At 40.1% G+C, this 118603-nt stretch overlaps 5 protein-coding genes across 10 annotated transcripts; 3 read left to right on the forward strand and 2 right to left on the reverse strand.

Moving 5' to 3' along the window:
* Positions 1-1229: 1229 nt before the first annotated feature.
* tnfrsf11a (tumor necrosis factor receptor superfamily, member 11a, NFKB activator) lies at positions 1230-15733 on the reverse strand. Its single transcript, XM_071485432.1, has 10 exons — positions 15400-15733; positions 10167-10245; positions 9315-9440; positions 8718-8864; positions 8532-8622; positions 8059-8135; positions 7739-7840; positions 7351-7400; positions 6250-7195; positions 1230-2906 (listed from the first exon to the last, which is right to left on the reverse strand). The coding sequence occupies exons 1-10, from the start codon at positions 15472-15474 to the stop codon at positions 2623-2625; spliced, it is 1977 nt and encodes a 658-aa protein (XP_071341533.1). The 5' UTR covers positions 15475-15733; the 3' UTR covers positions 1230-2622.
* A 3038-nt stretch (positions 15734-18771) lies between these two features.
* On the reverse strand, positions 18772-53979 carry relch (RAB11 binding and LisH domain, coiled-coil and HEAT repeat containing). Of its 5 annotated transcripts, none has more exons than XM_071485443.1 (31): positions 53415-53977; positions 45551-45640; positions 42673-42744; positions 42475-42530; positions 42205-42318; positions 41726-41920; positions 41472-41566; positions 40772-40913; positions 40473-40630; positions 38867-38942; positions 38687-38782; positions 37672-37695; positions 33823-33935; positions 33578-33668; positions 32603-32674; positions 32353-32493; positions 32086-32250; positions 31750-31897; positions 31398-31554; positions 31102-31225; positions 30374-30422; positions 29592-29671; positions 28944-29050; positions 28715-28814; positions 26270-26352; positions 24708-24771; positions 24470-24608; positions 24253-24369; positions 22580-22668; positions 21930-22000; positions 18772-20490 (listed from the first exon to the last, which is right to left on the reverse strand). In XM_071485443.1, exons 1-31 carry the CDS (start codon positions 53866-53868, stop codon positions 20370-20372), a joined length of 3603 nt encoding a protein of 1200 aa, XP_071341544.1. In that variant the 5' UTR covers positions 53869-53977; the 3' UTR covers positions 18772-20369. The 5 variants fall into 5 exon arrangements, 4 of the variants coding, with proteins under 4 accessions (XP_071341544.1, XP_071341543.1, XP_071341546.1 ...); XM_071485442.1 differs by lacking the exon at positions 26270-26352 and adding an exon at positions 27065-27147 and having other exon boundaries at positions 53415-53976; XR_011691892.1 differs by lacking the exon at positions 26270-26352 and having other exon boundaries at positions 53415-53979.
* Positions 53980-54337: 358 nt separating this feature from the next.
* pign (phosphatidylinositol glycan anchor biosynthesis, class N) lies at positions 54338-68112 on the forward strand. Its single transcript, XM_071485446.1, has 29 exons — positions 54338-54647; positions 55030-55301; positions 55487-55608; positions 55784-55882; positions 56140-56246; positions 56866-56990; positions 57153-57283; positions 57445-57564; positions 57823-57863; positions 57995-58054; positions 58299-58391; positions 58559-58614; positions 58911-58989; positions 59363-59545; positions 59673-59812; positions 60197-60296; positions 60470-60562; positions 61497-61588; positions 62231-62336; positions 62426-62534; positions 62782-62884; positions 63001-63103; positions 63602-63688; positions 63798-63853; positions 64222-64297; positions 66524-66597; positions 66763-66805; positions 66965-67017; positions 67184-68112. The coding sequence occupies exons 2-29, from the start codon at positions 55075-55077 to the stop codon at positions 67305-67307; spliced, it is 2802 nt and encodes a 933-aa protein (XP_071341547.1). The 5' UTR covers positions 54338-54647; positions 55030-55074; the 3' UTR covers positions 67308-68112.
* A 4029-nt stretch (positions 68113-72141) lies between these two features.
* gpr141 (G protein-coupled receptor 141) lies at positions 72142-74395 on the forward strand. Its single transcript, XM_071485450.1, has 2 exons — positions 72142-72414; positions 72976-74395. The coding sequence occupies exon 2, from the start codon at positions 72977-72979 to the stop codon at positions 73865-73867; it is 891 nt and encodes a 296-aa protein (XP_071341551.1). The 5' UTR covers positions 72142-72414; position 72976; the 3' UTR covers positions 73868-74395.
* Positions 74396-74601: 206 nt separating this feature from the next.
* Positions 74602-87387, forward strand: hnf4g (hepatocyte nuclear factor 4, gamma). Of its 2 annotated transcripts, none has more exons than XM_071485449.1 (11): positions 74602-74812; positions 80481-80646; positions 80990-81084; positions 81776-81882; positions 82055-82204; positions 82599-82686; positions 83123-83275; positions 84092-84141; positions 84288-84474; positions 85540-85659; positions 86101-87387. In XM_071485449.1, the coding sequence occupies exons 1-11, from the start codon at positions 74782-74784 to the stop codon at positions 86217-86219; spliced, it is 1266 nt and encodes a 421-aa protein (XP_071341550.1). In that variant the 5' UTR covers positions 74602-74781; the 3' UTR covers positions 86220-87387. The 2 variants fall into 2 exon arrangements, with proteins under 2 accessions (XP_071341550.1, XP_071341549.1); XM_071485448.1 differs by lacking the exon at positions 74602-74812 and adding an exon at positions 78452-78718.
* The last annotated feature ends 31216 nt before the right edge of the window (positions 87388-118603 follow it).

Below are 118603 nucleotides of genomic sequence, written 5' to 3' on the forward strand. Positions count from 1 at the left end.
ACCAGACTTAGAAATCTTTCTCAGGTATAGAATTATTACAGCAGATTGTTATGTATTATTATTATATGTATTATTATTATATGCCTTTCACTTCAGTGCTAAATTACTGATGCATTAACCTGGTTCACATGTTGCTCAGTCAAGTTAATTCATCTTCTTTTTGGTCGTTTGATCTGAAGCAGTTCATCATGCTCAAAGGAAGCTCATCGTGTCTTGTAAGCAGAATCATGACCTGTGCAGTAACTAGAAACTGTGTCTGCTGAATGAAAAATCACCATTTGTGAAAAGTAACCAGTCTTGGCCAAAGTCGTCTTCGATGCAGCAGAGTCTGCAGCTGAAATTCAAAACCCGGAGCCACAGGTGAGGCGACTGTAATATCAGTATTTCACCGCTATGGATTTCCTGGTGCTTTCCACAGGAAGGTCTAACTTATCACCTACCTTTATTTAAGGCTCTTATCCTAATTACTGACTTGAGCTACATCATCACTTTACTTGATCCCTCAGAGAGTATGAAAGTTGAATCAGGATTATCATTCAAGAATGGGTTTCTGTATCTAGTGAATTTAGGACCTGCTTATAAAAACATGAACAACTTTTAAAAATCTAAATGAACATATTTACTTGAGAGGTGTGTCTTTTTTGTTGTCCTAAAATGCTGTTACCACTTGGGGGTGGACTGTAGCAACATGCAGTGGTTGAATGCTGAAATGATTTAAACCTACAGTCAGGTTCTGTGTTGGCTGGCCAGTCAGATCTCATGTAAACCATGTGAAAGCTAGTCATAACTTCCTGTTTTCACAAACAACCATAAAATAAGCTGAGACAAAATGCATGTGTACACACACACAGACAGATGCACACACACCCATACACATACACACATATATAAACATACTCTTGCTGACCCAAACCAGGTCTAAATGAGTGCTGCCAGCTCCTCTCATGTGGTCTTTCTGTGACGCTAGCTGGTCTGACTGCTAGATTAGTTTCTCCTCACAGCTGCTCACCATCCCCAGGCCTGATGAAAGGCCGCCTGTCTGTCTGTCTGTCTACACGGGGACAAAGACAAAGAGGCCTTGCCACATGTGTAATTAGCATTGCTTCACAAAGATTATAGATCGTCTTGAGGAGATAAATGACTTTTTCATTGTAATTTGCTGATCCCAGAATAGGAAAGTTGACAGAGAGAAACCACAGCGGGCAGGACGGCAGCCATCCCTGAAAGGATTAGATGCAAAACATATTTAATTTCAATCAAAATATCCTTTCAGTCATTCATTTCAATAAGTTTGATTCATATGTACATAATTTATTATACGGCTGCATACATATGACAAGCTTGTAACTGAACCGTCCCTTTCCTTATGTATGCGTTTTACCGCCTGTTAATGGCTTCACTTGATTTTACACATCCACACCAGAAATCAAATGAAAGGAAGGACAAGAGGAATATTCATTCTTATTTCACAAATACATCATGCTTTTTTCTGTTGAAATATATACACACATTGATCACACAGATGAATCTTCTGAAATATTACTTTGAAAAATTATTTAAAACAAAATATTATAAACAGGCTGACATTTTACTTTTCTTCATTAATGCTTGCACATTAAAACATAATGAAACAAAACAAACCGGTAATAAAATAGCTTATCAAATGCACAGCATTTTTCCTTAGACACAAACCGCACCTGTGGTGCAATAAGAAGAGAATAAAAAAAGTCTACATACAGGATAAACAAGCATCGTACCAAAACTGGATGTGTCTCTTTTCTGTTAAATAGCTTTTGTTAGACCCTGCAAACCAGATGAAAGTTAAGATCACTCAGTGAAATGCTTAAAACTTATCTTTTTTTTTTTTTTTTTTTCCCAAACTGTGATTCTACTCTAGCAAGTAGATTGAATTTTCCTCCATAAAAATATTTACTTTCATGGTATGATTTTTTTGGGAGCAAAGACAATTATTTCCACATGGTGGATATTTTGTTATGTAATAAAACTGCTGAAATCATCCAAATGTCAAATTAAGAATAGTTAAAACCTGGGAGTCTACAGTTTAACCTGGGCTATTCAATAATGAAAGGTGGGAAATGTAGTAACTCCTTTCGATCAAGACCCAGCTGCAATTTCCATACAAGCATAAAAACATGACGTTCTTCCAGTCTGAACTCTAGTTCCACATCCAATTCCCAACAAAATTCCCCATCACTGTCTGGAATGAAGGGAGTTTCCATTTGAAAAAGTCTGCAGCTTTCCATTGAAAACTGAAAAAAAGGCACATTAGAGATGCCTGAGGCAATGTTCAATGACTGATGTATGAATGGGACAAGTTATTCTAGATTACCTTCCAAAAAATGAAATGGGCACAGACTGATAGCTTCACACTGCTAAAAGTTGCTTCCTCAGTCAACTGACTGATCTGCTTCATTTTAATGGAAAGTCTTTGTTTTCTAGCTCTTACATGAAAAGCTGGTATGGTTGGACAAATGGATTGTTTAAATATTTTTTTGTAATATAAGCCAATGTAACCAACAGGAGTGATCAGAGATCATTTTCACAATGTCCCTCCGATAGTTATCGAGATGATCACTGGGCTGAAAAGTAACTGGTCACTTTTCATTTGCCCAGTGGCCGCTCCTCCATCACTTCTTGGACTGGCAGTGTCTCATCTTGCAACGTGATGGTGGAAACAGAATCCCCGTGTGACCTCAGGCTGCTCTGGAAAAATGGAGCTGTCTCATTGGCCTCTTCCTGGACAGGGCTTCCAAAGGCATCGTCCTGCCCTGCCCCGTCACTGCCAACAGACGTCTGGCTGACGTAGACAACAATGACGTCACCGCTGAAGTTCATCACCTGGCCACTGGAGATGAAGGTCGTGTTGTGGTTCCCCGACACCTGACCTGAACAGAAAAATGTGGAAGGGAGAAAAAGAGGAGATTGTGAGAAGTTGAAAACCCATGACCACAAGACACAAGAGATGTGAAATGGAGCACTGTTCAGGGTTATTTGTCTGATACATATATTTTTCTCTCCATTTCTCAGAAAGAAAATGGAATAAAGAGCCCTTGATTCAAATGGGCGGGTGTGAAAAAAACCTTGTATGTTCAACATTTCCAAATGGTACAGAAAATGGCAACAACAGTGACTCCTTATTACTAGCTGCCATGGCTCGACTGGTATTATTTTCACCTTGTGAGCCTGTGTGTGTGTCATCATTGTGAAATGTGGTCCTGGAGACACTGACTGAAGCAGGAGCTACAGAGGTGGGTACTTCGGCAGGTGTTTATATGTCTGTAAACAGATTTTTCACTATGATTGCACAACTGCACAACTGTGCAAGATACAGTCACAAAACCTTACAGGTGTGTAGTTGAAATAAAATGAAGGCCAAGTTTGAAGGGTGATAATGTAATAATGACTACTGAGTATTCTTAGGTCGGAATGTCAACATCTTGATGGGTGCGATCCCATTGCAAGATGGTCTCTAGTTGGGAAATGTGCAGAAATACAAATATACAGGGTATGGTGGTGTAAGACACTGTTTTTCAATGCCCCGCCTACACACAGTGCGACGGAGCCTGCCCTATCCGTGACATATGTGAAGAAGGGACTAAATTTTGGCTAACCTCGAATGACAAATGGACAGTGGGTGTAATGACCATGCAGGATGACCACAGACAGGCCACAGCTACATAGATTGCCATATCATATCCTTTTAACCATGTTTGTTTCAGAGTGTCCAGCACTTTCTGTGTGAGAAACTCAAGACCTCTGAAAACAAGCCATTCGTCAAGGGTTTAGGGTTTTACGGACATGGCTGAATAAAATCAAAAAAAGTGCTGTTCAACTCCTTCTAACGTTTAATCTTCAATAACATGTTTCTCCAAAAAACAAAGAACTTTAACTGTCATCATCTTGCCTTTACAATGTGATTCCTGCCTCTAAATCATTTGCACAAACTTGTACTGTAATGTGGATTTGAGCCAACCAGGTAAATTACGAAATAAACTGTGCCTTTTTGTTTTGTAAGCGATCTTCCACCACATTAAGCCTCTGGTTCCTATTTTATCCAGCCGCCTGTCTGACTTTCCAGCCAACAGAACAAGCCGACCCTCCATGACTCACAGCTCACATCTCATCTATTCACACATATGTGCACACACACACACACACACACACACACACTCACACACACTCACACATATACTCACATAATTGCTGTAAATGTAAGCAAACAGGCCCTAGCAAACACTTTTACACCTACACCTACACATATACTAAAAAGCACACAAAGCTCTAAAAAGTTGCAAGGACAGACTAACACAATCACACACTCACAGAGAGTGTGTGTCTCTGTGTTCCCCATCTGAGAGCCTTTCCCGGAATACCAGTCTGAGAGGTCTAGCTCAAAACTATGTCATTTCACCACAACTTTGAAAACAAAGCTCTATGGAATCTGCTTGGGTTCTTCTGTTTATCCTTCCTTAATAACAAGCTGATTTTTCTGGATAACCAGCAACTCTAGCAATACTGACAGGGGTAAATTTGAATCCTAGTAGAACCCCTTCCCTGTTCAATGTCCAAGAGAACTTGTACACAGTTTTATCTTTAAATCTTGCTCATTGTCCTTGGTCAGCTGCCAGTCTAATTCCTCAGCCTAGGGGATAAATTAGCCGTGATGACCAACTTCCAAAAATACACTGCATGATAAGACAACAGGTAAGATTGATGTTGTATACTGTGCAGCTTCTATGTGTGAAAAATGTAAATGTTTCAGCTGGACAGGTGAAACCTCTGACCCTCACTTAACCTTTAAATAGCATGAGCGGGAAGTCCATTAAATCAACTGCCATTACTGCATGATGGGAAATGGTGTTCATTTCAAGCCAGCAAACATGTAATTAAAGTACCCAGCTGTCAGTGAGGGTCCAAAAAAGTCTTCACAACTTTGTGAGTGTGTGTGTGTGTAAGTGTGTTTTTGTTGGGTGGGCAGGCTTATAAAAGTATTACTCAAGCTGCACACATCTTGCTTCAATTAAAGCTGTGGTCACTTTGCGCAACCCGTTGGAACTCTGGGTAAACAGGAGCTTTGTAGATGGCATAGTTCACACTGATGCATACTCACACACACACACTTAACACTGTATCATCGTGTGTGTGGTTCTGGTGGTTCACTTGGTCATCAAATGCACACACATACTGTATTATTCCTACTTCCTGTGTGGTCTCCCAAAATTCAGGGTTCAGCTATCAATACTGGCTTTAATAAAACATATTTCTTGGAAACACACAAACTTCTCATTCTTCTCCTGAACCCAATCCTCTGTCATAAGTTGCGTTCAGCATGTTCACCTAATGATACCCCATTTTGAGCTAACCACTGTCCCGATCAGACTGTTCTGATAATACTGCTTTTATAACCAACCATAACCACTCAATGGCTGAGGCACAACACGTAAATACGTTTCCCGGATATTTTTTGCCTTGGCACTGTGTAAAGGTCTCTGTGAGAACAATACAAGTTCAACCGTGTGACAGTAAAACTTTCCATTAAAACCAACATAAATTTCATTCTGTTATTCTTGGTGGCTAGTCCCACCTATTCTGTGGAAAGGGAACACTGTTATGTAGTATATCAAATCATGTATGGGTATGACCCTGTGGCAATACAGTGGTGACTGCCTACACAAACAAAGAACACTGAATCCACCCGGCAAACTCTTTATAATGAGCCATTATCCAAATAGTGCAAAACCACTGTACATACAGTTTTCATTGACTTTGTTGAGTGGCTATAGCATCTTTTTATTGCCCAAAGTCAAACTAAAAATATCCCCACTTTCTGGGAATCTACACACAGCCATATGGAAGCCCATTTATGCCATTGAAAAGTTATAGATGATTAGTTATGTTAGCAAAATAAAAATACTAATGGCAATACTACTTTTGATTTGGTAATTGAAAACAATGATGTCACAATTATAAGATAATACTTGTGTTTTTTTTAATCCAAATTATTAGATGCTATGTCATAATATCGAGGTAACAAGTCAAGACACTTAGTTAACTTGTAAGAAATATGAGACCATGTGAAAATTATGAGCTAACAAGTCAAAAGTATTATTTCATATATTTTAAAATAATTTCTACTTAACAATGATATTTTTTTAAATTTCTCTAATGGCAGTAATGGGTTTCCATTTCTGCCAATTTAAATTCTTGCAGTTTCAAATTTTCACTTACCTGAGGTAAGAGTTGGTTCAGCCAGCTGACTGTGGAGGCTCTCAGGTGAGCACTCCAGTTCTGACTCCCCAGAGGAGAGCTTGTTTCTACTACTGTTTTCCCAGGAAAGTCCCTGGCTTTGCTCTGGGCTAGGGGCCTCAGGCGGCTTGTCCAGGTAGAGATCTCCAACAGATGAAGGAGTCATCAAGGGGCTGACTGAGGTCATCACAGAGGTTGTACTATTCTCTGTTGAGGTGGAGTCCATGCTTGTCAGTCTGTATAATTCCTGCTGTTTTACTAGTGACCTGTCAGTCAGGTAAGGTTTGATCTCTGATGACACCAGAGCCTGGGACAATGGCAGGCAGAGTTTGGGAAGTGGACTGGATGGAGGGACTACAGAGGATGTGTGGAGGAGTGGAGGAGGATGAGAGACAAGAGATGCAGCACCTCTTTCACTCTTGCACAAAACCATCTTTTCTTGAGTTCCATCACCCTTTTCTCCACCATTGTCCGCCCTTACACTCTCACTCTTCTCTTCTTTCCCACTCTCCTCTCCATCCCGCTCTCCATCTAGCCCTCCACATGAGCAGGTTCCTGGAGTCCCAGGGCTGACAGCCTGGCTACAGTCCTCATTCTCCCCTACTTCCAGAGGCTCACGGACGGGAATGACACACACACAAGAACCTGCCAAAAGAGGAGACACACTCACAACCTCCTCCTCTTCTGAGACCTCCTCTGGTTCTCCAGACCCCTCACTCTGATCCTCCATCACTGTTTTCCTGTTGGTTCCTTCTTTCTCTGTCATTTCCTCTGTGAATGGCAGTGAGACCTTGACATCGGGAACAGCGGTGGGGATTGTGCATGGGGGCTCATCTGTGGGGTTGTTTGGCGCAGGGTAGATGAGTTTGGCTGTCTCACACGGTGTACACTTGGAACCCCCGCTATGGTAAAGAGGGGCCAAGGTCTCCTAGAACAAAAGAAACAAATAGAGAAGCATTGTAAATAATTCATGTTTTCTGCATGATTAGTAAGAAATATGATTTCCCAAATCCTATATAGGCAATAGTAAGATAATTAAGTTAAACTTGGTTTCTGTGTGTTTCCATTTCTTTTCAACTTTACCTGCTGTATCCTTGTCCTCTTCAGATTCTGAACGCAGGATCGCAAATTCACTAGACAAAGAAACAACATATTGTACCTTAATACTGAATGAAGGAATCTTAATGATTTCTGGTGCAGATGTTTGGCAAAGAGGCTGCTGAACATGCAGTACAATCATTTGACGACCAGTTTAAACAGCAATCTCAAGAAAATAATTTGTTTTTCTGTACTACAGCGTATTCTTAATGTGATTACAACATTTGTCCATGCAAATGCCTGTCTTTTTTGAATTAATGTTTACTTTGAAATCACCTGTAACTGACTTTCTTTTTTTTTATTATTGAAAGGAACAATAATAAAAGATCTATCTAAAGGAGAACTTCAAGACTAATACAGGGCTGTAACTTACCAGAGAGCAATTTCAGTTTGTCCTTGTAGCAGAAGAGGAGCAGGATGAGGAGGCACAGCACAGTGATGACTGACAGAACTGACACTATGAGCCAGGAGGACGCTGCGCGTGCAACAGAGATAAATTCAGAGTTCACTTTTGTACTCAAAGTGTACAGTCAGTCAAGATGCAAAAGAAAGTCGTACATTAAATCAGACAATTTTTCATCCATTTTTGTCCATCTATACACTTTAAGTAGCAGATCTCTCTTTCACTTGAGTACACGTTAAATATGCACTACATTGCATTTGTATGGTGCATTGAATGTGCCCATGTCTTACCAGACACAGGCGGTCCACACACTGCATCGGCCTGAGCGTTGCCTGGATGTTTCTCGCTCCTGCCCTCAGCCTTACAACTGGGAAAGAAAATGAAATCACAAAAACACAAAGTGAAGACAAAAACATGTGGACATTTTTTTTTTTTCCAATACAGTGTAACACCAACCTACCAACCTCTACAACTGCATGGATCTGTGATGAAGGAGACAAAGAGAGAGAGAGAGAGAGAGAGATGAAATAAAAATAAATTTCCTCTCTCTGTCTCTCGCTCCAACATCATCATCATCATCATCACCGTCATCATCACAGATCCAGCCAGCAGTGGACGTTGGTGTCTGCTCCAGGGTTCCAGAGGAAGCGGTGAGCACATTAGTCATAGCAGCTGGCTGGTGTTGAGGAGATACCCAGATGCATTTTCCCTTAAAAATATTCCAGGCTGAAAAATGTGTGTTTGAGTGTGAGCGCACACTTACTTGGTCCATTGTTTGCATTGTTCACCATTGTTGTCAGCAGAGAAGAAGCCTTTCTTACATGGAACACAGATCTTTCTCCCATTAGTCGACCCTGAAATGAACAACATATATTGTAGTATATCTCTAGGTGACACCTCTCTGTAACTGCTGGATATGAATGAAATGTGTTTTGTGTTCGTGTCTCACCAAGATCCACCTCGAGTCCATATCCAGCACTGCAGGTGGGTATCTTCTCACAGTACTCACAGTTGATGGGAAAGCACTGGAGGTGAGGACGGCAGTGACACGGCTCCTCTGACACAATGTTTTCAGGCATCTCCATAAAACCCTTAACTGGAAGTCAAAGAGGGGAGTGTTTTAACGCAAAGGTCCAAATCCATGACAGGGATAATAATGTGTGTTGCATCTAAAACCCCACTCCCTTGGGCTGAATCTGTGTTGCTGCTTGTGTACAGTTCAGACCTGGCTGTGTTACAAAGAATCAGAGGTAATTCTGATAATGACGCAAATTGATGCAATTTCATGTTCACATTTTCAGCGCACAAGACACTTTCCTGGAGAATACTTTTTATACTATTTTAAGTTCACTTCATTACAATTATACACTAGAAAATTTTCTGTGATGAGCATTTTTGAATAGAAAACTCTCAAATCAATACAACAGCACTTCAAATACAACAACAAATACTTAAACCTTTAATCTATTCTTAAACTTAAAGTTTTAAACTAAAATAAAGTAAATGTTAAACATTTGTGTTGTTAAGGCAGGATTCTGGTACTGACCTGGGTCACAGAACTTCTGCTGGAGACAGCGCTTCTCGTCAGTCCAGCCGGGCTGGTATTCACCACGATGACATTTAATACATTTAGTCTGGTGGGACTCATTGCAGTCAGAAAACACACGGAAGCCTAATGGGGGGGAAAAACAGTGAGACAGAGAGGCGGGGGGGGGGGGACTTTAACGACCCATACATAATCACAGTGACCACTAAAAACTTAATGGAAGAGAAAAAACAAGAAGGAAATTGATCAAATTAGAGCCTTTTCATCTCTTTTAAAGTAGAGGGTACCAGTGGATCATTGTAAATTGTGTGTGGGAGTGCATGTGCGTGTGTGTGTGCGTGTGCGCGTGTGTGTGAGCCATTTTAAGCCGAATGTTCTGTTTTTAAACATCCTTCCTTTTTTAATTTAGAACCTGTGTGAATGGAGATCTATTTCCATGTTATGTTGCTTCCATTGACAAAACCAGATATGTAATATGCTGACTCTAGTTCCTTGTGTTTCACTTTGTTCCCTTTGTTCCCTCTGTGTGTGTGTGTGTGTGTGTGGACTTGTTTTACTATATTTGTGCGGACCATAATGCTGAACAACACAAATTTATATGGCCATTTGAGGGTTAAGACTTGGTTTTAGGGTTCAGGCTTAAATTATGTTTAGGTTAGAGTTGGGGTTAAGGGAAAGTTTGGATAAGACATTCAGTTGTGATGGTTAAGGTTAGGGTAAGGAGCTAAGGAATGCATTATGTCAATGACAGGTCAAATGTAGTAAAACAAGGATGCTCGTGTGTGTGTGTGTGTGTGTGTGTGTGTGTGTGTGTGTGTGTGTGTGTGTGTGTGTGTGTGTCTGCATCATTACCTGGTTCACACTTCCTGCAGCATCTTGAGCCTTTTAAGTAATGTGTTTCATCACACTGCAGAGATTTGGAGACTGCATGCTAAAAAATAAGAAGACATAAAATTACGTATTTTGTGGAAGCTTTTAGGTTTTTAATTGGTTGTGTGTACCTTTGCAAAAAAAAAAAAAAAACACAAAAAAACAAAACAAGAAAACAGTCACATACCCTTTACTACATGTGTTTAGAGAAAAGAGCAATTTAACAATTTACATGAGAATGAACATCTCAAAAAGATTACCATTGTGATTTGCTGGATCAAAAACATCAATTTTCCATCAGTGCGTCACGGCTGTGCTCAGTGTATGCCACACTTTGCTTTCTCCTTCTTTCGTTCATCTTTCACATCTACACGTGATATTTTGAGATGGTGGTGAGTAATTAGAGGAAGAGGATGGTTATAACATTTCCAAGACATGGCCAGGAATTCTTTCCACTCTCTTCAGAAGCACCTGACCACAGCACTGTACAGCCTCCAAACCAGCAAACCAAACCCCAATGGTACCCAATTACATAAGGAGAACCAACTGGAATTAAATGCAACTCCAACTCACTTGGAATTAATAAACACTTGGCTGCAGCTACTTCTTTTAGTCCTTATTAGTCATCTATTTAAATATGCAGCGCTTGCTTTATCTTTCTTTATTTTATTTTTTTTGCTGACTTTGTTGTTATGCACCAAAACACCAAAGCAAATTCCTTGTATGTGAAAACCTACTTAGCAATTAACCCGATTCTGATTCTTATATAATTACCATGATTTTGACAGAGTGACCAATTGGTCAACTTGCCCATCATATAAAAGATGGGAAAAGGTTTACAGAAGGTGAGATTTAAAGAAGATCTTGAGGCAGCTGTCACGCTAAATGATGAGTTTGTTCCTAAAAGGTCATTGCCCTGTTGTAGTTGCTATAATGCTAAGTCTTCTGCTGTCTTTCAACAGTGTGAGCGAGCTCTTGCTGTGGTGAAACGTCTTGGAACTCCAGCAAAAAGTCCACAAAGGTAAGCCAAGCAGGCTCACACACTCTCACAGTGCATACTGTACACACCCACCAGCCACCCTAAATTAGGGGCTGGCGAACTCCTCGCCACATTGCTGAATTAGAGAATCTGGCTGTTATGACAGAAACTATGCCAAAGCCACAGTGTCTATATAAATGTAGAAAAATACGACCTATAGGCCAGACTGCACTCTGACCTCAACCCTACCTCTTTCCTTTTTTCACATTCAGCACTTCTGAAAGCTTCTTGTTCCCATGAAAACATATACTGTTTCAGTCATTCACACTGTAACCTGTAAAGCAGAGAGATGCTGGTACTGCAGAGGTCCATCCTCCTGCTCTCCCCACCAGCAATTTCAGGAGAAGTTCATTTGAAACTGGCTGCCTGTCATCATACTCAGTGTCACTGGCTATCTCACAACAGCTTCATACAGAGACATGGAGCGTTGCACTTCTGTTAGCTGGTCATGCTGATCACCTCCACTATGATCCTAAATAAGAACAGTTGCAAAAAAAAAAAAAAAAAAAGCCTTTACCGTACATCCTGTAATTAAGTGTTACTTTTGACATCATGTTCATGCATCATTATGCACCCTTGAAAATATCACTTAGTAATTATTTTTTCATTTGAAAGCTTAATGTGTCCTGGAGTTTCCCCTTACACCACTTGTGCAGAGCTGGCAACTTTCCTTGTGTTGACATTTGAAGTTTCCTGTAGTTTGTACTGATTCTAACAACAATACAGCTCTGGAGAAACCAGTCAGTTGTTGTTTTTGTTGGCATCAGGTTGAAAAAAAAATAAAAAAAATAAAAAATACTGGGCGCTAACTCCCTTTGTCATTGTCTCCCTTGTTCTCGTTCTCACACCTCCACATTAAAATCTGTTCGGTCTGAGTTTGTGTCTGCTCGGCCCCAGGCGAAAACAGCACAACATGAACACTGGCAAGCGTTTAATTATCTCCACTCTGCCTCCCGCACATCAGCAAGTCTTTGTTTTATAATCTAACCAGAGGAATAATGATGCACAGCGCTCATAGCATGGACCACAGCACTAATGAGGACCATGTGCAGCAGCAGAAAGAAGTGACAGAAGTAAAGAGGTTCCCATGCTTAGAGGTTCAGATGGATGATATTAATAGATAGATAGATAGATAGATAGATAGATAGATAGATAGATAGATAGATAGATAGATAGATACAAGCAGTGGTGGTCAATTGACACAACTGAGCCAGAGTGCACAGAAAGCCAGAGGAATGCTGGGAACTGTGTTTTTGTTGCCGCCACATCTAAACATTGGGTCTCAGTTATGTGAGGCAGTATGTTTTGACACACTAAATATATATGTAAGAGGAAAAGAGCTGATCCACCCCATATGATTATAGGTTATTACATCGGTCAAGATAGAACATCCAACCTCAAAGCTAACTTTATCGGTTGTATGTACTCAAATATACAGTTATGTGTGAATGTGCGTGTCTGACTGAAGTAAAAAGAATAGACAGGGGAGGGGAAGGGGGAAATAGTCAAATGGATGATAGTGTTCAGGAGTGAAGGGAGAAAAAAGACAAAAGGGGGCACTAACTACTGCAGTGCTGTTCAGGAACAGCTCCCTTCAGATCGTCTTTTCCTAGCTCTTTTGTTTATCTTTTAAAAATCCATCACCAGTTCTGCAATCCTATCAAACAGGTGTGTGACACAGAGTGCATTCCATTTGCTGTCAGAGTTAAAAGAATTTGCATAACGGCCACAGCACCCACTGGCAGTGGGCCTAGAGAAGCACAGTGTGACTTTTAGGCCTCCAAGGCTTTCAGTGATCCATGATAAGGTGCTGTAAAAGCAGATTGCACAACAATTGAATCTTTGTATAATGTTTCCACCTGAGGTTTATTCTTTAAAGGCCATAAAATAAATCCTTTTGATGTTCCACCTGCACAAATTGTAATTTCCACTAGTTGTGAAAATCTCATATTTAACTGATAAATACTTTCAAAGCTTATAAAACATATGAGCCTCTAAAAGGCTGTATGTATTATTACTCAAAGAATAATAATGATAATAACACTGAACAGTTTGCATTTGTTTTGTTTTGCCAAAAATCCTCTGGTGCACAGGAACTAACATATTTTACTTAAGCGGGAACAGTGGCTCCTTAAGAATTCAAAGATCTTGAAAATTAGCAGCATGAGTTAAAGCAACCGTGGGGGAATAGAAAAATGTAAAAGCACATTTCAAAGAAACTCATCTGAAGGATTATGCTTAGCAGGGGAGAAGGGATACTGCAAAAAGCTGTAAACAAGTCCCTTGACAGCTATAATCTGCTCTAATTGTTTTAAGGGATCTTGACAGAGCTTAATCTGGGCGTGTTACGAACTAAAGGCCATTATAATTCCTCCTCTATCCACACAAAGCTCTATTGTCCTTATAAGGCTGTGTGCTTTATCAATCAGTCTGTTGTCTGAATAATTAAATCAAGTTTGGATCTGCAGGCCTGAGGCAATGTAGTGTTATTCCCTAAGCCAAGGTAGACAAAACACTTACTACTGATGTGATGGTGCATGGGTATATGGATGGAGGGATGGATATACAGGAGGTTAGAGAAAAAAAAAACACATGAAGAAGAAAACAATGCTTCAAGTGAGAAGGGGTTTTGGTTGAATATTAGATGAAGGGAGACAGGAAAGAGGCAGTGAGAGGTTGTTTATGGTGGATGTCAGAAAGGTGGATGGATGGATGGATGGAAGGCTAGTGAAGCTAGCTAATAAGAAATACAGGAGCCATGTGGGTAGGCAAGGAAATAAATCCACCAAGGCTCAGTTTATTCACGATATACTGACGACTTTTAAGCTCTGAACATCTTGAAGTCATTTTGTATTGCTCAATCATACAGACCATTTGAAATGAATTTGGAACGGATTGGGTGAAGTGGTTGAAAACCAAGAAAATGAAGGGAATTCATTGGGGGTAATGTGAGTAAGTAATGGTAAGAACTAACCACAGCCAAAGGTTTGAAGTGTCACCTTAAAATGTTGATGAAAAGTCTTTCCATCCGTACACTGACTTGTTTTCCAGGCATCACTCTTGTTACCACTGCTTGAAAAAAAAAAAAGTGACTTGCATTTGTGAAAAACATGTTTCTCCGGTGCCATTACCTCTCAGTCTGGACAAGAAGCAGTCCCCCCCCCCCCCCCCCCCCCCCTCCTAAGCATCATCTCTTGCAACACATTTTGGGGAAACAGAGAAGAAAAACAGGGAAGAAAGCTCGTCTGTTCCAGTCAAAGTCGTAACGTTGCTGGCTTACAGTAACACAGACAAACAGGCAGTGATAGATCACTGGTGCCCAGCAGTCCCACCACCACGACCACATCTTATAAACTGCTCCACCTGGACAGAATTAGTTGTTTGGACTAAACAACAACATGGACAACACCATGTCATTGGCCATTCACTTTTTTTTCTCATAAAATGAAACTGTGGCACTGGATCATTTCAGACATCATGTGGACTGGTTATTTCACGGCACTGATTGGGAACAAAAACTGATCACAAAAAAAAAAAAAAAAAAAAAAAAAAAGTGACGGTATTTGTGATGTATGTAAGACTTATGGTCATGGTGAAACATAATACAATCACATTCTTGTAATCCTGACTTGTGGGGAATAAATGCCAGTGGCTACATCTCCGGATTCCCGTAGGACCGTTATTGGTCCCTGTGCCTCACTTTGAGAACCTCTCCTCTGGCGGAGCTATCGGGGTTCCCGATGAGCCACTTGGCCCGCACCGGTCCCCTCTGGGCCGGCAGAGAATGTTCGGTGGAGGGAGAAGAACTTCCAGTTGCCAGCGGCGTTTTTGCGGTGAGAACAGTGGAGGTGGACTCGACCCAAACACAACTGTTTCCAGTCAGTGTCCCGGCGTAAAGATTCAACTCTCCTCCCTCCCTCTCGTTCCCCCCTTCTCACCAGCTCATACAAATCATCTGACGTGTTGATACACGGTTTAATGTTACACACCTCCCTGTTCCATCCACTCAAGAAAACACGGACACAACTCTCAGTATTTTTGCATTGCCACTCAGTCGAATTAGATTTGACAGCCCCTGAAAAGTAACGCAACGGAGACACAGCACATAATAAAGTAAGGATGGACTCTTTTCTATACCAAATACATTCCCTCAAAGCCCTTTCAGTGCGTTCTTACCTGTGCGTAAAAGGCGACGAGTACACACGCTATCCAGCCTCGGAATATCCAACTTGTGGAGAAGTTGAGTCTCATCTCTGCTGGATGATGAAGACTCCCTCTGAGTCGAACCTTTTTCTCTCTCAGCCAGGAGGATGAGTCTGAACGCCAAGATCCGACTCTTCTTCAAATGTCCTCACAGAGAATCACTTCTTCTGGCGCGGCCTCCAGAGTTGTCTCTCAGGGCATTCTTGCGCCTTCATTCCCGGTTGGGAAGTTGCAGTTCCCACTTCTCCTCTCCTCTCATCGTCCTCTCTGCCTTCACCCACGCGTTCTGGAGAGGACTGCGTGCAACAGCTTGTGAAAACTGAACGAGTGACTGAAAGAGGGTGGGGGCTCCTCCCACGTTGTCATATGGAAGGCAAAAAAAAAAAAAAAAAGTTCACCCCCACACAAACCCCCACCTCCGCTTCCATGCACCGATCTTTTTCTTTCTTTCTGAATGAGTGTGCATGTGGCAGTTTGTTGTTTTGAGAGATATAAGACGATCACAGCAACACTGACCTTTATACATTGGAATTAAAACTGTAGTCACTGAATGTTTCTGTAGTGACAGTGTTGCCTGTAGAGTTTATTATGAAAGAGTTTGTCATGGGGCGCTTTTCATGAGACAGGCCAAATGAAAGGAGTCATGACCTCATGCCAGAGATGGACTCAGATATGACCCCCACACACTTAGAGGCAAAGCATGTGGTCACTTTCAAAGATTTCCCTTCCTGCATGTGCCAGTCATAATGGAAGCAAGTGGGCTGATCTCAGCAATAGTTCCTGGAGCGTGGGTCCTGGAACTATTACAACCATATCTACAGTCTACAAATGTTATTTATTTAGAAGAATAGTGGAACCAGGAAATACTGCAGCTGTTCTCTGCTGGAAGAGAGAGAGAGAGAGAGAGAGAGAGAGAGAGAGAGAGAGAGAGAGAGAGAGAGAGAAAAAACATGCTGGGTGTATTTCCCTCTGAATTTGCATGGCAGATTAGGCCCACCCTACCTTGGCGAGTCAAGAGAAGGAAGGTTTGAAAGAGTGGAAGATATGTTCTCTTCAAGGTGACAGTTATGCAAATATTAAATTGCATGTGTGGGACCTGAATGGATAAAGCAGGGGGTTGATCGGCACGGGATCGGGAAAAAGGGGGAAAAAGGTGGAGGAAAGATGAAGCAATCTTCATTTGTTAGGAGTGAATAATTTGGACTAACAGATCGAAGAAAAAAAAAAAAGTGACAACCACATCTGTTTAAAAGTAATGATTCCAGTGTTTGTGTTATTGTGTAACATCGCAGTTGCAGCTTCTGAATAAGTGATATTACAGATGTCTTCAGAAAAGTAAATGCTCAGTTTATCCTGTGTATCCATAGCTAAAAACCAGCTGATCATCTCATATTCAACACAACTGGCAGAAGTGGATGCTTGTAGGAATCTTTAACTCATAAGGAGTTTCACAACGGAGAAAGTGGAAGAATAATGAGAGTTTTCAGCTGAGCCAGTGGAGGTAATGGGTTCTGTCCTCCCTCTTGCCCTCTTCCTGTAAAAACATGCTGAGAGAAGCTGTTTTGTGGTGGGGCCTCTGCAGCTTGCACAGTAGCAATTAAGAGCCAGATGTGACTGTTTTAGCAATAAGAAACCTCAGCTCCACTCTGAACGCACCCCAAACGTTCACACCGAGGTCCTCCCCTGACAACAAAATTAAACGGGCAGCATGGAGAGGTCTCTGTTAAGCCCCACTTCAAACACGGACGTCAAAATGAAGCTTGTTTTGATGTATAAAAATGTAGATCACTGCAGGCAAGCACCGTGCTGGTTTACAAGCTTCATACTTCAAACGACCTGTGCACGGACTGTGTACTTCTGTAAGTATGTGGCTTGTGTTGCTTAGCGTCACTTACAGCAAGCCAAAGTTCATGAAGTGGGCCTATTCCAGACGGCTCATGTGCACAAAATGCACACGCGCAGGCGCGCCATAAGCTGCTGAATGGTTCCCATTAATGTAACACACTTATTACTCACTCACATAGTAGAGAGCAGCCACAGCTTGTTTTGGTACCAACATTTTGAAGGGAGCTTCAAACACTGAAAAGCACACAGGGCAGAAAAAAACAAAAAACAAAAACATGCACATGGCCCTCACATACACACAGAACACAGTGGGATAATAACATTAAAGCCCAGCCACCATGTTCCGGTGGTTTTAGGCCTGGATCTGCATTGCTTCTACTTGCTCTGGAAACAGATGTGACCCATGAGTCACCTAAGTGACCGATGTGAGTAAGAGCTGCCGGCCGATGCCATTCCTACCCACAAACAGAAATGCTGGGAGAATTTTTATGAACACACATGCACAAACTGCAAATACAGGTTCATGCCTAGATGTGTATGTAGGTGGGCAGATTTGCATCCCCCCCCCCACACACATCCCCTCACTTAAAAGTCAAGCAGAACATTATTTTGACTCACAAAGAACAACACTATTTACACTGAATGCAAATCACACATATCAGGAATCTGTTTCTGCACACACATATCTACAGACACACAGACAGACACAGGCACACCCACACAGAAATGAGACAACACACACTATGTCCTGCTTCCAGTTCCACCCCTGACGTGTCTCAAGTATTTGTCCACCTGGTGAATTATCAGTGATGGTGGTTGAATATTAGCTTGAATATGCAAATACTGTTCTTTAGCAATTGGTCTCAGCTATCTTGCATAATGTTCAACCACACACACACGGAGTGTGGCCCCCCCAGGCCTGCCTGACCTGCTCTTACTTTCAACATGAATCAATGTACTCCTCTACAGTTCAGTCAGGACTGTGCAAAAGCTGTTACTGACAACAGTGAAACTGCAGATGCTAAACTTATACTTTTTCTTGTCACTAAGGGGGCGGCTTGTGCTTTAATTGTCCTGCTAAATTCCTGAAGTCTGCCTGAGGACAGGTGCATACTTTTTCTGCTGGAACCAGTTTAGGCCAAAGTTAACTGTGTCATAATTTTCTAAAGGATAGATAACACGGATTGAGAGATAGTGTAATCTTGATGGCAGACCTATGCTTTGTATTTCTGTATTTATTTGGGGTAAGTTGTTGGGAATGTCCCGTAGGATGGACTTTGGTTTGTTGTACTATGAAGACAATAGACCACATCAAAGGGTTGGATGTGAAGGGCAGCGACAACAGGAGTGAGAGTTTGTCTGTGAAATTGCTTTGTTTTACTGCTTTCAACACCTGCCAACACTTTGAGCCATAATCATAACTCCGAAGGCTTTATCACAGACAATAAAAAGTCTAAAAACAAGCAGATTTTCAATGAAGCTCTCAGAATTACATTTAAATACACAACTGATCTCCATCTTTTATTACCATGACACCAATTTCAAATATACATAATGAGTACCACTCTCTTCAGTTCAGTGTATGATACAGGTATTTACTGTTTCTCATAGAGCATACCCAAAAAGAACAAAAAAAAAAATTGAACCAAATACCCACTTTAGAAAAAAAAAAGAGACACTGCAACACAGAGACAAGATGCAACGGACAGAGAGGGAATAATTATGATCAGTGTTCTCTTCAACTTCACATTGCCGGAAAAACAAAAAAGTCCATTAACAGTAGTGACAATGTTCATTACGTATAAGACTGAGAATTAAAACGTATATATACAGATGGGTGACAAATTAAGGGAAAAACCAACATAAAGTGTCTTAGTAAGGTGTGGGGCACCATGCTGCTCCTTGGCTTAGACTCTCCGAGTCTCTGGACTCTACTGGAGGGATGAACACTATTCTTCCAAAAGATATTCCCTCACTCTTTGTTTTGATGATGGTGGTGGACAGCGCTGTGTAGCACATCAGTCCAAAATCTGCCATAGGTGTTCGACTGGGTTAAGATCTGGTATATGATTTGCAACATTTTCATACTCATCAAAACGTTCAGTGACCCCTCGTACCCTATGGATGGGAGCAGTGTCATCTTGTTTCTCCACTCATTTTTCCAGTTTTTCCTTAAATCTGTCACCCGTCTGTCTGTATATTTATATATATGAAAGAACAAAATAGTAACATGAAGTGCAAATTTCTTTGGAAGTTGGAATAAAGTATGTTTTTTCTTCATTAAGACATAAATAAGTTATAAAATAGAAGCTATCAAAACAAAAACCAGAGACAGACTTTGAAGAAATAAAGGCAAGACAATTTTTTTTTTTTTTTTTTTTTACAGCTTCAAGTAGGCGTCACTTCTGAGCCGTACAGACACACTGTACAAGGCATTCTTAACAGACTGAGAGCCATTTTGTGGTTCAATCCTTCAGTGTAATTTCCCTCACAAAAGTTAACGCAACTGCCGTACAGCCTTTTGCTCCAAAATGGCGTTTAAAATACTAAATGAAATCCAGCAGGCCATGCTCGGAGTTTTGTTTCTTAGAGATGAGAGAAACTCTTCAGAAACAAGAAGCACGGCACTGAAAGTTTAATTGAATTTGGTGACACTTTCAAGTCCAGAACGGTCCATGAAACAAGTCCCTATTTATCATTTTGGGTGAATCTCAATACTGTTCAGCTTCATCCCAATTCTCTCCCCTTTTTCTGAAATGTCAATGTTAAGAACACTGATTCATAAAAGCAAATCTATAGTCTGACAACACCTTCATCATGATTAAGAATTACGGAGAGGAAAATGAGCAAACCTTGGCTCTTGCTGCAAAAAAAACATTGCTGTTCTCCTTTAAAGAGCAGGTTGTCCTACTGCACTGACGATTTTAAAACACAACATAACTTTCAACAAACCTTCATTTCTTGAAACTGAACACACAGTACACTTGACCTCCTTGTACTTTAAGCTGAACCAATGCTTTTTCCAGTAAAATGAAATGCTCCCAAAGACAGTAGGGGTTCGTCAGTTAAGTGTTGTGGTCGACCAGTCCGCGCTGCGATCACTTCTTTCTCTGGAAGACATTGGCCAGCATGGCGCCAGAGGTGGTTAGCTGACCCATCTTGCTCAGGAACTTGGTCTTGGCATCTTCACCTACCAAACTGGAGGCGATGGACATGGACCTATGGCAAAGAAACAAAACACAACGCAAAGCATAAAGGTTGAATTTATTGAAAATACATGGTCTAAAAGAACCACAACAGTACAAAAATAGTTATTCACAGTTATCTACTATCAGTTGGCGAGTCTATGTCATCCTTTACTCTATTTTGTTGGATGGGAAATGTTGTTTGCCAACACAGCCCCCCACTTTTACGGTCTAACGGCTCTGCAAGTTCCTCTTTTGAACTATCTGGGATTCTGACACAGCAGAGCAGTTACAGAACTCTGCCAAGCCCCATTGCTCAACAGAAGGACAAACATCCTATCTTAACACCAACATCAAACTGAAACTCAATGAATTTAACGAGTTTAGACTGTCGACTGGAAAACATTATTACATGGCTTCTAGATAAACCCTGGTATGTGAAAACAACTCAAGAATTTTAACTAAAATGCTTCATGTCTTGTGTCATAAGGGGCCAATCTTCCTGTGAACTGTGTGTGGTTCTGTGGGTCAAAATAACTTGGATGGGAAATTCTGTTTAGGCAGGACACCAAAGAATTTCACATACCTTTCTGAAGAAATATTCATAAGCATTAAAAGGCTTGTAAAATTGAATCCACTGGAGTATCGCAGCTTAGTCATACATACACTAAAAATAGACATAATTATACCAATTTTATGTAAATGCCACAAAGTCTGTCTGACAGGAGATTCACTAAACTGTCTTAGCCACAAGATATTAGGGTTTCCATAATATTTAATGGGGAACTAAGTAATGAATCAAACATGGCTTAGGTAATATATAAACCTATGTTCTTCAAAAGTTCTATAAAGATACATGCTGTGAAAATAAAGACCCATGTTATCAATTATAGTCAAGCAAGAAAGGCTTGAGAGGGCAAAATGAAAGAGGAACAAAAGTCTCTCGCCACAAGCTCAGAGTTTAACTGAGGCTTTTTTGGAGAACACGCCCATTACCGAGGTTATGTGCATACACAAATGCAGACATGTACACAGTTTCTACGTCCATATACACACACTCCTCTTTTTAATGAGCCACAAACATATGTTAACAAGATGGGAGAAAGATCTTTTAAAAGACACCCACGGCATGGCCGGTGTCCCAGCTCTCTTAGCTTCACAAAAGAACTCCCCTCATTTTTCCTCCTCTCTCTTTCTGTGAAGATACCCACATAATGAGTGTGGTTTCAACACTCTTGCATGCTCTCCACTCCCTTGGGGAATTAACCCACAATATAGGCCCAGTCCTAACACTGTTTAGTGACCCCTCTCTCTGCAGTAGGATTGATTCTTCGCCCTCCAAATTCTTCTTAACTACCACTTAAAAGCCATCACTCGTTCCTGTCACAGCATCTCGTGCAATAAAAAACTGTAATTTGCAAATCATTTTCAGAAGAAGTGACTGTGTGAATTAGACTGCTTGTTTGTTCTCACCCTTGTGCATCTGCCATTCCTCTGTTTTCCACCTTGATTTCACACTCTTTGATCATAGAACTCAAGATCACCTGTGGAGAATGGAGACAGACACAGACTAAGCTTCAATGTGGTCCTTACAAAACCGTCTTCGTCGTAGAAATGTGATCATTTAACAAAGGATTTTGTCTTGGGGTACAATGCCATGTATACAACACTTGTAACAGGTGGTGTAGGCTGAATTCTGTCATGACAAAATAAAGTATGTTTTCCAGTTTGGAAAATAATTCCCGTCTTAGAATCTGGTATGTAGACCTTACAGTCAGAGCGGATGTGCAGAGAGGGAAAGAGTCAGCTGATTGTTAGTCACCTTGGGAAAATGCTCACATGAAATGCATCGCGTGAGATTCACAGACACAAATAAATAAATATGGTAGAGGTGTGCGTATGAGTGTGTCTGAGAAAGAGGTGAAGAGTCAGACTGTCTGTCTTTACCATTATCTCGAGGCAGTAAGAGATAGAAAGAAGGCGACAGTCTGGCCAATCAGTGTGTGAGTACGCAGACGGGATACAGTATTTGCGTATGCATGTGTGCATCTTAGATAGAGTCTCGTTAAGTGTAATCCCCGCTGTGTATGCGAGAGTGCGTCCATGTCTGTGTGTCCTCTGACCTCGTGCTCAGGAGAGAGCTGCTCCATGTCGGTGCGGAGACACCTGAGGCCAGGGAGGAAGTGGTTGACCATCACCTCCTCAGAAATGACTGTGCAGGAAGTTAAGGAGTGGAAAGGAGTGGAAAACCTTGCACGACCACAGAAGTGTAACTTGTCATTATCTAGGCTGCCATGCAGGTTCCATAAAGCCAAATATGGGTACTCATTTTAAAGTAAGACAAATGTGGGAATGAAAATAATGAAGTAAAACCAACCTATTTGGACTGAACATAGCTGAATATATGGATTAACAAAGCTGATGGGTGCTATAAGAGAAAAATGTTTTTAGTAAAAACAAAACCCTTTATGTTAATTGTAATAATCCACTTGCGTGTTATTCCCAGAGTGGAGAAGTAATGCCTTATCTATCCAGACTTTCTTGTTTTTCTCACTACATGTATAGACATATAAACTAAAAAGCTTGTGCTTTCAAGGCCAAGCAGTTACAGATACAGTTCGAATAGTGTTTCCAGGAATTACCAGATGGGTGGAGTTTACTTCAGAATAAATCAAAATATTGAGGAAAAAAAAGTGGCTAAAAACACATCTGATTTTCCAATATTTACTTTACTGTATAAATATTCTTAAAAAAAGAGGTGACACAAACTTTTGAGCACAACACTACTCTTGTCTTTAATGCTACTGCATGAGTTCTGCCACCTATCACAGCCAGCTGAGCTGTAAGGGACACAGAGTGAAGGAGTCTATGCTTTTACAGATGGTAATGTAGAATTTCAGAGCCGGTCACACTGATTACAAGAAAAAGACGTGCAGTGGGAGGTAAAGCCTCTGAGGTTAGGGCTATACCTCCTGGACACTACTGAACTGTGAAATCACAGCCTGACAAAGATCCACAGGAATGAACCCCAGACCAGCTGTCTTCTTTGAATGTGTGTGCGTTTTGGGCAGAGTGGGGTTGACAGAGGAGAGACGCAGCGGAGAGAGGGACAGGAGTGTGAGAAAAAAGAAATAGCAAGAGAAAAAAAGAATCCCAGAGGAGGAAGGATGACAGAGACAGAGCAGAGGTAATGTAAATGTAAGACCTATCCTGTGGACTGTTACTAAGGATTGAAGTTGATGTTCAGTCCTCTCCTCCTCTCACGCTCTTTCTCCTGCTCTCATCCTTTCCTTTGCTTAAGTAACCCTGTAATTACCCCTAGCCCCAAAATGGAGGGAGCTTATTTTCCCTTTCTCCTCCTGCCAAATGACAGGCAAACTCTGCCAACACACACACTGAACCACACACTCACACACTGAGGCCATGCAGATACGTACCAGTTACACGGGCATGTTCCAGAGTACATGTGACCAGTGCAGCTAGCATTTGACCGGTTATTCTAACGGCCTCCTCACTGACTCACTGCTACAACAGTTAACCCTGAACCTGAGCCAACACTGTCACAGACTTCTTGTAACTCCTTTGGAAATACATACAGTGCAGTAGTTATGAGTGAGCCGACTACTAAGAAAATATGGACTACACATTTTCCCCCTGGTTTTTACAACGTTGACTGCTGCAAGTAGCAGTATATGGAAAGTGTTAAGCCTACAGATAAAAGTCCCCTCATAAAAAATAAATCCAGGATGACCAGTACATGTCCTAATTTACATAAACCATTAAGCATGAAGGATACAGCAGCAGGAGAGGGCGCTGTAGGCCTCAAACAGCTGGGTGGCGATGTCAATCCTCTTGTTCTCCACTGCCTGGCTGTTGTTAGCCAGCGCCAGCTTGTGAAGATGTGGGAGCACGACTAGAGGAAAATTGCACAAGTGCACATGAAGATCACATGAGGGGCAGAGACAAAATGTCAAGCTGGTTGAACAATGGCAACATTATTATCTATTACGTACACTCGTCTCTGAAGCGTGGCTCTGCATTAGGTCCAACTCTTCCAAATGTCCTGATAATTTCCATGTGCAAAGAGTGCTGATCTTGGTACTGAGGGTCCTCTAGGAACGATGCCAGCTGCATTTTTACACGCTCCAGCAGCTACACATAAAAACAGAAAGCCACAGTCGTTCATACGTTTTAAGATGTGTAAAGTTATTGATTAAAATTGCATGCATATTGACATTCACTGTTTCCTACCTCTTTTTGTGTGACAGTCTCCATGATGGTGCCAAAGGCAGGAATAGTGGATATCCTCACTGAGCTAAAATCAGCAGGAGAGCAAGACAGTGGTTTTACCATTCATAGTCACTGTTCCAGTCTTTCAGGTCTTCTCCATGTTCTCCCTTACAATTACAATAATCTGAACAAGTCAAACGCAATGTACAAATAATTGCAAGATTTATTCTAAAATGTTTGAATTGCCAGACTGCTGGGTTTTAAACACATTAAGACAACTTTTGCTAATAGACACACCAATTAGCTTTCCTGGGGCTATTTTCAGACTTTAAAACAATGCTACCAACTGATTCAAATACTGACTGAAATGATCCATTATGTAATGGATTTTCTATTACAATGGCAGATCTAGTGCCCATTCAGCATCCAGACTAAAACCACAAAGAAATATTACTTTTTCATTTAAGGCATGCTCTAGGTTTTAAAAAAAATATATATATATAGTGATTACATTGTAGTGACACAGAGTAACCACGGTGATGACTGCACTGGCAGCTGAAGCTCTGCATTCTGCCTAAATTAACATTGAGGGTGTAAAATTTAGACAAATTGAACTGTCACTGCAAATTACAGGACATCAATGCTTCCAATATAACAGCCACAAGTTGGGCTTTTCTTTATACACCAATACCTCTGACTGTTTAGCTGATCTAGTAAGTCCATTTTTGATTGGGCAGATTGCGTCTTAAAAACATCTGTCAATAATCAATGGTTAATATGAACTGCAACAAGCCAGGTTAATAAGGTGTAGGTAGGGAGATATTAGATAATCATTTCACTGTCAGTCAGAGCAGGCAAAACTAATTTCTCATTATGTCTCTAAGCATTATAGTCTTGTGATCGTGGACACAGAAAGTGTGTGAAAGATATATAAAATCATATAAAATATGTGTTAAGATTTTAAAATAAATATATTTTGAATATACAAGTTGGGGACAAGCGTGTACCCATCAACATGTGTATTTCAGAAAATGATGAGATGAAAAGGGGCTGCATTCCAACAGTGTCACCACTAATTGCATCATTGTGTCTAATCACAAACACAGAGATGGGCGTACAGTGGCAGCTAGAAAGGGTTTTCTTTTTATTCCTTGAATTGCTATCTAAACCATGGCTAAGAGCACTGTGCCCTGTTTATACTGCGATGAAAAGGACAAATATGTCCCACAGGACTGAACAAAGGAAATTTAAGTATTCACCCAACTTATATTTAGACAGACACTCTGGCTCCTGATCAGTGTGTATTGATGACAGGATACAGGAAGAGGCACAAAGGTCTTCAGGCTTTACTTCCTCTACCAGTGAACTTTCGTGGCGGTTAAAGAAGCTGCCACGTTAGCTAAATTTTCCAGTGCACTGAAGGGTTTTGGTGCCACATGGTCACAAGGTTTTTTTTTTGTTTTTTTTGTGCCCATTCAAGCTCAGTGAGACAGATTTCTACACAGACATTGCTTCACACTGTAAGGTTGCAGCCCACAAAATGACAATGTTTAAGAGAGGTTTTCTTGTGTCGATTGACTCACAATTCAGGCCCACTGCACAGAGTTATAAGGGCCGGAGCCGCCCGGCGATCTACTAATGCTTCACTCATGCCTCGGAGAACCAACTGCAAACCCACCACACAGCAGGATGAGAGAGAGGGAGAGGCAGGGTGGGAGGATACAGAGACAGGAGGAGGAAGGGAATAGAGGGAGGCAGTAGAGAGGTGAAAACGGGGGGAAAGATAGGGGGGGATGATAGAGTAGAGACAGAGAGAAATAGACTGACGGGAAAAGATAACCAACCGCTAGCTGATGGGTCGGTCAGGAGGAGGGGCCCTGCTTCGATGGGGTGAGGTGGGAAGGAAGAGGAAGAGGGGGACGGTTTACAGAGGAGCATGCTGGGATTGTGCTATTGCTGCATGCCGGCAATGTGCACACACATCAATCTGGCTGAGGACTGGTTAGTGTTGCAGACTGATGAGGCAACAAGAGCTGGCATGGATTAGTGTTGCAGATTGATGACGCTGACATGCAGTGTTAGTGTTGACAGTGGTTATGCTGATGAACCACCCCATGGCACAGCCTAAACCTAAACAGGAGCAATTCCAAACTACTAAAAACTAAGGCAATTGGCTATGTCTGTAAATCTTGGAACTAATGGGAGAATCTGAAAATAAACTCAATATCAAAATACATCAATGTATTTTTCACAAGTTTGTTTTGTGCTGAATTTGCTCCTGGCAGGTAGAGACTCCAGTGTGATAGTTCTCAGGTGGCAAAGAGAAGGGGGGAGAGAGACGCGGCGCGGTTTATCGTTGTTGTTGATGTTCCACTTACATTTCAGGGTCGGAGGACAGTGTGATGAGAGCCGGCACCACTCTCTGAGCTACCAGCGTCTCATTCACCCCCTTCACCAGCAGCTGATCGGATTGGACAGAGCCAGCCGTGATGTCACAGAGGTGGGCGGGGCATTGGGACAAGAGCGAGCAACACCGCCAATAGATAGAGAGGAAAGAAAAAAACAAAACAAAAAGCAAAACAGAAAGGGAGGGGAAAAGAAAAACAAACACAAAAAGAAGGAAGAAAGTGATATACAATGACAAGAACCATAGCTGCAAGGCACGGAACGGCACTGCATGTATCAAGCAAGCGTGTGTACACACACATTCACACGCGCACACAAACGCGCACACACATGCACACGCAGATATGCAGAAGTAATGGCAAAGCCAACATAGCTAAACTGCACAAGTACTTTTACAGTATGGTGAGCATAAAGCTGTGGGATCTTTCCACAGACCCCAGGTCAGATTATCATTTCATTCGCTTGAACTAATCTGATCTGGGATCTGCGGTAGAGGTCCACCTTCCAACCCACAGGTTTGACAATGGTGGACAGCTATACACTATGGAATGGTGACAGTGAGGTGTGTTGGGAAAGGGAAAGTACTTCACAAAACAGGGGGAACATGAATACAGCCTACCACTCCTCCTTCCCCAAGTTTTGGTCAATGTAGGCCCAGTTCTACTGCTGTGTCTAGAGAACATTTGACCTTAAAGTGTGCACAGAACTCAAGCGACAGGGAGATGTGGTTTGCTATGGCTGTTTCCAATGGTTTAGGCCAGGACTTTTGCCTTGGGAACCCAGCTTAAAAAAATACACTCAGTGGAATTAAATCACAAGGAAGAAAACAGGGAAATGGTCATCTCCCTTTATAAATAATAGTAGTATTATATTTCCACAAGACCTGAAATACTCAGAACAGTAAAGAAAATATTCCCAAGAAAACATTTCTGATTAAATTACACTTTCCAACAACACTGAAAAGGAACAGGCCTTGAACTCTTTTAAATACACTGCCAGGCTGACTTTTCCCTCTCTGACATGCAGCAGATATTTGTGTAGTCACTTCTGAGACCAGTGCACAGTGAAAGGTCTAATGTAAAGGGTCTAGCCATACAGTTGAAACCAGGGTGCTGATAAACTATAGGTGTCTTTATTCACACTCATAAGACAGAATAGCTAAATATTAAATGCGTGTTGAACAGCAGCAATAGCAAGCAGAGCTAGCACACGTACAGCACATAGGTAAACATGAAAATAGCATCTATAACGTAGAACTACACGATTGTGTATAACTGCATAGGACAATTTTAGCTCACCAATACAGTACATGGAATTTCATTTATGATGTATTACAATCATTCTGTTACAAAATTCAAAAGGCTGTTAATAGGATACAAAAAAAAAAAAGTTGCAATTAAAAACAAATTAATCTGAATTACCATTCAACCATAACTGTAATAATTAGTGTACACTGTGTAGCACAGGTACAGCCACTTATTCTTATGTTTTATTAAAAATATAAAAAAGAGCAAATGTATCAACAATGACACATTGTAGGTAGTATTTATAAAAAATAACATCTGATCAAAAATGGGATTGGTCCAATACACTATCTGTGTGTTCGTGTGTGTGTTTTGTACCTCAAACATCCGTGCTGCTGTACACCGGACCAGTGCAGAAGTATGGACAACACCATACCAGAGAACAGTCAGCAGCAGTTCATGGTAGACTGGGTTGGCACTGAAACAGAGTAAAACATAAATAGTGGTATTGTGGCAACTGCCAACCAGCGACTATGTGTTATAAGTCATAAAATCTATGATAAATCTACAATATCCGTGTGTGTGTGTGTCTGTGTGTGTGTCTTACCCAAGCTCTACAAAGGAGGCCTTCAGGCTGTCGAGAGGTGCATGGGACAGTGACAGAGTTGTCATAACATCCTCTAGGAAGCCAACCAACAACTTGCGATCCTCCTCCTTTAAGGAAATGAGAGCATGTTGACTCAGTTACGTCATGTGGGCAACAAAGACATTCACTGGCACTTTAATATGTGCAAGTGTATGTAATTTTCTACAGATCAGTTAGTGTATTTTGGGACATCTTTTATCATTTTCTACGAGTTGAATTGGGCTGCTCTAAACAGTTCGGTTGACATGTTGTGCTGAAAGTTAAAACAAAAAATAACACTCTCACACTCTGCTACATTTTCCATGTGCTGCATCATTTTATGAACCAAAAACAAACAAAAAAACATGGCAGCTTGATGTGATTTGGAGTGATTTTTTTTTTCCCGTGAAAAGGAACAATAATCTAAAGTGTAATGTGGTCCAAACTCATAGATAAGAAAATAATAATAAACAACAACACACAACACCACACAGGAAATAAAAAGTAAAACAAGGCAAAAAAAAAAAAAAAGAAAAAATACAAGGTATGATTCTTAAGATAAATCCACTTCAAGTGTTCTCCTCAGGTGTTTTCAAGTCAGCTACTCTTGGGCTGAGGCTATTAAGTTACCTGGTTATAGCATGTCAGCACTCCGGTGGCATAGATAGGGACGGTGGCTTTAGTGAGAATACCGTTCCCTGCTGAAGCATCTGAACGAGGAACAAAACGAGAAGAAGTTTGGTCAAATGAGAATGAACAACTGTCCAAAATTCAATTGCAGCTATTGAATTTTCTAAAATTGTTTTCCATTTTTCTGCATCAAGCCATAACCTTTAAAATCTTGTTGCTGCATTGCATTATGGTCTATTGATACTACTGCTTTTCTGAAATGGACATTTTCCTGTCTGTACAATTTTGGGTCAAGACTTAACATTCACACTCTTCTCTCACTACTTTTCTGTTATTGAAAACGATTACAGCTGTGCCATGTGATGTGAATTACCATCATCTGTTTTTGCCCAGTTAATTCAGTATTTGTTACTGTAATTGGGTGCATAACAGATGATATCTACAGCATACATCAAGTTGTGGTTTTACAAAGATCTACTGAAAAGGACAATTGCAATCAAAGCTTGTGATGATCTAGACATAGACTGGACCTCAATACAAAACACATTTCATAAATGGCCACAATACCAAAGCTAAATCACTTGGCAGCAAGATGAGACCAAGCACCTCTTACAACTACAGAAAACATGTCCGGAATTCAAAAAGAAAAAGAGGGGAACACCCAGAACTGACTCCAAATAGCTTGTTTACATCAACAGTGTCTGAACTCCATCTAACAAACATTCTCCAGACAGAACACTTGTACCTCTGTGTGTATGTGTGTATGTTAACGCTGTCCTTACCAACGTTCTCTTCAGAAAGTCGGAGAATCTCCTGGAACTGTGGTTTAACCTGAAAAGGTCATGAGGATGAATAAACAAGTTACTGCCATTCGTTGCCACTGATTTATAAATATCATTGACATTTAGTGTAAAGGATTATCTTCAGTGCATCACATGGATTTTTGATGGAAATCTGTAGAAAGTCAGAGAAAGGCACAATGGGCACCACTGCCTGTGGACTCACAGTGAACTCCTGATAAATGTTGAGTCCAGTCTTTGATCATGACTTAAAAGTCTGTACAGCTGTGTTTGACATCAGACTCATTGACTCATTCATTACTCCTATCACGCAACACAAATATTTAAGACAATCAGCATTTTGAATCATCATTGACACATGTAGTGTTGCTACAGTGTACTGTACACTTTGATCATTTTAGGAGCGAAACTGAAGGATTGCTTTGTGAGATTTTTTTTTAAACCAAAAAGTAGTGTGCATGCTATGGTGCTACATTTTTATCAGGGAACAAAACAGTCCCCAAATTTTACACCTGGAATTTAGACTCAGGTTAAAATAACAGTGCACTAACAAATGAGAACTTAGGTATACAGCAATTTAAAAGTGAAATTTATGTGCTCTGTTTGGATGTTCAGCTGGGGAGGCAAGACTGAGATAAAATAAACTGAGCAACTAGTCCAACTAGTATCCTCAGCAGAATATGTACCTTTAATAAGACACATGGCTTTACCTTAGTGTTAGTGAAGATCTTTCCAAAGGTGCGACAGAACCTCCAGAAGAAGCGGGAGAACTCATGGACACAGGTTGATGATGTCACATTGATCCGACCCACAATTTCTATGAGCTGAGGAAGGCTGGAGACAGAACAGACAGATGGAAATCAGTATGTGTCCATATTTGTGTATGTTTTTGTGATGATGTACAAACATTAACTATGTGGCTGTGTTTGCATTGAGCACACATGTATCTTCTTCAATACATTTTTAACTGTCTTTATACATGTATCTAAACGTGTAAGTTTCTCACAGCTGATTGACCACCCATAAGAGGCTGTCCCAGCCAGTGGTTCCTTCATGCTCTAGCTGGTGGTCATAGAGTAGCAGGAGGGCACTCAGCATCTCCCTGCTGCCTATGATGGTAGCTACATCCTGGAGGGGAGATGCTGGCCTGGGGAACCGTGTCACTGCAAGATAGAGGATCAGAATATAAACCCTGAAAAAATGTCCTGCTTTAATAATACAAACAAAAATAAACCATAATCCAGGAGAAAATGTATGAATGTTACATGGTTGGAATCTGAAGAATATTTAATTTTAGGATTTTTCTCTTCTACTTGACTTCCATATGACTTTTGTGTGTATATGTGCAATTGTTCTACCTTCTATTGCAGGTATGTCTCCGTGGAGTTTAGCCCTGCTGGTGAAAGGTGCATTCTGAAGCACCACAGCAAACAGAGGAGGGATGAGAGACTGCAGGGCCGACAGGAACACATGTAACTTGTGTTCATCCAGACTATGTTCTCCTTGCTACAGAAAGGGAGAGGTACAGAGGGTAGGAACCAGGAGGAGAGAAATAAAGAGAGCAAAAGTGAGGTGGCACAGTTTATTTCATGCATAGTTCCAAGATCTGTAGCCTGGAAATTACAGGCATGCACACATACATACATGTACTGTATGTAAACTAAAGAATGAAATGTCAAAACGCAGGCTCGTACCATAAGTAGTTTCTCTATACGTGCCAACAGAGAAGGGATGAGTGCAGTTTGCAGGCTCCCCAACTCCGTGGTCCAGGCAGCAAAGGCAGGAATAAAGACCTGGTGGACTGCACTGACCACCCGCTCTGACGGGTCCCCGAGGGATAGCAGCATCAGCTCAAAACCCTGGAAGAACACACAAGTACACAGAAGTCAGGTATGAAGACTCACCCACAAACATATACACTGGTAATATTCTTACAAAGGTTCCCCTCCAAACACACTTACTTGGGAGTACTTGTCAGGGTCATCTATGTAGCCCATGATAATACCCAGACTCTTGACCACAGCTTCTCTGACCATGTCAGCCTTATCCTCAGTAAGCATCTGCTGCAACATGGACAGCACCAGGGAGCTACGGATCTCCTTCTGCAGAGACAGAGAGTAAGACAGACACAGACAAATAATTCATTTATATTTTATTTATCTATATTCCTGTACAGCCCCTTTTAATTCTGTATGCACAAGATATTCTTACAGGCAGGTATGGTGCTAAGGCTCCACAGGACTCGGCCACCAACAATCTCCTCTCTGGATATTTGTGGTTAATCTGCAGCAGAAGTCAACAAAACATAGAGGAAAGAATGTTGAAGTGATAGTTGAACAGAAGGTGTAGGGAGGAGACAAGCAGACAGCAGAACGGCCACCATGGAATGGAAACAACTCAAGTATCATCAACATGCTGACCCTCTGGAAACCACTTTTTATCTTTCCAGGCAGATTCTCAGCCTCCAAACTGCTCACAGCTGTTGTTGCTATGGAAGTTGATTGTTTTTGTCATAAAAATGGTGAGTGAGGTGACACAGGTGGCAATGAAAACAAAACTGCTATCACATTAAAGTCAGGGACACTATAGAGGTAATAATAGCGAATTTCAGTATCACCAAATGCAATTATGAAAACACTGAAAGATAAGTTCACTAAAAGCAAGACACAACAGATCTTTTTCCAATCAAGTGTAAAAACAAACATTTTTAAGTCAGGGCTTGCAGCATTTTTCCTTTGCATTGACAAGTCAATATACATGAGTGACAAAGTTAACAAGGCTTCAGAAAAATACAACAGCAAATACAAAACTGAACAGAAAGCGACATAATATAAAATCTGAATCTATGGCAAAAAAAAAAAAGATTGCATACTGATTCAATATTCATTTGTCATGCTAACACTTAAGTACCTAAGTATAATATTGAATACATTCTTTTAAAATTAAACTTGAATCTCAGAAACAAAACATGAACATACAGGACTGTCTTATGTTCTCTAGTAATCTATAAATATAATGTCTTGACTGAAAATGAATCATTAACTTTTGTCTAAGATGGAGTAGTTGATTTCAAAAACTTATTGCAGCTCAGAGTTTACACAAGTTCTGCCTTTCTTTCTGGAGCAGGTGTGAAAATCAGCGGCAACATGTGCAATAACAAAGCCACCTGCAGTTTGTGTACTGTACCTGCTCCCAGCACTGAGGAAGAAGTTCAGCCTCGACACGGGTTGGACCCACATGCCTCGCAAATGCAACACACCCCGTCAAGATCATTTGTCTTTTGAAAGACACACACAGACAGAAACATATGAGAACACAATGCTGGATAAAAGCTTTAGTGTGTCTCCCTATCTTGAGGCTAAACAATGACATATGGGTAGGAAATTTATCAATGTAATAAACTATTTGCATATTATTCTGTCTACACACACCTCTGCTCATCATCTGGTCTCTTGATCAGGTTAAAGAGGATGTGAAGGAGCTGGTCTCGCTCTTTAGGCTCTGGGTGAAGGCAGGCGGTACACAAGATGAGTGGAATCAACTCCTGAAGGAGAGAAGAAGAGAGACAGGGAGAAGTGGCATCAGATTGGATTACTTGTGAGTGAGGTTTAAACACACAGTGGTTGGTAGCAGTCAAGCAGGCCTGGAAGTCAATGGAGTTGGGGGACAGCAGAGGGGGAGAAGGTGTTTATTAAGAAGAGGAGAGAAACTGGGAGAGTCACAGAGAAAAAGAAACACACAGGGTCATCTTTAAAACCAACAGGAGTCTGCCAACACCAGTGAAAACATGCTTACCTTCAATACCTTGTTGGTGTTACACCTTGACTCATTTGGCTTTGGAGTCACACATACAATTACAGACACATACTTCAGAAACTCGAAAAGCGCATGCACACACCCAGAACACAGCTGCATATAGACAGACGCACACAGACCTAAAGCACTAGTTACCCTACTAAAACAGCTCTATCCCTGAGTTCAGACAGAGTTCACGGGCCTTCCAGCCAGAGGGGAGAGAGCTCAGCTGCCCTTGATACAGGGCCTCCACGGCCAAATTGTGGTCAGCCCTACATTCCCGCCACACACACCCAAATTAGAGAGTGCACACAGAGTTAAAAATATGTTTTTTCAAACAAACTGTTTTTTTTCCAGGAAGATATCATATTTTCCTGCCAAGTGTTGGAAGAAGGAGCAAAACCCCAATGCTAGATGGACAGAAGGACTGGACAGAAAGACTTGGGTAAAGATAGGCTGTGATGAGTCACTCACTTAATCCTGGACCAACACTCTGAAGTCAGTGCCATGTTGGCCATCTTTTAAAAAGTAAAAATATGGCATTTAAGTATCAGAGGGTCATTTTAAGTGGTTACATGATGAGTCCAATATGGGTCAAATCAGTTCAAGCATCAAAAAGCAGCAAAAACCTGCAAATTAACTGAATTCAGCCAAATTTAACTGTCACATTCAATAATGTTCAGTCCTGGCCTCTGAAAATACCACGCATCTTCACAAGAGATATTTCTGGAGACTCAACAGCACTGGCCTGATAAAACAAATAAAGGAATTCATAAAGACCACACATCTGAAAAGCCAGAACCCTTGTTGACCCTGTTCTATTTCTGTGTGAACTCCTGTGTTTCTGATGTGAAGACTCCTTCAGGAGGTTAAACATCAGTGCTGGGTAAACATTGTGGGCAGGTAGAGTGGACAGCATGACGCCAAAACCCAGAGGCCAGGAGGACTGATGCTTTACTTCAAAGTACAGAGCAACTGCAGATTCCTGTACAAGGACTGCTATGTGCAAGAGCCTGCATGAAATGATATCCATAGACTTTTCTCCTCCACGTGTCTATTCTTTTCAATCTTTTTTAGCCATACAAGGCTCAAGAAATGTCAAATAGTCTACCAATTTGGTCCAGAATTAACTTGGCAAATATCAATGATGAATCATAAGCAGTTTGTGGATCACCTGACTTTTCCTCTAATGCCACCAGTAGGTTAAAGTTTTAACTCATGCTGTGAAATACCACAATATATGCTGGATTGATTGACACAAAGCACAGATATCCATGGTGCCCAGACAACGTATTCTACTTATTTTAATGATTCCCTCATTTTTCCTCTAGCAGCACTTTGAAGTTGACATTTGTGTTGTTGAGGTGAAATTTATCACTATTGAAAGGATTGCCATGAAATTTTGTACACACTTCCATGTCCCCCCTCAGGATTAACTGCAATAGCTTTGGCAACCCTTTGTCTTTATATCTAGTGTCATCAAAACATCATATGAATTTCCATAAGCCTTAACCCTCTGTGTTCAATGCTAATTAGCAAATATTAGCATGCTAACATGCTAAACTGAGATGGTGGAAATGGCAAACATTAGACCAGCTTACAATTAGCATGTTAGTATTGTTTTAGTGAGCATTTTAGCATGCTGCCATTAGTATTTAGCTTAAAGCACCACTGTAAAGCAGCCTCACAGAGCTGCTAGCATGGCTGTAGAGACTTAGGCTTGTTCTTTTATCTTAAATCCATCCAGACTTTGAAAAGCATTGCAATGTAAAACTTTGAGACCTTTTCTTTATTTAAACAAATTCCATGGTTTGGGTTTCTGTAATTCTTTAATCAGTTTATTGTGCATAGTTTGTGTTTTAAATTTAAGTTTGTCTATGATTTAAGTTATACCTCAACTCCTAATATTTTGCCTTGCAACATCCTAGATAAACTCTCAATGTTCTTTATCTTGCCAGTAGTTTGTTAAAGATCACTGTTAAACTGGCCAGGAGAAAAAAGGAAGTCAATCCTTATGGTTTATATTTATTCTCTTTATAGTGATACCACTTCTTGGAAATCCTTTACACCCTTAAATGTATATTAAACATAATTAAGAAAACTGTGCTTCAGCAAATTGTTATAAATTAGGCCTTTCTCATAAAAAAAATAAAATAGAAATAATGCAGAGCTATACAAAGTACAGTACACTAAAGAAGAAAATAATGTTTAATGATTTACAGTGTCTGATAGTGCAGCCAGGTGGCAGGCACAGTTTCAATGCATCATTCTACCGTTTCAAGTCAAACACCTTTTGTTCTTAAGTGGGTGTCACATTCAAACAACTAAAGGTGTGTCTCCAGGCTTGTGGGGTTAGAAAGCTTCATGTTGCAAGATGGAAGTGTGAGCAGCTGTATGTGTGTAAGTGTGTGTGCATGCAGCGTCATGGTCGGTGAATAACGGATACAGTGCAAAGTCCACTCCACTCAAGAAGCCCTCTGAGGCCTCGGTGTTCTGCTGTGCTTTATTGTTTTGCTGCCCTCTTCCTTCAGTTTGTTTATCTTGATTTTGTGAAGAGATTAAGTTCTCCGTAACTGTCTGTGGTTGATTAAAACTCCATAACCATGGTGATATGCAAAGCAGCCTGAATGAGAACTACTCCAACCAGATTTACCTCGTTCAAACACTCCATTTAATGTCTTGTGTCATGTTTCAACACTTTGTGTGCAAAATCCAAGCACATTTGCACACACATGGACACACACAGACACAAAATGCATGCAAGCTGTTACATGTAGACAGAACACCTGTTCAGGTGTCAGCGCCATAGCTTGCAAGGGGTAATAGCTTGTTAATGCCTAATGTATTTTTAAAATCTCCATCCTCTTCATTCTTCAGAAGAAATTAACATTCAGCTTGTGAAAACAAAAGCAAACATCTTCCTCCACACTTCTAGGGAGAAAGATTTTTTTTTTTCATTTAGTTACCTGGAATCACTGCGCACCTCAAATCAAGGTCTTAAAAAGCAAATTTCTTTGGTTATATTTAGCCATAAGAATATAGCATACAGCAACTTTTTAATAGGTTGCTAGAAAACGTTTCATTAAAATAACTAAAATAAAATGTGATTAGTGCTGCAGCAAATAAAACAGACAAGGAACCAATAAGAAAAGGATTAAGATACGCTGGGTTTAAGAGACGTACAGTACATGACCCACCTAAGGCTAAAACTGTATATCTTAGGCTATCATTGCATGTTAGTTTGGCTACAAATCAATTTTCATATTTTCTTTTGTAACAATGCAAGATAGCATAACAACAGTCATTAGCAGTTTCCAGAAATGACAGAGCAATTGCTAATTTAAAAAAAAAAAGAAAAAAAAAAGAAAAATTCAGCCAGAGCCTAAGTGACAACAGTTGTAGCCAACAGGAGCTGGGCATTAGTTACATAAGTTTAGTCTACAGGTCATGTGAGAACCATGCAGATGAGTGCGTGAAAGACTCACCTGGCAAAGATGTGCAACCATTCTCTAGAAGAGAGGCATGCATGAGAGTGAGAGAATGAGTGAGACGAAAAGAGAAGAATAAAAATAAAACCAGTGAAGGCAAAAAGGACAGCAAACGTGAGTGGGGGACAAAAACAGTAGAGGAGAAATGATGTTGACGCTGGTAAAAACAAACACCATCATAAAAGAAGGTGAGATTTCCAGGCAATAGATAGACACAAGTCAGCTGGATGTTTGCAGGTTACAAAAGTCAATGTTTAAATCTTCTAACGAGCTCTTTATTCATAGAGCTAGCTGGCAGAGGGTGCAGTCAAATCTGCAATGCTAAGTGCAGAATTACTTATTAGGTTTGAGACATTAGTACGATCATAATAAACAAACCACCAATCACTGAAATTAAAGCATCGCCGAGAACAGTGGCAGCCTTTACACTGTGTGTAACACTACATTGCATGTTAGCTAAATTTTGGGAATGCCTTGTGGCACAAACCAAAGAACAGGGTGGTGTTCTTTTAATGCAAACAGAACAAAACCTTTCTCACAATAGCAGATGGTGAAATGGGTGAATCACCAACAGAAAAAATACTTTCGACATGGTCATCCACTCAAGCAAGAGCTGCAAAGACAAAAATTCTGACTACAGATGCAACATCAGGGACTCAACTGACAGTATAGATGATAACAGTGTTGAGATATCTTACCTTGACATTAATTTGCTGAGGTATCAAAATTAAATACACTGACAAATCATGCAACACATACCACCTTTAACCATTACACTAATGTTTTGTGGACTTAGTTCAATTCCCATCTACAAAGGCATGGTTTTGATACAAATGTATACGGTGAAGATGACTGTACTCTCTGCAGTTCTCCCTAAATTTTCCCCCTGCTTTTTCTTGCTGCTGTGTGTGTATCTATTGGACACTAAGAGAAGAAGCCTGTGATGATGACAACAATGAAGGGGATACAGGGAGGAGAAGAGGAGCAAGGGGAGCAGAAGAGGAGGGGTTACCTCTCGTTTAGCAAGAAGGACATTGGGGACGATGTGAGGGAGACAGCGGCCCAGCATTAACATCACGCTCTCCTCGCTGTCTGCTATACGAGACACCTGGAAAAGAGAGGGGCATGATATACTGCATTGTCATACATGTACTGTTTTTATGTCTACATGTAAGAAAGAGTGTGCGCTGACCTCTGCTCCCAGGCGGCTGTCAGAGCACATTCTGCAGAAGGACAGCAGGGCTTGCTGGAAGGCTGGGGATAACTTCCTGAGACACCGCAACCAGAGACAAAAAAACAGTCACTTAATTTGTACTTCACAAGAGCTCTGGAGATTTCCCTGAGAGCTCTGTGCTGCCACTCTCCCATGTAATCACTGTGAAGTTCAGTGGGATAAAAAGAGTTTGGCTGATGTATTTTGGTGACAAGACATTATAGCAGCACTGGTGTCTGTTCAATAGCAGCTGATGACTAACTGTATTACTGGCAGTCAATTTAAGGAAGTGTCCATGAATAAGACATTTTCAAGGTAAAATATATGAGTGTAAATGGGAAACACAGTGTTCCATTGGAGATTATTCACTAGTTTCAACACTAAACATACTACAGCACGGGCGAGATAGTGGTAAGAAATATCTGTGCATGACTAAAAGTCAAAAGTTAAATTCGTAGTGGGACTCCTATATGTTCTGTGGAAATAAAAAGTGCCAAGTGCCAAAAACATTTTTCTATTACATTTTTCCTCAGGAGGGCAGCAACTCGCCTGAGTTGTAGCTACATAGTCTGTTAACTACCTCCATCTAGTGGTAAAGTTTAGTAACTACTACTAAAGGATTAAATCTACTTTCTTACCCTAAAATGTCAAGCAATTCACAGACAATAATTGACACAAGGACTGTCATTTTCTACAGCACATTTATACGATTTCATGCAGGAAGCATATACAGATTTTTTTTTTATCATAGACAGCATTCATGTTGAACACATATATGTGATGAGTCTGCCTACAGGTGGGAGACTGACTGTCTGGTGACCTGGTGCAGGCAGAACAACCTAGAGCTTAACGCTCTGAAGATAGTGGAGATGATAGTGGACTTCAGGAAGAGCTCAGCCCCACCCACCCCGATCACCCTGTGCGACTCCCCCATCGCTACCGTGGAGCATTTCCGCTTCTTGGGAACCACCATCACAGAGGATCTCAAGTGGGAGCTGAACATCAGCTCCCTCATCAAAAAAGCTCAGCAGAGGATGTATTTCCTGAGGCAGTTGAAGAAGTTCAACCTGCCAAGGACTATGATGGTGAACTTCTACACCTCCATCATTGAGTCCATCCTCACCTCCTCCATCACCATCTGGTACGCTGCTGCCACAGAGAGGGACAATAACAGACTGCAGCGTATCATCCACTCTGCGGAAAAGGTGATTGGCTGCAATCTTCCATCCCTCCAGGACCTGTACGCCTCAAGGACTTTGAGGCGTGCAAGGAAGATTGTAGCTGACTCCTCCCACCCTGGACACAAACTCTTTGAGTCACTCCCCTCTGGCAGGAGGCTGCGGTCCTTCAGGACCAAAACCTCTCGCCACAAAAATAGCTTCTTCCCATCTGCTATTAGCCTCATCAACAAGGCTAGAGAGCCCCACTGTTGCTGATCCCCCCGATCCTCAATTGCACCAATCACCAGAAAAAATTCCTCGTATGTGAAAACATACTTGGCAATAAAACTGATTCTGATTCTGATTCTGATTCTGATATATTCTCTTTTTGTCCATGTTCCTTGTATGCCTGACTTTCTACTTACCTGTTCGGTTTATCAAACTGGACAGGAGGCCTACTCTTAAGCTTATTGTGGGACTGTGAGTGGGAATGTGATGTGTTCTGAGTAGAGGGTGGGTCTGGGTCAGCTTCAGGCTCTGAAACCCCTCGGATATCGAGATACTGGCCATTATCTGTAGGAGGCTGAGGATGAGACAACATTAAGTTAGTTCTGTCAAAGTCCAGCAACAAATGTGAAAATACATTAGAATCATTTGAATGTTTTGTTGTCTTTCTATCACTTTTTCAAATGTGGGCACTGCATATTCAAATCAAACCACCTACCACAGAAATGGGGTCAGTGGAGGAAGTAGTGGTGGTGGTGGTGGTGGTGGTGGTGGTGGTGGAAGAGGATGTATTCTGGGAGCCAAGGTCAAGAGTGGCCGGAGGTGGAGAAGAGACAGTCCTTTTCAGTGTCTGAATCTCACTGTGAGGAAGAGGAAACAAAAGTGCCTGTCAAAACCACTACATATTTTTTATTAGTGAAGTATCAAGTCAGTACAACAAAGGCCCACCATCCAGAAGTAGTGTTAGAACAGTCCTGTAAAAACATTTTTGTATGGCGGTAAAGTAAATTTGTCTGAATCTAAATCATGGCAAATAAAGATCCCACATGAAAGGAAAATAAATTCTATATATGTATCAGAACAGGGATTCCTCTGTAATTTACATGCAACAGTGGTGTTTGGAGGAACCATATTCTTGCACAGTTTAGGTCGCAAGAGAAACATTTCTGGATTTTTATGGATGAATTTATAGATGTAGTGGTGAGTGTTCTTGTTGGGTTGGCACTTAAATGCTGTATGGGTAGAGGAAACCATGTCAGCACCGTGGCATGCTATTAGTGGTCATATGATTAATAAAATATGTAGCACAACTGTAGGCAGTGTCCCAGCCAGTCTTATATACAGACTGACTTACTAGTATATGAACACAAATATGTACTCATGCATGTGCACACGCACACACGCACACACACGCACACCTCTGCAGTTTCTTGATTTGCTCAGCTAGGCTCTGCTTCTCATTGTTGAGGAGGCCGATCTGGTACTCCAACTCCTGCACGACTTCTGTTTGTTGCTACAGAGGAAGAAAAAGATTAAAAAGACACTTTATAACCTCAGACCATGATGGACATAATGTGCAAAAATAGATATTCAAACTGTACTAAACTTTGTGTTTTTGACAAAGAATAATCGTAGGCCATTTGTGACCAATTTAGACGGTGCTGGTATATACCTGCTGTGAGAGGTCAGGCTTCTTTGGGGGATCTTGGGTGATGCAGTTTCCTGGAAGATCGCCAAAATCCACCCCTACCGACACATCAGCTGTGGCCCGAGGTGAAGGGAGGGGGGTGCCACAGTTCCTGTAGAGCTGTAATAGGTCTGGGGGTTTGGGGATGTTAAGGCCGACATCATCCCACAACTCAAAGTCCTGGAAACAAATAGAAAATTAAATAAGTAACCAGTGCAATGATATGGCAGAAGTGGGGGTGTCTTCTGCGTACATAAAGCAGGACATGATGCAAGCTCAGAACAGGACAGCTGATCCCAATTGTTGAATTCATTTATGGTCACATGACCCTACTACAGCTCTTAGACAGTGCCCTCATGCAAGTCTAATAGCTCTTATTTTGCATCAGGACTGAAAACTTTGTACTGAAAAGTAGGCAGAAATAAACTATATATATTTATATATATACGATATATAATCTTTACCTGATCATCGTTTTCATCAGAGAAGGTGATGGATGAGAGTTTGTATTCGTTTTTTAATAAATATTCATTCACAAGGAAGTTTAAGGCTCTTTTCTCCAGTGGACGTATAGGCTCCTGAGGTAGAGAGGTAGAAAGAAAAGCTGTAAAATCTTTTACTCAAGGCCTAGCAGTGACATCTTCACAGGGGTTTAAATGAACACATGTAATCTTTTGATTCATTTGACAGGATGCAAGAAATACAAGATTTTCAGCACTTAAAAAATTCCCCACCTGAATTTCAGGACTTGACTTGAAGTTTTTTCTCTCCTGAGAGGGCACTTCGCTCTCTGAGGAAATTGAGAAAATATTGGATGAGTTTGAAAAGATGCTGAGCGTCATTCAACTAAAGTAATTCTCTTTGAAACAGAAAGAGAGAAAGCTGTAACAAAAGAGGGTTCAGGTGGAAAAGAAATTAAAAGTACGCCACACCTGCTGCCTGAGTCAAGTTGGCGCGCAGAGCCTGAATGGTCTCCTTTGCTTTCCGTAGCTCAAACTCCAGCACTGGACAGGAAGTGACAACACACACACACACACAGGAAGTGCATCCAACCAAAGACAGGGAACAAACAAATAAAACAAAGATGGGCATGAAAAACAAAACAACCACACATAAGATCTTGAGAGTCATAAAACAAAACAACAAAAAAAAAAAAGGATGCATGCAAATCATGGGTCTAAGGAACGCATGCAGCAGAGGATCATGGTAAAGCCAGCTGGATGACAGCTTGTTTGACAAGAGTGTGTAATGCATTGAGATATAGGATTTCCTGCCCTTTTTTTCTCTCCCATTGATCGCACTGATGTATCTGACTTAAAAAAAAATGGGAGTCCAATCTTACTTCAGTACTTCAGCTGAGGTGAGTGCATTTATTCAAGCTACTAAAACGTAGCCTTGATAATCTAGGAGCTGTCTGACACCGGATTTCTTCCAGGCAAATGCCTCACTAACAAGCAATTAAATAATTTGGTTTCAAGCCACTCAAAAGACACTGCTCAGAATTTTATCTGTTAATAGTCTAGACCATCATACTATCAAAAACACAATCTAAACTGTACAACTCATACAACTCAGGAATCAAAATGTCATCTAGAACATGTTAGTGTTTTAGATTTATTTTCCTTGTTTTCATTTAAAAAAAAAAGAACATAATTCATAATAACACAAACAAGCTGTTTCTGACATTTTCTACAGTCAGAAGCAGCAGACATTTGGATTAAATTGTTCATTTGTACACTGGAATTTGAAGGCTAAACTAACACTGAATAAAGAAAAAGAACACACAAGATCTTGGACACATTAGATAGGAGAAAAAAAAAAAAAAAAAAACACACGCAAAAAGTAATAAGCGATGGAGCTGAGAAAATATGTTGCATAGCTGTACACTGAAAATCTGCCATCTGATCTGATCCTGTTGTTGTTCCCAAATCGCTCATTAAATGTCAAGGATTTTGGTTCAACAGGTGCTGTAGTAGGTTTCATACTTCTTCAATTAAGGACTTAACCCTCTGTCAAGGGAACTGTGAAGAGCGGGTCATCATCTTGATCAGTCTTTCTTAATGATAGGCTATATTGTGTAATTTCCTCAAAGGTCATTTTCTATTTTCAGTTTCTGAAGGATATGTCAGCAATAAGGCAGCGAGATTTTTCTGACACAGTATACCTGTTCTGACTCCATCATCCCTAACATTTGCAGCAGATCAAGAGTGCACAGCATGCAAGCGCAACAAAATGGAAAACCAAGAACTGAATAACGGGGAGAGAAAAAAAACCAAAACAAAATACTGCAAAAGGCTAGTCTGGATGGAGTGACTTGTCCAGTATTGTTCACTGGGGTTTGATCAACGTCAGGAGAAAGCCAGAAAACCCAGAGTCAGACAGCTGGGGGCAGGCATCTTGGCAGGAGGAACAGATTGGAGGGGGATGAAAGTGGGGCTGGGTGAAGAGGGAAGAGAGGAGGGGGGAGGGTGCCAATTTGGGAAAGTGGGCAGTGTGTAAATAATAGTCATTTTTAAAAGATGCATCATCTGTAGTTGGGAGCATGGAACCAACATCTCTGCTGCATGGTTTTTACTGTGCCCTTGCATTATCATATCATCTACTGACAAAAGCCCCAAACCATGAGCAAGCTATTTTCACCATTACATCTTATGTATATTGACCTTTAACTTTATTTACACTGACCTGCACAAAATAGTAATCCCTTTTCTACTCTCATTATGCAATGTGCACCACAGTTTACCACAGTTAAAAAAAAAAAAGACAAAAAAGTAAAAAAAAAAAAAAAAAAAAAGCAATGCACAAGATATGCTGCTGTTTAAACAGTTTTGTGCTGAATTCCATCAATCTATGCTGCAGTTATGGATTGGGGCTTCAGGATTCACTGACTAACATTGACCAAATTGGTGGATGACTAGAGAACACTGGCAATGGATAATGTTAACCACTGTACTATGGCAGAGTGTGCAGGCCTAAAAAGCCATGTTTTCATGTTAGCAATTATAAAATAGAAAGATGAAAACAAGAGGCAGAATTTGTTAACATAATATGAATCATCCCTGCCTGATATCACTTTCCCTTCTGCATTAATGTTAAAATAAAAGGACCTAAACATCTTTCTTTTTCCTTTAGTCAACAGCATAAAAAAAACCCATCATGCAACATCTGAGCAGCTGCTCAGACTCAACTGTTAATGTGTTTGACTACAACTACTGTCATGGTGTGTCACGACTGAGCCGCAGGTGGGAAGGGAGTGTGATTTCAAACAATGCTGAGACAGGTCCTGTGCCAAAAATACCACAGACCGACTCAACAGTTTGACAGTAGAGGACACAAGAACACCTCTACCAAATTAAATAAAGAAACATACTGCATGTTGGAAGTGGAACATGTTTCCAAATACCCAGATTTTAGAAATATATTCTGTAAGTTAACTGTATCTCTACCTGTCTGGTTTAAAAACTCTGTAGCAACAAAATATTATGATACTGTGAGTATGAACAATTAATCTATTGTTTAGTGTGGATTCTGACATCATTATCCTCATTATTTTGTCATTACTATTAAAGCAACTCTTATACAGCAGTGCTGCACTGACAAAATAAAGCCACATTTAAACATTATGATAGCCTTGATTAAACTGACTCAGATATAGTCTTTGATGCAGCAGTTGGGTGTTATTCATTTTATTTCTATGCCACCTGTCACATTCTGTTAATCTCTTTCAATTCAGATTTTTCTCCATGTTTGACTTCTCCAAGGTAAGCCGGGTCTCTTGCTTTTTAGCCCTGACCGTACGCTTCATCTTACCCGCCACACGATCGTCTGACTCTCGGTTGCCATCATCTGAGTAACGGGCAAAGTCCAGGGAGTCCAAGGTGCTGATGCTGCCGGCTCGATCTGAACAGAAACACAGGGGCAGCAGTGAGTGAAAAGTACACAATAACATAACCACACAGTTAGATGAGCCCACGGTCAAGCAGCTCACACAGCTTGAAGATGTGACAATGCATTGATACTGCTTTACACACAGTCACCTCACGGGGAGATCTCCGAAGGGACAGGGTCAGCTACACAACAGTAGCCCCACGGCAGTAGGGATTCAGTATTTTGCTGAGGAACTCTTAACCAGGCTGTAGGCATGCTGACACTGAGTTCTGAATTAAAAGGATGGTGAGTAACCACTAGGCCATCTTTCTAAAAAAACTGATGGAAACTTTATTATATTCAGCTAAAAGCAGAGACCTTTAAAAACCATGTGGGAAGGTTATACTTCAGCCAAGAAAAAATTGACTCACTTTACATGTGGAAAAACAAATCAATCATAAAATATCAACTCTGCTGAGACCTTTAGTTGGTGGAAAGGTCCATTTCCAAAGTAACACCACCATACAGCAGCATTACATCTGAGTATGAGAATGCCAAAAGTACTGTTCACTGTAAAAACAGATTAAGCTGATACATAAACATACTTGTGCTCCTATTTCAGCTAGGTTGGCCCGGTAGCTTAGCCAATGGTGTTAGCTTTCCTTCCACTGCAATACAAGAGCAAGACTGGCCTATTTGTTCTCTGATATCAAGAGAGAGTAAAAGGTCAGGCCAAATGCAGCGTGTGGTCTTGTTTGCCTTAAAGCCATGGAGCAGTGACTGGGTGAATAATGACGCTGAAAATCAAGAAATAATTTCCTGACCTGACAAAAATCAGTGTGCGTGCGTTTGACATGCTCAAATGTGTGACCGTGCAGCTTCACAAAACACGCACACTCTCAGTCCCGTTACCGTACAGTGTTTAATTGGTTGCGAGTGTCTGTTTTCGTGTTTCATTGTTCTGTCATGCTAACGTCAGGCTAATCCCTGTTCCTGTAGAGAATTCTTCCGACTCTCATTACTTCCCGATAATGTGTGAGAATGTCTGCTTTCCTATTTGGTGAATCAGTGGATAATAGTGTGTTTGTCTGCATGTGTGTGAGAGATTAAAAAAAAACTGTAATTCCACAATCTGCAGGAGCATGCACAGATATCTTTTCTGTGCGTGCCTAATTTGCAAATAACAAATATATCTTCCTATCTGACCTTTCAGTACTGTGCCTGTGGTGTGTATTGTCTGGACTGTGATATATCTGACTCTTCAGACTGTCACCTCTTCACTGCACTCCTGCCAGGCAGGTTGTGTTATACACACACACAAATCCATGCACAGTCTCTCTCTCTCCCTATGTCACCATCTCACATTCAATTACTCGTTACAAATGAGCTGTTATTAGTGTGCTGGATTAAGCAAGCCTCTTTATCTCTCACTTTGTGATTTCCCAAAAAAAAAAAAAAAAAGAACGAAAAAGAGCTTTTTGTGGATAAGTAACAAGAAAGATGGACACAGAGGATATTTTTTCTGCTTTGGCAGATAACAAAGCAGATAAACTGGAGATGGAGAGAGGTTCAAGACTTTAGACAAAACAAAGAGATACATTTTAACAGGGTGGATACAAATGCAGACAAGGAGAGTTCACGGATGGTTAACCGGTATCCAACAAGCTTTTATTTTAAATAGAGGAGATGTTTTGGCCAGACTGTCAGCTGTTAGGAATGCAGCTGTAATGAGATGAAGCAATGGGGCACAAATGATAAAAGATACACACGCAAGGCAGGCGCATAAACCTCTGCATACATTAGTCTCACAATATCAAAATTCTGAAAACATATTTGACGAGATGTAACAATGAATAAATGTATATTCCAAACTGAGCGTATGATTGTCACCTGGAACATGGCTCTGTACATAATTCAAAACTACACATCCTATGTGTAACTGAACTATGTTATACATTTCCATGAATGTCACACATGTAGGTAATGATAGGTCAGTAATAAATTTGTGTAACTACACATTATCATAGTTTCTATGGAATTTATTTAGTATAGTGCTAATTCACAACATATACACATAATAACAACCCATATTGTGCAGCATATAAACATTAAAGGTTCTATAAACAAGATTTTAAACAATAATATTGCAGAAAGCAATTACTTCCTATGTAAATATAAAGTGGAGTAATGGCATTCTTGGCAGAGAACAAAGTCACATCTTCTCTATATGTGTTGTAATCTGAGCTTCTCTGTTCTTTGTTTTGGTCCGAATGTGCATGCATGTTAGTGCATATGAGTCCTTCCCTGTTAAATTGTTGGCTCTCCCCACGTTCATAAAGAAACACTGACCTCCCACATGCAAAATGGTACAGTGCATCGTCCGGGTCAAAGTGGCCTGCCAGAATTTCAGAATCAAAAGCCTCCAACAAAGAAAGAGATAAGACCAGAGCACAGGTGGACTAGCCATGCAGACTAGCAGATCAAACCCGGTGAACACATCCATAAAGTTTTTTAGTTTTTTGTTGTTTTTTTTTTTTTAAAGTTTTGATGGCTACATGTTACATGTCTGTTTACTGACCAGCTACAGTAGAGATGGTAACGTTAGCGAACTTGGTGGGACCCCATTTGTTTGGCAAACGTTGCAATGTTGTTGGCTTACTGCCATCACGGCAATGCCAGTGTGGGCTAATGGTTATGGCCAGATAGTTTTTTGTTGGCTCTCATATGCAGGGTGATTTTATCCAGTTATACTTCTTGTTGTATGTTATGGGATGGTGGCCGAAGGGAGGCAGGAAGTGCGGCCAATGAAGCATTTGTTTTGGTCTAAGATGCTGGTGGTCCAGAGCAACATTTAGTGGCAGTGACGATCTTTTACAGAACCTTTAACAATCACATGCACAGAAATACCTGCATTCGCAGACACACACACACATTTTAATTAAAGGCACCGTTATGAGCAGGCAACCCATCCAGAACTACATGGAGCCTGGCCAACACTCCAACAATATCATTAATCACCTTCTCACTCAATACCAACTCCCAGCCCTGGACAGAGGAAATGCTGGAGAGACATTATAAAGTGGGAGATATTTGGGAGAGAGAGAGCATGTGAGTCTGGGCCAGTTAATAGGCAGTGCTGCAAAGTGAGGGTGCAAATGGTGGGTTTGTTTTAAACGGCTGACAATGGCTACTTCTGAGTCTTAATCAAATGCACCAGTGTAGCTGTTGTTAGAAGTTTCAACTGTGCTGACCTGTTTGCTGTGTGCTTGACCTGGATTGCCACTATACCAGATTTACAGATATGTATCTTGAGAGCACATAAATAATGGTTACAAATAACCTAACCCAGAGCTTATTGAGTGAAGCTCCAAATTCACATTCAGGTTCTTGTCCTGAGATCATATGGCCACTTTCTGATATCATATCACGTCTTAAATGGCAAACCACACATACTTTAGATATGGCAGCTTACTGTTGACCTTGTATATGGCAATTTAAGTAACTTGCATGCTGCCCTATAAGGTCTTTACACTGCATGAGCAAATAATTACCTGACTAGCCAACAGGGCTGAAGAGAGAATCCTTCACCCTTCCTTGCTGCAAATTAGCAGAGTGGTGAGAGATGCCTTGCTGTGTCATGTGGCTTAGAGCAACAGCTGCAGATATAATGGAGCTTCTAACACAGTCAACAGATAATCCACACACAGGCTCAGTGCAATCAACTGCTTACAGCTAACAGTCACTGGTCGTGTATTCATAATGATCACATAAAGACACTTCTGGCACTTCTGGCACTTCCGGTTTGTCAGCTAAAGGCTGTGTGATCATATTTTGCTTTAAGATGATGCACATCATCATACTCACCAGATGATGATAACTGTGAGGTAATCATGCTGTGCCATGTCACAATCTGTTACACAGTCCATTTACTCGTATGCTACACCATGCATCCTGTCAACAACTACTGAGGACATAACATTCTGTAGATATAATTATATTATGATTCCACTGACTAAATTAAAGGTACTGTAGAGGTTGTTTCTTATGTAGGGATTTAATGGTATACAATCCTTTAGAATCACACAGTGAAAAGTAAGGTATTGAATGTGCTGCTATCGTTTGAAAAAACACATGGGAGACTGTCTAAATAACAACTCTGTCAACAACTGAGGATATCACATATTCTGTCAGCATCCCTCCCTCTTCAACAACCAATTAACTGTATCGCAATGTTGCAGTCCCAGAGAGGAGTCCTGTCCTTCGAACATGTGGAAAAAGATCATTCCAGTGATCACATGAGGTCTTGGCTATCAGAGTAAGCTGAAAAGAAAAGTGACATGGCCTTGGGCTGAGTCCATTGCTTTCTCCCTCAACAACCCTCATCAGCTGCTTCATTCATTTCTGTCTGCATTTGCTACATTTAACTTTTCAGTTTCCTCCAGGATTTAATATCTTTATCTACCTTTGCTCTCATCAATCACTAATAAGACTCTCTATGAGCTTCCTGACAGTTCCACAAAAGGACATTTGTCTAGTCCTGTCATGCTTTTCGAAGACACCATCATTAAATATTTATTCTGTTACCTTGCTCCAACCTTTTGGGGGTTTGTATGATGATGCAACCACCAGACTACTACACCCCTTTACAACTACCACACACTGCAGCTGCTGTAGTCACATATAGAAAGTCAGTCAACCTAAGTATTCAATTGTACATGGTGCGGTTTCATAATGACAGACAATGGATGCAGTGAATGTGACTGGCTGCTATTTCCTAAAGCTAGCCTCAGGCCAGCTGCCGAGACCCACACTCAGGACTAACAATCTCCCGAGACATCAGGTTATTGTTCATTGCTACAGCATCTAAATAAGGGAAGAGAAATCTTCTGGTTATAAAAATCCACATCCTTGTATTCAGCATTTATTTAAATGCTGTGGTTCTCTCAACTGGTAAACTGCCAAATGTTTATACAATGAAAATTCATTAGCTAGATTTGTTGCTTAGCCTGCACCAACAACAACAACAACAACAACAACAACAACAACAACAACAACAACAACAACAAAAGTACTACTGCAGTGCCACTGTTGTGACATACTGTAAATATCCTGAGCCATTCATAAAATAATACACTGAATTTAAGCCTAGTGAGCAAGAAAGCCTCAAATAAATGACCAAAATGACCCTGCACATCTATTAACAAGACTAGGATAAAACCTAGTATATGGCTGGAATGTGTTGCAGGAAATTTGCATTCTGCCTAATGCCAGCCAGGTTCAGCCCTTTATGACTGCTTCTCTCCTACCCGCTGTGCTGACATATACAGTATTTTAATACAGGCAAATTCCCAATACAGCTGTTGTCATTTACATGTTTTTCTGTTTCTGTTGTCGAGCAACAGAACAAGTATGAAATAGTGAGCATTTAAACTACACATTATCCAGCAGTCACTTCCAAGCCATTTCCAAGCCACTGCATCATCATAAAACCACAACATCAACTGACAAAATCACCATAATTACCTATTCACATTATATGATTAAATGATCACTCAGAGATGCAGATAGAACCTCATTCACGTCAGCTGCCGTATGATCAATTAAATGAGAGGCATAAGGCCCTTTTATACAGCCTGTTCAAGGTGGCAATGTTGTGCCTTTACTCCACCTCGCCGTTCTGTATATATGTATTGTTCCACATTTATGTCGGCATGGCAGGACAGGGCGCTGAAGCTGTTGTGTTACACATCATGCCTCTGTTTCCAGAAATCCAGCATGATATCTGAAAATCACACACCGGAGCAGCATTATACTGGCTTTGTTTGGTTCAATGTAAACAAGCAACAGCGGCATAACGAGGTCTTCTTAACAGCAATATAGCTGCGCAGGGACAGTCCAATGTTGCACTGGTGGGGCAATACAAGTGACTATTTTACAAAGAGTAGCTAAAGCATGTCCAAAAAGTTACAAGATTGTCCTTATTTTAATAATAGTCACATAAGGCATCTGAAAACTTGGTTAATCTACATTAGTAACACTGCTTGTTTGTGCCAAATCATTTTGAAAGAGCAATGACCAATGGGGAAACTCCAACACTCCGCCAGCCAACCAATGGTGTAACTTCATCACTCAGTCTGTGAGATTTGCATTTATAGGGCTGGCCCCACTGTTATGGTCCTGCTAAAAACTGTGCCATGACAGATTTCCAGTTCACTCTATCATGATTCTGATAGCACACCGTCAATTTGTAAATACTAAAAGCAATATTTATTTTCTTGATTTGAAAAATTAAATAGCCTGTTTTTCAGTGGTAGGTTAAAGAGGGGAAGACTGTAAATATCTGGTCTTTTATGTCAAATAAGGACACAGAACAAAGACGGAGGTTGATATCAATACAATTCACAGCCTGTAGTGCCTCCTGCTTGTGTGTCACACATTGTTTAAAAGATAGAGTGGACGTGTCACCATCCTCCCAATTTAGGTGACTGACATCCTTCCTGTCCTTTTTCTTCTAGATTTAAGATTCATCATTTTGACTTGCCAGATCCAGTCGCTGCAATGGAGAATATCAAGCTGAGTCATTTCCATTGAAATCTAAGAGTCATTAAGAGGATCCAGTTTTTAAAGAATGTGCAGTCAGGGCACACATTATCACTTTCTATTCACACGCTATCTGAAAGCCACATACAAGGCTTTCAGAGGCTCCATCCTCCAAGCCAAAATATCCTCATGGTGATTTTTTTTACCATCCTAGCTGTCTTTGAATGTAGTCAATTTGCTGCTTTCAAACCATAGGGAGCTTCATAGTACCCTATACTGCAGGTCTATGTTCAATGTGAATAGATTTGCTCCACTCACCAAATTGAAATGGAGCCACAAGAAAACGTTTGCCACTCATATTCAGTGCCAGGCCCTTGGTCTCTGCCACACTGGAATTGAACTTTATAGTACTGCTACTCATGCTGCTTTAGAGCAGGAATTATTTATTTATTTATTTATTTGAGGCTTGGGATAATGCACATAATGCAAGTTATTCCATAAAGACAGTCCTGTAAGTGGGTAGGGGGTGCTACAGTTTACAGCCTTGACCACCAAACCAAAATAATATTTTTTCTCCCTAGCTTGGTAGGATAAAGTTGGTACGAAACAACAAATCCACTAACAACGCACTGTCCTCCTAAGCCAAGTGATGTCAGTTCAAACCCAATTCAGGATGAACAATGCCCTACTGTGTTCTCATCAGTAAAACACTAAATTCCTTTCTCTTCTAATTCAAATTTGCTTTATTAGCTTGACCACAGTTAAACACAATATAGGAAAGGCACGTTGTATAAGCCTTCTCTTTTTTTCTGTCCTCTCTGTTTTTTTTTCTGTTGCTCTTCCTGACCTTTGACCTCCATGTGGCCTAGAGCAAAGGGAAACGCGTTTTCAGGCAGGACTGGTTTACACTTCAATGATCACAACAGGCCTGTCCTAATATCGCGCGTCCATCTTTTCAGTTCACAGTTCATCTTTTGCCAGCAACTAAATAACGTAACATAGCCTACTCACATTTGTATTATTCTGTGATGCTCTAGTATGTATGTCAGTGAACACAGCTGACCCACAAAACCCGCTTGTTGACTGTCGGCCCCAGACCGGGACAGCAGGTGCAGCAAGCGGACATCCCTTGATCGATTGGTTTCTAAATACAGTGTTTGAAGCTAATGTTAGTTAGCTGGTGGGCTAACTCAGCATAATGCAGCATTAAAGACAGAGCTAGTTGACAGCTAACGATACGAGACTAGCCCTAGGAGCAGCTACTTACTCAGTGGTCCTCCAGGTCCGAGGACTTGGTCTTTGGCAGGCGGAGTACCGCTCTGTCGCTCGAAGTTGCCAGGGTTGGAGAAATAATCCCTCAGCCTCGGGAGCTCTCTGCCTGCCTCCAGCAGTTCGGTGTGAAACTCCAGGGCCGTGAGAATGTATTGGTCCCGTAATAGCTGAGCAGCAATGACATCCACTGACACCCTTGTCTCGGCGGTGCCTGCCATAGCGGACGTGGCCGCAGCCGACAGCGAGATGCCCTCACCGCTGGGGCTCGTCCGGTTGCCAGACAGCAGGAGCGTCGGTGGCTCAGCGTCCGCAGACGGGGAGAAAGGATTGCCCGGCGGCGGCCCTGGCGCTCCGTCACTCGGGCTTCTCTCTGTGTCAACTGTTTCATTAGGGCGCCGTTCAACCTCTTCCTCAGAATCACTGAGATTAAACGGGTTGACCGACGCCATTTTTGCACTATAAAGATTTTTAGCAGCCCAAGTTAGCTAGGCTAATCAGGTCCGCTTCTTCCTGAATGGATATCAAGCTAGGAAAGGTTTGGTAGGTAGCTTTGACAACAGGAAAGAATGCGAAGCTATGATTGGTTGAATTTTAGTAACGTTGTCCCAAAGGCCCGCCTCTTTTGTGTGATACTAGAAAATGATTGGATACTGGATACAGAAAGGAAAACTGGGCAGGGCACATTTGACAGCACATAACCTTTGCTAGCTAATGTCTTGTCAAAGAACAACAAGCTGTGAAAATTACAGTTTCCGGTGAAACTGTACTGTAACGAAAAACATCACATGATAAAACTGAAGGCAAAAACACTATGAGAAAAGTAAAATGCAAAACAAATCTGCATGAGAAATAAATATTTTAACTACAGTACCCAGAATTCAGCTGCAAGCTACACACGTCAACGTCAGACGTCAAAGTAACAACAAGGAAGTGAATGCCCACGGTGCCTGAATTTCTTGAACTAATCTTCTTAAAAGACGGACAGTTGGTTTTGTAAAAGCACGCACTAAACGATTACGTTGATCTTGTTTTGTACAACAAGGCCTTAATCTGCCGCGATCTCTGGTTATATATAACTGGTCATTTACAAAGATAAATGGAGGCTAAATCAGTGTCCCTAACAGGTGAGGTATTGAAATGATAGTAGACACTTATGCTCTGCCATTCATTCATCAGCGACATAGTGTCGTCCGGTTTAATAGTCGGATTCGGCTGAGGTAACACACAGGTAAGACTTTTCATGGCTTAAAGATGCAACTCATTTTCTGAGTCACTCTCCTGTAAACAGTTTTAATGATTGTTAGTCTGCTGGCGCTATGGGTACCGTTTAAATGTACTTAAATAACTATTAAAGTCATTGTCTTTGCGCATTGACTAATGACATATGGTGAGAGACGGATTATTACGGCCCTTAAGCAGTCTTTGCCTGGCACACGCTTTGTCTTAACCAGTGTACTGTATATTATGATGAAGCGTTTTAATAACTCCTTCTCTCAACCAACGTTTTGATCCTGAATGTAAAGTTACACTGTATAACTCCATATTTTTCCTCATCGTTTTTATTCTGCTTTTTATTTATCTCTGCTTGTCCCCACCTTGTTTCACTCCAGATACATGAAATCTTCCTTCCTCTGTTTGTGGTGTTGACACTCAAAATGAGGATGATCACCTTCTTCCTGGTGGGTCTGACAGTCCACGTGGTCTTCTTCGTTTCTATCTTTGACATCTACTTCACCTCACCCCTGGTCCATGGCATGACACCCCAGGTTACATCGCTGCCACCCCCTGCCTCCCGACTAGTGTTAGTGGTGGCCGACGGCCTCAGGGCGGACAGTCTCTTCACCTTACACCCCAATGGCTCATCCAGGGCCCCATATCTGAGGTTGGAAAACCCATACATAGATGCTTCAATGTAGTGTGTTTGAATGTGTGTTAATAAGTCCAGTGCTAGAAGTAGTACGTTTTTTTAAGTGTGATTTGCTATCATACTGGGTTTTTTTTCTCATAATTTGTTCATAACCCTTGAATGACTGGTGTTTGTGTATGCACGTCTGTGTGTTATATCAGGAGTGTGATAGAGGAGAGTGGCACCTGGGGTGTGTCACACACACGTGTGCCCACTGAGTCTCGGCCTGGTCATGTTGCTCTCATCGCTGGCTTCTATGAGGATGTTAGTGCTGTTGCTAAAGGTAAGTGTGCATTTGTGCATGTTGATGAGTCCAATACAGAAAAAATCTATGTGAAAGATTAACGAGTGGGCGTGTTTTGCTCTCATATTGTATGCTTCTGTATATGTCCGTGTGGGTGGCTATTGTTGTGTCTGTGACTGCAAGTACCTTGACCTCTCTGTGTGTGTGCTTTCAGGCTGGAAGGAGAATCCTGTAGAGTTTGACTCAGTGTTTAATGAGAGCAGACACACCTGGTGTTGGGGCAGCCCTGATATTCTGCCTATGTTTGCCAAAGGTACACAAGCACACACAAGCACACACAATCACAAAAACAATACAAATACACACAAAAGCATAATTAATATAAATAAAAGGTAACAATGAAATCTGTATCAAAATCAAACTTTAAACTTGGTGACACATTTATGTATGTACATGAAGTAACATTAGTTTATAAAAGAAGTTACATTACTGCTGAGATATTTTGACATTTCAGAGCACCTCTTGAAAACTCCTTCTAATAAAATTAATCTCCTTACATCTGTCGTCCAGGTGCCACTGGCGACCATGTGTACACCTACACATACCCAGCAGTGGAAGAGGACTTTGCCTCCACTGATGCCTCCAGGCTGGACAGCTGGGTGTTCAATCAAGTCAAAGTATTGTAGTAGAAATACTAATGATAATGAATAATAACACTATTGCCGATAGTTAAAATTAATTTATTAAGTAATTATTGTTTTTTGCACACTTCTGTTGAAGAATCGTGTCTTTAGGCTTGAATTGTTACTGAATCAAACACTTTTGTTTTATCAAAAAAACAATCTCAGATACATAAACATGAAGCACTACAGGCTGTGAACTGAACTCACTTTGACCTACATCCCTTGTTTGGTGTCCTTACTTAACACAAATGAACAGATCTGTACAGCCTTCCTCCTTTAACCTGCCACTAAAAATATGAGTCAGTACCTTTTACAGAAACTAAGCCAATATTTGCATCTATTAAGTTCATTTTCATTGTCACTTAATGTAATATGGTTGGCAGGTTGCTTTTTTTTCCTATGTCATGTTTATGTTATTTTTGGTCAAATAATGCATTTTCATTTTGCTAACAGAAAAATGTGAAGCCTCTTGGCGTAGATTATAACATAGCTGCTATCAAACTAACTATATTGGAAAATATAGCTTAATGTACAATAATATTGGATTCCTTTGGTATTATTATTATTGCTTCCTTCTTTAATCCAACTGTGTTTATTTTTCTTCCTGCTACAGTCATTCTTTCAGTCAGCAAAGTCAAATTCAAGTCTGAGTGCCAGTCTGCTCGAGGATAAGAATATCTTTTTCCTGCATCTGCTGGGCATCGACACAAATGGACATGCTCACAGACCAATGTCACAGTAAGAGACATATTTTTTTTAAGAGTTCTTGTTTCCATTTATATTAAATTTGATTGCACTGTACATAACATAAAATTAAATGAACATATTTTTCCAAAGCAGCATTAAGTGACATAACGGTATCTTGTATTTGTCTTATGTGTATTGTGAATGTGTCTCTAGGGAGTATCTAGACAATATTGGTCTAGTGGACACTGGTGTAGCTGAGATGGTTTCTCTAGTAGAAGACTTCTTTGGTTATGATGGCAGAACGGCATACGTGTTCACCTCCGATCATGGCATGACCAACTGGGGTAAGACTCTAGTTTGTGTATGTGTGCGGTCTAACCGTCTGCAAATTGAGAAAATGAAAAGTATTAATCAGCATGTGAATTCACTGGAGTCTATAAAGCCTTTGTTGAAGTGTGTGAATGTTTGCATTTGTACATGTTTTCTTTTTTGCATGTATCTCCAGGTTCCCATGGTGCAGGCCATCCTTCTGAGACACTTACCCCTTTAGTGGTGTGGGGAGCTGGCGTTCATAATGCCCAGAGAGTCACTGAGCCCCAACCATATGAAGACAGATACCTACAAGGTGCTAAACATAACACTGTGCTCACAGCTGCTTGCTTGTCTCTCAAACAGGTTTTTTAGCTTCTCTTTAAGACCAAGGTTCTCCTACACCCGCCAAGAGCTATTCATTTTGCGCAAATATACTATAAGGCAGAGTGACGTCTTGTATTTTATTTTGTTTTGATAAAAAAATATTAAAGTCCTCCTTTAAAAAATTCATACAATACACTTTATTGGGTCCACATACTTTCCTGATTTAAATCCCTGCTGTTTCTCTCAGATTGGAAACTGGAGCACCTCCGTAGGGTTGATGTCAGCCAGGTAAGAGGCATGACCTGGCAGAAACATTAACCATCATTAATCAGTGTCACTGAATGTACAGTGTGTGAAAGCTGTGATATAACAGAACAACAGGCACCGAAGTGAAATCCTTTTATTGTTGTTTTCTGCAGGCTGACATAGCTCCCCTCATGGCTTCTCTCATTGGTGTGCCCATTCCTGTCAACTCAGTTGTAAGTTCAGAGATAATCCAGGCAAATGGATATATTCAATTTATTTGTTGAATTTATAAAGTTGTGTATAACTGTTCCATGCATTAGCAAAGTTGTCAAAAAAATGATTTTGTACATTTTGGTGGCTGTGAGTTCATAGAAATTATGAATTCACATTTGTTCTTTAAACAATGTTTTCTATAAATATTACTATACAGTTTTTATGAGTTAATGTTCATCTGTAGGTGCATTTGTGCCTCCTCAGGGTGTGCTACCTCTTCCTTACCTTAACAACAGTGACCTGTTCAAGGCAGAGAGCATGTACACCAATGCTATTCAAGTACTAGAGCAGTTCAAGGTATGACAATATGCATCTATCCTGTTAACTGATATGTTGGTCAGTAACTGTTGGTTACGTCTTAGCTTTATAAAAGATGTCATTTTAAATTATGGAGACAGACACAGTAATTCAGTTATTTAAATCTATGGGGATTGGTGACTGAGCTATATAAATGTCTTTTGTAGATGAAAATGACCCAGAAAAAGGAGACAACCTTGTCTTTTCTTTTCACCCCATACCAGTAAGTACAATAAGTGAATTCATGACTTGTACTGACAGGAAATGAGTTAATAACGTGAGACTCCTTTCACATCATATATGAAGTGTGGGGAGAGTAGATTAAAAAAAATATTTTTCAAATTATTCTATTGTTGGCCTGTGAAAATATTAAGCAGGGCAATGCATTGTTTGTATTATTCTTAGTGTTATGTAAGTATGAAGGCAAGTGAAGCGCACTACCAGTCACCGTATTTAAGACCACATTTAAATGCAATTTCTCGCACTCATCTTTACTGCTTTGCTTCTTTCTTTTGCCAGACTACTGACTGAGTCAAAACAAGCTGAATTCATCCACAAGGCCAGAATACTGATTCAGCTGGAGAAGTATGAGGATGCTGTGAGTATCAGGGAAAAGACAGGCCCAATTTTAGATCTATTTTGGGTACTTTGATGCTAAGCTTGTGTTTAAATCTGCTGTTTGCTTATGCAAACATTTAGCACTAAAGCCGTGTTCGAGTCTAATACTCAGCTGAGGTTACAGTAAGAAGTTATGTGAAGAAGTCATTGTTATGCCTGACACCAATGGAACCAGCTAAACTGTGATAAAAGCTGTCTACATAAACAAACCTAGATGTGCAGTATGTCTGCCTCGCTGGGGTTTGAAGGTTCTGTCTTTGTTACTTTACACTCCTAATTGAATAATCTTTCCATTTTCTCCGTGTGTTTGCTAAAGCACTCCCTTTCATTTCCCCTCATCTGTTTCTTACCAGATCTCTCTGTGCCAGTCTCTGATATCCCATTCCCTGGAGGGCCTGGTTTACTACCATACCTATGATAGGTTCTTCCTGGGTTGCAGTGTGGTGCTGGGATTCGTAGGCTGGACCTCATATGTTGTTTTAGTCATACTGAAGACTCATGCCAGCCTCAACAGAAATCCTAGTCTCTTCAAACAGGTCAGGGCATACACTATAATCCCTGTTTCTTTGCCTTCCAGGATTTTCTCCACCAAAACAAACTCATGAAATGTAATGTCTTGTTAAGTTACATACTGATAATGTTCCTGTGTGTGTGCATTTGCAGATCCCCAGCCATACCCTGGCAAGGCTGTGTATGTGTGTGACAGTGGTGATCACTGTGTTCTTGCTTATCCAAAAGAGTCCTGCTACCTACTACATTTACTGCCTGCTGCCCGTCCCTGTATGGTACTATGTCCTTAAAGAGTGAGTAATACACACATTCAAGAAACATCTGTGCACGTGCATTACACACAATCCAATCATATATGTGTATCATGCCTGTGTGTTGTGATGGAGCAAACACCACTCTCACATACAGGATGACAGCAAATATCAAAACACATCAGTGGAGATCACAGTAATCCATGAATATAGCTCCTTTTTTGGTGGTTCTAATTCACCACACACTTTCTTGTTCATGCACGTCTAGCACAGCTGCAGTGAGGTGTTAATTACATCCTTGGTCCTTTTGTGTTGCATCTGTTCATAGTTCTCCTCTGTAAATGGATAAAAGGATGATCTTTGCAGTTTTCTTTCTTTTCTACGTGTCATAACAGGAAGAATGATTACATTAATGATCCTTTTTAGGTGTGGAACTCTAACAGATTTGATTCAGTCCGCTCCCTCTCTTCCACTGTGGAAATGTTTTGGCTATTTTGTGCTGGTGGCATTTGGAATCGAGCTACTGGTAGGTGTCTTTTGATGTACACTTATATTTCTGCTATACAGCATTACTTATAAGCTTTCATCAGACTCCAAACACAGTACACGTCACAAATAGTCTACAATGTACAGAGCTCATCATGATTGGTGTGAGGTTACACTGTCATGTGGATGACAGTTCACCTTTGCTGCCCCCAGGTGGTGAGTTTCTTCTATCGTGCCATGCTGACTGTGGGCCTGGCTGTGCTCTCTCTCTGGCCCTTCCTGTCAGGGCTTTATGGCAAGGCCAAGGTAACTATGTCACAGGTCATGGCTCCAGTGGTTCAAGAATGAGGAATGCACACATTGACAAAATGTATTGTAAATAAAAACTTGACAAGTGCACATACAGCAGGAATTTTAATTACAGCATGGTATTTGAATATTTTGATTTCCATATTTGAAAAGGTAATGGAAAATGATGTGTCTTTGGGAAATTTGGGAATAGGTGATGGAGTTTCCTCTAAACACAGTAGCAAAATTTCGAAAACATAAAAGTCTGGCAGTTGGATTTTAAGGTACTTCCTGGACAAATTATCTTTTAATCAATCACCCCGATCAAGAATTAAAAAGAACACCGACTAAGTCCAAGTCTACATGATACAAATGTGTAATAATCTTAATTAATAGATAACGAAATAAAAATAATAAAATTGTTGAAATAGATTTATTTCTGTATTTCCTTATAGATTTTTTTATACACACGCCTTCCTAATCATTTTTTTAATCAGTTATTAATGATTAAACCTATTGCATTCATTCAAAATGTTCTTTCTTGATTCACATCACCAAAGGTTGTTATATGATCTGGCACATCATTTATTGTGCACCGAGTCCTCTGCCCCAGTCCTGACATCATGTATCTTTTCATTCTTGTCCTTGAAAAACCAGTAGCTCCATTTGTTTTTAACTGCTTTTAAGGTGTTTCAGCAATTTTACTGCCAAACAGGTTGATAATGATAATAATAATAATAATATGACAAAAACAATAAGATTAAAAAATAATTAAATTGTTAAGTGATGCCCAAAAATCCATTAAACAAAGTGGTTAGTTGTGCAACTTGCTCATGTTCTGACGTTGCACCTATTTATCATCATTCTACGGTCATGTTAATACCTGGTTTGTTAAATTATCAACTGACACGCAGCCTCTAACTATGAACTTACTGTCTCTGTTCCTGTGTAGTTCCGCTCATTGAGCTGGTTTCTGGGCTGTCTGTTTTTGGCTGTTTTCCCACTCATGCCTGTTGTGGGTAGAGAGCCCAACATACATCTGGTGTAAGTGCTTCCTCTATTCGCTTCACTTAATCAGAAAGTTTACAAACCTCAAGAGTCAGAATGGGGTCTGTCAGTTCCAAGGAAATCATTTATTTCTCTAAACATAGGAAATATTAAATGTCATCAAAGACTGGTGAAATTTGTTTGACTGATTTCACATAGGCATGAGCAAACATGGATGTAATCATTATCACGATATTTCCCATATCAATATACATATATCAAAATGTGGAAATTTTTATGCAAAGTCACACATTGTCTCTTAAAACTCTGATAACTTATTCTGTCACTGTTAAATTAGAATTTGCTTTGAACCATTATAAGTTTAGTACATTTATTGCAGGATATGACCAATCATCTCAATAAATTGACAGGCAGAACAAGCAACCTAAGTATGATATGTAAAATCAGCGTAGTTCCCCTTTAAATAACTGGTCTAAAAGCCTCGTGACACTGTATTCTCCAACAAAAGAAAAACCAATGAGGAATTTAATTACTGGAGGAGCCTGAGATATAGAATCACATTCAGGTAAACTGCTAATTAACAGCAGTATCTTTATGCAATATACATGCGCAAAATGAAGCTGTATCCTATGAATATGGCTGTAATAATAAGGTAACTTGTTTTATTTGTTTGCTCAGTACCTGTGCAGGTCTGCTCACTCTCTTCACCTCACTTTGTTACCTCTGGTCGTCACGACAGAGAACACCGCTGCACCTCAGTGACAGACAGCAGTTTGTTACCCAGGTAACTACAGTAGGCCTACATGTCATGATGTGTGTGATTGTGTTACTGAATTTTCCAAAAAATACATGATTGCCTGTCAAACTCAACAGATGTTCCATGTGGCCGTGTGTGCGTACGTGCCATCCCTCACGCACTCCAGTCTGCAGCAGAAACAGGGCCTGCCGCTTGTTAACCAGATCATCAGCTGGACCACATTAGGTAGGTGGGTGTGAGTGAGCACGAGGTACAGGCGATTTATCCAAATTCAACACCTTCCTGGGGAGATTATCTCAAACATCATCACATTTTTGTCATATTTATATATTGTTTATGTTCAGTTTTTAATTATTGATATTTAAGATATAAATCAAATTAAGTCAGTCAAATTGCCAAATCCTGGACTGCAGTATATGACCTTATATCTTTAAGGCTAAGCACACATTTCCTTTCTCTTCTCTTGTCTCAGGATCTTCAATGCTGGTTCCATTACTTAGCTCTACGCGTCTTTTCCATCGTCTCCTCAGCATATTCCTCTCTTTCACAGCCACATACCTACTGCTGAGCACTGGGTAAGACATAGTAACACACACACAACTTCATCAACAACTTCAAAAATCATGTTTCAGTAGCAAAGCTAAAAAAATAAAAGATCAAATTTCTAATGTGTGTACCCTCTCCCACCTAGGTCAGAGGCCCTGTTCCTCCCTGTGTTATCTTGGTTGATGTTTGTGTGGATCAACATTGAACAGGAAGCTATGCTTGCTCAGGGCATCTCTGGCAGACAAGAGGTAGAACCATTATCTGAATATTTCCAAACTTGGAAGATTTGGTAGAGCAGAGTAAATGACATGACAACATAAGAGGCAAATTTCAAGGCTTGTATCATACCTACATCTAACCTTTTGCGTCTTCACTGCTACGGCAACAGGGATATACGACACTAACAACCACATTTCCTTCAAACATGTACTGTATCATGTCTATATCATCTTTTATAGACCTATTGTTGTATATTTGTATTTATGTAATATATATTTCTGCAACCTCCATTTCTGGTCTTAAGCATTACAAGGTTAAAATGTATTTACTATCCACCACAAATGTTCTAACCAAACAAACAAGAAAATCCGCACTTATGTTACTGTAATCTGTGAAGTAGGTTTACATAACACTCCACAGTACATAATGTATGTGAGGTCTTAGATGATTATTATGTGTATGGGGGTGTCTATGCATATGTGTGAATGCTTCTCTCTGTGTGTGTGTTTTTTTTTTTTTTCTATCAGCTCTTCACTATTGATTTCTCTGCAAATATTGACATTGCCAAGATCCGACAACTGAAGTTGGATGACATCAGAAGATCTTATTTTTTCGTATCCACGTTAAAGCATTTGCAACATTGGCGCTAGCCGTAATTACAAATAATGATCTGTTGAGTTTAACATTGCTTTAGCCCTTTCCTTGACCATACATTTTCTTCAGGTGTTTTTTATAATAACAGCTTTCTTCGGCACAGGGAACATAGCATCTATTAACAGGTATGTATATGTATGTTTGTGGTTTGCGTGTGGAAAGTAGCAGCAAGTTGGGTTTTTTTTTCCACAGTTCAGTGTGGGTGAAGTGAATGTCTGGTATGAAATAAGTGATCTGTGAAAACACAGTAGTGACTCATACTGTCTGGGTATTATTTGCATTTTTAGACCTTGTGTAGTGTGTGCCCCTTTATGGAAGGTCTTTCTTACATTGGACCACATACAGTATGTCAGCCTATGCTGTAAAACGCTAGAGGGTCATTAAGACGTCTGTCCCCTAGACAGATGTTTGTGCTGTGAATGATTAAAGAGTCTGGTAAGTCTGGTAAAGTCGTCTGAAGTCACCTCCTCCATTTCTTTCTCCTTTAACCTAGCTTTGACCCAGCATCGGTTTATTGTTTCCTGACTGTCTTCAACCCCTTTATCATGGGAGGGCTGATGATGTGGAAGGTAACTTACCAGTGCATAATCTGTTCATATATTTATCTAGGAAATATGCTTACAATACACAGCATAGATGAGTACACCCCCTTTTTTCTAGATGGTCACCATTACAATTCATAGGAGGGTGACAAAATAAGTGTTTATTAAACATATATAATAACAACCTAGACAGATATGTCATCAATATCTGTAAATTAGATATTTTTATCTCCTCCTAAACCCAACCGGTCGAGGCAGACGGCCGCCCACCCTGAGCCCGGTTCTGTTGGAGGTTTCTTCCTGTTAAAAGGGAGTTTTTCCTCCCCCCTGTCGCCAAGCGCTTGCTCTTTGTGGGAACTGTTGGGTTTTTCTCTTTAACAAAGTAAGGTCTTGAGGCTATACAAATAAAATTGAATTGAATTGAATTGAAATTAGGTTAATTAGACAACTTTGCTTAAATCTAGGGTTGCAAAGATGAGGAAAATTCCAACAAGTATGTGGTATTCTAGTCCTCAGTATGCCCTTCCTTCCTATTAAGTAATGCACTGACCTTTCTTGGCATAGAGTGTACAAGTGTGCAACATATAGTCCCATCTATCCTGTTCCACTCCTTGAGGTTGACCTCCTTGAGAGCCTTGATATTTGTTGAGGAGTGCTGCTCTACTTGACTCTTCAAAATTTGACACGGGTGCTCAATAGGTTTGAGGTCAGGTGATATACTTCAGTGTTTCCTCTAGGATCTTTTCAGCCACCCTGTTTCTCCTCTGTCTTTTTCTCTTATTTCTCCTCTCTCACTTTGCTCGGGCACATAGACCATAGACACCCGTGTGCACAGATGCATGGACGTATCTCCACTTTCTGTATCCTGTGTTTCGAAGTGAAGGTCCTCTGCAAAGTTGTGCAAGTGCAACTTCATGACATTTCATAAGATTCTGAAGCAGCAGCGGGATTGTATATTGTGGAATCACTGCACTTGGCCACGGCAGCACTTTTATCTCGGTCTTCCTTAAGAATGCTGCAGTGGCCTTGGAAGAATCATTGTCATGTTGAAAAAGTGCCTGACGACTCAGGGTGTGGAGAGAGAGGGTCGCATCTTCTCTCTCAAAATTTTGCAGTAAATCTGCAAATTCATGATGCCATCAGTGAAGTGCAGCTCCCCCACAACTTCAGCTCTCATTCATCGCCAAATAAGACCTTTACCACCGCCATGCTTCACTGTAGGGACCATGCACCTCTCACTGTGCTCCCTTGTGATGCCATACATTTGCCAAAAAGATTCACTTTGGTCTCATCAGACCAGAGCATGGATTCCCAAAAGTCTTCACCTTTGACAATATGGGCCTTGGCAAAGGCTAAACAGGCTTTTTTGTGCTCTGGCTTAAGCGGTGGGGACGACAACCAGGCTTTCCAACTTCAGTGCAGGGTGCTTCTTACTGTGTGACTGTGTGAGATGAAACACTCACTCCAGTTTAGCTTTCTGCAGCTTTTGCCAGCTCTGAGGCCATTGCTTGCGACACTCCTGCACTTTTCTCAACAAAACTTGCTCATCGTGAGGTGAAAGCTCGTTTCAATGCTTGTTGAATTTCTGTATCACTATTGCTACTGTGTTCTGACTTAATAACAATGATTTGCAAATCCTCTTGTACCCTTTTCTGTTAAATGAAATAATTCTCTGTCTCAAGTCTCCAGACAGTTCTCTCCCACACGGTGCCATTGTTGTCAGCATTAAGTCTGAGAGCATTTCAGTGGGTTAAGTACCCCTTTAATTGTCAACCAGTTACTCCTGTTTGAGTGAGGTGGTTCAACAGACTCATCTGGTGATCAGTTCCCCTTAAGCACCAAAGAGAAACCCATTTTTCTCAGTGTTATTTTGTAATGTACTCATTTTTGCAACACAGCCTTTTACCATTTTGACAGGAAAATTGTAGTTTCCTCTTTAGTAATGACATATATCATTGGTTACTGATGAAGGAACATTGCGAGAACATCATCAAATGTGTCTCATTTCATTTCACTCTGTCTTTCATTTCTACGAATTACTGAGTTCGTAAGGTATAAGAGAGGATGTGCTCATTTATGCTGTAAACTATAAATATGTTTTAACCTTCCTCTCTTGTGTTGTCTGACACTGACGCTCTGCAGCCATAAACTATGCTTTGTAATAGATGATAGATAAAAATATTAGCAGCATCATTCTCAATTACTCAAATTTTTCTGAAATTGAAATGAAACTGTCTTCTTTTGACCTTCCAGGTTATCATTCCATTCATAATAGTAATGTGCACATTTGAGACCATCCAAGTTGTAACACAGCTTTCGTCAAGAAGGTAAAACCTCTGCAGCCTTTAAGCAGACACTTCCCAGCAGTCACGCTATACACAATTTTATATCTGATCCAGACATTTGGTTTTTAGACTGACATCTATGACACGTTAATTGCTAATAACGCTTTTCTTCCTTCTTCCATTTATCTTCTCTTCTTCTTTTCCCAGTTTGTTCCTCATAGTCCTGGTCATCTCTGACTTGATGGCTCTGGTAAGGCATTTCTTGTGAGTTTGTTGTTTGAATGGTGGATTAAAGATGCACTGTGGTGTTCTTTTTCAAACAATTTTTCTGCCCCACCTTTTTCTTTTACGTTGGCTGAATGTGAACCTCAGACAATCATTAACTTAAACTCTCTCTTCCTTTCCTCAGCACTTTTTCTTCCTAGTGCAGGACTATGGCAGCTGGTTGGACATTGGCACGAGGTAAGTTAACTGACAAGTACATGGTTTCTTAAGTCTTAATTAATAACTTGATTCATATACACACACTGCCCCTCCTTGTGCTCTCTTTCAGCCACTGTTTCAATGGTATTTGTGATGCACATACTTACTAGGAAACATGTTTAACTTATTTCTTTATTTCTTACAGCATCAGCCACTATGTGATAGTGATGTCAATGACCATCTTCTTGATGTTGCTAAGTGTGGTCACACACATTCTCACTTCACAAAGACTTATCATGTGGAAGAGACCCAAGTTGCACTTCCCCTAAACAAATATATGGTTGTGTGTGAATTTATACACACACACACACGTTCGTGTCATGATTTTTTTTTTTTTAAAGATACTTTTCATTTGGCATTTGTTTTACTAAACCAGTGTTTGTTTAAATGAGATATGGGATATTGTTTTAGTGCTAACTATAATGCATAGTACTGTGCAAAATTCTTACACCACTTTGCTAAATTGTTTTTGAGTTTTGGAAATCCCCTTTTATTTTTCCTTATCAGTTACATGCTTTAAATGCTTTTCTCAGAACTTCTTGCAGAATTTAACACATGACTACCCGTGAAAATAGCATGACAATCAACTTCAGGTTTACATTCTCAGTTGAAAATACTGAATTCTTCTTAAAAGTTGTTGCTCATATCAATAATTGTTTGTTTTTTACTTCACTGTTATACTGTTGTTTCAAGTAATAAATTATTAATGAACCCTTAATGCTTTAATAGATGGTTTTAATATAACACGTTGCAGAGTGGCCTAAGACCATTGCACAGTACTGTCTGCACTGTATTCTTCTGTACACTCCGTCTGTGTTTCAAGCACATTGTTTTTGTATTAATCATTGATGAACTCGCTCAAACTACTCGAATATTTGACTGTGAATTATGTCTTTGCCAGTGCTGCTGATTTATGATCCACCAAAGAAGGGTAACTTGATAACTTGTTAACTATGCCACACTACTTCCTGTAAAGCTGCCTGTAACATATCCTTGTTTATAAGAAAAAGGGATCTTATTTTAATTTATTGTGACTAGGTATGTACTAATAAAACTAAAGGAGTGGAATGGAAACATGAGTGTTCATACATGGTTGGGATCACTAAAATGTAAAGTAATTATAAATCCTCTCTATGTAACACAATTTCATTTGTTTTTTAGCTAAAGCACAACCAGACTTGAGCCAATTAATTTGAAAAACAAAAAGGTTTGACAATTTAAACTGTAATTAAAGGTCCATATTAAAGAACCAACTACAACAAAGGTCAGTACACTCCTCATTACTGAGGTTCTTTATTTTATATTTTTGTTTGAATTTTTGCTTTATTTCGATCCTCCTGTGCATGGATGATGCCAGTCTAATAAAGATCTGTGGGGAGATGTTGTGCCATTCTTCACAAATGATTTCAGCTGCTCTTTGCTGGAGGGATTTAAAATACTACAAAGGTCTTCTATTGGATTCAAGTCAGGGGACAAATTTGGCCAGGTCACAGGTTTCCCTTTTTTCCTCTAAAATCTCCTGTCTGATTTTTGTAGTGTTTGGGATCATTGTCATATTGGAAAATTTCTCTCCTGCCAAGCTTTTGGGGACTGGGTGTCATCTTTTCATTCAGTGTTTGGGTATACAAGCCTTCGTTGATAAATGCCATCTCTCCTACACCTTTTGCCTTCATGTAGCCCTATATCAGCACGCTCCCACTTTGTAGTCACTGTAGGCTCATGACAAATGCGCTAGACCCCATCTGATCCGGCCGAATCTCTTTTGTTTTCATCTGAACAAAGAATGTGCTGGCAATATGCACCAGTCTTCTTTTCATGTTCAAACTTTAATCTTGCTTTTTTTTTTTTTGCCAATTTGTGAGAAATGCTTTTCTTCTTGGATGCAGTCTGTAGAGAAGGACTTCATACCGTGTCCTTCTCACTGCCTGATCAGTCATTGAGACACTAATTTCCACAGTACCGTGTCAAAAGCTATGAAGTTACCCAACTGTTTGTTAATGCGAGGCTATATAAATAGCAAGTGTTGTCATGTGTGGCATCACACAACTTTCTATTTAGGACAAAGGACAGCTGCTGCACTTTCTGCTACAGGTATTATGGCTTTTCCTGTATCTCTGAACCACTGCTGCAACTGAGTTTCGGTTTATGTTCACTGGCCTTCAGATGCTTTTGTACCCTCCCCCCTCTTCATAACATCTCACAGTCTCACAAGCTTGTTACTTGTTCAGACAGTTCCTTATAATGCATTTGACACAACCCAGGCCAAAACTGAAGAAGCTGTCGGTGTTGACAGGTTGTTTAATATACTTCAACAATGTCAACAGGTGTGATCAAGTTAGTTGAAGTGATCAGAGGTAAACTGACTTTTGTTGCATTGTGGTTGTACTCTGGGGCCTGCATTTTCAGTATAGTCTACCTCACCTAATGAGGTTTCTAATTATACATGAGATCAAATACACTTCACCCTCCAAGCTTAGAAATGATACAATGTAAGTACTGTAAGATGATATAGTTTTGTATCATTTAACATTTTAGTCACACAGCACAGTGTGCTCAGTTTTGCTCAGTACTAACCACTGACAGCAGTAAACCAGGTGCCAGTATAGTTGTTGTGCCCTGTGGTCGTACATCAAGGTAACTGTAGCTTGGGCTTAGAAAATATAGGTGGGAAAGAAAAACAGAAATCACCTATATGATTGAATAACTGCATTTCAGGTGCACTGGACAAAGTCCTTTAGCAGCCTGTAGCCTTAGTTCCCAGTGGCTGGCACTAGATTTAAAAAAACAAAACAAAACAGGAAGAACAGTGGCACTCTGATGTGTGACAGTGGTTTCACAGCAGATCAAGTATGCTGCATGTACAGACCAAAGCCCTATATGCATTCACAAAATGTTACTGATGCAACCCTGTTTCCAAAAAAGATGGAACACTGTAAAATGTAAATTAAAGCAGAATCCAATGATGTGCAAATCATGTAAACCCATATTTAATTAAAAAATTAAAAACAAAGACAACATATCAAATGTTGAAACTGAGAAATTTTATTGCTTTATGAAAAATTAGAATTTGATGCCAGTAACACATTTCAAAGTTGGGACAGGGACATGTTTACCACTGTGATACATCACCTCTTTATTTAATAACACTCTGTAAATGTTTGAGAACTGAGGAGATCAGTTGCTGGAGTTTTGAAAGAGATATGTTGTCTCATTCTTGCCTGATATAGGATTTCAACTGCTCAACAGTTCGGGGTCTGTCGTTTGGGGTTTGTCGTGTTTTTCATTTCATGATGCACCAAATGTTTTCAATGGGTGACTGCAGGCAGGCCAGTTTAGCATCTGGACTCTTCCACTACGGAGCCATGCTGTTGTAATACATGCAGAATGCAGTTTGGCATTGTCTTGCTGAAATATTGAGGCCTTCTTTGAAAAGATGTTGTCTGGATGGCAGCATATGTTGCTTCAAAACCCGTATATATATCGTTCAGCATCAATGGAGCCTTCCCAGATGTACAAGCTACCCAAGCCATGGGCACTAATGCACCCCCATACTATCACGGATGCTGGCTTTTGAACTGTGCGCTGATAACAAACTGGATGGTCCCTCTCCTCTTAAGCTTGGAGCATCAATGATTTCCAAAAAGAATTTGAAAGTTTGATTCATCAGTTCAATGTGCTCAGGCCCCAAGAAGTCGGCGACGTTTCTGGATCATGTTTGGATATGGTTTCTTCTTTGCATGGTAAAGTTTCAACCTGCAATTGTGGATGAAGCAACAATGGCGTTCACAGACAATGGTTTTCAGAGGTGTTCTTGAGCCCATGCAGTGATTTCAACAATAGAATTGTGTCTGTTTTTAATGCAGTGCCGCCTGAGGAACCGAAGATCATGGCCATCCAGTATTGGTTTTCGGCCTTGAGTGAGATTTCTCCAACTTCTCTGAATCTTTTCATGATATTATTAATCGTAGATGCTGAAATTCCCTAATTCTTTGCAATTTTAAGTTGAGGAACATTATTCTTGCCATAACCTTAGTCATAGTTTACATGGGGAAATACAGAATACACTGTTATATTGACAGAATATCTTGCTTGGGAACAATGCACAGGTAACTGACATGTTCACTGACATCAGTATTTACTAAGACTAACTAAGGATTCCGTGCAAGTTACAGGTTTTTGAGAAATGCACTTATAGTTTTTTTTTAATTTTAAGGATGATCACAGAAATGTATCAAAGTGAGAAAAACTTTTAACACATCTGTCAACAACAGCCTGCATCACCACTTCCTCTCTCACTTCCTCTCTTTTGAATAGTTAAATGGTGTAAATATATAGTGTAGACCATTGGCTGTCCATTTTTGTGTGTCAGCATCACAGATCTTGATGCAGCAGCTTAACACTAGTATTTAAGTAAGATATGATGTGCAGCTGGTGAGATGTTTTTAACAACCACAACACAAGACAATCATGGCCTTAACAGAATATTACTGATTTCACAGAACTTAGATATCAATCGTTTTTTGGACATTGCAGTACATGTTAATTACCTTATGTTAAACTTATTAAGATTTAAGTTTAAATACACTGAACACCTACTGACCAAGGCTATTTGAATGTCATCTAAACAACTCACATCACAAGAGGTATAAACTAGTTAAATGGACCTGGTTATTTCAGGAAAAAGCTAAACTTCTTATTTGGATTTCAAGCTAAAATTCAGAAGAGGCTTGATGTATAGAATACATGTAAAGGGTAATCTATACTGTAAACCTCATAAGCCTAAAGATGTACTATATGTATCTGCGCTCATGCACCCTAACACCCCTTTCTTCTGATCAACAGGCATTCATTGTATGTACAGACCCACATCACCTTCTCATGGTTTGTAGTTCTTTATTGTGGATAAATAACGGGCAGTAGTAGAGTGGGGACCAAAAGGAGGAAGCAACTAGCTCTGTGGTTGTGCTGACATGCGTGCGCAATCACCTCCTGTTTCTGACTGAGCACGCACACACACACACACACACACACACACACAATATGTAAAACTGGACTGTGGTTTCTGACAACACACTTGCACACAAATGCACACAAATGCATCTCATTTTCACAGCCTGAACTTCCACAGTTGGCACACATTCGCACTTGATCTCACACAGAAACACGCACACACAGAAGCATATGCGTCCAAGAAGAGACGGACGCACACACACAAACGTTCTCTTCTCGGACAGAGAGTTTTTCCTATGCTCATCGACACACCATGAAAACTTACCCATTACTTTGATGGCGATGATGTGATGTAATGTTGAGGACATAATTTCTTATTTTCACACAGAAGAGCACTCGGCACCTACTTCTTCTTTTGACCAAAAGGTAGGTAAGTTTACTGGTTAACTCTAGTTTTCACTTTGTGTCAATTCATGATGCGATTTCCATTGCAGCTTTGCTCTATTGGTAATAATTAAACTGTGAACAATGTCTTTAGTTCTAAACTTCCCAGTATTTAAATACTGTCATTTTTCATTTCAGATACACTGAGTTAAGTGCTTGGTGCATTATGTTACAGTTTGTTTTTAGTACTGTTTCCTGACAACTGATAACATGACAAATTGTGACCACTATGAGATGTTCATAACAGCATGTCACTGGAATTATATTCTGGTTAATGAGCAACAGACAGTAGAGTTTCTCTGAAGTATGTAATTACAATGTGGTGTGTAAAAGTCAAAAATATGTCAAATCAGCCAGGTTTTACTGACATGTATTTTCTTTCTCTGTCATTTCTTTATTTGCATGTTTCCTGAACTATTCACCCCTCACTATTTTTAATTCTTCTTCAATTTCTCTTTCCATTTCTTCCCTTTTCTCTCTTTCTCTCCCTCGCTCTCATATCTGATGTTCCCTCTCTCTCGCCTCCTTTCTCTCTCTATTTAGAATGAATTCCACAGTAGCCCAGAACATTTCCACGAATGGCTCAGAACCTAAAGATACTGCTCAGTACCACACAGTCCTCCTGGTCATCTACTCTGTGGTTCTGGTTAGTGGTACAATCAGCCTGACCCTGATGATGCACATCTTAAAGTCCAGCTCCACATCCAGCACCTCCATTGCTGTACTCAACCTCATCTTCACCCACTTCATCTTTCTCATCACTGTGCCCTTCAGGATTCACTATTACATCACTGAAACCTGGACCCTGACCCTGCCCTGGTGTAAAGTGGTCAGTGGCATGATCCACATCCACATGTACATGTCTTTTCTCTTCTATGTGATCATCCTCATCACGCGCCTGATGACGTTCTACCACAAAGCTGGGCAGCTGGCCTCTTTCAGTAGGATGCATGCATTCCTTGTCAGTGCTGTGGTGTGGGTGGTGGTGCTTGTCATGGTGCCTTGCATCATCCATTTCTCCTATGGCCAAAAAAACCAAGATGATGACAGAGTTTGCTTCAAGTTTGGCAAAAGCATAGATGAAGGTGCCAAGGTGTTCAATTACATCATAAGCACACTAATCATAGTGGTGGCCACCGTGCTGACCGCCCTCCAGGCGAATGTCCTGCGAGTTTTGTGCAGGAGGCATCGGGAGGGATGCACCTCTGAGCAGGACTTTGGGGCTCAGCTGAAGAGCTTGTGCTTTGCCCTAATCATGGTGGTCTGCTTCATTCCCTACCACATATTTCGACTTTATTACTTAGGACACATCGACATACAGGATATCAATGAGGTGTTTCTGAGTCTGACCACTTTCAACTGCTTGGACATGCTCACTTTCATGGGGAGGAGAGCCTGGTACACGTGCTTCTTGGGAAAGTTTGTTTGTGTGTGAGGGAGGGGGTCAAGAGGGTTTATTTACTTCATTTTGTCATTTAAGTGGATACACATAACATTTACATTTTTACATTTACACACAGGGGAGCCTTGAGAGCTCCATCCAGTGCTGCTGTGTGTAGGAAACTAAACATCTAATGTGCTTTTTTAAAATAGTTGTTTTAGCCATGTGGTAGAGACAATGGTGCATGGCAGTTATGTCTTACTCAGTAGACTGCTGGTTCATGCCTTAAACTGTGTTTCCATTCATTAAATTATTTAAAGAATTCGATATAACTGGAAACTGCTCTTTGCTTTAACTCAAAATGAATGAAATAATAAACTCTTGCCATCAACTGCTCTTTGCATATAACTACATTGACTTAAAGCTTGAAATTGGTAATGTTAGATCAAGGTTCAGGGTTGATACATGATTTCACGTGAGAGGCATTGTATATTTATGTGCATTTGCTAACATTTAACCCCTGTGTACATGGCTGAAGTGTGCTGCTTTGTTGCCGAGAAGAGAAATAAATGTCTAAAATCATTACTTTTTCACCATTATTTTGTGAAACATTACCTTAAACCTCTTGGATCTCTTACCTTCTGCCCTAAGAGGTGGTGTGCCCTTTCTGACACACACACACAAACACACACACACCTGGTGATCCTTTTCCTTTTGGTTTTATGGCACTGGGTTACTGTTTAACGTCCCCACCCTAGTTTGAGTTTGTTTAGTAAATCGATCTAATGACAGGGCTATGGTGGCGCCATCCAATGTGTTGCTCCATGAATTATAGGCCACTCAGCTCTCCAACCTTCCCATTTAATGTCGTTGAACACTTTTACCACTTTCCCATTGTCAGTGTCCCTTAGACTAATGTCACAGTGAGGGGCTGCTCACTACCGGAGTACAGCGGTACGCCTGGATCAATGCACATCCCGGACAGAAACACAAACAAAGGTAAGTCAAAATTCTCCTGTGAAGTATATTTTTTGCTGAAATAAGAAAAACACCCGCACTGGCTATAAGAATTATAGGTTATGTTGTTGCTTTTTTGGAGGAAGTGAAGCTTACCTTTAGCAGTTTCTCAAGGAAGTTTGCTGAAATGTTCTGCTAAATCACGTGGTTTTGTAATTTGGTTGTAATATGCTGGTTCTCCCCGTTCACACACACCTCAGTTCCTGCTAAATGTACTGTACCCTTTGATTGTGTGATATATACAGTAATGTGGTTGTCCAAGTCTGCTTTTGTGTGTGTGTGTGTGTGTGTGTGTGTTTTCAAGTGAGTTTGCTTAGATAGTGTTCTCCCTTGTCTTTCCGCAAGCAATATTTTGTAAAAATTAGATAAGACAGACTCAAGTCATTGTGCATGCTGTGCCGTAAAGATCATGTGATAACCCATTTCACATTCTGAAGGAGCTCGTTATCTGTAACAAGAGCAGATTGCTAAGCAAGAGGATGGTAATACGATCACCTCTACTTTCCAAAACTGCCACGGTGAGCATATAAAAATATCAAATAATGCAAACCAAAAAAACAGCCTGTAAGTTAATTCTACCTGTGTGTAGACTGCAATTGAGAAGTTTTGTTGAGACGTTGAAACAAACATGTTGATTGATTTTCAAGGCTGTAGTGTGTGATGTTGCATTTGGACTGCCTTAAATTGTGCAGGAGATCTGAGTTCAACCTGCGTACAGTGTAAAGACACACAGGCTTCGCTTCAGCTCATTTATCATTTCACACAAATAAATGATTTCCATTTTTAAGGGTGAATGTTACTGACCATACAAGCCTTCAGACTTTTCACTAAGTGGTGACATCTGCGGGAAGATTAAAGTAGTAGGACACTCACTGAATGACTTCAGGGACCAGGGTTTATAAGAAAAAGGTTGAGGAATTTTGCAAGACCTGCGTGTAACAGTAAGGTTGAAGGAAACCATCTGCTGGTAAGAGTTGTAGAAGTTCACGAGTTAAACTGATTCTTTAATTCATATATTTCTATTGACAATTTCTATGTCATAGCAGTGGTTCAAGAGTGAAGTGAAGTGAATGATATTCTTCTGAACTGTGTATTATTGTGTTTTTTTTTCTGTTTGTTTGTTTTTTTAACTATTGCCCATATATCAGACATAGCATTTACTAGAGTCAGTTGGGAGGCTGATCATCATCTACAACTTTTAAAACCTCTAATCTAAGTAGAGGTGACAGTATTATGGCCAGTTCACACAGAGATAGCCTCTTAGCGCTGGGTTTTATGGCTGCAAAGAGCTTTTGGTTGCTAGGCGGACGCAAGGTTTGTCAGTTACGTCCTGCTGGATTTTTATCTGAAGAAGTCATAATACCTTTTATTATTTTAAGTGTTTCTGTGAATGTGTAATATAATAGTAAGTCTCTACATTATGGATTTTCAATATATTAGTGAAGTGAGCAAAATGAACAGTCCAAGTGAACATAATCTGCTTTTCTAAACAGCTTCAGTGTTTGGGTTATTGTATCTTAATCCAAATCAGTCAAGAGGAGTGGAGGAGTTCTCAAGTGTTCAACATGTAGAAAGAAAACAATAAAATGCACTCACCACATCACTCTTTACAATAATAAAGACCTGAATTCCTTGGCTTGTTGTCCTTGCACTCAACCGTTGAGGGTGAGGTGAAAAAGAGCTTTTTTAAAATGTTTGACCTGTGCACCAATACCTATGAGGAAAAGTCGATTTTTACAGTTAACACAGATTTTTTTTTTTTTTGAATCGAGCCTTTCTTTAAGCTTAAAACAGAGTTGATCTTGGTTTCCTATTGTTTGTTAGACGCAGCTATATCACATGATAGTGTTTTAAAAACTACTGAAATACAGCACGTGTAGTATACACTGTATTTTCATAATTTATCTCTGCTGTTTTCATGCAAGCCAGGTTTATACGTTTTAATCCTAGTTTAATGCAAGTATAGTTACGAATGTGATGATGAATTAAATGTAGTCCACTCATGCTACAGCACTCTGTGTCAGACCTTTTGCTTTTTACATGATTGTGAACATGACTGTAAAGAGCATTCCTCGCTCTCCACAAACCTGATGAGTCAGGAGGCCAGATCTCACTGCCTAGTTAAAATGTAAACTCTCTATCACGTCTCTCTCTCACTTCCCCTCTCTCTCTCTCTCTCTCTTGTTCCTGTCTCTTAACCCCTTTGGTTCAGCCTCCTGTTTCAGCTAATATTGCTTTTCTTTCACTGACTGAATGTCAAACGCTCTATCTCTTAAAATCCAGCGAATAAGCCATGATAATGTGTATTCTGGTATACTGTGCCACAGTGGCAATATATTATGCTCAGGCCCACTCATATACCAGTGCTATTCTCAGTGGTCCACTCATTACTGGTGTCCCGTAATACTGCCTCTTATCGTTTACAGCCTTCTCTAACACAGTGCCCCAAACAGATTAACTTGAAGCCACACAATAAGATTTAGTGCAGTGAAACTCCTGATGTAAAATGGGTGGGTTGGGACATTTGAACAGGTTTATGGTAGTAAATTTAAGTGTGTTTATAGCATTCCTGTCCTGAAGGAGGAGGCAGCTCACTGCCAACTGTTTAATTTCTGTTTTTGATTTCCACTTTCTGATTCTCTTCCACATACATTCCTTAGGAAAATCTAAAATAAGAGAGCTGAAATAAGTGTTATTTTAATATCCTGTTACATGCTGCTGAATAGGTGTTTCAGTATATTTCCCCTATTTTTACATTATAGAATAATCTCATAATTCTTAAAGGAATCATCATAAGCAGCAATACTAACACAGACAATGACAACATAAAATTTACATTGGTTTCATAGAAGTAAAACTACAATAAACCCAGTATCTAAATATCTAAATATCCCAGTATCTTATCCCACAGCAAATATGGAAAATATGCTTATGGCAATTTAAATATTCTATTAACTAACCAAGAAATACAAGTAAAAACAGTGCATTTGGAGTGTGGTCACTGAGGTTAATGTCATTTGGGATGTTTACAGCATATGGCCAGTTAGTTTAGAAATATGTAGAATCATGTTTTTTTGAACAACGGGTGGGATATAAACCCAAGAAGTGTGTTTGTGGATGAGCTAATGGAAGTTATCAGTGTTTTCCACTTCACTTTGTGTCTTTATAGATTACATCTGCTGAGGTGGTGGTGCCATTACTCCACTATTGATTAGATTAGGTAGCCTGAGAAGGACAAACACACACACACACACACACACACACACACACACACATTCATAAATGTTTGTGCATGTAAAAACAACCCCCCACAGTCACCCAGCCACCCACCCACCCCTGTCATGCAAAAAGTTACAATTGCACAGAAGCCCACTAACATGCACATAAAGTGCAAGCTGTCGTTTGAAATCTTATGAAATCTATCTCATGATAAAAAAAAGGGGGGGCGATCGAAAAAAGAGGCAGAGGGCGAGAGGGGAAATTACTCCTTCGCCACTATCTATCCATCCCAGTGATAAGTGTGAGGGAGAAGGACAGATAAGTAATGTGTAATAAAGCGAGAAGTCTTAGCCACAGCTCCTCCCCTCTCTTTGTTCCTGGCCCAATCAGATGGGATTGCAGATCTTTTATCCCAGGGATCCCCCTTGTCATGTCTGTATGAATTAGATGAAGCAGAGACAAGAAGATAGGGAAAACTAGAAAGAGTCAGCTGGGAAGAGAGTAAGAAAGTAAAGCAGAGAAGAAGAGGAGGGTGTGAGGAACACAGGGCTGAAACAGGAATGAAGTATCCTCTGTTAGATATGGAAGTAGCCAACTACTGTGAAGGCCTGGATCCCTCATACAGCACATTGGGCTTTGAGAATGCAGAGGTGCTCTGTGGAGGAGGAGGTAAGTGTAAGTGCATGCAGACACTTACACACACATAGAGAAGACACACGAACCCATGTGAAAATGCAAATTAGTCATGTACATACAGACACCACTGGGAATACAAACATCTTTTAACCATCAGGTGATTGAAAAGATTCCACTTAACAAATAACTTAAAACCAGATTTTGTTGAACCGTTAACCCTTATAAATTTCCGTTGGAAAAAAACCATGTGGACAGAGAAAGAAGAGTAAAAAGAGAGCCTTGTACGTGACACCTCTTTGCTGAAGGGGGTGTGATGGGTCACCTGCCTCATAACTGGATGAGGAGGAGTGTTGGTTTGTAAGACTCAAAATTTACTGGTGAAGTGAAGCGAGCCTAGTTGAAGGCAAATCAGTTGCTTTTTGCAGAAAGGGGAATCAGTAAGGGTTAGTGTTTGCATAACATGCTCCTTATGTCTAAATTAAGTGATGTGGAAACTCATGACATTTTAATGCTGGCCAGAAATGTGTGTATCCACTTGTCTGTTAACACTGCATGTAGGAACTGAATTCCGACTGCCTATTGCTTGTATTATGCTAGTGGAAATCTGTGATTATGAAACAAAGAAAAGGGCTGGGTAGAGGTTGTAAAAGGATGAAATTCGAACGTTAATAAAGCTGTTTAGGCCAGAATTGCAGGTATGTGCCATAAAGATGTTTTATTGAAGAGCGAAGCATGCAGCTCAGGGATACACCTCAGCATGTGAACAGAAAGTTCACACTGATTCATTTTACACTGGCGCTTCCTGGTGCGGGATTGAAGATATGTGTGGAGGGAGGTCGTGAACGTGTCTGTTGAAGCATCGTGTTCTTACGTGAACATGCACATGCGCATGCTATGTTCACGTCGTGCTCTGTAAGGCAAGCTTTGACAGAGCAATAAATGGGCAGACAATGATTGTGACTGTGGATTTGATCGTGGTGATGATGCCGCTGATAATGATTACAATCGTGATGACTATGATAAAGATGATAACAATGAGGAGATGACGGTAAAAATAAAGACGTTTAAAATAATGCCTAACATTCTTGGCAATTTGTGCATCCACACAGTGTAATGTAATGTGGAAATGGAACACCCCACAAATGACTTTGCAGTTGTCCCCTGACAAACACCTGCAATGTATGCATGTACAATTCTGTGACTATCAAAATACATTTACTATTGTAGTACTTGTAATAGTCTACTTTCTAACTGGTCAACTGTCTCAAAAACATAGACGTGAACAGTTTAGTAACAAGTTAAACTTTTGTAAAATCAGCGGTAAATATATTCTTAAAGCAGTTAGACTTCATGCAGAATCTCATTTAAGGAACTATTTGGAGAAAAAAAAACGTTGCTTTCCTGCCAGAGATACTATCAAAAAAGACAGTAATGCATGATGAGTCAGCTGAAAGTAACTCACAGACGCTACTGATCTTAACTAGGATTATTTCATTTTTCTTCAAACGCAGACATTATAACATAGAAATTCTACCCACAGTGCTTCAATTAGATAAAATAATGTTGTGTAGTGAGCACTGTGGTCCCATGTTATCAGATACTGTACGTGCTTTACTGTGCATTAGACCATGCTCAACAATTTCTGGATGCGTACTTTATTGCATTCCTTCTTTATGTTTGAGTATTTATACCAATATATATAGTATAAAGATGTGCATCAGCATGTATCCGTATATATGGATATGTGTGTGTGTGTGTGTGTGTTTACCTGTGTGAATGTTTTTGTGTGTTTCAGACAGCATGCCAACAGAACCGAGCTTGCCCGGTCCAGAAGGGATCAGCAGTAACTGTGCAATCTGTGGCGACAAAGCCACAGGGAAACATTATGGAGCCTCCAGCTGTGACGGCTGTAAAGGCTTCTTCAGACGCTCCATACGCAAGAGCCACGTCTACACCTGCAGGTAGAGAAAACAAGTACATACTGCATGAGCACACATACTCATATTAAAAAACACAAGACACTTAAAAGAACGCTACAATTCAATATATGTGATATGCAAATTAAAGGGCAATTTACACAATATACAGGCATAAGTGTGCACATTTACATGTTCCTGTGCATGCGAACCCTCATGATCATGCACAGATATCTGAATAGAAAATACTGACAACTTACTTTCCAGTCCAATCATCACATCATGGTATGTCACATTACAGTACACTGTGTTATGTTACAGTACACTGTGTCATCGTGTGTTTTGCTCTGTAAGGCTACTTATATGATTGCGTGTTTGTCACTCGTAGGTTCAGCAGGCAGTGCATTGTGGATAAAGATAAGAGGAACCAGTGTCGTTTCTGCAGACTCAACAAATGCTTCAGAGCTGGCATGAAAAAAGAAGGTAAGGAAACTTTTTTGCCGGCCCCTGAATAAGACAGAAAGAAGAGAACCCTGAATTGTTACACCTCATGACCAAAAATGTTTTATTTTACTCCATACTGAACCTGTCAACGTATCTCGTTATTTTTGTACAAAGACACCCACACACAGTCAGTTATCAATACATTTATATATGCACAGTCTAGTTTATTTCTATTTTTACCAACAACAGAAGGCACAGACTTAAAACTAGTAGCACTGAAGGAAACACTGTCGTCACAGAATCTGAAAGCTGTTTCAAGATGGCTGAAATTGGCTCAGCCATAAAATAGGTGATTACTTAGTGTGTGTGTATTTATGAGGGGTATAACCTTGGCACAGAGTTTTATGACACCTAATCATGTGTTATTCAAACATGTTGTTCTGGATTGCAACTGGTTAACGTTTGACTCCTCACGCTGATGCCAGCCTGTATGGCTATTTTCCTAAATATTAACTGCCCTGGTGTCATCGTTCAGGATCTCTTTTTTCCCCAACTCTCAACACCCATAAATACCAACTTAAGGGAATTTTTGAAAACAATAAACTGGGACAGAGACTTGAATATTAGCAGGACATATTCCTGTTTCAAAATCTGTAAATTTTCATAATAAGGAGAGTACAGGAGGTTCTGTCTCTTCGCTGTTCCTGTTTAGCTATCTGTTTTATCTTAGCTGTACAGAATGAGAGAGATCGGATCAGCTCTCGAAGAAGCACCCCCGACTCTCAAGACCTGCCAACCATTACTATTCTGGCCCAAGCAGAATCACTGTCCCAACAGGTAACAATCATCCTTGTGAATCTCCTGTTTTAGTACTAACATGTGGTTGTATGTGAGCTGTTATTAACTTCATCAGTCAGCACATCATGTGCCTTGACTAAACTGCTGATGCACAAAGATATTTAATGTCATAAATTGTGACATTGTGTGTGGAAACTGTTCTTTTCTCCAGATTACTGCTCCGGTTGTAATAGAAGACATATCAGAGCAGAAGTCGGCCACTGTCGGGGATGTATGCGATTCCATGAGACAGCAGTTATTGGTGTTGGTGGAATGGGCCAAATATATTCCTACCTTTGGAGAACTGCCACTGGATGACCAGGTAAGAGGGCTGCTAAGCATGATGGGTAATCCGTGTTAGTTATTCTCTTGCCTTTTTTTGATCTCATGTTTCATTTTAGAAACAAAGTTAAGAGCAAAACCTCTCTTGTGGGTGTGTAGATGTGCTTTGTACACATCCACATACCCATCTTTATCAGAGCACCTTCCATTTGAATTGAATAAAGATCCTCTTTATTTAACTGCACTTCGAGGTGAAATAATATTTGAAGCAATCATAGCTGTTACTTCAAATTAGCTTAGCTTTAGTGCACTAGCTACAGTATGCTACAGTACAAGTATGGCCCACTGTGTGATGTATGTTAGGGCAAAAGGGGAGGCATTGTTGTATTGTTTGTGTTCTTTGTTTAACTGAGGGTGTGTGTCTTTGTCTCCAGGTGAGCTTGCTCAGGGCTCATGCAGGTGAACACCTCTTGCTCGGGGTTGCCAAAAGGTCAATGCCATTCAAGGACTTCCTGCTTTTAGGTACAAACTGACCACTAAAATGGCATCTTATTTATATGTGGAGCAATCAGGTGTTTCAGCACTGAAGTGTGGAGACTGATCAAATGTTGTGTTAGCCGAGAATCATTAACTAAAGCTTTCTGTTTCTTTCTTTTATGACTTCAAAAGTACCTCTTGTAAACAGCATTACTCATTACTGGGGCATGTACCAACATTATACTGTAGGCAGATCTGTCAACTGCATACATTCAAGAACCCACACACATGCAGTCTGCATTGCTATACCTCTTAGGACCATCCCCGCACCAATTCACCAACTTATCTTTCTCTCAAGGCTAAAACTATTCCCCTCACCCTTCCTCACAAGTACACACAAACACACCTGCCCATAAACACACCCACATGCCTTTCTCTCCCCTTCAATACAGCTACTGACCAACACTCTCTTTGCCCACAGGTAACGGCTGTGTGATTCACAGAAACAGTGCAGAACCAGAGATATGTAGGGTAGCCAACCGGGTTCTTGACGAGCTGGTCCAGCCCTTTCAGAATATTCAAATAGACGACAATGAGTATGCAGCGCTCAAGGCTATTGTCTTCTTTGACCCAGGTAATAAAAAAAAGTAATCTTTCTGTGCTAGTAACCACTTTACTGATGAATAATATAGGAAGAGTATTTCCATTCAGGAACTATTGTCTGTGTGTGTCATTTAAATTGTCATGTGTTTGATACAGTAAGTGAAAAGCTACTTCAATTCTACAAGGTTATCAAAACTACTTAGCCAGATAAGATTTTGGAAATTGTAATTGATAATTACCTTGGCACACCCTATCGTGTATTATGTTTACTGTATTAATGTATCAGATTTATCATCATATCATTAAATAATGTATTCATTAAGGGTAGAAATTAAATGATAAATAATGTACATATTGTTTTGTTTGGAAGTAGGCAATGCATTTCTATTACACAAAAAAATAGACAAAACAAGACAAAAGATGGGACAGGTAAGAAATAAAAGGTGTAAAAATAATATTGTGCATTGCAAAATATATAGTTAGCAAAATACTTTTAATAATATCTTGATATCCATTGCCATTTCTATCCAGATCCCTCTTTTCCCAACGTATCCCATCCATCTGGTTACATTTCCCCTCAAAGTTACCACACAATCCCTCCATGCCTTTTCGACGCCCCCTTGGCCTAGTCTGCCCCTTTACTCTCCCTTCCACTAAATCCCCTCATTTTGCCTTCTTACTCCAGTTTGACCATAATCATTCCATCAATTGCACTCATATTTTCAGTCCCATCCCTGAACTTTCTGTTTCTTTCCTTCACCTACCTGTCCTTCAATCCCTTCCTGCACCCCTCCCTCCCTTAATCCACCCCCTCCCCCGCTGCCATTCTTTGCCTCCCAAACTGCAGATGCAAAGTCTTTGCGGGACCCTTCGAAGATCAAGGCCATGCGTCTGCAGGTAGGTCAAGCATTTGAGCTGCAGTTCTTTGCTGGTATCTTCTCTTATCATACACAGTTATTACTAAGTTATCAGTCAACTTAGGACAACGGCAGTTTGCTTCCACTGATGGAGACTTGGTATTGTGTGTGTGTGTGTGTCTGCAGGTTCAGATGAGTCTGGAAGACTACATTAATGACCGTCAGTATGACTCCAGGGGTCGTTTTGGAGAGCTGCTACTCCTGTTGCCCACCCTGCAGAGTATCACCTGGCAGATGATCGAACACCTCCAGTTCATTAAGCTCTGCGGCCTGGCCAAGATAGACAACCTGCTGCATGAGATGCTGCTGGGAGGTGAGACTGGGCCCATGTCTGTGCTTGTAAACCTGCAGAGAGAAAAATAGGGTGACCTTCAGCAAGACCACCAAACGTGCCAGTGCATCTCCTCAGTGGTGTTTGTGTGGAACTGTACAAGTATGAAACAATGAAGTACACATGCTCAGCAAAGTTTTCTTGGCTGTATGAGTACAACGGGGAAAGAGTTCAAGCTTTAGCAGGAGGATAGTGTAACTTTGTATAATCCACAAATATACTGGGGATAGCCAAAATAGACATCCTGCTACAGCACATGAGAAACTGCAGTGACATCTGCAAATATAGCTAATGTATGTAAGTCTGCTAGAATGCATCAAAAATATTCTAAGCAGGACAATGACAAGACACGTCAAGCATAAGAACAGGTGTAGAAATAAAGTAATAAGTCATCTTTACAATACATGCTAAAAATAACTGCAGAATATGATAACATAAGTTGTACAGAAAGGCTGCATTTATCTTGTTTTTTAACATCCTATAGGAATGTGAAACTCACATAACAAAACCTTCCTCCATATAGATATTTTTGAGATGATATTACATTTAAAATGTTATATTTTGAAACTCATCACTTTAAAACAAAGCAACTCGCTAACCAAACCAAACAATTAAGAAAATGAAATTAGATGATCTCTCTCTACATCAAGGAGAAATGCAATGACCCATTGGTTTTTCATGTGAGTGACACTGATGCCTGAGCTAGTTTAGTTGAGCATGTTACAGAACCACTAATTAAGATTTCTTAGCCATTTTAAATGAAATCATGGCGGCCTAAAACAATTACTGTCTAGAACATGCACACATGTCAATACACTTTTGTAGGCAAAGACTGAAATAAAATCAGCATAAATTAAAAGCTCCAAAATACAGATGTATTCTTGTACTTTGAAAAAAAGACAGCATGCGCTTCTGAGGGTTTGGTAGGTGAAATGCCAGTGGGAGAAGAAATCTGTGTTTTGGAGCATGTTGTTAAGTGTGTGAGCACTCTGGGAATATCTGTCAAAGATGGTAGTTGATTAACAAGCTGCTGTGTTGTGTGTTCAGGCCTAGCCTCAGAGCCCACACACCTTCACCACCCAGCACACACCCAGCTGGCCCAGGACCCTATTACTGGACACACACTGGTCATCGGCACCATGCCTGTCACTCACACGCCACAGATAGGTAAGAACCACATGTGAAAAAAACTCCATCCACTCATACAGGCCCAAATCATCTGACACACAAGAAACATCAGAGCAAAATTGAACATCACAAAAGTCTGTGCCAGGTGCCTTTCCATTAGCAGATGAAACTAAATAGGCATCCTGAATGTGAAAAAATCCATAAAAATGAATGAATCAAAGAACTGATGACTACTGGCCATATTCTACGCTTTCATTTTAAAATAAAAAATGCATTTGGCAATATTACACCAACTAATGGCCACACAAGATTGATGTAAACTGCATCTATAAAGGAGCAACTTTTGATGTGCCATTTCCTGTGGGCCACAGTAGATGTATTCTACAGGCTATACATATATATAGAAATTATTTTTTTTTTCTAACCACAACATTTTTATTAGCAAAAAGTAAAATTAACTGTCTCACTCCCTTCCTGCAGCCTCTCCAGACACTCCCATCCCATCGCCCCCACAGGGTCCTGCCCCAGAGATGTATAAACACTATCCACAGCCTCTTTGTCCTCCAGCCAGCCCCTTGCCTCCCTCACAGACAGACTGAGACAGACCTGACTTCTCCCTGTACTCTGTCAAAGAAGCTGACATGGGATCAGCTTCCTTGCCCTCTATTCATCATCTCAGTCATTTATTAAACTTATGAAAGCAATCTCTGTTCCGTGTCTGAGGTTAGACTTTACCCCGGGTTTTCTCGCTGTGACTCCAAGTGGTGATGCATCAATAACAAAAATATGATTAAAGCTGCCATGTGCAGCCCTTTAAAACTTCAATATGTCAGTTTTAAATCAGGTGATCTAATGGAACACCACAGGTTTAACAAACAATGCGTACACCTGCATTTTTGGAGTCACCGTAAACGAATGCATCAGTTTTCAATTCAGTATTCCCTCACCCAGTTTTGAAATAATAAGACACAGTGCATGGCCGTTCAAATTAAAAACAAGATATTAAAAAGTATATACCAGCTCAGATCTTTCATTTGTTTGAATTGTTGGTTTTATTGAATAATGTCTTGCTTGATTGGACACAAAATGCCATCAGTCTTTTTGGCTCTTCACATACAGTTTATCGCCTGTGCATATCAAATGGTGAGTTCTGATAATGTGTAAATGTACAAAATATCATCTAATCATAATTTCCAGAGGAAACAGGAATGAGAAAACAAATTACAGCTGGCCATCAAATAAAACTTGAATAATCTTGATTTTTTTTTTACCTTAAGACTCATTATAGATTGTACAGAGGTAATATACCATTTTATACTACTAATATACTATTTTACACATTTTTGTGTAAAATAAGAAATAGATTCAACAGTCTGTATTTAATACTGAGCCATGAATACATATAGATTATGCAATGGCATATACATATTCTTAATATAGATGTGTTCAGCAGCTAAAACACATTATAAGGGATATAGTAGGTAGTGGGCAAGGTCAACATGATAATATCAGAAATAACCTGTAAAGACCTCATGTTAAATGCAAAAAGGACTGTGGATAAATTGTAATATTTTAATAACTTGCTGTATATAGTGAAAAGATGATTGCAACATATTTGGATAATCAACCAAATGTCTTGCTGTATTCAATTTCTTGAATTATCTGAGTATCTTTTTTTTATTATTATTATTTTGGTTTGTGTTGATAATGTGTCGGCTACATTTCATCATTTATAAATTGATTAAATTGCAATTTTGAGCTCCTGAATGTTGTGTTTAAAATGAATTGCTCAATGGATTAACATTGAGGTATGGCACATCAGCACCCTCTTACTGTAGAGAGAGAATACAGCACCAGCTGTGAATGTACTCCTTGTAGTGCATGTTGCATATGAACCAGTACACTCAGTGAAATGAGTATGCGTTCATTCATTCATTTTCCTGCTTTTACAAAATAGGGCAAAGTAAACAAAATGTGAGATGGAGAAAACGATTCATTTCCAATTTATCTGTTGTTGCAGCCACAACAATATAATTTCAGTAGACATTTGCTAAAGTGAAAAAAGTAAAATTGACATATTTTTTTCATATTTGATCCTGAAAGGAAAACAATATAGACAGGCAGATGGTGATAAATTGACAGAAATGTATTTCAGCATGGTTTCCCCACATGCAATAATACTGAGTGTGGTTTCTCCATTACTTCCCTCATGGAAGTCATCATGCTCCCCAACAGTTCCATTGGTCAGGGATGCACAGTTTGTATCCAAAGCTTTATTGGCAAGCTATTGAGACCGCACTGCTGGATGATGCTGCTCATCTAAAATCAAACTCCCACGCCTTCCATCTCAGAAAACACACTCTGAGACAAACCCTAAAGCCAAACTAGAATGTAAAACTGTCATTTAAGATGAAACTGGGTTGTAATGGGGCCAACTGTACTTTTAAATCTGTGATTTTGTTTATGTCCATGCACACACAATCATTTTCTTGGGGTTTATGTATGTGTGTGATTGTTTGTGTGCAGTGGATGAGACCAGAGGATAAAGCTGAGAGCTCTTATTCTCTGTATATTGTTATGTGACTCAGAGAAAACACTCAGGTTATTTATGGCAGAGGAGATGATGCTGTCTAGAACCAACATGGCCAAATCCTCCTATCAACTCCATAATGGACAAGCTACCTGGCTTAGGTCAAAACAACATCACCTACGATGGGAGGATGTGTGCGTGCGTATATACTGTATGTGTGCGTATGCTCCGACCTGCAATTTATTTATAATCTACGCGGGTGCGAGTGTATACACTTGTATATGTGTGTTTTTGGAAGGGTGTGCATGTGTGTGTACCCAGGGAGTTTTAATCAAAGGCCTATAGTGAGGAGATGTGGGGGCCCTCTCTCTCTCTTCTTCCTCAGATAAAACTGTGTGTTAGCATGCCAGTCACATATCTCATCTGAGACGCACCACTCTCCTCCCCACACCTCACCACAGCCCACACTGACAGCATGCTATTACACACCAGTATGATGCTCGCTCCACCTGAGGAGGACGACCAGGGAGAGAAATAGCAGGAAGAAGAGTTAGAGGAGGATGGAGGAGAAAAGGATGGACAAGAATACGATTTTTTTTGTCTTTTATTTTTTTTTTGTAGGATCTAGTTTTACTTCACCTCTTAACCTGGGCATTATTTCCAAAATCATTCTAATTTCTACCACGGCCAGGACATGATAATTATTCATGTATTGTGTACTTTTTGTTCATTTTGAAATTGGTGCAAAAGAACTGAAAGTAATATAAAGACTAACACATTCTCAAGGTATTAAGAGGCTCTTATTCTTTGAGAAGAAAAAAGTTGTTCAATTCACCTGATAAATGAAAATACACTGTTGATGACAAACATATTTGTTAAGTGAACTAATGTATCCTGGGTTATCTGATTAACTTCTTTTTTTGCATATGTTTATTTAATCATTATTGAAACTGCTCAAAAGCTGCAAAACATTGGACCTGGATAGCCTTCCTGTCATCTGTCCATCAAATCAACGATCCCTCTATCCCTCTATCCAACCATCAAACCATCCATCCTCTTTTTCCCATAACCACTAGATGGCAGTGCAAGTCTGTGATTTCACATTAGACAAACTGCCCTCTATTAGTGTACTTTGCCCTTCCTCTGTCATTCTAGGTCAAAATCATAAGATGAATGTAAAAATTAAATGCAATGAAGAAAAAAAAAAATCTTGTTGAATTATACTTTGTTGCCTTAAGCATACTTACTTAGTTGCAGCATTTACCACGATGGCACACTGTGTATTTCAATCAATTTATTTCAAACCCTGTCAACAAAAGTGGGAAACATACTGACATATGAGTCATGTTTTTTTTTTTTTTTTTATTGTTTATTTTTATTATAATTTGGCTCTGCACCCACAGTTTATCACCCCTATCAAATGTTACATTAAGATTATCTCAACAACCAAGATGGTTCTAACAAGAGTGCGTTTCAGTATTTTTTTAAATACAGCTGTACATTGCTGTCTCTAAACTGTTTTAATAGATTTGTATCTGAAAAATGGGCAGAACAGATTGCAAAGTCACACACTTGGGCTCTACACCATGCAGGGGAATAGAGGTACAGTCTGAAATGAATGGCATGTGTCAACGATTCCAGATTAGAGCCAGAGATTGCAGACTATCATTCCTCACCAGTGCATTTACCCATAATTCCCCTCTGTCTCCAACATATATAATGATTCCTCCTCTAGGAGACAAGGTGAGGCTCTATGAATCTCTGCCTCCAACTCTGGAATGAATTTAAAACCTTTCCTGAGTGATTTTCTGTGTCTCCATTCTGCGACTGTGTGTGTGTGTGTGCGTGTGCATATGTGTGTGTGTGTGTTGCATGTGTGGTTTCTGATTATACCACAGCATGGGTAAAGGGAAGGAAAAATACAGTGACAGCTTCATTTCCAAAGCTGAGTTCACATAAATGAGGGATTAAAGCAAGCAAGAGGGTTAGGGCTCACCTCGGCCTTCTATGACAGCTTTCCCTCCTTAAAATCACTCTTTTCCTCTCCCTGTCTGTCTCTTTCAGTCTTACCCCTGTTTCTGTTTCCATCTTTATTTCTATCTCACTTTTTCTTCCTCTTTTATTCAGGTTTAGGTTATCTGTTTTGCCTTGCTCTTGCTCATTTTGCCCAGAGATACACACACACATAGAAAAATATTTTAAAAACCCTGTACTGTTGGCTACACACATACACACACACACACACACACACACACAGTGATTTACACAGTTGCAGGGAGCTGGGGTGTGCTCTACATCATGATGATGGGGACCAGGTTAGGGCAATGAAATTAGGGGTAAGGGCCAGGCAAGGTTGTGTGTGTGTGTGTGTGTGTGTGTGTGTGTGGTACATTAGGGAAATGAAAAGGGGTGGACCACTGATGGCTTGTGAGATGCAGACTTGTTAGAACAGAGGAATATAAAAAAGACAGGGGACAGAGGAGATGACAGCGTGGATGATAAGATGAGTAGTGCAGTAATGAAAACAGTCCTGTGTACCCCGAGATTACGTGGGGAATGAGACTGGAGAGAGAGAGAGAGAGAGAGAGAGAGAGAGGGAGAGGAGGAGAAGAGCAGGGCATACTATAGAGGGGAGAAGGGAATATGAGAGGGAGTGAATGAAAGGAGAAAGATGGAGACTCATTTATGATGCACCATGGTGAGACCCAGCTGGAACAGACAGAGAAGAGAAGAGAAGAGAAGAGAAGAGAAGAGAAGAGAAGAGAAGAGAAGAGAAGAGAAGAGGTATTACAACTTAGAATGAAGCAACCCCACTCTGAATGATAAGTGTCTCACGCGCTGCGGGTTATGGAAAGTTCACACAAACAAATGACTCCCATTTGCCAGAGGCGAGGGACACAACTGAGAAAGAAGGGGCGAGAGAGAAAAGGAGGAGAGAAGGGAGAAGAAGGAGGGAGAGGACTGAATACTAGGGCCATGATTTCAGATAACTCTATCTGCATTGAGAAAATATTTACCTTTTCACCCCTCTAATGTTTTCTCGGGTTTGCAGCATAAACTAAAGCACCTCCAATCCAAAGGATATTAGGAACCCTGTAGTGAAGTGCAGTAAAAATCTGTGCTTGGTTTCTTAAATTATAGGGCGCCTTTGGACCTTGGTCAATAACACTAAATGTATTGCAAATTGTGGCATGTAGGTGGGCTATGTTTTGCACCATAAGAGGTGATATCAAACAGTAATAAGGGTGCATGAATGCTACCCTTATTTATACACTAAGCAGCATGGAATCAAGGCTAAGTATGGCTGGATACCTCTTTGAATATGCCTTCACTATAGCTGTTTTTAACCATGTGACATGAAGGCCAAAAAGTATGCAGGTAACAAAATAAACAGCTGTGTTTTTTCCGTCAAATTAGATCCTTTAGTGTTTGCTTCAGATGACAACCTCCATTGGACCCCGTGTTTAAGAGCACTGAGTAGCAGACCCAAATGCTTCACTTTGACAGGGCTGAATAATAGTCGGGACAGAGGACTAGACACACTGGCTGATGCAGGGATTCAAACTATGAACTTCATGTCACTTTTCTTTTTACTGAGTCTGAGTCTTCAGCCATGGCGTTGGATCTTTGAGGCTGTACTTAGGCAAAGTGGTGCTTTGAGCTGAATGCTACTGTTAGCACGGTAACATCTGCTAATTAGGAAATATAGCTGAAGCAAACAAGACCTTGTGGTTCTGGTGGAGAAAAAGAAAAGTCAGGAGATCACCAGTCATGAATGTCTGCACAACATTTACAACCCTTCCACTGGACCATGGGTATAAAGTTTGAACAATTCATATTCCTGTGGACAAGAAATAAAATACAAGATGGTATATGATCCACAACATTGTTTCTAGTACGGGTGCGATAGAATTGGAAAAGCTTAAAAATCTTCAGCCACTGTACCTCCAATATCATCTTCAAATTATAGACGTTCTCAGCCCAAGTGAATCATGTTCAGCAATCACAGAGATCCATCACAGAAGAGGTGCCAAGTTTCTCCAGTGAAATCACACCAATAGTCCATAACGCCATAATGCAGTCACAAGACGTGTTGAGTCTTGAGTAAGCGATGACACTCATTTTTACTCAAATGCAAAAGCCTGCTCCCTTGTTATTTCTATCTTTGTTGCCCCATCCACCTTCTCGTATACCACCATAGCTGGATGCAACAAGTACAAGCACAGTCTCTAGGGGCTTTCTAGGGCCATTTTGGGAAATGGAAGAAGTTGCCAATAGAATTAGACATATATGAAACAAATAAAAAAAAAAAAAAAAACTAAAGAAAAGAACAACTGCCAAGGACCAAAGTAATGTCCAAAATATATGAATATAAAAAAGATCTTACCTTATGATGGACTTGTCACTTGCTTCAGTGGAGGTGGATACTGGTCAGCATTAACATGCTGAGGGAAATTTGTGCAGCTATCAATGTGAATCAGAGCATTTCTGAGTAAACGAAGTTTAATCAAGAAAAGAAATAAAAAAAGATTTAAATGCACCTGAGGAGGATCAGTAGAATTAGACAATAGCCACTTTTATCTCCAGTTCACAAGACTGTCGGGTCTCCATTTTGAATTTTATCATCAGAAACAAACCAAGTGTAAATAATTTGCCTTTCATAGCAGAGGCAAGGCGTTTCATTTCCAAAACAGCTCCGGATCTAATTATTTTACCCCGAAATTAGAACTGAGCTCACTTTAAAAGGTACAAAGGAATTCACTGTAAGCGTGTAATTAATTTTATATTACTATTTACCTTTACGTCAGTTAATTATGATCTCTACAGATGTGTGTGCTACACACAGACACACCCACACACACAGACACACACTGCCTTCACTATGTATAGATAGACTATGGGAAAAAAAAAAAAAAAAAAAAAAAAAGTGTGAATTTTACACACATGAGTTCCTGTCCTAATCAAGGGCTTTCTCAACTCCTATCTGAAAGATACACATGACTGACTCCTTCAGCGGGATACCTACACACCGTGGATATGTGTGATGAGACAGTGAGTGTATGTGTGTATGTGTGTATATGTGCCTGCAGAGGCTCACCATCCCAGCAGTGGAGTGGTAAAGGATATTAGGCTGCAATTGCGAAAAGATTGCAAAAAGTGACATCCTTAATAGAGAAAGATTACTGTGTGCAACATCACTTTGATTTGAGCTGCATACATTTTCCTCACACAGACGTGGCTTCTGGACAGCCCTGCACTCCGAGCCGTTGTGTTTTCATGTGCAAATGCAAATGTATGTTAACATAAATGTATGTATACCTTTTGAAGCAGGACAGAGAGACACAAATGTCCTTTTCAACAATCATTGTTGGCAGATGCATTTGTTACACCTGTCCATTTTTAGAGAATTTACTGATGATTTCTTTTTTTCACGTTTGGTCAAAAAAGCTCTTTTGAAAATATAAACTGTAACTGTAACAGAACTTATAAAACAGAACTTGTAAAATAATCTTTTTACACCGGGATGGTTTGATGGTCAATCACTGTGAACAGTGAAGGAATCAATCAGTGTTGGTTCAGCAATATATGTCAGCCATATTATCATGCATAAACAGCAGGAAATGCTATTTTAAGTAGCTGTTTGGACATGTAGAAATATACAAACAGACTTCAACTTTGCTGTTTGACAGATCTTATACGTAATGAATATGTCCAGTTTCAAGCAAGGAATAATTTTAAATATTAAGATAGCACCTATCATTCACAATTGATTAATTCATTAATGATTCCACATCGTTGCAAACAAATCAAACCCAGGTGCAATTATGTTCTCAGTAAGAATCAGTCAAAAGTTTGTGTTGCACTTTCAATAATTTATTTATTTCCTTTGATGCCTTAAAATAAATATAGTTATAAATCTTGTGTGGTACACAATGTATAATTTGTCAGTAGACAACCCTATGGGCCAAATCATTTGGCTAATTAGAAACACTTCCTAGAAGGTTTACCTCTCGTTTCCACCTCATTAAAATGACAATCTCCGTCACAACAGCCTTCAATACAGCTGGTGTCAAGTATGGTATCAAATCTGGGATTGTGCCAGGGTAGGAGATGTCAGAATAAAAGTCCCCCGCCTCAGGTCAAAATATTCTCAAATCCCTGTGGTGGACTATCAGTATCAATCAGAAATAAAGTTTGTTAGTACAGAGCCTGGAATCTGAGCAGGACAAAAGCACCAGGGAGGTCCTTTATTTAGCTAATTCTCCTCTATTTGAGATGTACATATTTCTACAGTGCTTTGATAAGGCCTTGGGGACATGCATGTTTTAATTAGACCTGAGCAGCCTGAGCAGCCTGGTTGAACAGTTCGTAGAAAACTTTGAACATTTTTGCTGAAAGCCGCTCCCTCTTTGTGACAGGCAATGTGTAATTAGCGGCATATGTGCATTTGCATATATGCACCCTGTGACATGTTGCATCTTATTTGAATAAGTAGACATGTCTCAATGTGATATCCCTGAAGTGAATACATGAATATGAACCGCTAATTATACCAATCTTGCAAATGATCTATTTAAATATTAATATCTTTTCACTTTGCATTGTTTGCTGGGAGCTTTTTTAGTCAGTGAGCTGTGCGTGTTTGTTTGTGTCACTTCCACCTAGGCTGCGGTGGGTATGGTCCTCTGTGTGCAGTGAGCGTACGTGTGTCTCAGCATGCTGTTTCATGTGCGGATGCATGTATTGTCTGGATGCGTGTACATGGTCTCCAGTGGAGACAGACAATGTGTGATTCTCATTTTTACACTGACAATAAAAGCCAGTCATTGAGGCCACTGTGTACAACAAGCTGCGGAACAGGAGAAGAATCATTTTGTGATTCAAGCTCAAACCTTACGGGTGTGCGCAGCATCCACCTGGCAAACTAGCTGCCACATTTTCTGGTGGAAACTAGATCATTGTCATAATTATGAGATGTTGTCTTGTTACTCAACCTTTTCTCATTATTTTATATTACTTGTTATTCCATGTAGCACAAGTGAAAATGGACATATTTGGCATGTTGTAATTATGTAGTAAGTGTTCCCCTTGAAAGTTTTCAGCGTATTTAACATGCTCTGGGCTGCTCTCCATTCACTGCTGCTCAGGGATGTTGATCGAGATTATCTGGTTGGTCTGGCTGACCATGCCAACACTTGAGTATTTCTGTAATGTGTTCCTGTTTCAAAAAAAAGCTCTCAGTTTTCTCAATTTTCCAACTCCTTTTCTCGCGATAACAAGAAACAAAACTTCTCTCAGTTGGTAATTTTATTTCGATTATTGCAGCGTTGCCCTACAAAGCACTTAGCTATTCTTAAGGGAAAAGGAAGTCTAGTTGAAATTATATTAGCAACCAGGTTTTCAAACTTACTTTAACCACTTACAGGACCTAATGGGAAAAATAAGCAGCACTGCAAAGGCAGGAAAACAGCTAACATTTAAAAGTCAACTGAAAAGTTACCTAACTATTAAAACCGGTCAGGTAAACCAAATTCATCTAGTGCTGGTGAACCTTCAAAGAGCTATTTGATTAATATCTATAATTCCTGAAGTATATTCATAGATTAAAAAAACACAGATAAAGACACTTTGTACAATAACATGATTACCATTACACAATATGTTTTTAGTGTGTGTCTGGGTATGTGTGTTACATATACAGCAAAATATCAGTACATATGACAACATCCGCATCAATCAATATACTTTTTTCAATTATTCAACTAAACTTATATACTGTATTCACATATCAGAGTGTAACTATAAGGGTATTTTAATTCATTCAGTGATCACATTCAATCATATTGTAAACAGCTTTATTATATCATACTATATGTTTAGGTTATTTTTTGCAGTGGTTTACACTAATATTGTTTCCTATGTTTAATGTCTTTGGGTCAAACCGAATGCATGGCAGTAATGTATAGTAAAATCAACTTTCTCTTTATTCAGAAGGTAAAGGTTGATTTTTTTTTTTTTTTTTTTTTTAACAGCACACCGGTGATATGTAATTGCACTCATCTTTTGATTCTCTACACTGCTGTTTTCTGCTAAGTGTGCTGGACAATGAAAAGCCTCTGGACAAAGCGAACCCAGGCTGATGAACACTACTCAGCCTTAATTGCATGCTAGTTTTGATGTATGGCAATCATGAGGTCATCTGTTTGAAGTGGATAGGTTTGTTTGATCCATCTGTGTGTGAATCCATGCATGTGGGTGTTTGAATGTCTTATCATCAGCTACCTGGTGCGATTAAGTCAGGCATAAGGAACCGGGGAAATGTGTTTTTGTGTGTACATGTGTAAACAGGCATGTGTACGCCTACTTAAACATAGTGAGTTTTAAGAGAGGTCTGGCTGAGCCTGCAGTGTGTGGCTGCAACAGTCAATCAATCAGCAGCACAAACTACAGGACACTACTGCCTTCAAACTCATTAAAATGAGCATGGCGTAACAGAGAAACATACCCTTCGCAAATTAAGTTGTGTGTCCTAATTGTTTTCATGTTTGTGGGCCTTTCGACAACTTCAGAAAGCATTTGTTGTTGGTTGATGTATGCTTGCTGTGCCTCAGGCAATGTTTTTTATGACCATTATTATTCAAATGAGCTAGAAATGTGTTTTGAAAGTCCTAAATCATTGAGCATGAATGGCTACCCTTGGCGTTTATAAATGACTTTCCACACAAGCAAACCTCCGCCTGCATGGCTTACTTCACTGAGCTCATTTAGGTATTTGAGTTCAGTCAACAGAGTTTGTGTCAGTTGTACATTGCCATGGCAAGTTGCATTAGAAAGTTTGACAAGATTTTTCACAACTGTTTTCAACTTTCTGAGTAATAAACAGGGTTGTATTCATAAATAGAAAAGTGGGTAAAAAATGAGCTTCAGATGATCATCAGCAGGTGAGAAAAGGGTCTATACGTTTCAGATAAACTGTTAATATGCTACTCTGGTTGGTACAATAGAACCTAAAAAAAGACTGATGAAAACCATATCACTGCATAGCCATTTAGCATATGCAAGGTTGTAACAAGGGCTGCAACTAACAGTTATTTTCATTATTCATGGTTTATAAATCCCCAAAAACCCCATATTCAAATGGTTTACTTTCACCAATAGTCTAAATCCATAGACAGTTTACTGTCCTAGTAGCCTATAGAAATAACAAATATTCACATCTATGTAAAAAGCCTACTGACCTATTGTTTCAGCTCGATTTACAAAGACTCAATCAGTGCTGTATAGTGTACAATACAGCATCACTGTTTGTATTACTGTGTGAATTTACACTTTTTCATAATGCATCAGAATTAAATCTGTTGTAAATACATCAGCTGTTATAGCAACTGCTAATTCCTTTGTTTTGTGCATTTTAATAAAACTTAAACACTGTCACACTGTAATGTATATTGTGAATTTACTGTGATATCGCGTATCAATAGCACACCACTTTCAGTGACATTTCATGTCATGTCATATCTACACATTTTGAGATTTTTGCATGTCATTTAACGTTGTTGAGTCTCGACAGTGCTGTTTTAGTTAGGGTCAGGGTTAGGGGTTAGTCAGTAGAGAAATGACGTGGTGTGAAATGACACACAAAAGCATAAAAAAATGTGTACAGATTACACTCAAAATGACTTAAGAAATTGGTGTGTTATTCATGTGGCATTTGGTGATACCAGGCTGCAATTTACAATTGTACACATACTACCAATTTAGTCAAATCTTACACAACCCAGACTTAAGAAGCATGACCAGAAAACAGCTCAAGTGGCAGTAAAAGTGAAAACGTTTTGAAAGATTACTGTATAACCCTGCTTCACCACAGTAGCTAAAATGAAACTAGCTTCTTTCTCTGTTGATAAGATTTGGTTTGTAGATATTTTTATATCAGTGTAACTGCCCGGAATCAGTGTAAAACATTCTGCTTACACTAAGAGACTAGCAGACACACACACACACACACACACACACACACTTGCACGCACATTGACAAATGCATGCGTACAAGCTTGCACTGCATGTCTCATCTCGTGTCCAGACACACACACACACACACACACACACACACACACACACACACACACAGACCTCATCTTGATTAGGTTTTCATAAGTCTGGGACTATGCTGAGTCTGTAATTGACTCTGACAGCAGAAGACTCCATGTCCTATGGCTATGTTAAACGAACAATTTACATCTTCATTTCAAATTCTACATGGATAAAAAGCTATTAATTACATTAGTCTGTGAAGAGTCATTCCAGCTGTGTAGAATATGTGTGTGTGTATCTCCCATCCTTACACATATACACTTTTGCTCATTTGTATATCAATTCTGTCTTGCGGCCAAACAATGGCTAGTAAGTGCTTCTCTGGAGATGAGTTTATGAGTGTGGAAAGGACTTATACTCATGTGTATTGCTTTGCAAAGTAAACACACAGGCTAACCGGCAACTCCTATATGAGGATTTTATGGACAGGGGAACATTTATTAAATCTATTGACTTGGCTCTGGTTGCAGAGGCGTTGACCCTTACACTATTTCCCAGTCATTGCTTGTAATGCTGTTAGTTAGGAGTTTCAGAATATTTTACTGAGGCTTGTAAAATACAAGCCATTTCACCTACTCCTAATATTTCAGTTTAGGGGCTGTAACAAAAATAGATAGATAGATAGATAGATAGATAGATAGATAGATAGATAGATAGATAGATAGATAGATAGATAGATAGATAGACAGATAGATATGCAACAATCAGAAAGACAGCGAAAGATCAGCTCAATTGAAGAGGAAAAGAAAACATTCATAACCAAAAAAAGGGGGAGGAAGGTGTTTTTGCATGACGATCAAGCAACTTTTCTCTCTTAGAGTGCTTCCTGTCAGCTTCAAAGAGCGCTTTAAGAGGCTGGGAAAGTGGCTCTCTGAACAGCAGCGAGAACAGAAGCATCTCAGCCATCATCTCCAAGCCATCTGCGTGATGGGGGGAACAACACAGACCCCTGTGTTTGCTTTGGAGATAGAACGATCAAAGAACAACACTAACCATATAATGAAGGGACAGATGGACCTTATATCAAGTAGTGAGAGAGAGAGAGTGAAATACGGTGAAATTGAGAGAGAGAGAGAGAGAGGGAGGGAGAGAGAGAGAGAGAGAGAGAGAGAGGTGCAGACAAAATCAAACTGCAAATGCAACAATCTTTTTAGAAGAGAGTGAGGTGTGCAGGGGGGATATGATGTGGTGAAAAAGTGCGAGCCATCTCGTCGCATGCAGACTGCCTGCACTGAATGAGAAAGCTAAAAGGTAATTTCACGGATAAAGAGGAGGCCTAATGCATAGAGGTAATGTAGCAGGGGATGGAACAAAGGCAAACTTTCATCTCTTTAAGCTTGGATGGAGAGAGAGTGAGAGAAAGCGAGAGAGAAAGCTTTGATGCTTTGAAAATGATAATAACAATCTCAAAGTCAGCCTCAGAAGAGAATGTGCCCCCCTCACTGTGCCCCATCCCCTCCTCTTCTGCCCCCTACCACTTAATACAACTGCACAATGACTGTCTAGGACAAGGTGGGCTATATGAGTGTGATGAGGGGTGGGTGGGGGGTGGCGGTAGGGTTTGTGACACTTAGGGCCTCCCAAATTACTCCAGGAACAAACACAAAGATGTCGAGAAGAAAGAGCCTCATTATATCTGAGATTAGATGATTATTGTGGACACACTGAGGGATGAATTTATGTAAAGATGATATTTCACATAGGTGGTAATATTGAAATATGAATGTTGATAAAAGATTCATGGATTGCAGTTTTTCATTCCCTTTCTTTCCATCTCTACTCCATATTAAAATGAAGAACTGAAGCAGTTTCAGTCACAAAGCCTTTTCCTTTCTTTTCCCCAGCTCTGTTGTTGCTACAAAAAAAAAAAAAAAAAAGCCCATATTGTTTTCAGAGCTTCCTTAATGCACATCACCAGTGGAAATGACGGGCATTACATCCCATCTGCCTTCAAAATGATGTAGGTGCGTGCGATGCGGAGCTATCATTGAGGTGGGAGTGCCTACTGCCTTTCAAGTCAAAGAAACTTCAGTGTATAATGGTGCTTCAACATTTAAAGTGGCATGTTGAAGTGCACAACAACGACTCACCATAGGTTAATTAAATAAAATAACACCGGCTTAAAATAACAATGCAAAATGGTTGGAAGCATTATTCAGCAGGATGATACCAGAAGGCTGGTGGATGGTAAATACAAGAATACTGAGGGAATCTACATCTTTTTTTATTGGTATTTTCTTCAAGTTTATTGCCCAACTGGAATACACAGTTTATCCAGCTGTCCCTGACAGGCTAAGCACTAATGACTTCTGAATCCAGCTGTATACTTTGAGAAAGAGCAGTGAAGCAGTTAAAAGACGTCTTTCCCTCGAAAGAAGATATACAATCATGTGCGTCATTATGGCCCAAATTTCCAAATTATCAACGGGGTATGGACCATTTTGATTGCCTTTCATTGTCTTTAAATTGAACAGATGATGCATTTAAGTGCGTCAAACCGTCTGAGTGCTTGAGCTCATGATCTTTGACCCTCTGTTTCGGGGGGTGGGGGTGGGGAGGGGATAAATCATTAGCTGACTACCTCCAGCCACACACTGTGTGTTTTTTGCGTTTGTGTGAGTGTCCATCAAGTGGATCACCTCCCCCACTTCACACTCATGGAAAACACGGTATAACACCAAATCTCAAACTATTCATTTAGAGTGTGGATCTGGAATTAATTCAACAAATGTTTGATATTAACTAATTAAGTGCACAATGTATTAATTAAAACAACAAATTTATAGTGTGTGATCGTCTAGGATTCAAGTGCTTCTTCAGAATCTTTAACAATCAAAGCATTCATTCCTTGATCATACTGAAATGGTCCACATTATTTCTGCTTTGTTCCAGGGTGCGGCCTCCTGTTGATGGGGAGAATTTGAGCTCTGATCACAGATTGAATTCCAGCATGAAATGTCCTTGTGTCTTACCTCATTGGTTATTCTGTCCTGGTTAGCACCAATTGTGCACAGAGAAAAGCCCTCTTTTTTTTATCCTTCCTCCCTCATTTCGTTTTTCTCTCCTGACCCCTCAGAGTATCACCAGACCTCAAAATTGCATTGAATATATAAATGCTAATGCTAATAACTGCTAGCAGGAGCAGATAATGTCCTTGACTGGTACAAGAAAAGATCCTTTTCTCTTACATGACTCACTGCCTCTGAATAACATTAGGAGAGTTCACATCCCAAGCTCTTATTTCTCTCCTATTCTTTCTCATTCTCTTTTCTTTTTCTTAATTTACTTGACTCCCCCCTCAACTCCAGCCTTCTTGTAGCAGAAAAAAAAATCCAGCTGAAGTGTAAAATATTTATTCATTTATCTGCGAGATAAGATCTTGCTGCCTCGTTCGAAATTCCAATGACATCCATTTGCCATTAAGTCAACGCAACACACAAGCAATGAGGCCTCTGGAGCTTGTCTGTCTTTTCACACACCCCCCCCCCCCCCACCCCCCCCCCCCCCCCCCCACCCCCACCCCCCCCCCACCCCCCCCACCCCCTCCTCCATATCGTGGCTCCTTTTTTATGCCTCTGGAAGCTTTTCATGGTAGGAATTAAACTATAATACTTGTTTCAGTGGCATGCATGTTAATGGCTGCAGCAAAGCTGTCATTTAAGAGACACGAGGAAACAGCTGCAGTGAACAAAATGGCCTCTTGTGGAAACACCCAGGATGTCTTTGGGACTTTTTATTGTCTCTCTAAAGATGGAGATCATCCTGATACTAAAAATCCCCGCAGTTCTGGAATGAATGTTCAACTTGTTATTGTGCATTCTGATTGGTCTGTGTTTAAGAGTGTCCAGCGGGGTCCAAAAAGCCTCTTAGGCCTTCCCAACAGGGCCTGTCAATAACAATAGGGGAATTAAAGGACCATGCACAGGAAAAAAGCTCCATGACATGAATAAGAAGCCAAATATTCCATTGTTTCATATAGGAACTTGGTTCTCTTTGAAGATGGATGTGAAAAGAGCTGTGCGGCAGAATTTGCCCTTGCTCTCAGTTTCTTAAAAATGAATTATTTCTCGTCTGGCAGGCAGCTCTCCGGAGGTGAGAGGCTGCCTCTTAACATGAGCAGGTATCAGTCTTAAAACCGCTCAAAGTAATTGTAGCTTTGAAGTCACACACATCACAGATGGCACAGTCAATATTGCACCAACTTGTCTGAGTACTTTCCTCCAAAACTCTGCTGTACTTCTGCTCCCTTTCTTGTGACGAAAAATACATTATTTGTCACAAACTTTTTATTAAAGGAGGCCAACCATCAATCAATCCTGCAATCACTCATGCAATCACATTAATCATTCTTCTCTGCCTTATTTGCGTCATTTGGTATAAGAATCTTGAGACCCCAAGTGAAATGTGCTTTATAGCTACATCTGGTTCTGCATATTCCTTTGACAGCATACTCCTCAAATCATGTCAGCAATATTCAGTGAGAGCAATAGTCACTTAAAACTGCCATTAGATTTCTCAGTTTCAAACAAAGTAACTTTTCAAGGCTATTTTTCTCTTTCTTCCATCTCTGTAACTCAGGCTAACAATGGGGTTTCTTTGTGAATGAAAGAAGTTAGAGTAGTTGAGGATCTAGCACTAAGTAGCAGGTCTAAAACTAAAAGCTCAAAGGTTTTATGTGATACTGCACTTTAATATTAAAAAATCATAACTAGATTAATTTCATGGCATATGTATAATCATGGTATAAAAATTAGACCACTGCTGAGAAGAATGACAGTCTCTCGAGGATTCCAGTCTGAATCTATGTGCAACTAGTTAGACTTTGTAAAAAGAAAAAAAAAAGAAACATTTCCAAGAAAAGTCCTTTTGGCATGATCAGTGTTGAGCACCTCTTTTTAAATAAAGTACTACAAAGAGACACAAAACAATGTCAGAATGAGGGAGTTGTTAAAGTACTTCATAGTTACAGGAAGCAAGGGTTTATGGAAGACTTGGCCTTTACCACGAACAGCCAGCATAACACAAACAACCGCAGCCGATTGTAAAATACCACAAAGAAAGCCTGATAAGCACCAAATAGTAAAATATCCACAGGAAGCCACAAACACTTAATAACAACCAACCACAAAATACTGGAAATGAGCACAGCTCAGGTCAGAAAACCACAGACAACAAGGTTTTAAGGGAAGCAGCACCAGGCATCAGTCCATCTGTGGCCATTAATGAGAAGATGAAACAGATGAATCATTGAGACACATGAGGTCTTCGGTCTCCACAGGTATAACGCTGTAAATCATTACCACCTTTCAGAGTCCCTGGTTAAAGAGGTATTGTTTTGAAATCCCTGCACTGCTATCTGATCCTCTCTGACAAAATTTATCAGCAGAGCATGTGAGAGAGAGAGAGAAGGAGGCAGTAAGGTAGGCATTGCCAGCACAGAGAGAGAATCGAGGAAAAGAAGCCGACAGCACAAACACAGAAAGAGCATTGAGACACAGAAGCAGACATAACAGGAAGACAGCGAGCAAAGTCTTTAGGCCAAGCTTGAGAGGTTGCACACGTTTCCTGCCTTGATTAATAAAGTCTGGTTGGGGCTCAGGTCAGCTCACTGCTCATCTAGCACTGCTCCAGCTTCACACACCCTCACACACCCTCACACACACACACACATACATATTTGGTGCAGTCTGCTAGCATTCCTGTGTTGACTGACATGACCTAACCCCTTTTAATTGTCCTTGGGCAGAAGCTGTGCCAAAGGCTGAATCTGTTAAAAAATACAGAATCAGTAGTTGTCCATCTGTGACCGTTCATGTGTTTGTGGAGACAGTATGTGTGCTGCCAAATTCGATACATTTGAAATGTGTGCATGCTGCATTTTTCTGTGCAAGACTTGTGGGTAGAAGTGTGTATGCATGCGTGTCTGCTGGTCATGCAGTCCAACCAATGATAATACAATAATGAGGTCATATAAGTATTCATCTCACAGGCCGGAACAGGGTGGAGTGTTGATAGAAATGATATTAGGCCAGTCAAGATTAAGCACATTTACTCAAATACATACTCAGGTACTTTAAGCCTAACCCTTCAAAATGGGTCCATTCGCCCACTACATAATGGGGCTCCTATTACAAACTGCATTTAAAAGAATCAAATAAAACATGTAATTTTGATCAAAAAGTAAGAAACACTCACCAAAATGCATCATTAGGGCAGCCCTTGCCCACAGTTTAAGACATTAAGGGCGTTTAGCCATAAGGAGTGGTGAACATAATGGGCTGGGTGTGGGTTCATTGGGTTGTCTGCTAACATTTTTATTGCCTTTTTGCTCCATACTTTACCCATTAAAGAGTTGGAAATGTACAAAAATTTGCTGCCAATTTGTCAGTTATTTGCCCGCTAAATGTCGAAGCACTTTGCTGTCATTTGGGGTGATCAATGCTTAATGAATTAGTCTGTTTTTCACCTCCGTTAAAGGCAGACGTGCTTAGCACCTTCCCAATCCCTTTGAGACCATGTCTGATGGAAGCCTTCCACCCTTAATTTATGAAAAGTGAGGAGCTAAGCAGTTTGTGCATCTAGAAGTGCTAGCTTTTTGGTAAATTGCTTTTTGTGAATTCACTTGAGTCCAAAACGGAACTCAACCTCAGCTTTCATTAAACGGAAGATGAAAAAATGTCTTGAGAAGTGGTGGAAATAAAGGGAAAACAGAGACAGAGAGACTAGAAGATAAATGGCAAGAGCTCAAAGCAATGTTTACATGATGGGAATGAGCGTCCTAATGCAGTGATGATTGCAGAGTGTTTCCAGTGATTCCATTTAGCCTATTGAATTAGCTGGAGCTGGAGTCAGTGCACTGGCCCTGTCGCTCCAGAAACAGGCATCAAAATCCAATTAAATACATTTGTTAAATAATGTAATGATTGCCTAAGCATACTTTTCAGTTGGACTCCATTCATTTTGACCCATAAAAATGCCATTGTTTTCTGAGCTTCGGGAAAGGTTATGCAGATTGATAGAATTAATTGTCTGGCAGGCGAAAAATGTCATTAGAACACTTAGATGGCCATGATGGCCCATTTATATCCCCAGTCTGTTAGCGGTCAGGCATTTTAATTTGTAACTTGACATGATAATGTGGCTGGTCCCCAGCTCACAGACACAAATATTACTCACATTGATTAAAAGGGGCCATTCCTTCCTCCTTCTCAATTGCCGGACATGCAGAATACATACAGTACTCTGTTAACTTTATCTGACTAACATTTAGCTTGCCATGACGTTTATTGCTTCTATTTTAATGTGGAATGTAATATGAATCTGTAATATGCAGATTTGAAGTCATGCAGACATGTGCAAGTTGACGTTAGTATTAATAGTTATGATAAAATTGGCCTTGTTCTAAAACATATGAACCAAACTTCAGAACAACTATATGTAAAAAAAATTACTAGAGGCCACAAGGTGTATTTTTAACCAATAAGTGTAACACATAAATGCAGACTTTACAATACAATATGCCAAAACATTCCTTCAAATTGCTCATTCTAAGAAATGCATCTTGTCCAAAGTCACTGGATATTCCCTAAAATTGTTTAGCTTTAAATATACTATAAAGTGAAACTACCTTTTGTAGTAAAATAAATGTTTATTAAGTATTTAAGGACTTTTATTTTGTGCCTCTTAGGAGGTTTATTTTAATCATGTAATGCAAATGTTTTGCAAGGGATATCTTTGCAGAGGTCACTGTCTGTTATATTAACTGCAGTATTTAACCTGAAGAAATCCTAGCGTGAGCTTCAGGGAAACAAACGATACGTCTGTGGATATACTGATCAGACTGCAAACATCTCTTCAGAGGTCACCAACTTGGCTTGAGACTGAATTAGACACGGATGGAGAACTCTCCTGCATTATGAGTGGGGGGAAAAGGCTATGTTTCCACGGTAACATATTCCAGGGTGTGAGAGGATTGGATCATTAAACCGGACTGGAGATTTCAAGGTCAAAGGTCAGAGTCGCAGTGGGCCAACGGGAGCAGCTTGTGAATCTATCATTACACCGCACTCATAAACATACAGCACACAGCACATGTGGGGTGGAGTATATCGGAATAGATGCAGGTGCGCGCACACACACGTACACACACACACACACACACACACACACACACATTCACACATTCCTGATTCCTGACAATTAAAGAAAAGATTGACATAACCATTTTTCTCCTCTTGAGCATCTCAGCTTGGTCTCTATCTGAACATGATTTTCTTTCCTCATTTCCATCTCTCACAAATCAACCTGTAATGAACACATTACATTTAGGCACATTATGGAACATTTGCCCAGCCAATGGTTGTGCATCAGTTTAAGCGATGGACATAATTTGAAATGACGAGGACCTAGGTTGTAGTGGTCTCCCTTTTTATGTTACTATAAAAAGCTCGCCGCTGCGAGTCAGCATTTTGAGTCCCTTCTACAAACAGTTTGCTTTAATCCAATAATAGATCAAAATGATGCATTCATTCATCTGACAACAGAGCAAAAGTATTCAATTAATATTAATGTACTGTATATGCACATTGTGAAATGACACTCAAATTTACAGCGAGTCATATACAGAATCAACAACTGTGACATTTCTTATGCTTCGCCTCAATAATTTATGGGAAATTCATTACTGTAATTAATTGTTGTATTTGTGGTGTGAATTTCCATAGCTCCAAAGATATTTTTCTCTTTACTAAGCACACAGAAACTTACCTGACAGGAGTCAACATTTACAAATTGCAGTCACCTACTTAAAGCAGTGGACCAGCTGGAATAAGCCACCAGCAAAGCGCAGAGTGAGAACACAAACAGACACATGTTTGGTGCTTAACAACAATGAACACCTTCATCGAAGCTCTGTCTTTTCTCTCCCAAGTGTCACAATTGCCTAGCTCCTGTGACACGTTTTTTGCAATATTGTCTTTGAAACTGATAAAGCAGAATGATCAAAATGCTTGGAGACAAATGGAGAGCCTCTGGTTTGGAGTTTTGATTTGTGAGACTGGAAGGTGCTATACAAAGAACAAATGATGACAGTTTCTACTGTAGTTCTCTATATTATTATCAACCCTTATCAACTTTTTTTTCAAAGCAACCAGATGTGTTACATGTCCCCACTTTGTACTGGGTACCTTACACCAAACGGAAAAGGGAGCTTGTGTCTTGTTGTATGATGCATGCTTGAAGACAGTTAAAATTAGGACCTCAGCTTTACTAATAAACACTGAGTGTACGAAATATTAGGAATGACATTTTAATAATGAGTTCCATCCAATTTCTCGCGGTCCACGTGTCAATTTGCAAATCCTTTTTTAACCTGTGTCTTTCTCATAATCTGAATCTCACCCTCAGGAGAGACACAGTTTAAAAAGGTGAAATCAATAAAGGATCGAAGCTTTCATGCGGAATCCCTTGATCAGCCCATCTCTGGGAGAGGCACACATTCCCAATATTTTTCAGATTTAGTTTCGACTGGATTTTAGCAGTGCAGAGTGGAAGGCATGTTTTGGACTGTCTTGAAAGATGACTATCAATGACACAAAAATCAGTACATCTAATACATTATTTAATATACTCAGGCTTAGATATACTGCATGTGACAATGTATCAGCTACCTCTGCATTCATTTTGACCTCTACAGGGGTCTATACAAGAAAAAAAAAATGCTTGGAGATGCAAAACAGGAATTTTGAGTGGTAAGGAAGACAAAATAATTCTACGTTTGCAGGTAAAGCCAGATCCAGGCAGAAAACCAACAGTCTGCACAGTAAGTCTTTGTATTAACTGGATCAAAATGCTGGACACCAGGTTTGCTTCTTACACAGTGATGATGTCTTTTTGTTGTCCAACCGTCAAGATAGAGTTCACATTTTTTGTGATAGATAAAGAAACAAAATGAATGGGGATGTGTAATGTGCACATATTTAGGTCAAATATATACTTGTGCACTGGGTCATAATTTAGTACCGTCTTGTTCAGAAAACTTGTAATGTAATGTGGTTGTAATGTTTGGTTCTCGTGGGGGGAGGAGTGAGCTATGTGACAGGAAGAACTGCTTTAAGTGTGATATTGAGTGACTGTAGCTGGATGTTAAACTAAGTGAGAATATTTTGCTTGGAATAATCATTGCTTGTTCTTATTACATTGGACAATGTTTAGGTTGTATGTGACTGAGAATCCTTAATCTTGTTGTTTCTCAAAGCAACTATGTTGAAATGAGGAGGTACTGCCCATGAGAAATAAAACACACTTGATTGCCTGTCAAAACAAAGTTTATCTCCCATATTATTAGAGACTATGGTTGGTAGAAATGTCTTGCTTTGGTTTGTCTATTGGCTTAAAATGGTTGTGGCTGACAGGATTTAGTTATAAGACAGCAGCTCATTTTTTGGTGGTGTAAAAATGTGTTAATTATTATGAACCAAACATCTCTTGAACTTCATTCAAAACCTAACATTTGTAATGCAGTGGTAGGAAAATCAGTTGTTGAGTTCTTATTCATGGAGATGAATAATTTACAACTGCTGCAAAATGCCAGATATCTGAAGTTGTAGTGAAGGCGGGTAACACTGTCATCATTGCCAGCAACAGAGAGCAATGGAAGCAAAGTGAACACACTGAGCCAATTTCAAATTGAGGCAGGTAGGCACAGCAAAACACTGGCTGGTCCTGCACCTATCTGGTCGGTGCAGAATCAATTATCGGACGCATAAATTTACACATTTGTAACAATGTGTGTGCAACCAAATCTGAAACTTGACATTTTACTTTGCAGAGGTTGTTGCCAAAAGGGGCTTTATTTGACTGCCTTAACAGTGGAATAAAAGGCTGCCACAACCACTTTGGCAAGTGACTGTGTTATCCCTAAGCAGCTGAGACAAGAACACTCCTGGAGGTTTGTGTCAAATAATAAAATCAGAAAACATATAAAAAATATATAAAAAAAGCCATTTTCCTATTCCAACTACAGTATATTAATATTTCTCAGGTTTGAGATTAAATTTAACTCCAAACTGGAAAGCTGAGTTTTGGAGGCCTATGATGTCTGTAATCCTTGATGTATGACTACTACATACAGACATGCTGAAAGTCAATCACCAAGGTCAATTTTGACTGTACGATATGCCACTGAGCTGTCCTGGTTAGATTAAGACATTGAAAGTCGTGATTGAAAATGTAACTATAAGAGAGACAAGCAGTTCACTCTTCAGTGTTGTTGCCATTGTTGCTAAACAGTTTAACATGATCCAACAAGCGTCAATGATCACTGATCCATTCCAGTAGCAGTCATGCTGCCAACACCGATCACAGAGAGCAGTCTAGACCAAGACATTGGCCATCGAATTCATACTAATGCAAATATGAAAGATCTGTGTCAGAACCAAAAAGTAATTCCAGCTCCCCGTTCTTTACTCGCATTTCTGGTGGCACCTGCATATGGTGGTTGTGCTGAACCTCAGGCATAGAGAGGGGTGTCGAATGAACCCCCATCACAGCCGAGGGTGACTGGATAACAAGTGTGAGGTAGTGAGGGAGAGGTGGAGAAAATAACCTCAATTTACACTCATTTTCACTTTTCTTTGGCAAATGTTGCAACATATTGGGTTTTGCTGCTTTCTGTCCAGTGTGTGTATGCGTGCTTGTGTGTGGCATGTGTGGACAATGGGCAGACTCTCCTGGTCTCCTAGTTGTCCTAACCCCCCGTGGCGAGGCTGAATACCACACCTCATCCTGGGCTTCTTTTCTCTCGCTCACTCATTTTCACACTCCCCTTTTCTCCACTTCCAAAAGCCTGAGACAAAAGCAGGCCTGTGTTATTGCCATTTTGTTTGTGTGTATGTGTGTGTGCGTGTGCATGTATGTGTCCATGTGTCCTGTCTTGCTCCTTCAGGAAATAGTGCATCAATGGGCATTATGTAGATGTCTGAATAGCTGCCACCCATGGTCTGTCTGTGTATCTGGGTCTCCATAATTCTGTCTGTGTCTGCCTGTCTCTCAGTCTGTCTTAACAACCAAGGATTTTACAAAACAAACTGACAATGATCATACCTGAGAGATCCATATGTTGCTGTTAAATGGTTTTAAGCAGCACTATGTGATTTTCAAATGAATGTACCCTATTGTTTCTTGCTGCCACTGTAATATATCACTTTTTTATTGGACTATACTCACCAAAATCAGACAAATGATCAATGAAATAATTAAAGACCCCCTTCGATGAAAATCAAATTTTCAACCTTTTTAATATGTCCATATGATGTTTTTCTATAATACAAGACATGAGTGATATAGGCAATCAGTGCCATGACTGCGTCTTTCCATCTTTGAAATGCAGTGACAGTCTCAATATAACAGATTCAGGCAGCCAGGGTTTCATACATCACATACCCAAGGAACCAATCCTGTCAAGTTGTGGGGACAAGCTGAAACCTCATCAGTACAGAGAGCCATGAGTTTGCATTAGCACAATCCCTAACACTGTGCCAGCCACTGCCATTTACAAGCGACGAAAACAGCATAAACAAATCAAAGATTTTAACAATGCTAACCATTCTGATATATCAGCTAGTCTCCTTATTTGAGTCTGGGTCTGACTGAGGTTCAAACATATTGATGAGTCTTTCCGAAGTTTCCTCCACTAACTACCTGGATATGCACCGCTAACATACAACATAAACAAAAAACTATGCTAATCACTCTGATGTATCTTCTAGTTGCCGATTTTGGTTATAACAAACTCATTGCATCATCAGAAAGAGGATGAGTCTGGGTCTGACTGAGGCTCAAATGTGGCTGAGTCTCTCCAGTCTGTCCTCTGCTATCTGATGCTCTCTGCTCTTTCACCTGTCAACCTAGCCCAAGCAATGGTTGGGGGCTGGGCACAAGGCCTGATCCAGAATTTCTCATTTAGGAAGTAAGCATTATCTGGGAAAACCACGTTAAACAAAATATCTTAGGAGAGTATTTTTACATAGTTTAACACGTTTGGAGAGGAACTTTAAAATAGCTGGTATTTCATAACCATTAATTTGTTTATTTAACTTGTCCAACAGAAATCAACCAAGTTCAGCCTCATTCAAAAGTCCTTTGTCCATCATCAAACTTGGAGTGTCCATACATACAGTACCACATGTTTACTCTCATTTCTGTCTTCACTTGTGTATCTTTTGCCTCTTTCTCTCCTTTATTTGTGCTAATTGTTTCTCCTGTTGCAACTGCCGGTAAAGAAGCTGCCAAACACTGTGCAGAACACACAAAGGACTGTTGTTGACAGCGTCAGCCTGTGAGGACAAAGCTTCCGTTCTTCTGAAGCAAGCAACCTGGTCTTATAGGAATATAGGAGCTTCATCACAGGACCTGCAATGTGTTCAATAAAATAGTTTATTCTAAACCTAATAAAAGTGCCATTCTTGATCTATTATGAAAGTACTTCGTTTATTACATATTTAAGAAAAATATTGACTTTTTAAAATAAATCTGTTCTTTGTTGGCTCACAAATTGGATGCGAGTGATCAAAGCCATCTCAAGATCTGCATATCCCTGCATCTGCCTGTCTTTCTATCACCTTACCTCATAGATCTTATATCTATATGCAGTCATTACATGTGATCACTTGCCAATAAAAGGAAAATCATCATGAAATTTTTTATCTAAATTTGCCTCTGCGTGCCACCATTAATCCTTCACTTCCACCAATCTTTCCAATCTTGATGCCTGTCTCCGAGTGCCATTTTCTGTCCAATTCAATTTTTCACAGGACTTTGTGATGAACGACAATATTAAAGCAGGTAGAATGCTCATTTTCTACTCATCAACAGGCTCAGCGTGTGAGTGTGAGCTTCCTGTGGAGTAGTAGAGGGAAACGGATCACTGAGCCTCCCTAAGGTCCTGCAGAGTGATTAGGCTTTAGATAGGAGATCATCAATTCATACTGGGATCCATACCTGCTGTAATGATGGGGGAGTGTGTGTGTATGTACAGTAGGTGAGTGTGTGTTGGGGGGAGGGGTGGTGTGTTAGAGATAGTCAATTAAAATGTGAGGCAGGCTAAAGAGTGTGATTATGTGCTGACCTTTCCAGCAGTTTTGGACACCCTGACCGTGAAAGGGTTATAAGGGAGTCTAAATGGAAACAGACACAGACACACTCACACACACATAGAAATCCAGACTTTCAATACACTGCATGCCCTATGGATTGAAATTAATTAAACTTCTAGGTGATACAGCGGAGGCTGATTGGAAGCTAATGTCCTTCTGAGTGTTTATGTGCCCAGAGCTTAAACAACACACACCATATCTAATAGCCTGAGGAAGAGGAGGAGGAGAGAGTGCACAACACACACAACCAAACTCCCACACACTACTCAGCAAATGAAGGCCTATTTTCTTAGCTAACATTGCGGATGCTGTAACAGCTAACTAATTCTGTGTGAGTGAGTGGTGTAGAAAAACACCTGTAGTTTGGTATAGGAGGTGACTGCATCATCAGAGAGAGGATGATTTTCTTTCTTCTTATTATTATTGCATTTGCAACTGCAAGATAAGCTAATATTAACTAAGTGGAACTTGAGTGGGTTTAGGTTTCCAAGGTCAAGCGTAAACTATCAAGTTCAATAAGATGACGTGTAAAAGAAGTAATTACAATCAAATTAAACTGACTTTCAAAAAAACGAAAATGGAAAATTAAAGGCTCTTCTAATAAATAAGTAGCTGTTCAGATGACGGTCAAGTACTCAAAGGAAATGCTTCTCAGTTCTCACCATGCAATAAAACAACAGATGTAGGAGATGCAATCTTCCTAGACATTTTTGCACAAACATTACAGAAGATACCTTTCTCATTTGATACCAATTAGTCCACTGAGAATGTCAACAGATTAGAAAAAAAGACACTACTATCCTGTAGGTGAGTACACCCAACAAGGAGGGAAAGTGAGCACGGCCAAAATGCCAAATACTTTTCTGAACTAGTGCTGAAACAATTAGTGAATCTACCAATTAGTTGACTGACAGAAAAGTTCTCAACAACAGTTTTGATAATCAGTTCGTCCTTTAAGAAATGTATCAAGAAAAAATGCCAAATACTTGTTTTTTGCCCATTTGATATGAGTACAAATGTAACATTCAAATTTTTATGTTGTATGTTTTATGTAACAATAATAAATATATTATCTAAGAGTTGAATAGTATCTAAGGTTGGAATTTTCTTTAAAACAGCTCCTGCTGCAGTGCATGTGATTAATAAGTTCATATAATAGCACGTCAGTTCGCCTGATCTCAGGCTCCACATCAATGTTCATTTCCACAAATGACATTATCACAGGTCCTGCGGCGGCCATCTTAAGGGTGGCAACCATTCATAACCATTCGAGAAAGTTGATTTGAAAGCGCTCTAATTCTGCCAGGGAGACATTACAACAGGCATAGACAAAGACAGAGAAAGACCCAAGATAGTGATAAATAGAAGAACAGAGAGACGGAGGAGAGCGATAAAGGGGAGAATAGCAGCAGACAGTGAAGGTGGACATCCTGTACAGGAGACAATCAGGCTGTCCTTTACGACTCTCAGGGCTCATAATAACCCGGCTAAATGTTTATATTAACACAGCATATCAGCCTTGCCATCAGAACAGTCAGGAAGAGAAAAAAAAAGCACACATAATTATACCTGGGCCTCGAAATGAACTGTCGTTAGTTTCATACACATACAGAGGGAGGGAGGGATGGGAAACGTGAGAGAAAGAGAGAGAGAAGCAAAATCTAATTTACCCCTTCAAATCACATTCATAGGCTGGGACTGTCAGGTACCTCCTGAGAGTAAAAGATGACAGAGAGAGAGAGAAAGAGAGAGAGGGAGAGAGAGAGACTTAGGAGGCTAAAAAGGTCAAGGGACCTCAGCTTAGAGGAGATAGCCAAATATTATGTTAATATGGACTCCATTTTACATTCAGAGCTAATCAGCGTGGCCCAGAATTAAAGGGGCAGATAATTAATTCTAGAGTAAGGGGTTATCCCGCCCGCCTATTGTCTTGCAGGAAAGAGGAGGAAAAAGAGAGAGGGAGGACAGAGAAAGGGAGCGGAGTCCCTCAGCCTATGTTAAACATGCAGTGATAAGGGCTGAGCCGGGACATAGAGGGAAGTGAGAAGAGAAAGAAAAGAAGAACAGAGGAGGGATTCAAAAGGAGAAAAGTGCAAAAGTACGTTGGATGGAAGTCACACACAAAGGCAAATCATAAAAAAAAGGTCTCAGTGTGGGAATGATGTCTGCAAGGGTGATTTTTTTTTACACCTTCTCATCGGCTCTCTCATTTCTATCAGTGGGGAAAAAAATATGTGGTGATGTGGTGAGGGATGAACTGGCTGGTTTGGACAGGTTGGGTGACCATCAATGCATCCAAAGGTGTGATAATGGTGTTTGATAAGTGCACTTGATACATATCCTGTCAGCAGCATTGGGAAGTATAGGGTAAAGGTGTTGGACTTGGTTGGCTATCTGTCTTAACAGATAAGATAAGTCAGTGAATCATATTGGGCCCTGAATCTAATTTTCTCTTACAAAAGTGAAAATAAATGATGAAGGGCTTTGTCTCTGATCCACTTTCACTTGATTACTTCTCACGTTTCAGGATACTGTTTCTTGTTTTACAAGATTTGTGAAACTACCTCAAAGAAACAGGTGCTTTATTGGACAGATGAGTTTATCTCATCAAGATCATGTCTCCTAAAAAATATGTATTATTCATTATTTTGTATTGTATATTTAATTAATGTATCTGGAAAATGTTCACTGGTAATGTTTTTTAATTTGTTTTCCAACTATATCCATTTGTTGGTACCATTATGGTTAGGGATCTGAGAAGTACTTGGTTAAGGTTTGAAGAATCACCTGCTGACTTTTTCAGTATTTAACCAAAATAATAATCTTCACCCAACCCTAATCAAGTGTTTCAGTCATCTGTAACAACATGATGAAAATCCCAGTCTCCAGTTTCAAAGCCCGAGACAAGAAGCCCAATAATGGACGATTCTGTAAAAATGTAATCCACATGTTTATGTAAAGATTACAGTTATGTCAGTTGCAGGTCTGTGATGGCAAGCACAACAGTAATGTCCTGCACTGGACATAGAACTAGACACAATTTGTGAGGTGCAAAATCATCTAGCAGCATTAGAGCTTCAGTGCTTTCAAAGCATTGTATGCCAAACCATCCATATTGACCTTCCTTTCACTTCCGTACAGTGTAAGGATGTCACATCTCCTGGATTGGATAAAAAAAATTGCCAGTGAATGTTTCCTCAAAAGCGTACTTGGCGATGCAAATCAGCAGTATATAAACGTGTCTTGTAAGTAGACAGAATCGAAAAAGATAGCAAGATATGTGAAATATGGTCGGCTCATCAAGGTCATGAATGGTCTCAAGTCATAACAAAAATCCTAACTGCATACTTGCAATGAGCAGTTTAAGATGCAGTTTTTATGCAGTTTCATGCCTTATGCACTCCAACACAGACTATATAAAAGTCTGCAAAACGAATCCGGGCAGATATGTCAAAATGCGTATTTTTTACCACAGGGTCTCCATCGCAGTAAAAAGTGTAAAACTGTTACTCAGCTGAAGGCTCGGTCCCTCTTTATTTCTGTTTCTCGAGAAACGGAACAGATTCTCCCTCTCTCTCTGTGTTGCCATCTTTCCGTGCTCATGTTTAAACCATAAAGGAGACAGCCTCATTACATTTGACTCCCTCACCTGCCACTGCAGAGGCAATATGACATGCAAACAGACACGCATGCTGGCACACACTTGTGAGTGCATGCTGAATTGTCCAGCACAGCATGACATAATTTTACAACTGCACACGCAAACATAAAAGTACACCACAAACAGTGTGTAATAACATTAATATGCCATTCCACGTACATATGCACACACAAACAAGATATATGTGCACACAAACACACACATACTATTACACACCCAGCTTATGTTGAGTATGCCCTGTTTACATGGACTAATGTCTGTTAGCAGGTACTTACTTTGAAGTATCATCCCACCATGCCTGTAGAGCAAGCTCAGATTATGTTGAGGCTGTCACTAAAGGGTATAAACATGGGCCTACACACACATACACACACTCACCCGTGCGCAGTGAAAACCACACACTCAACACACACACACTCAGAGCTTACATTGTATCAGTCTCTCTAAGCAGTCTAAACACATCGTCTAGCCGGCCTCAGAAGGTGTGCATCACTGTTCTGATTTACATACATGAAGTGCAGCAAATGCAGCCTGATGTTTTCACCTCTGCAAAAAAGATCACACCGGCTGGCGCTTTGCAACATGAAACGTTCCAGCTAAAATGTAATTTTCACCCCCATTGTTGGGGGATGAAACCAGGCAAACGACAAAAGATGGGATATGACAGGAAAGCTGTGGCAGAAGGGGAGAAGAATAAAAGACGGCAAGGAGAGAGGGAAGGAAGGTTGAAAGAGGGAAGATCCAAGGCTTTGATATTCCAGCAACTGAATCTCAACAGGAGAGAAAACATACTAGTTGGTAAAAATAAAATCATGCAAACCTGACCTGTGATAGATGAGGAAAAAAAAGAGAAACAAAGACGGGTTGCCTCGAAGTTTCATGTGAACGCCCTTCTTGTCTTTCCCTCTCTGTTCTCTTTATTCAAACTTCAGCATTTAACACTGTATTTAACACTGCTAATCAATTGACCTCCATTGTGGGCTAATCCTTAACTGTGCCTAATTCATTGAGCTGAAAGTGTCATTCGACTTAGCTCCATTCACTATCTTTTCAATGACACTTGCCCAAATGGGACTAATATGGCCTCAATAGATTCACTTAATTTCCATCTGCTCAATTTGGCAGAGGATGAGTATTAATATGGGGCCAAAAAGACTTGATTCAACCTTCTTCCTTTTGTCTTTCAAGCTGGCAAATCTGCAAAAGGGTTGTGTGTTTTATTTAAATTTACTGAGGAGGTTTCGAGCTTTTAGGATCGTGCAGTGTCAGAAAAGTGAAGTCCAGTGCTTCTAAAGTAGTTCCAACATGAGAAAATATTTTCAAGAATATTGATTTCCTTTGCTCAGGTGTGGAGTGTTAGTGTCTTTATGAATTTCAGCCAGCGTATTTCATGGAAGCAGTGTTTTGCTGGTTGAATCTGAGCCTCGTTCAATGGTAATGCAATCATCCAAGTTTGACTCCATTTTCTGTCTCTTCTAGCTGAAAGACCCGAGTGTACAGCTCAGACAGGAGCGAATGTATGTAACAGTACTTACAGACACATACACACGTGTATTCATATATACACTATACTGCAGTAAAGCCTTCCTTTGTCTCACTATCAATCTTTCCTTCCCGGGACTATCGTAATTGAAACATGTTTCTTATCGTGTCAACCCGAGCTCCAGAGGGAGGGAGGTGTTTGAGAAGGACTGAAGAAGAAGAAGAAAAAGAAAAAGAAAGAGGGAACAGAGAAGAAGAAAGTGAGGAAGAGGAAGGTGAAAAGGGAGAGAGAAGAAAAGAGGGAAACATGCAGATACGGGGGGGGGGAGGAAAGCGAGACAGCAGTGAAAGCGGAGAGATAAAGCAGGACAGAGCGATAGGCGGTCATGTAGCTGATATCCTGGTGTCATTATCATCAGTTTCAAGAGAGACCACCTATATGAATCCTGATGCTTCATCTGATTTGATGGTGACTCTGGAATCTAATGAACATAATGCAGTTCTATCATGGCACCAGACATAAGGCAGTACCTTTACTTGCTCTCACCCTTTCTGGGAATCACATCGACATAATTAAATCTCAATAACTGCAAACGATGGACAGATAGAACAACACTTTGTCTGCTGAAACAGTCTAAAGATCATTTGTGCTTTTGGAATTATCATGCTATCATTAGCTTGATGTCATCAGGGAGGCATGTTAGCAGTGTAAACAATACACTACAGTCTATAGTGCTGTTTGTCAGCTGAATATTATCTGCAATTTGCCTTTGTATTGCATATCTCTTCATCTCAATGAGGTACTGGAGGTTCATTGGTGCTGTTGAATCAGTACTGGAGAAACATTTACTCGGAAACATAGCTTTGGTTGTTGGCAATAACAACATTCTGGCCCAAATGAACTCCAGCTATGTAATTGTAAGGGATTTTTTGTTGTTACTGAGAAGCGTTTTTGTACAATTATTCCCATTTCCACTGTCAGATATATAAGCCATTGGAAGGAGCAGACTGCGCGATGGTTATCATAACTCAGAAATGCATTAAAAAATAACTACGCTGCGG

The sequence above is a fragment of the Trachinotus anak genome, unplaced genomic scaffold, assembly GCF_046630095.1.
Source record: "Trachinotus anak isolate AG129_WGS33_773 ecotype Australia unplaced genomic scaffold, CSIRO_AGI_Tana_v1 ptg000009l, whole genome shotgun sequence".
In the NCBI taxonomy this organism is placed as follows: Eukaryota; Metazoa; Chordata; class Actinopteri; order Carangiformes; family Carangidae; genus Trachinotus; species Trachinotus anak.

Bases quoted from the DNA above. Each gene is read 5' to 3' on its own strand.
- relch (XM_071485443.1), bottom strand. From the start codon at position 53,868: ATGGCGTCGGTCAACCCGTTTAATCTCAGTGATTCTGAGGAAGAGGTT. The intron at 41,921-42,204 runs GTAAAGATTATA...ATTTGTTTCCAG, and splicing joins CTGATGAAAACGATGATCAG to GACTTTGAGTTGTGGGATGA. The intron at 29,051-29,591 runs GTAACTTAATAG...ATTTCCTTAAAG, and splicing joins TGCTGACATGCTATAACCAG to GAGGAGGATCGCAAGTTGTT.
- tnfrsf11a (XM_071485432.1), bottom strand. From the start codon at position 15,474: ATGAGACTCAACTTCTCCACAAGTTGGATATTCCGAGGCTGGATAGCG. The intron at 10,246-15,399 runs GTAAGAACGCAC...CTTATTTTTTAG, and splicing joins TCGTCGCCTTTTACGCACAG to CATGCAGTCTCCAAATCTCT. The intron at 7,401-7,738 runs GTAAGTTACAGC...TTCTTTGTCTAG, and splicing joins CAAACTGAAATTGCTCTCTG to TGAATTTGCGATCCTGCGTT.
- hnf4g (XM_071485448.1), top strand. From the start codon at position 78,610: ATGAAGTATCCTCTGTTAGATATGGAAGTAGCCAACTACTGTGAAGGC. The intron at 78,719-80,480 runs GTAAGTGTAAGT...TGTGTGTTTCAG, and splicing joins GGTGCTCTGTGGAGGAGGAG to ACAGCATGCCAACAGAACCG. The intron at 85,660-86,100 runs GTAAGAACCACA...CCCTTCCTGCAG, and splicing joins CACTCACACGCCACAGATAG to CCTCTCCAGACACTCCCATC.
- gpr141 (XM_071485450.1), top strand. From the start codon at position 72,977: ATGAATTCCACAGTAGCCCAGAACATTTCCACGAATGGCTCAGAACCT.
- pign (XM_071485446.1), top strand. From the start codon at position 55,075: ATGAGGATGATCACCTTCTTCCTGGTGGGTCTGACAGTCCACGTGGTC. The intron at 57,565-57,822 runs GTGCTAAACATA...TGTTTCTCTCAG, and splicing joins TGAAGACAGATACCTACAAG to ATTGGAAACTGGAGCACCTC. The intron at 58,392-58,558 runs GTATGACAATAT...TGTCTTTTGTAG, and splicing joins AAGTACTAGAGCAGTTCAAG to ATGAAAATGACCCAGAAAAA.